The sequence below is a fragment of the Gallinula chloropus genome (assembly GCF_964237585.1).
Source record: "Gallinula chloropus genome assembly, chromosome: 3".
Lineage (NCBI taxonomy): Eukaryota > Metazoa > Chordata > Aves > Gruiformes > Rallidae > Gallinula > Gallinula chloropus.
In genome coordinates this window covers 12,465,113-12,599,625 of record NC_140087.1, presented here as the reverse complement: position 1 = coordinate 12,599,625, position 134,513 = coordinate 12,465,113, and the positions used below count along the sequence as shown (strand labels likewise).

The following is a 134,513-nucleotide window of genomic DNA, read 5'->3' as shown; positions in this document are numbered from 1 at the left end:
TCACGTGAGCACGTGGCGTCTCAGCAAATCCAGTGGGAACGACCCTGTCTGCAGGACGGGGGCGATTGGTCCCCCCCGTGCTCCAGGCAGCGCATACTGGGGAGCAGGGGGGGGTGGGGGGGAAGGAGGCGGGCGGTCAAACAAGCAGCCAAACGATGTTAACTGAGAGACCTCCAAGCCAGCTGTGAGGCGTGGGAAGGGCAGGCTGGATGGAAGGTAGCTGGGCTCAGCCCCTCATCTCGTTGTACCCTGCCATTAACGAGTTGCACCGCCAACTCGCACTAACGTGAGCAGCATTATCGCGCACCTCCCCTTCCGCGTAGTGCGCTCTGTCTGGTGGTGTTCTTGCCGAATTTCAAACAGCCCACTGCAGCAAGCCAGGGTGTGGTGAGCTGCTTCCCCCTCCCAGCAGACTTGATTTAAATGCCTTCTGTTAAAAAAACCCAAATGATCCTGAAATGCAAGTCTCTCGGCACAGCTTTTGAAGGACCACAGTTCATTACATTTCCACTCCTGCAAATTGTGAGGCTGACATCTTTTAAATGTAGCAATAGTTCATGAATATAGTACTTATAGGGTAAACCAAAGTATCACTACTCTGTCACTGGACACACACTTCTCCTATTATTTGCCTGTAGTGCTTTCTTGTATTTGATACAAATTTTACAAGAATTTATATGCATCAGCTTTAAGAATTGTTACTTCTCTTGACTGTTTCCCCCTTCCCTTAGAAGTTTTACCTGTGAATGTAGCAACAATCAACAGTGTTTTGGGGGTTTTTTTTCTGTCTCTCTTAAGAAAGACTCTGACCAAAGTTAACAGGCTTTTTACTTTGCTAGAACAACAAACTATCATATGTTTACGTATTGGTTTACATCATTATTTATGTGCAAATTGTCAAATGTAAATTAAATATAAGTGTTCATTGCTTTACTGATGCTTCCCTTGTCTTCTCTCTCCCTGTACTGACCTCCTGGGCAGCCTCCCCGCAGGCATCTTCACATCCCAGCCACAGAAGCCCAGGGTGATGATGCCTCCCAACATGTGCCGACTTTGGCTGTTGTGGGCCCCAATTTTCTGCGATGGGAAGTCGCAAGCAGCACCACTGAGACCCAAGTACCCTGGCTGTGTGCATTAACGGCGCTCTCTTTGGGTTTAGCCAATACCCCTAGAAAAAAGAAAGCAGGATTTATTAAAAAAAAAAAAAAAGCAAAAAACCAAAATCCCCCCCAACCCAAGCAGAATTTCGAGTGCTTCGATGGAAATACTTGAATGCTATCTGCCTTGCAGATATGTGACCAGGGTTCTCATTTACATATTTCCAAGCGATTGTCATTTCTGGCCTGAAACCCTAACCACTGGGACCACAATGACACACTCAACATGTCAGCGTGAGACCACTTAGTCCCGTAACAGTGTGGTGGGAACTGCATTGAAAACAAACGCGGGTCTGTTTTCGCTGCTCGCAAACGAGATGCGAATGAGAACTAAAGCCAGGAGAAGGTCAAGTGGCCTTGTCCTGTCCCTCTCCCCTGCCCGTCCCCAGCCCAAAGAGAATGACAGGCCAGGAATGCCCTAGAAAAGCTAATCCGACATTGGCTACTTCCATCGCTGATGGTGAGATCCAAACCAGAGCAGCCATGTGCTGCCCGGCCCTACCTGCACGCTAAAGAAGTAACTTAGTTCCTGCTCATATTGAGACACTCAGCGCCGTATGATGTTTTAAAAGTATTTTGCTGTCCTCTTAAAAAAATTCATTTAAACATCTGTCTCAAGAATTTGAAATACTGCCAGCACCGAACTGTGGAGTTAAGAAAACCAGAGCACTGTTGTCATAAACGTGCCAAATGCGGCATGTTATATTCCCATACTCGACAGAGCTATTGCTGTAATTTTTTTTTCAAAAAGCATAGGATAACCATTACCACCATAAATCATACTTCATTCCTTGGCAAAGTGTTACGTTGCGCCGGAGAGTTATGTCCTGGGGACACTTGTAAGCTTTAGAAGATGTTTAATAAAACACATTACATAAAAAGACAATGCGCATTGTAGATCACAGCCTTGCGAGGCCGAGTCCGGCAGCTGCTGCCTCGGTTTTTGGCAGCCCTCGCGCCGGTTGGAAGCCGCTGCAGGTGTGTGCTGCCACCAGAAGTATCGCGGGTTTCAGCCACGGCAACACCACCAGCCCCAGGTTGGCCAGTCACGATGGTGTTAGCGAGGTGCAGGGGGTAGACCTCCTTTGGGTAAACCTCATCTTTTTGTGTACCGCTGTGAAATGCAGCCCTACGAGGCCACGTGCCCCCAGCACAGAGCCGCAGGCTACCCGTGGGCAGGTGGGCTCTGTGCCCACGTTGCTGCCCTCAGCATGAAAATGTTGGGGGACCAAGCGTGGTGTGGCCAGGAAGGCGACATGCACTTCCCTTCCGCAGCTTTGCCAGCTGAGCTGCTTTGCCAGCTGAGCTGCTTTGCCACGGGACAGGGCGAATTCCAGCTGGGATAGGCTCAAACACAGATTTAGGGAGGATCCTGCCCTTCCAGCTGGTTTATAAAGCCCAGTGTGTCTCAGCCGGGTGCTGAGGAGACTCTGCTAATTTCCAGCATGGGCAATGACGACTTTGGGGTCGACAACTAAAAACGTGACTCATGGAAGGAGCATGGGCCCTTCGGGTTCAAATCAGCGGTTGCCAGTGCACGGCCGCATCCCAACACGTGCTGAGACTGCGCTCCACACGGGATGCGGCCCAAAACCTCTGCTGTCGTTCAGAGGTGTTACACTACAGCGAGGGAAATAGTTGTGGCTGTAATTAAAGGCAGCCAGGAAACACTTAGCTAATTACTGTGTGAGCCGGGGCTGAGAGGATGCGGTGCGGCTGAGGAATGTGCCTGTCACGGGGCAGGTATCTGCAAAACACAAGCTGTGGCGGTGGCCTAAAAAAACCTCACCACTGGCAGTGAGGTAACCGCCCTGGCACTGAGACCGAGTTCTCCTTCCTCTGCGCAGGCTTGGGGAAGAGCGGCAGGGAAAAGGCAGCTGCTTGGGTTGGGATGGGGTCGGTGGGGCGGCATAGATGGAAAGGTTTGTGACTTCAGCACTAACCAGTCCTGCCCGAGCAGCAGGAAAACATGACCTTATGTCAAAGATATGACACTTCCCAAAGCCATGGGTGTTTAATTTCTCATCAGACATGGCTGCTGCCGTTCCCATTCTCACCAGCAGCACGTGGAAGTGCCCAGAGAGTCCACATTTGCACTAACTGCAGTCAACAGCAGAAGGCTTGAGACGGCCCAACACACTGCAGGACTCTGCTTTTGCTGTTTCTAAAAAAGAAGTTGGGGGTGATTTCCCAGCAATTCACCATGGTGGCTGAAGAGGAGGAGCCACTAATCCTTGCCGAGGCCCTGCTGCCTCCGTGCCACCTTGGGATGCACAGTTGTGTTCTCATCCCGTGCTAGAGGGGTTAGACGTCCATTGTGCAGAGCCATGTGCAGGCAGACATCACCGCCTGCTTCACAGCCAAGCCTCCTTACCTCTGCCATGGCAGCCTGCAGCTTGGCACAGTCTGAACTGTGTTCTGTGCAGGAAAGCCCAGTGTGGGGAAGGTTAGATGATGCTTTCCGCCTCTGGGCAGCACAGGCTCAGCTGGGCTGCTCAGTTCATCTCTGCAAACTTCAGGCCGCACAAGCTCACCTTGGAAAGGAGACCTCGCCCGGGTTTCTGAAGTCTTGTCCTGAAGTGTTGGTGTTGTCCTACCACGTGCTGCAAGATTCTCCCCGGCACCCTCTCCTAGCACAGGGTGATGCAGCCCCGTGCACCAGCCAAAGCCCAGCACTTGAACATCTGTCTCCTGGCACTTCAGAGGCACCCACCAGCCATCACATCTGGACACAAACTGCTGCCTAGAGTGGGGGTTGAACAGACTGGCTGCCACGAGAGGTAAGCTGGGGGCTCGAGCAGAAGCAGCAGGGCAAGGAGCCGTGGTCACTGGACAGACAGGTGGCACATACCCCTGGGAGAAGACCCTCCCTGGCAGGGACCCCCACAGCTGGTGGGGGGGACACTCCAGCACAGGATGTGCCTGAACTTCTTGCTCCCTTTTCATGGCAGGGCTTGGGGCAGAAATCTGTGTCCAGAGCACAGGGATGGGCAGCACTGGTGTATGCTCTGGGCAGAGATCTCTAAGAAGAGATGCCTGACCCTCTGGAAAAGGGAGAGGTACACTCAGAGCCCTCCCTGACCCACAGGCTGGTGGCCAGGCACTTCTGTGGCACAGGGGCGTGGTGGCCAGTGGCCCTTCCTTCCCTCCTCCTCCCGGGCTGTGCGCAGGGAGATGGTTGGCATGCCAAACCACTTAGGTAGGTGTGACCAAATAGCCCTATTGAAGGGAGCCAAACCAGTATGACTTCCTTATTGTGCAATGATTAATAAAGGCCTTCAGCTCTTTTTCTCCATTAATTGTGAATAGGCAAGTCCTTGATCATTTCCTTATCCAAGGCCCAAGTGAGATTCCTTACAGCATTCCTGCCCCAAAGTGGCTGCACTCTGCTGGGAAGAGAAGCAATTCCTGCAACATTGAAACCGTGCACAGCAAAATCAAAGGCTGAAAACCTCCTTCCCTGCTCGCCTGCGCTGAGGACTCAGCTGTCACAACGTGATGCTGGACGTAGGGAGACCCCAAAGTTCTTGCCTTTATCAGTTGGGTTTTAGACTGTCAATCCAAACTTAAATGGGCAAAGCAGGGAGTAGCTTTTGGGCAGGGAGAGGAGTGTGGCAGGCAGCTGTCTTTAAGGGATTTCTTAGATATTAGAGTCTCAGCTCCCAACTACCCTCCAGCTTCCCTAGGGCAAAACTTTATGCATGAGGACTGATCCCCTGTGAACCACAGGAAACATTTGGTTTCCCCCATCCTTGGTCTACCTTGTATATTCACATAGCTTTGCTTTTTTGTGTTTAAAGGACAGGTCCTGTGCATGTTTACAGGCAGGATCCGCTCCTCTTGTCAGCCTCAAAGCCCCGTGCAGAAATTCTTCAGTAAGAGGGGAAGGTTTGGCTTCCTCTGGCCAGGCTGGGGTTGTGTCCCCAGGTGGGGACCCAGTTACCCAGGCTGGGTGGTGTCCCCGAGAAGACTCGCTTTACTCACAACTGGTCATGAAGAAAAACAAAAGTTAAAAACGTAGAAACTGCAACCAGGTGCGGAAGGGAGCCAAGGATACATGAAAAGTGAAAATTTGCCTTTTTAACAAGCCGTTACAAGTTAGTTGGGTGTTTAGGAGGGAACATGCACTGGGGCTTATAGTCATTCAGAGAAGATTTTGTATGTGTGCGTGCTTTTAATGAGACCAGAGGGTGCAGAACAGGGCTCCTCTCCTAACCAGTGCACCAATTTGTGCATGTCTGTAGCTGTGGGTGTTATGTGCTTTCTACTTTGAGTGGTAAGTTTCAGTTTGATTCTGCTCTCGAGAGCTGTGGGGACAGTTTGTACTTGCCTTATCAATGCAGAATCCAAATAGCTTCACGGCGCCCGGCCCTCTGACACTGCAAACTGAGAAAAAAATACTTTAAGCACAGAAAAGTGAGTGAGGTGCCAACCAGAGGGCTTTTTCTCACCAGAGCATACTATCTTCCAAACCCTTGTGCCCCGACCAGCAGGGCAATAAGCCACCACAAGAGCCACAGCCTCAGCACCACCCAGAGAGGCACCGTCAGGGATCCCGGGGCTGAGGCTCTTTACCTACACCCCCACAGCCCTAAAACCCAGCACCACCCTTGATGTCCCAGCACTGAGGGCCTGGTCTGGCTGCTGCAAAAGGGGCAGCTGAAGGAGGTGCTTGCCGACCCCTGCTTGTCCCTTGCCCTGAGCAAGCCTGGCCAGGAGCCACTGACCAAAATGGTGCCCATGATTAGAGATGGCAGCAAGAGAAGGGCTGGGCAGGTACCTCCTTGGCCCTGGGGAAGCAGCTCTGCTTTGGCTCCAAAGGCTTGTGGTCTCAACAGCAATGCCCGTGGCCCAGGCATGCAGCTGATTTCCAAATGGGCCTTGCTGTGTTCACATCTCCTTGCTAAAAACACCCGTCTCAGACTACACGCTGCCTGTCCCACTGTCCCCAGATGGGCTGTGACTGAAAGGTGCCCCATGTCCTCCATCCCTGGGCCTCCTGCCTGGGGGGTCCTGTGTGGTCACCAGCCCTGTGGTAGCAGCCCCCATGTTCCATCACTCTCAGAAAATCCCGTTCAGAGAGAGACCCTGCAGCAGCCTCAGCAGTTGCTGCCGAAAGATGTCCCCCCTGCCTCCCTCCCCTGCCCCACCATGAATCCGGAGCCACTCGGGAGGAGCTCAGCACGGTTCTCCGGGGATGCCCAGGTTCCCCTCACCCTCCCCTGGGTGCCACACACTGCAATTCACTGGCAGCCTTGTTCTTAAAATTCCTGAGTGTTTCTCAAATGAAGTTACGACCTACATAGCAGCTAAGAGCAATGTGCAGATTTCCTCCCTCCCTCAGATCCGCTTGAGGTTTTTAATCCCCCCCAAGATACAACATTCAGGAATGACTGTGGTGTTTGCTGCACAGTCACTGGTCTTGCTTGAGCTTGAAAAGGAGCCCAGGAGATGAGGTTGGAACAGTGGCTGCAGGTACAGCTCCCTCTGCCCTGCATCATGCAAGTGGCCAGGCTCCCCTGGGGCAGGGGCAAGGTGGCCCAGCCCCTTCCTCTGTCTAGGCCAGGATTATCCTTGTTCTGCTAGTGAGCAACTGACAGGCAGGCTGAGGAGCAGAGGGTGCCAGATCATACTGGAGGCACAGTGCTCTCCCATTTCCTTCAAAATCTCAGCTACTTGTCCAACTGAAGGAGGCCAGAAAACAAGGGCCTTCCCTGGCCATCAAACCCATTCTCCCGAAGTAGCACACACCCCTGCAAAACATTCTGTGAGCCTTGTTAGACATCAACATCATAAACCTCAGTCCTTTCTGCTGGCCTCCTGCCCACCAACTCTGTCTGTGCCCATTAGCCACAAGGGAACACCTCAACCCCGTGTGAATCTGACTCCGAAAACGCATGCAGGGATGGATCCAGCCACAGAATTCAACTACAGGTTCCCATTTCCCCCAGATTTGGGTTATTTAAGCCTGGGAATACTTGTCAATGCCATTCCTAACACATCTTTTTTTAATCAATTTTCAGTGTAATTGTTTAGATGGATCTAAACACTAAGGCAATGCTGTGCATCTACACAGGGGAATGTATCCAACTTTAGGCTTATCTAACAGTGGCCATTTAAAGACAGACTTTTTTTTTTTTAAAAAATCTAAAAATTTCACTACTTCAGGGCCAAAGCCAAGTTTTGCAGCAAGGACCCAGGAGTCAAGATGGCTGGGTTCTGGTTTTGGTACCTCTACTAACTGGTAGCGAGGTCCGGAACAAGTCAGTTGACCTTCCCATACAACGCCCGACTCATTTGTAGAATAGGTACGAGGCTTGTGCAAGCTGTGGTGTAAGACTAATATTTGTACCTTGTTTTGAGATCCTTCGATATGCAACAGCATGTATTTTTGTTGTTTGTAAAGAGAACGAGTTGCTTATACTTTCTGCAGTATCATAATATTTCGAAGTCCTCACTTATGGGCTCTGCCTTCCCTGAAAGCAACAAAAAAACTCTCTCTGCCCCAAGAAGCTTACAAACGAAGCACTATTAAAAACCCAAGAAACCACAGTGGCTAGGCTCAGAGCTTAAATTTCCATTTTCTCTCAGCATTTTCCCACGAGGGGATTGCATGTGAGAGCACACAACAGAGAGTCAGATCACGCCCGGTTCGGTTGCTCTGGCATGCCATTTGGCAATACAAGAATGACATAAATTAAAGTGAAACCTCTTCACCTCAGCCCAAGTGAAAATGTGAAGAGCGAGGGGGGGGGGGGGGGTGGGTGAGGAGGAAGGGGGATATTGATCCGTATCTACTCAACAGTCAGACCAGTGCTACGATGGCAACAAAAGACATGCCTTTGCTTTTTCAGTAACTAATAATCTATAGAGAACCATTTCCTTTTCTGCTAAGATAACACATTCGCCACCCCAGCTGCATGCAAATAATCCGTGCCTCTGCTTAACTAATTTACCTCTCTGGTGCAGACAGAAGGGCAGAAACCTCCCACCAGCGTCGACCGATGTGCAACACTGAAAAAGGAGCCAGCTCACCCAGAACTTTCTGAAATGTTTCAATCGTTAGAGGACAACTGCACCAAACGCTCTGCAGGAGAGACATGACTTTGTGAGATTAAATGTGTTATTTTTGCCCGTCTTCAGTCTTGCCTCTGACCCACATGTGGGTTGCAGGCTGGAACCGACGTTATCCAAAGAAAAGCATGTGATATCTCTGCACATAGACCACAGCTGGTCAACAACTCATCCCAGATTTAAACACAATATATTAGCTCTCATCTGTTGCCAGAAATATTACATGCTATTAAAAGCCTGGGCCCCCAGAAGTGTGCTGAAACTGAGTGGGCCTTCACTTCACATTGCTTGGAAACAAACGGCTATCGGGTCAGACATGTGTCTGCATCTGATGGAAACCTTGTTCTAATCAAAACACCAATGCTACCTTCCCTGGCTTGCACACCTCTCTCCTTACATCAACACAAGGCAAGCCTGGTTGCAATGGCAAGCCCCAAAACACCATGAAACGCCGGTGTCGCGGTTTTGCCCCGGCCGGCAGCTGAGCAGCACACAGCCTCTCGCTTGCTTCCCCCCTACAAGGGAAAAAATGGGGAGGGGAGGGAAGACAAAGGCAAACCTTGTGGGCTGGGATAAGGACAGGTTACTGGGATGGCAGAAAGGTAGATATAATAACAGGACTTTATAGCAAAATACACAAAACTGGTGATACACAGTGCAGTTCCTCACCGAACCACACAACTCAGGCCGTGCAGCCCAGAGCCATCCCAAAACCGGACTGTCCCCAAACCACGCATCCTGGAGCCATGTGCTCCTCCTCCATCAGCACCCCTTCATGCTGAGCATGATGTCATGGTATTGAATACCCCTTTTGGTTAGTTTGGGTCACCTGTCCTGGCTGTGTCCCCTCCCAGATTCCTGGGTGCCCCCTCCCCGCCCTTCTCCTTGTTAGCACGGCAGCATGAAAAGCTGAAAAGTCCTTGACTGCTTGGGAACAACTAAACCATCTGTGTGTTATCAAAACTGCTCTCATCCTGACTCCCAAACATGGCATTTCACCTGCTGCTAGAAAGAAAATTAACTCTATCCCAGCCAGAATTAATTAAGCTTGTCTGCATGTAAGCTTCAGGAGCAGCCCTTGTTTGCAAGATCATGCACTGGTTTTCCCACAGTACTTTCTACCTCACTTCATGTGCAAGGCAAAAGATGCTCATCCTGTGTGGGATGGGGCCAGAATGTCCTCCCTTTCCTTCCATCTCCATCAGTGGCCACACAGCTCTGGCCTTTGTGCTCCCACCCTGCTCTCCAGCTGGGGCTGGTTGCTTCTCGGTACTTTTGGTGGGTCCATCAGGAGGATGGCTGAAGGTTTCACTCAGTGTCCACATGGGAGAGGGAGATGGCATCTCTGTGCATGATAAATAGAGAAGAAATTAAATACAGAAGTTAAAAATCAGTATTCTCTTTGGGTGCACAGGCTTTCCTTCAGTTCCTGATGGCAAAGGCCATGGGGAAAGGTACCACACATCCTTGTGAAGACCACATCATTGGCGTGCATCCCTACAGGCCCGACACAGCCTTGCTGCTGGCTTTTCTCAACCTCTGACTGACAGAGCTTGCTGCCTCAGTGCTGTTCTCACAGGCCGCCTGGCCGAGCTCCTGGGTTTCAGAAAGGACATGCCCTGGTGAGATTCATCCCCCTCCATCAGTACAACACAGCAGGATCAGCATTTTTCCACAAATCAAGCCACCAGCTCAGCTGGCTGTGGCACTGCCACCAGGAGCAGCTTGTCACCCGTTAGGTGGACTAGCAAGTGCGGGTGGTGAACCCCATTCTCTTTCCCTCCAACCCTGTTACTTTTCTCACTTTCCCCTTCCATGCGCTCAGCCCCATCTTCTTACCTTCTCAGTGAGCATCCCCAGGGCTCCCAGCTCCCTGCCAGCACACTGGCCATGGGAGAAGGTGGCCACTGGCTTCTTCAGTCATGACCCAGCAGAGGAAAGGGATGAAATGTCACATTTTCTTTGGAAAACCTGGTGCCTCCTAAGTGAGGGGACCCACACACAACTAAGGGCAAGGGTAAGATGAAATACTAAGAGGGAAAACAAAAAAAAAAAAAGGAAGAATATCTTTTCACAGTCTGTAGATGCAAAATGAAACTATTTTGATAGATTCATCTCTCCCACATTGAAAGGCCAGACTTTCTCATCTCTGACTTTGCTCTGAGGCTTGAAATGTCTCCCATGACTTGACAAACTATGACATCCACAATGCTTTGTGGCTCCTCAGAAGCATGCTGCGACCCTGCCAAAGGTCACCTTTGGCGTTTTGCTGGGTTGATATTGCCAAACCACTCCAGCTTTGAAGTTTTTCCTTATTTTCTAATGCTTCTCCCTGGAGCTGAAAACCCAGTGGTGTGGAGCTGCTGCTCTTCTTAGCACACTGATGTCTCCATGGCTGATATAGGTATCCAGGGAAGAAAATACTGGGCCCACACCAGCCAAGTGTCCCTTTTAGTGGCAAGTGATCACCACCAGCTTTCCCATGGATGCCGAGAAAATTGCTAAGAAAGAGTCAGTTGCCTTCAGCTTCCTCACAGGGACTCACCTATCTCAGCAGAGGGCATGTCCAGCTTGGCATCTGATTTTGCACAGTCTTCATTTGCAACTCATGTGATGGACATTTAAATCAATATTGGTTTATGCAGAATAATTTTAAATTAAGAGAACTGTGTTTAAGCCTGACCTTACAAAAGCTCAGCTATGCGCTTGGCTTACCAAAGTTGGCTCAAAGGGATAACAATTCTATATATTGCCTTTGAAAAGATGCAGTGTGTTTGCTCTGTTCTCTTGTAGTAAACAAACAATCTAGCCACAGAACTGAAGAAATCAGCAAATATCCCAATCTAGGCCGAGCATCTTTCAAAAGGAAACGGTCTCTCTCAATAAAGTTGCAGAGGGGTTCAAAGGAGTGAATGACACTCAGTAACTTGTTTCATACAAGGAAACAACCAAGGATTAAAAAATCTATTATTCTGGGATTACTGTATGAATTTTCTTCCTAGTATTATGAAAGGTTTCTGTTTTCCTGTCAACAGATCAACTTCTACAATGCTGTCTAAATGCGTAGTATATCACCTACTCACCCTCACCATTGTCGCACCCTTTGATTCAGGGGAGGTAAGAAGATATGTCAAAAAAGAGGTAGCAGGTCATCATTCCACCTGTGAAATACTCACACCTGATGTTGTTTGCTGGAGTTGATGCTCGGATATTTAAGATATCCTGCTCACTTCTTCTCCCTCAAGACAATTTCTTCCTTATTGTCTCTACCTCATCTTGGCCAGTTTTGGCACTGACACATGTAAGAGCCCGTATATGTTTTGCCCTGCTTCAGGGATAACTCAGGTAGAATGATTTCAAAAGGCCAGGCATTGGGAAGAACAAAACCAAAAGACAAGTTGAATGCTTTTCTCCTGGTACCTTTTGTTTTGTCTCCTCCCCCTGCTCTAAAGGCAGCGGTGGCATTAATAGTACAGGGCACATCTCCCTTCAAGCTCTCTTGCAGCTTTTAAAACATAGAGAGCAAATGGCAAAGTTACCTTTCATCTCCTTTGAAACTTAAGTTAGGCCTTACTGGTAACAAGTGAAATTAAACTGGTTGTTGCTGTTTAACCTCTCTGTGCTATTTCCTCACATGAATTAGTCATGATCAACTCTGCTTGGCAGTTGCCCTTACAAAAAACAGAACAGAGAGAAGGGTTAAGCACTCCCATACAATTTACCCAATAAATTTGTCATAACCCTTATATAGAGTTGTCCCTCCAGTTCTGCCTGTTCCCTAACATATCTGGCAGTTTGAACAATGTTGGCAATATTTGAGCAATTAGGCATTCCAAGTGGAAAGGTTAATATACCTTACCCTCAAATGCTGGGTGTGTTTTGTCTTGTGCCTTCAGCCATCCTTGATGAGCACCGATTGCACAACAGCGGTGAGGTAGGAAAGTCTTCTTTCAATTTCAGTGCAGCCTGGGTTGTTTTGGTTTAGCAAAAGGCCAGTAGTCCAGTGTCAGGATGGGACAAACACACCTTGACTTGAGTGCTATCGAGGCAGATGACAAAAAGGGATCTTCATTGCTGTTACCACTTCCCCAGTGTTAGTGCCTTTGGTCATACTGGCCCCAGAGTAAAACCAGGGAAAAGATAACCCATAAAAAATAATCTCCCTGATGGAGCTGAGAGTAGGACCAGTCAAGATGTGAGATTTGTGCTTTATTTCCCATCTTTTGGTTGAGCAGCATTGGGATCTTGGTTTCTTCTTCAGTCAGTTCTCAGAGGCAGCGCTTTGCAATCCAAGCCTGTCAGGAAGCTCTAGGCAGGAGTGGGCAGGCTGGAGAAGTCCTGCAGCTTCACACCAATCCCCACTGGAACAGGGACAAAAACATCTCCCAAGCCAGCCAGCCAGACCAAGACACAACATCCTCAGCCCAAACCATCACTGAGGTTGGAGAGCAAGTGCAAACTGAAACAACACCCCCATAGAGGAGCGCTCCAGGTAGCCAGGAGGTCATCAGCTGCTGGACCAGGTGGCACAGCCCTCCTCTGCCAGCAGCAGGTCACACCCAGTGGCCAGCCTGCCTGCCCTGCCTGGCAGGGATGCTTGGCTGACTAGTCAGGACTTTGACTAAGCCAGAAAAGACACAACTCTAAGCAGCAGAGAAGGAAGCTTTTGCAGGTTGCAGCCACTACCGGCGCTCCCCACCCATCCTGAGCCTTTGCAGGAGGCCTGGAGTGCTGGTGGACAAGAGAGGTCAGGTTCAAGATACCAGTCTGCCCCCTCCCAATGGGACCTGAATGAATCTGAACGACCCAAACTGTCCTGGGGTGCTCCTGCAAAGCCCCACACACCTCACCAGTGTCTCTCATGTGGCAGCCCCGTACTGGTAAAAGCTGCTGAGGATTGGGCACTCAGCCTCCCCGCTTGTGGCTGGTGGTATTTGTCTGGCCGGGGTGATGTTGATGTTCATAATGAAGCTTTGGCAGAGAAAGAAAGACATGTTGTAACCATTAGCAGACTTTGCATTGCGACTTTATCTCTGAAAAGGACAGAGAGTAACTCAGACACGGGTTTTGTGCATGTTCAGGTCTACGCTCTCCATTGTAACACCAGTCCTGGTCTTCGCCATTTTCTTCCTCTGACCCAGAAAAACTTGATTGTGAAAATAATGTTAGAAAATAATGGAAATGAGAAGTCATGGCAGGCACATGTGTGTCTCATTATACATCAGTTCGGTTTCACTATATATTTTACACTATGTAACATAAATTTCACTATGCGCCACAAGTATTTCAATATGTGATAGTCAGAAAGTGGCAGTTTACACTAAAAGTTTCAGTATGTGGTAGGATATTTCAAATACTATAAATTCCCTCTTTAAACGAAATGCATTGCATAGATTAGTAAGAAATGCAGTTGGTTTAGTTTACCCAGTGTGGTTTTCTTTCAGAACAGCGTTTAGTACCGTGCTGTTCAATTGCCATGTTTATTTTTACCATACATATTAATGGATGATTGAGTGAAAATTCATTCAACATATACCACACAGGACTCAAGCAAACCAAGTTCCGTTCCTTAGATCTTTTATCTCAACTCAACTTACACCATATTAACAAGCACGCTGTATTTACGAAGACCATATTCATGAACAAAACAAGCTTCCTGTGTGAAGCTTGTTATCAGTTTTTCTTTCTTTTTTTTTTTAATACTCCCCCCACCTTAATTCTCTTTGAGCAAGGGAAATTTGTGGGACTTGAAAACCCCCTGTAAGGATGAATTGTTAAAGCAATGGGTGGGTGTATCAAGGGTCTGCCCTGAATCGACATTTACTGCAGATGATCACCATTTCAGTCACAAACAGCAGCAGAGGAATCTGCAGGGCCAGCACTGTGCTGCTAATTGTGGCTTTGAATCTGTTGATCAGTTGACCATATAAAGCATCGTGTTAACCAGACCTTTTGCTAGCAAACCCCATCCCAGTTGCTGGAAAGGGACATTCACCACATAATTACACCAAAAAGCTTTGTCATATATAGTAGAGTTACCAGATCATCATATTTTCACACGTGACATCCTTCAGCACCAGACAGTAGAGATTATCTCTGAAAGATACTTGCCACAAAACAAGAGCATATAAAGAACAATCACGTGGTTTAGTAAAGCAAAGACACATCTGCAGCAAGGAACAACGTGGTCAGAGCTACACTAATGCTTCCAGACTGGTGCAGCAAAGCAATTTCCCCATATCCAGTATCTACCATCAGAAAGAAGAAAAACATTAGGCTAAATTTCGGTTATGAGTTCTCCCTCATTCTCCTCTCCCTTAAAGACAAGCTACACCAAGAACAACTCCATGCAAAGTTCTGCTTTATTAAAAAAAACCAGCCTCAGCAGAGACAACTCCAGCCCAAGAGAGAACCATTAGCCAGTTACCTCTGCTCTGGCTTCTGCTCCTCAAGATATAATCACACAGATAGTTTTCCAGCAATTTTCAATGGATAATTTCAAAATGCTAAAGATCTGTACTGAAGTTCAGTGTTTAGAGGAACTGGAGGTGTCATCTACCCCAACTTGAACTGAGAAGACTAGGGTGACCTCACACAAGCATTGACTCTGGGCAAGCCACTTACAGAGTTACATAGGCCCTGGATTAATTAGAAAAGGCCCTGGATTAATTAGAAAATGGGTCTTTTAACGTAACTCCTTGCCCCACTGCAGGCCTAGCAGACCTCATTGGCTCCCTTCCAAATAGTTCAAGCACCTATTAACCAAGGAAAAGGTAAAGAGCTTGGGTTCTAACATGCTGGATTTCAGCCCAGTGGTTTCAAATCTCCTAACCCGCCAGAGCAGCTTATCTATGTTTGGAGGTCAAAGACCTCGACAAAGCCCTGTTAACAGGTGCGTGCTGGCACAAACTCAAGTGTTAGGCTTTGCAGATTACAGCCGTGCCTTGGTTTCCTACAAGCCGGGCAAAAAGGGCCACCAAAGCTGCCAGTGACACATTTGGGCCTGGCCTGGGTCTGCTTATGCTAATTTATTTGGCAAAAGGTGTCACCACGAGTGCTTCCTTAGCTCACAGGAGCCAGAATTGAATGCATCTACCATATTGCTTGGCTACCTTGCTTTTGCAAAATTTAGATCTACAGCCCACAGCACACCTTGTTTGTCATCTCTGCCTACCTTAAGTAACAAATCCTGCCCCTGACACACCATGACACAAAGCTCACGAGGTGCACCAGATGTTTCCCAGTGACTGGGTGGAAGGAAATGGGAATTATTTGTGTCAGACGTGAGGCATGAAAGACAGTCCAGAGAAGCAACATTATTGCTTTCATCATAGAATCATAGAATCATAGAATGGTCTGGGTTGGAAGGGACCCCAAGGATCATAGAGCTCCAACCCCCCTGCCACAGGCAGGGACACCAACCTCCAGGCCTGGAGCTACACAAGGCTGCCCAGGGCCCCATCCAACCTGGCCTTGAACACCTCCAGGGACGGGGAAGACATCCCAGACAGGGGCTGGGTACAATGGGAGCTGCCTTCCCATGGCCAGTCTGAAACCTTGAACCGAGATGATCCCATGTGCCTCCTTCCAAGGCAGCTTGAGAGCAGTCCTAGTGTCTTCCAGAGCATCCCTGTGTTAGACTGGATAAAACGCAGGCTCACCTCTCCATTCAATCAAATAAAGGTAAATTTTTTAAGCACGTGTCTGCTTCCCAGCATGACCAAGGCTGAACTGTTCCTATTGCAGTTTAAGAAAAGGAGAAGAGACAACAGTGCAGACTTTCCCATATTTGCTTACTCCCGTGTTAGATCTGGGCTGAGATACGTACAAAGCAACGTATTTATGCCCTAGATTCCACTGCTGATACTGACAACAAAAGCTAAATTACAATAATTTTCCTGTAGTCTGGTTGCTAGTCAAGCAAGTTTTGGAAGGAGGGAAATACATTACACACATCCTCCAAGTCCCCTCCTAAGCACTGTCAGGCTATAATTTTAGCTTACTCGTATTACTGATCATGTATAATTGCTGTTGAGCCATCCTTTAGCCATCATGAAAGTTACATTATCTAAGCTGTTGCATTACTTTCACTAACTCACCTTGTCCAAAGATTTTAGTATTTCTTGCCTGAGAAGGCAGAACAGCAACAAAAGTTCATAAAATGTACACCCAACTCATTTTCTCAAATCCAAATCTTTTCATCTGACCCAATTAAGTTTCACTTGTAGGTTAAAACACAACTCCAGGAGAAGAAATTGCAGCATAGCTTGCAGTATTTGCTGATGTGATTTCAGAAGCAGTTGGCATTGGCTTGAAGACTGCGGTTTCATGTGTACTAACAACATTCAACAAAGGCCTTTTCCATCTTTGCTGACTGAAGAAGCATGACCATTCACAGTGTGTAATTAAGCTGTTGAGTTTCCGTTGTTTTGAACCTAACCTACCTTTTTTCCTCTTTACTCAGCTATGGCTGAAGCTAATATCTGTTCATCAAAATCCTTCTGTTTTGAATCAACGCATCTCCATCTATGCAAATCTGACAGGGGAAACGCTCACAGCGCAGTTCATATTCCTGAGAGCTGAAACATTCCCCTGGAACATCTCTGCCACGTTTGGGTTTCACGGGCACGCCTCTGTTTGAAGCCAACTTCTACAGGTTTTCACTCAGAAACCTTTCATCAGCTTTATTTCCTCCAGGTTTAGCAGCAAAACATCACCATCAACACGCAACAGGCAAGAACCTTGTGAAGTGACAACTTAAAGAAAACAAAAATATCGGCAAAAAGCCCGTCAGCACGGTGTGAAAATTTCCTACATCAGCAGCTTCCTGCATTCTTTTCCATTTTCTTCAAACCAGCCTTTCTTTCCTTTTTCAAACAAACACGTATTGGTGCTTCTGAAGCTGAAGATTTCAACAACATACCACAGTAAATAGTATTCTGCTGATCTTATGGAAGGAAAAAGACCAGTTAGACCAAACCTTCTTATTCATTCATTCCTGTAAGTCTCTGCCTCCAACCAAAGGGCGGGAGTGTTGATCTGCTGGAGGGTAGGAAGGCTCTACAGAGGGATCTGGACAGGCTGGGTCAATAGGCTGCATGAGGTTCAATAAAGCTCAATACTGGGTCCTGCACTTGGGTCACAATAACCCCAGACAATGATGCAGGCTTGGGAAAGGGTATCTGGAAAGCTGCCTGGTGGAAAGGGACCTGGGGGCATTGGCTGACAGCTGAGTATTCGCCAGCAGTGTGCTCAGGTGGCCAAGGAGGCCAACAGCATTCTGGCCTGTGTCAGGAATAGTGTGGCCAGCAGGAGTAGGGAAGTGATTGTCCCCCTATACTCAGCACTGGAGAGGCTGCACCTTGAGTCCTGTGTTCAGTTTTGGGCCCTTTGCTACCAGAAAGACATCAAGGTGCTGGAGTGTGTCCAATTAAGAGCAATAAAGCTGGTGAAGGGTCTAGAGCAGAAGTCTCGTGAAGAGCAGCTGAGGCAACCAGGGTGGGTTAGCCTGGAGAAGAGAAGGCTGCAGGGAGACCTTATCACTCTCTAAAACTACCTGATGGGAGGCTGTAACCAGGTAGGGGTTGGACTCTTCTCCCACGTAACAAGCAGTAGGACAAGAGGAAAAGGCCTCAAGTTGCACCAGGGGAGGTTTAGCTTGGACCAAAAGGGTGTTCAGTATTGGAACAGGCTGCTTGGGGAAGTGGCTGAGTCACCATCCCTGGAGGTATTTGAAAAGACGTGAGTTAGTGGAGGACTTGGCAGTGCTGGGTTAGCTGTTGGACTCAATGATCTTAAAGGCCTTTCCCAACATAAACAATTCTATGACTATGATATTCTCTTCAGGACACGGGGAGCAGCTTTGCTTTGCTGGTAAGATTGCTGAGAGTTTTGATGGGAAAAGGGCCTTCCCTCAACGTTCATAGTCTGCAAGACGTAAAACAAGTGCAAAATTCAGCACCTGTTGAATTCTACCTGGTGTTTCGTGGTCTGGGACTGAGGTTTGCAGTATTGTTTACAAGGATGACAACCCCTCACCAGCTGTCATTTTGGAAGTGCAAAAAGCCACCAGAAAGACTCAGTGGGCACCTTTGTTTCTGAAGCAATATGGCCAAGGGAAAAATCAGCTTGTTCATTTCAGGGAGTGCTGTGAGAACTCTGCAGCAGCATCACACATTTTGCCTTCTGGAACACTGCAGAAAATTAACAGATCACTTATTTCATGACTGATTTTTATACCTAGATGACTGCTGGCTCTTATTTTCCATAAGCATAGGATCCCACTGAGGACAGCACAAAGTTCTTTCTCCCATAGTAAAAGAAAACAGCAGTTCAACAAGAGGGCAGCACAGCAAGACGTACTGCAATCAGCAGTTGCATTTTGAAGTTGTCACATCTAATCATTTCCTCATATTGGATTTTTTAATTTTTAAGTTTTAAGATCTCATCATTTTCACAGAGCTGGCAGGTCCAAACAGTCTGGAAAGGAACAGATAAAATCCAAGTAACTTGTTACACGCAGAAGCATCTGAGGATGCTGCAGGACCTGAATGTGTTTAGGAAATCCAAAAACTGGGGAAAATTCCAGTTATGTGGGGGGTTGTGCCTGGGATTAGGCACTGAGGCACAGCCTTTGGAAGGGACATCGCTCAGAAGGCACAAACCAACACTGGCATAAAGGAACCTCACTGGTCTGCACAAACCCCGAATCGCTGCAGCTCATGCAAAACACAAGCGTTAGAAGTAGGAGTACTCCGTCATCACAGATCAGATTTTGTCATCACAGATCAGATTCACACCTTCCCTGGAAGTTGACATTTGGAACTTACATGTATCCCCTAACTGTTTCTGTGGAAATGATGAAAACCACAAAAATGAAACTCAGGAATCAACCCAGATAAACCCTGCATGGTGGGAGGAGGAAGTAGCACTTTCTTTTCTTCTTCTTCAGACAGCAATACCCCAGTGCATACCAAAAGCAATTATTTCCATCTGCCACACACAACCTAGAAACCTGAAAATTGTTCTGCTGGTAGAAATCTAATAAACCAGAAGCTACCTACTGCTTGCTTTTGTGAACAGTCAGTGTTCTGGAGATGCCACAAGTGCAGTTGGCTGTTCTGCTATGCCTGGTGGGGTGGATGTTTAGTACTGCTCTCCAGACTCAGTAGTGTATCAGGCCGCAGCAGGTGGAAGAGAACAGAACATAAAAAGCTGACCCACTGCAAAAATGACTCTTTCAGTCTGCATTTGAAAAGTATTAGACTAGTCAATTTTTACCCTTCTTTTGAGGAAAATCTGGCAGTGATCCCATTAACTCATTGCAGAAAGATAACTGCTTTGAGATTAAGTTCCTTGTGCAAGCTGCTACCATTTGTAACAAAAAGTAATTTCAGGGTAAATGTGTAGGACCTCAGCAGGGGCACACATTGGTTTAAGTAGCACAGTTGCCATAGTTCAGCCCATAAAATCCCCAGATCTCCTCCGATAGGAGATTATTGACCACTCTCAATGACAGCAGAGATGTCGCTCCATCAACGCACCAGCACTGCCCCTCATTCCCACACCTCTGATTTCTGAGCTGCTGCATACACCTGTCTGCACCATCCACCCCTCTCTCTCCAACAAGAACACAGCGCTGGGTGGGGAGGAGAAGGGACAGGGAAACTAGCTGTAGGCATCATTTCTGTAGCCACTTAAGCCCTGACTGTTGGATAAAACAAGGACAAGTTCAATCTCGTTCTGATCAACTTGTGCAAAACACTCCAGGAAGAGCAAAGCTTTATTATCTGAAGGCACAACTTAACCTTTGAACAACGTAACAGGTTTCTTCTGAACCATAAATACAGGGCTACATAGCCCAGTCTCTGTCATCCATACCTTGATGAATAGCTATGAATGTTTTATCTTGCTCAAAAGGACAAGGACAACTTAGCAGATTCCAAACCACTATGACCTACTGAGAAGTAAGCGTGCTAAAGGGCTAAGCAGATGACCTTTCTTCAAATAACATGGATGAAGTCTGACACCCAGCTCCCTATATCCAGGCACAGACTTTGGATGTACCCAAACTGTCAGCCACCCAAGCTACATGGTGTGACCAGCCAAACCTCAGCAGTTAAGGCTCACTCCCATGCACACAAGACAGCTCAGATGATTACCTGGCAAAGAGTTGCTGGTTTAGCAGGACTAGCAAAATCTTAAATAAAAGATGGCATCACACACTTTGTCTTTAAAAAAGAGACCCGGTAGCAAATTCACAAAGCAAAGCTCTCATTTTGCTGGAAAAGAGATTTTAACTGATGAAAAATCTGCAGTTACTAAACTGGTCATGGTATGCCCCATGAATTTCTCAATAGCTGAGCAGGGGACTGACTAGCAGCAGACAGGCTAGGCAGACACTCTCCCATTGTTAGAATAATTGGGATGTCTTAAGATTCTCAATTAAGATAACTAACTCTTGTGGTCTGATCTTGTTGAAATATTTTGGATATTCTCTGTTTCTGACAGTCCAAGGAATTCTATTATTTTGTTTGACAAAAGAGGCAAACCCAGCAGATCTGCATGGTGAATCCCCACATAATCACCCTCCTTGTCAGGCCAAAGAGGAGCTCTGTCTCAGATGGCAATATTCACACACACAGACCCCTTCTTATTTATCAGGAGCTGCATTTGCCAGATACAGTGTTTTCCAGAAGGGAAAGTAAGACCCAGAGTGTAAAATACTGGGAATGCTGCCTCCCCCTAACCATACGTACTAATGCAGCCGTATCAGACCACTCAAGAAAATTTGAGGGTGCTGCCTTGCATCGGTTCAAATTAAACAGGCCAAGCAAAAGGTTTTTAAATTTTATTTATGAGATGTGAAAAAGTTGCCTTCTCCTCTCCAAACCAGAGTGCTAAATACCAAAGACACTGTGAAAGGGGCGCCTCTATTATTCCAAAAATATTTGTGTGCTCTTGGTAGATTAATTGCATTTAACATTTTGGTTAAACACACAAACAAGCAAGCACAGCTTTTTGCTGTTGCTTCAAATGAAGCCAGAAAGAGAACAAAAGGCATTCAACCGAACCAATTTATGTTTATAAACATATTAATTTTAAGAGCGCTATGTGCACACTTAGAATGAATTTACAGCAGTCAACCTTTGCAGTGCCATGCCCAGTTTCACTGTATCCAAATAATCCATAAATCCAGATGCAAGTTGTCACAGACACTTCTTTGGAGAGCCTGCGAAGTTAAAAGTCAGTGTTTCCTATTAATTAATAATTGTTTTCAGCTGTTTTGGCAGCCGATTAAAACGAAGTGTCTGCCTTTAATGTTACAATATAAAAGTTTCCTTCTTCAGAGGCCTGAGCGTGGAGCGGGAATTACCTCATTTGCAGGAAGGTGTCACACGTGGTTGCTTGGAGCATTTGTAAGCGAGCAAGATGAACAGATACTGTTACCTGCCAGCCCAACGATTTCCATGCCGCGGCCATTAAAACTGCCCACCAAGCAGTTTTCAGAGGAACATCAGCTGAGATAATTGCAACAATACTTCTCACGTTACTGGAGTCACCCCATAAAGAAACCCTATGCACTGTGCATCATTCCCCCAGCTGTGCCACCTTGTGAATTCAGTATCAGTCGCCCTTCAAACTATGCCCGACAAAGCGTGGTAGCAGCTGTCCTTTCGGAGCTCCAAACCATTAGGAAGATAGCAGAGGATGGTTCAACATAACCTCAGTTCTGACCAGGGCCTCCTCCAGAGCTGGATTAAAACTTGGCTTTAAGAAGGACCTTCTGCCATCAGTAGACTTCCGAACATCGCCTTTTATTCCCAAACTTCCACCAATTCATTCTCCCCAGTAAAACTAAAATAGCAGTCCACCTGGAAGAGGAATTTCCCCATCCCAGCAGAGAAAGGACGGCAGATTTCTGGGCATGAACTGCGAACTGCTGCTTGCAAAGTGGAAGGTACTGATGTTAACATAAACAGCAGTAAGATCCCCAGTAATCTTGCCTAGCTGAACACGAGGCAACTCGCTGAGAATCCTTCCTCCATAAGCATCAAGAAACTCGTGAAGTGATGAAAAAAAGTACAGGGTTTGAGCTCTGCTCTCTGTGGTACGCCATGGGAATTGCTGCTAGCACCTCCTAGCTCTTGGCTTCTGCCTCCAGTTTTAAAACCTTTTAAGATATTCTTAATTTGTTAAGATTTTTTTTTAGACTAAATAGCACGCTTTATCTCTGCAAGGCAATGAATCTAGATCAAGCCACAGAGTGGGCTGAGCAAGTAACAACACGCTGTACTTGGGGGGTATATTAATGATAGCATTCAGAGGAACCAGACTCAGGTTTAGGCCAGCCCTTATTTTTGAGATTTTTTTTTTCCAGTATGGCACCCTTGCTACGTGATCTGAATGGCAGAGGGATAATTCAGTGCTCCAACACTCAGCGGAAAGACAGCACAAACTGAAGCACTCTCTTATTCCTGTGATCCTATTTGCCACTGTAAGATACAACTCAGATGATTCTCAATAAATTTCCATCCACACCATTTACACCTAATTGTATCTCACTGCACAGTGAAATTAAATAAAAATCCCAGCCACTGATTTGCTTCAAATAATTAGCACCAATACTAGTCAACAAAATAATCCCTGTTCTGAGGTTACTTCAAATCCCTGAAAACCCAGCCTGACATAAATCACAAAATCACCCAGAAGAAATCCTGCAGGTAAAGATATACACTCAGATCTACCACTACATGGTTAAGATGCGTGTGTGGTTACACAGCATCCGGCAAATCCACAGCAATTATTCATCCTCACGTTCTCCCTCCCCGGAAAACGCCGGAGAAAGCGCCCTGCTGCTCTCAGAGACGCGAGCAACCTGTTTACTCTGGGACAACAGGAGGTAAAAGTTCCCTATCTTGGGGCAGCTCTGAAAAGCTCACACCCTTGTTTATTATGTGGCAACTGTGGCACATGCCCATACATTAAGATGTTAAGGATCTTCCCCTTTATTGATGGTATCCGCATCCATTTCGGCATAGCGCCTCACAACCCTGTGGGATCAAAGCAGAACACTGAAATACGTTACAGCTCATTCCAAGCATAAATTACATTAAAGATGAAGAATGTGTTGCTATCCCATCCAGACAATACCTTGCAGCAAAGATCTACTTGCTGATGCTGCACACTCGATGCCTTTGATTATTTCAGCATCTTCTAATGATGAAGAATAAACTCCCTTTAAAAAAATAAACATTTCTTTTTTCTTGAACTCTCATCCTCCCGATACCATCAAATGGTGTTTTGGAATAGGAGCTGACTGTGGTTTTAAAGCACTGTTAATTGCCTGCAGTGACACAAGCAAGGATTGACTTGGGTGCGGGCAGGGGAAGAGGAGTTGTGCAATGGGCCTCTGCTGTATGCCATCACACAACCTCGATTAGGTTTGCTTTTTGAAAGCATACAGAAAGCTGACTACAGAGACAGCAAAATGGGTGTGAGCGAAGGAAAGTATCAGCCTTTGTGGATACCTTCATTTATTTGAGTGCCAATTTTTAAAGAGAGTTTAATTTACACCCTGTGTTCTCTTGCTGGAAGCTTGTGTGGTTACCCTAGACCAAGCCTCTGACAGAGGTGTGGCTCAAAAACTTGAAAGACCTAAATTTCAGAGCCCCCTGAATTAATTGTTATGCCCAGTAGCTATAAGTTCACCTGCTTTGTTGTTCAAGGCATGCAACAAAAAAAGGAAACACCACATTATGGAAAATTGTGGCATCTGGTTTGGGAAAGGAGGAAGGGAGGAGTGCAATTAGGTAGGCTTCAGAGAACTGAAATATCTTCCCCCATGCCCTGAAAAGACACCGAACCCTACATGATTTATGGAGGCCGGAGGGGATACCACTCCTGCTTGTACCTCCCTGAGGAAGCAGACCCTTTGTATGCATTCAAGTTTCAGTAAGAGATAAAATAAAGACCAAATAGTTCCTCTTATTGGCATATTAATTAAAACCACACAATACATTTCAGGGAAATTGTAATCTGAAATGTCAGGCTTGTGCCCTCTTACGATCAAACTAATTGAATGTGCAACCAGAAGTAGGATGTCGCTAATTTCACTAAAAACTGCCATGATTTCTTAGGGAAGGGCATTCAAGCAGTACATTAAGCTGCCTTTTTTTTTTTTTTAAATTACCATTATGGCTATTGTTCTAGTGATTTCCTCAACAGCTGTCAAGTATAAATTCATATACAATAAACCAAAACTGGACAGTTTCCATAAGAGAGCAGATCCCCTGAAATTAGCAGAGAAACTGCCTGGGTGGTTCAGCAAAAACACGCCTCAGCAGAAAGGCACCTCCTATCGAAAGGTGTCGAGTTGTAAAGTGCAGAAATGCTGATGATTAAAAATGACACATCCTCTTTCTACTGCCTATACTGCCTGATTATGAACATTGACATATTTTCTAGAACTAAACCCAATATAATGGAATCTTATTCTGACTGGAAAATGAAACAGAAAAGGCTTGTGACCAAAACTGGGTTTGGTATTTATTACACACAATGTAAATTCTGCTGTTCTGTATGAAACACTCATAGCAGTATAAAGTAAAACTTCAGAACCATGAAACAGTAATTTTCGCGACACAAAGGTCCTCGCCCGTTCCCCGAATAGAAAAAGCAGAGTCGATAATCTGCTTTTCCTCCACACAATGTATTGAAACAGCCACGAGAAGTGCCTGTGCAAAGCCTGTCTCCATTTTGTGCAGGACCTCCCGATTCCGTGTAGTTGGGGGTGGCCTACGCCTGGGTTCTAGGAAGAAGCTCTGAAAGAATTTTCGTAAATAAAGGCCTCCGTGCTCTAAACTAGTGAAGTTAAATACACCCTGCTCGCTCCAAGGAGAAGGCAGCTATGGCAGGCGGTGACATGAGAGGTGCCAGACATTTTGCACTGCAGGTGAGAGCCACCACACCACCAAGTTCATGGAGAGGACGGAAAGGAAAGCGCATGGTGGGAGCAGTAAAACGATGAGTGAACGAGAAACCTCGGTGAGATCAAGAATCCAGCTCTGTCATTTCACTCCCCACAAAGTATTTTTCTCTTGAGCCCCACCTTCACTGTTTTTTATTCTCGTTTCCCTCTTCCCTCCTCCGCACCTTTCTTTCACTGTTTTCCTACAGGGCTACCCAGTTTGTGGTAACACAACTCATGCCTCAGACATCGAAGGAGAAGCTGTGTGAGAAGGGCCGCAACCCGCTCCAGAGACGGAGGTTTTAGTCATGCTCGCCCAACAGTTACCGACAGCAAAACCCCCGAGGGAGAGACAGGCACTGGAGGGCCAGGAGCAGGTTCAGCCTCATCTCTGGTCAGTCGAGGTCAGGGCTTAGCTTAAAAAAGAGAAGCTGCAAATTAAAGACAGGTTTGCAAGTGAGGGACAGGAGCCGCATTGGTAAAACTGTCGCAGTGGAAATAGTGAACAACCCTTATATAACTTCCTGGGTCATGCCAGCGCTCGAAGGCTGCTCCTGCGGCCTAGCCTCTGCCTCCCGTTTGCCTTGCTACTGACTTGGATGGAGTTTCAAATGAAGGGAGGCCAGCTTATTGCGCTCACTTCGAACTGTGGAAAAAAAAAATCCAGTCAGGGCAGGAGTGTGCGTGGCTGACGGAAATCAAACCTCTGCAGTGGAGATAGATGTTTTAATTATAGCTAGAAGAGCATGTAAGGTGCAAGTTTCAGCCAGAGAGTTTCCATCCTGATCTTCAATTCTGCAGTGATGAAAACACTGGTGAGTGCCTCTGTCTAGCTGAGAGAGAACTCCACATTGTCTCTTTTACGGCGGTTGGGACACTACTGACCCTGAACAACAGGATCTAGAGATACACAAGGAGAAATTATATATGTATCTGCATGAAACAACGCATCACCAGCTCTCACATGTGCCCCATGTGCGTAGGTTTCACTGTCAGGCACCCACTGAAGGCAGAGGTTTAGTGAACAACACTTTTTTTTCTGCCCCCCCCCCCCCCCCCCTTCCCCCCAGCCTGGTTTTCTTTGGAAGAGGACCTAACTTCTGGCAGCTTAGAGGATGCACGTGTGCACTTGCATCTGACAAAGTCCAGCAAGCAATACTCCAAATTCCGGCAGATATAAACTATTATCACATATTGGCTTTACCTTTTCCAGTGTATAATACCCATGACTCTCACAATTACCGTGAACTCTAAGATGAGAATATGTGTATTAGTAACTAGATCACACATTTGTTCCCACAACGTATTCATTTTATTGTATCTGTTGACCTATATTAGTGAAATGATGCAAGGATTAAGGTTTTAAACATCTTCAGTGGAAAGTGCTATTTTAAAATCTGACGCATTTTGGCAGTTTCAAGTGCAGCAAAGCTCCTCCAACTCTAACACACGGTGTTTGACTGTGTCTCTCCCCTATGTGTTTTTTATCCATATAAATACTACTAAACCACGTGGGAAACCATCCCTTTAAACTTCATATAATTGCTGGTTATTTTATACATATAAAAACCTGAACTACACAAAACTGTTCTTTGCATACCTGTTGGCAAAGCTGTATTTGAAAGAAGGTTTGTATTCTTTTGTGTTCTTTAATCTATTGCTTAGAGAAACTGGTGTTCCATTTCACAGTTTAAAGAACTCAATTGAATTGTGGAGACATGAAAGGCAAGGGAAGAGAAGAAAATGTCTCTTTTGTTTTAAACTCTTCTTCCACAAGCTAATTTTATAGTATAACTTGAAAGTACCGAAATCTGAAATCTACTTCTGAGCATTTGAAACTTCGCATCTCTTTACCTCTCTCTCAAAAGATATTACTCAGGTTTAGAGTGACATTTTGAAATGTCACCATCCCTGTCTCAAAACCAGAAGTTTTAATGCAGAACAGACACCTACCTGCTCTAATTCAGAAATCCATTTCATATGTGATGTGATATTCTGACAACCTTTGTTCATGGCCTTTCTCATCCTATGGAAATAAAAAAAAATCACTTTAGTAATCTTTTTGCTGTCCAAACAGGGACTGCTAAAACTGATGCCTAAAGTCACTTTCCAAAAACCTTATTATTCTGATGCTGCCACAAATTTTGAATCAAAAATACATTTTTTGAAGGGGGGATGTTTCTCCCCTGAAATACATTTTTGCCATGTAAAGAAAAATAAACATCAGTTTCTCAGTACAGACAGAGTAATCTTGGTTTTGCTGGAAGGCTGACGTTGGAAGAAGAGGGGGTACTTGTCAGAGGTGCACACATACCATTTGCAGCACCGGAACTACGGCACCCACGCAAGCCCTTCATGACCACTGATGTGGTTCTCTTTATGGCCCAATTTGATAACAGTATTAATATTAGTATACAATCAGTTTTAACATCTACATGTAGTGGCATATGAATAAATACATCCCCCCCTAAGGTACTGCTAAATTTGCAAAGTAGCATCTAGGTTCTTTATAGAGTTTAAAATCATTCTGTGTAAATATGTTCAGTTTGGAAAGTACCTATGAAAGGGTTAATCTGTCGTTTGCTTGTCCGGTCCCTTGGTTGGGTAAATGATTGCTGGCAAGCTGTAAAATTTGCTTAAAGCATTCTCTAAAGTGAATAGTCATTCTTATGCCCTAGAAGTGCCTTCTAGGAGCGTGCTATTACACTCGTGCAGCCCAGACGCAGGCTTTCCCGAATACCGAAACTGAAAACAGCTATTGCCAGGGCTGCAAACAAGGAGCTGTCACCCAGGCACCATTCACCATATAAGGAAATGACAAAAAAAAATAAAAAGAAGAAGAAAAAAGAAGGCTATAATTATTGCACAGGATATAAATAATACTGGAAGTGATGATCAAGAACCTACATCAGCTGATAAGTGTCTGGCTGTCAGAGCAAAGCACGCAGGAACACAGAACCGAAAGGACTTTCCCGGTCACCGAGTCCAACCACTGTCAGCACAGGTAACCAGCTCTTACCCTTTCCCTAACTTAACCTTTGCATCAGCTTGCTCCACAGCTCCCACAGCTCTTAGCAGAGAAGTAACTTGAAGCACTGCAGTAGCTGCCCTTCCTGTGCATTTATTCATGGCTAGTTCACACTGCATGTTCCTGCACTGGACATGTCCTTGGGATTCCGTCTGTCATCACATTCCTGCAAGATTTCCCAACCACACCGATACACGTAGCCAGCAGCATTTCTGCCCCTAAGGCAGCACAGTGCCAGTCCAAACCTCCCCTTTCCGCACAGCCTCCCCCAATATTCCACACAGTAACCACTGCCCCTGCACTCAAGCATTTCCCCCCCTCCATTTTTCTGTACCTATTGGGAGCCCAGGATTACACGTGCTTCCGTAGTGTAACACACCACCACACGAGCTCCATCATTCTCCCAGCAGAAATCCTTCTCCCTAGTCCCACTGGCTGCTCTGTACTACACACTCAGTCCAAAATCATCTTCCATTTTTCAGGATTACCGGTCCCAGAACGTCAAATTCACATTCTTCTTGTGAATAGTGGCAAATCTCATCTGACAATTCCCCCCCCCCCCCGAAATATTAAAAGCTAAAATAACCAATTTCTAGCTATTAATGAAAGAGCATCATCACCTTGTCTTCTGACTGACAGCCAGTGATATCACAAAACTCACCAGAAAATAAACTTTCTTCAGAGCACTCAAAAAACAGAGGCAGCCATTGCCAAGTGACATGAAATACAGCAATGACAGCAACAAGCCGTTTTGCTCAGTTTTAAACTGTGACTGAACTTACTCACCACATGCACATGTATTTGGCACTTTTCCTGAAATAAATTTCACTGTTCAATTCTGACCAATTTAGGCTGAATCTCTTTTTCCCAGATGCTACAGCAATTTGAAGTGAAGAAAGGTATGTAATTAAGCCACACACTTTCTGCTACTATTGTTATTCACCATGTAAAAGAAATGACAAAGATGTGATTTAAATCAGGTAATGCAAAGACTCCAACTTCATTTCTGTGATGATGTACTTTTGTTTAGATCCCTCACCCAACCAGCTCTTTAAGCTCCTACTTAGTATTAATTAGATGTTTTTGTCACTCCATCTCAAAAATCCGTATTTAGCTGAAAATAAATGACAGACTCAAGCTTTGTTTTATTTTTTTAATAAAGTTTAAATAGTTAAAATAGGAGGAAAGAATATGTTTTAAAGCCAAGCTAATTCCCTGTTCCATGCTAGGCCTTAAAATTGGATTTACTAGCAAATCCATGCCATGAGAAGAGAGCTGTATACTTAAAATGCTGGTGTAGAGTATATTAAAATATCCATTGACTTACTCCAGCTTACCTTAAAACAAAGGAAACGCGATCTGTATAGTTTGGGGTTTTTTTAATGAACTGCCTCTTACCCTGACTAATGGAAAAATTAACTCTACAAAAGATTTCTTTTTCTTTTTTAAATATGAAGACTCTACAAAATGTTTGCTTCATCTAATAGTAGGACTTTGAAATTCTCCAGGATATTTAGATGTGTCCACCCAAGAAAGTTTATGAATGCCAATCCAACACGGTGAAGAAAAATTCCAAACAGAACTGGAAATTAGAATAACTCAACCAAATCACCCCACTAAAAGAAGATTATATTTCAATTCTGCATAAACACAGATCAGCAAGGTTTGATTTTGATTTAAAGTTTCTTCAGGACCCAAAGAATACAGCGTAAGTTTATTTCACTATTACCTTTTCCTTTCCATTTCCTTAACTCTATTTCCTCATTTACATTTAAAACACCATCCAATGTCTTTTTCTGCCCTTAGGGCTTTTTTTAGCCTCCATTCTATCCTCTCCCAGGGAGATCCTTCCCCTCCTGTTTCTTAAAGAGGTTTTCATTTTCTCCTTTTTCAGCTACAGGTAAGTACCCTACCATAAAGGGAACACGGAAAAGAGTGGGAACAGCACTGGGAGCCAAGACTTTGATTAGGAATTTCCACAGCAACTATTTTTTTTGGGAGGGGGGGAAAGTCATGCTTTCTTTATATTTGATAATATTTGACATATTTCATAGTATGCCTACTATAAACATAGTCTTGTGCAACAAACAAGCACTAACTGCAGACACAGCTATATGGCACCCCGTTTGATGAATTCAGCATAACAAGAAGAAAAATGAAAGCTAAGAGTCCTATAGCAGATGGCAACAAGTATTTGGAAACCAAAGCAGTCAGATAATCTCTGCTAAACTAAGGAAAAACCTGTGCAATGTGAGTAGAAGCTTCCAAGTTTCTGACTGATTGCTCAGGGACCACAGTAGCAAACTAAACTCAGATGTAAGGAAGTATTAACTTGGAAAAGCCTCAGCTTTCCAAAATTCAATATTATTAAAAAGCAATACATCTGCTCATCATTCTATGATTTAGCTGTTTTCTACTCTAGGGGAATAAACAGCATGATACAATAATTTGCAACATCCATTTACTTGTTTTGTTGGGTTTTTTTGGTTTTTTTTAAGAAAGAAAACAACCTTTTTAAACTAAATTAAGAAAATATTCTTACAGAAGAAAAAATAATTTAGATGAGCACAAAGAAATGCCAGGACAAATTCTGAGACAAATTATCCTACAGCACTGCTAGTCTATGAAAACTGGCTTGAATAATAAACATACTGGAGTACTCAGTGACAGCGTACAAATTGAAAGTATTTGTAAATTATTAACTTGTGCATGTTTTTAAATGAGAAAACATGCTTACGGATTTACTTTAAAATCTCTCACTGCTTGTTATCAAAGTTAAAAGATCATTTGCATACCAATACACATACTGTAAACATGAACTTCTCATTAAGGAAAGATGGGTTTACAGTAATTTGATCTTTTACCAAAAGCTATTGGTAACCGAATCTCTCCGTGTCTAACTTTCTAGAAAATTAAACCAATGTTTCCACTCTCAAAGTTGAAACAGTACCGCTTTAGGAAACAGCCCTGTTTATTTGTTAATCAGAAATACAATCAAGTGGCATATTTCCATTTGCTCTTCAGAGGCTGACAAGTTTCAGCTTCGTTATATTTTTTACAAGAAAACACCAGCCTTGCAGAGGCCCTGTAAAAATCTTTCATATCGCAACTGATTTAATTACAGCGGTGAAGAAAAGCAGCGGTGATGCAAAATAAGATCAGCCCCATTGCCCTTAGCTGATGATAGGATCTCTCTTCCTGTTTGGCTTGCAGCAGTGAGGACTTCTTGTTTTGTTTCGGTTTTTGTTGGTTTTTTGTTTGTTGGTTTTGTTTTGGGGTTGTTTTTTTTTTTTCCTTTCCTTTCTGGTCAGGCTGCCTCTGTCAAGACTGACAGACTCAAGAAGTTGACATGCCCTTGTAATTCCAGCTTCAGAGTGATCCTTGCCCCAGTAATAGCTGAGTTTCAATCAGTAGGTCGGGGAATGATACTAATGTGGAGAAAATTATCTGGATAGCTCATATGTTCGCTTAGCCACTGTATGGGTGTTTCCAGCATTGGCTCAATTCCATGAATCATCACTTGAGTCTTCTGCTCTCCATCTAATTCAAAGGAAAAAAAAAAAAGAGAAACCACTAGCACACCATTCAGGGTTCACAGGAAGATTACAGATTTACATATACTTAATTCATGGTAGATTTAATTGGTATTACAGAGTTTAACATTTAACAGAAAGAAAAGCAGGAAATATTGGTATGGAGAAAGCTGAGATTTCTATCAGCTAAACCAGAAACCTTGAGTTATAATGAATTCCAAGAAAAAACTGGGTTAACATGAAACTTAATGAAAGTGATGCTCTTCTTTATTAGTTTGCAAGGGTTTTTTTCCTACAGCGATCACAGCTTGGTGTTGACACATAGCATATCCATCTTGCCTGGCTGCTAGCCATATGAATTTGACACAGATCATATTTGAGATGTTGAACTTCCCCAAAAAAGTACTAATAAAGTTGTATTCTTAATAATATGATCTCCTGAAAGAGCTGGACTACGTGTAATGTGTCAGGCATGCAATACATGTAATATTCCTGAAGTAATTTTGTTTTGCTAAGAATAATTTACTTAAGTCTCTAGCAATATTCCAGAGTTAGCAGCACTTTCTCACTTAGTTTCATCTCTTGGAAAAGTCAGCAAATAATTCCCAGTATGACAGGAATATTTTCTAAGAATATTTCAAATCTTTTTATTTATATTTGTCCCGGAGGATGCAAGGACTTTGATCCTTTGATTTAAGTGATGGGAACCAGCTAAAGCAACTGACATTAACTGTCATGAACTAAAAAAAAAAAAAAAAAACCCTGAAAATTTATTTCAGAGCCTTGAGATGAGAAGCGCATCTGAAATATGCTCCAAATAATGGTCAGGGGTAAAAAAAGCCTAGGCAGTGACCTTTTACTGCTTTTATACTATATTCTGTCGTTCTCACATGGACCTACCACAGCGAAATCCACATTCAGTGCTCAAAAATACCACTCCCTTCTCTAATTGACATTTTATGCAACCCCTCCAACTGCTTATCTTGCAGAGCAAACCACTGTGCTCCCCAAGAGCTGCATGGAAGAGAGCAGGATCCAGACCAAAAGGTTCCACCACCAGCTCTTTCATTCAGCTACCCCAGATGTAGCATAATTCCCACTTTGTAACGTAAATAAAAACTTACTTGGCAACCAAAATGATTGTAGAAATTTGTATTATAACCAGGTTTCTATGCCTCACAGACTAAATTAGACTAGGAAGAATCATCCTTGGACATGCCACTGACCTCATGCTAGGAGTAGCATGGACCACACAGCTATGCTTGCTTAGAATAAAGCATTATCATAGAATCATAGGGGTTGGAAGGGACCTCGAGAGATCATCGGGTCCAACCCCCCTGCCAAAGCAGCTCCCCAGCTCATATTGCACAGGGAGGTGTCCAGACGGGTCTTGAATATCTCCAGAGAAGGAGACTCCACCACCTCCCTGGGCAGCCTGTCCCAGGGCTCTGTCACCCTCACTGTGTAAAAGTTCTTCCACATGTTGGTGTGGAACTCCCTGTGCTCCAACTTGCAGCCATTGCCCCTTGTCCTGTCTCCACAGAGCACTGAAAAGGGGCTGGCCATTTCCCCCTGCATCCCGTACTTAAGATATTTATAAACATTAATAAGGTCCCCCCCTTACTCGTCTTTTCTCTAGGCTGAACAGTCCCAGCTCACTCAGCCTTTCCTCATAGGGGAGATACTCCAGGCCCTTAAAGATGCTCCAGGCCCTTAAAACATTAGTTATGTGTTATCCGCATGTGGTACCACATTCTGGACAAATTTTCAATTAAGCACAGCAAGCTTGATTCTCTAACATGGCATAACATACACATTATCACACTAAATTAAGCATAAACAATTGCTGGTTTCTAGTTTCACTGCAGACAGGTCAAAAGAAGGCAGCACATCATTAAAAAATAAACCTCTGGCATTTCCAAGCAAAGCAGGCATTTACTGGGCTGTAACATTACCAGCCACATTGTCAGGAGTATCAGCTCCAAAAGAAAGGATCTCAGAAACCAAGGTTTTACACTGAGAAGTTTGGGAACAACTAAATATTTTTCAAGTAACTCCCAAATACTTGTACTTAACACTTTCAAGTTAAAATCTCTCTATGGTATTCCACAAGTTGGCTACAGGGTTAATGACTTTTTACATATCAGAAGCAACAACTAATTTGCGTACACAGAGAGATGGCAGAAGGCTCTTTTGGCATCAGTACCCTGCAAACCACCCATACACAGCTGACTTCTTCGCAAAAACTTGCACAAAAGATTAAAAGTTTTAGGACCTCAGGATCATTTTCTTGTGTGACAGAACATTTTGGGGTATGCGTGCATGTAAGTACTAACTTGATGCCTCTCCTTTCAAAATGAGATGCAGTCGATCTGGGTGTCCTCATTACCTGCTCAACTTTGTCCCTTTCTCATACAAATCTTTTATTCTGTTTGATTCTCACCAAACTGAGAAAGTCTCAGAGGTCAATGTAGACTTTCCAGTTTAATTAAAGCCTGAATCTCTGCATTAGCATTGTTTATGCTTTAGTATTATCTCTGACAAAGCATCACTTCTCCTTAATTCCTTTTCCCCTCGAGGCTTGACTAAGGAGATCTTATCAACCAATTCTGTATTTACTGTAGCCTTCTTTCACAAAATCCATTGTTTTCACTTTAGCATTCCTCCCTCCTTTTGTTACTAGGGACCATAAACTCTCACTCAAGTCACGTTTACCCAAACTTCCCTCAACTTTCACAGTTTAGTTCCCCAGTTTGAAACTCTCCTACACATGGCTCTCTCACTTTATGTAGCAACACATTGCCAACAGCAAATACGCTACAAAAAAAATTTCTCCACAGCTGTCTAATTTGTAGCCACCATTACCACTGATCTGAGATCTGGATGATCTGCTACCTATCATGAAAGCTTCCTCCACCTGGCTTACAGATATAGTAGATTTACTTACTATTTTTCTTTCCATCACTGTTCACAGTTTTAAGAGTTGTGCTATTTCGTAGGCATCCTGAAGCACCATGTGCTTTCCTCTTCATCCACACCCCACATTCTATGATAAAAGAGCCTTTTTTTGACTGACAGAATGCCTCTGTAAAAGCCTGCAAGTTACTACACAATATGCAGTTAAATGAGTGGCGTAAGATTTAAATTACTTAATTACAAAGAAGATTAATGCCATTATGTCATTGGACCAGGCCTATAAAAATTAGGGCAAATAATTCTGCTCATCTGTAGTGCGCAGGGTCCAGGCCTGATATCATCCTTACTGTTAATACCCATTTTATAACATTCAGTCAGTAAGGTAGTAAAACCCCCAGGATTTCCGTTTTACCATCATCTCATGGATGTGAGATCACAATAGAACTGAGTTACGTGTTAGGCATCACGTGACCTAAAGATGGAGGGTTTTTACCTTGCTGCAAATTAACCTCAGAAGTGAAAACAGCAATACATGTTTTGTAGGAAGTTTTTATAATGGTGTGTACATAGTGACTATTTAGTTAAAAACAGAGGGGTTTTTTATATTACAAAAAAAGACCAATGAAGTAATTTCTCAGAGTGATTGTCCCAGGTTTTTTATTTCCTTTTATTTCCAGGAATACAAAAGGCACTATAGCCCCCAAAAGTCACTAGTGAAAATGGTTAAGAACAGATTACAAAGCTTTTGGTAAAACTTAACAACTGTCCACCTCTGGAAGGCAGATAACTATGCTTACATGTTATGTACTAAGACACTTTTGAGATGTTTCCTATCGCTTAATTTGGACACTAACTCAAAGGGTGCAACACTTAAAGTAGGTGGCTAATGAATCAGAAGAGTATTCCAACTCTGTACAGAAAGATGAAGAGAAACAGGCAGTTCTGAAAGGTTTAAGAGGCCTTCTGTCTGGCCATCTGTAAGGTGCCACCTTGATCCAGCCAAAGTAATATTGGCAAGGGACTCTTGAAGACAGGGAAGGGAATGGGACAGTGGCTGTTCCATCTCAGAGTCCTTCAGGCTGCTGTTCTAAGCACTCCCCAATCTGAGGCAGCTTGAATCCACTCTCCCATCTGTATGGAGAATATCCTAACTACTACAGAATTTGCTGTTGCTAATGCCAAGCCTCCTCTAAAACCCCTCAATGTTCAAGAATCAGGGAGAGACAGAGAAAGAACAAAGAAGAGAGAATCTGTAGTCCTCAGAGAAGGTAAGATTTGCAATGTCATGGTAGCACGTGGTAAGTTTTCTTATTTCCTTCAGCTACATAAATCACTGTTTGCAAAGCAAACTGCTCAAAATTAAGAAACAAAAGAATATAATTAGCTTATGCAGCACCAATTCAGACTGCTACACATACCACCACTGTAATCTAAATACATCTTTCTACTGAATTTTCTTTTTATGCAGAAAGGGAGAATTAAAGATGGAAGGAAAAAAAAAAGATAATTTCTGAGTCAGATTCAAGTGCCCAAGAGCAGAAGAGAGAGAAGGGGCTACTTCTGGCAAAGGCACACGTTTCAGCCATTTTTCACCCAGATTAGCATCACAATGCTCACCAACATCTCAGCTACATACTCCCTGGTACCTACACAGGATTAGCTTCTCTAGCCAGACTACATCCCTCATGCACCACTTAAAATTCTTTAGTGGGATGAAATACTTCTGAATTGAAGCCTCTAAGCAATCACCTTTCAGAGCAATTTAGCTGGCTTAAATTCTTTTACTAACAATACAAGATATTCAGGATGTAGCGAAAGTGTCCCCAGAGTACTTCAGTTAGAATCCTCGGTATCTAAGGCCTCTGTGTAGCAAGTCCCAGAACCGGCCTGTAGACATCAAAATGGACAATGCAGAAGCCATGACTTCTTACTCAGGGCAGCGCTAGTTACAAAATTGACTTTAAACCCCTAAAAATTGAAATAGATCCCCGTGCTCCAAGCGAGGTGCAACTAATGCACTCCCTGCGTGATACAAGGCCACGGGACTATACTGGGTCAAGGTTATTACAAAGCATAAGGAGTAAATATAACCAAGGAGTGTCGTGCAGCGGCAGCTAATGAACAGCGTAACAGAACTAGTTCCCAGCGTTTTCATCTCTGAAGTGGGTCATAAACATTTGCTCGCTTATCTTCAGAATACATCACGTGTTCTGGAGTACACGATATTGAAAGTATTGCTGACAACACGTAGGAAACTCATCTGAGGTCAGTGTTACAAGGACCAGAGTTCTCCTGTGGCTGTGGAGTGGCTGCTTTCCTTTTCCCTTGCTCCTCTGATTAGCAGGCAGGAGAACAGGCCTTTAGGTGAACGTCCCTTGAGGCAGCCTCAGCACTCCTTGACAGCATATGCCTTATCATAGAATGGTCTGGGTTGGAAGGGACCCCAAGGATCACAGAGTTCTAACCCCCCTGCCACAGGTAGGGCACCAACCTCCAGGCATGATCTAGACAAGGTTGCCCAGGGCCCAATCCAGCCTGGCTGTGAACACCTCCAGGGATGGGGCCTTGGACGTCTCTGAAGAGACACACAGACATCTTCACTGGGAAGATTTTTGTCTACCTCTTTAGGATGTCCTAGGAAGTTACTTATGGCTGCATAGCTTTCAGTAATGTCCTTCACGTGTAGATGCAACCCCTAAGCTCCTTACTGCGAGATACGGCTGACTCACTTCTTAAAGCCGGGTGGGGCTAAGTCCCTGGCAAGCAAAGGTGAAAATTTCCTTCTTGAAAGCTGGGCTGCTGGTCTAGCACAGGGGATCGCATATGAAACCACGCAATTATTTACAAAGGACTACACTATATTAGCAAGGAAATGCACAGGCTCTCTTCTGACTTGGAACCAGACATGGTAAGACACAACCCAACAGTGGCTGAAGTTATCCTTCCCCTCCCATGGCACCTCAGGTTGGATATTCTAGGTGACCCAGAGAAGAGACAGCCCCAGACAAGCCCCATTAAGTCTCAAGTAGTACTCCACTGACTTCTGCACCAGCAGCAGAATACAAATAAACAAGCGTTCAATCAGTGTGTTTCACTTTTTGCACTTCTAAGCAGGTGCCATCTCTAAAAACCCCAAACCCTCAATATTGTACTGGTTCGATTTGATACAGGGATCTTTCAACTACTGCACTGACACTGATGAATAGCATCCAGCTCTTCAAGAGGAACCTGCCCAAAATTGAGAACAGCCCCAATGTCTGATATTAAAATTGACAGACTGGATACCATTTACAACAAAACAAGGTTCCCAATTATTTTCAGTCATTGCATCTGCTACAAAAAATTACATGCGCTAATAGAATTTCCATAAACATCAAAAAAATGATAAATGTATTTCTAAACACATTCACATAACTTCAGCAAGATTTACCTTAGCCCAATCTCTTTTTTTTTTATCCATGACAAAACATTTCTTTGCTTAGTGAGCAAGCTTAGCTACAGAATCAATTCAGCCCATCTACAAATCAAATATTTGTGCTTTGCTTAAGTATATTTAAAAAAATAATTAGAAATTAAACCATGTCATTTCAGGCTTCTCCATTCATAAACTCAAATCTAACTGGGCCATTCCTGCAATCGGGTTCTGGCACACGTGTGTGTAATAGCGACCAAAGTACAAAAATGTGGTGAGACATCCAGATTCCACAGTAACGATGACCTCAATATAAAGGTCTCAAATAGAAAAACAAACTTGTATTTCAAACAAATCTTACTTACTCAGCTGAGTACAGGCAGGTGCTCAATGCCTAACACGGTTTTATGGGAAGTACAAATGAAGTTGAGCTTAGTCAAATCTCTTGATCAAATGCTTACTTGCTCTTTGAATTAATTTAGCACAAGCACATCTGACAATTAACACTTCAGTTCTCCTTACTGGTATTATATAATTAAGAAATTAGAGCTTCAAGGTGTGAGGTTCCTAACACATTCTATTATGCAGGGTTTTTAGTTTTTTTTGTGTGTGGGTTTGTTTTTAGTTAAAAAGTGTTGAATAGGAATAAAATCTTCGTTTGAGTTTTCAGGAGCTTCACACTTGGCTATTTCAGCCATCACATCACAGGCTATCCTTACTTTTCTGTGCACACCACCCTATTGCAAAGGAACCCTGCTTGTCACAGTAGTAAATTTCACTCCTAGAAGTGACTCATTTTCCTTAACAATCTTAACATGCTTTCCCCCTCACTTTTATCACACATAAACTACCAAAATCCTTATTGCCTTCCTTTCACCTAATTTGAAATAATTGTCCTTTTCAGCAGAAACACTGATGACTGGATGGCCATCATCTAGACATGCTATTCACTGTCCTCTGATCAAGAGCAAGAACACAAAAAATTCTGCCAAGCCAACTCTAAAATAGGCTAGCCACAACAAAAAGGTTCCTCTGACCTCAAAAATGTAGAGGCTGATACGTGACACAAAAGCACAGGATTGACTTTTCCTTCCTGCCCACATATCCTGCCAGCCCTGGGGAAAGCCACTGACACTGATTTCAGGTGAAGAACTCACATGGAAAACACATATGGTCAATGCATCATTCAGAACAAGTCTTCTTTTCCTCAAAAAGATTCTGTTTCTGGAGTAAACATTGTTCCTAACGCAAGATGTGGTTTGGGGAATAAGAACTTCAGTTCCCGGATATAATCCAACTGCCCAATTAAACAAACAGTCTGGTAGATCTGAGTAGATCTGGTTAACTGGCAGCAACAAGAGGGCATCTCTCATTGTAACCATTGGTAGCAACCTGAGTTCTATTGCTCAACCTCAATGTCAGAGTTTTCCTGAATATATGTTCTCAGCACTGGACAGTCTTGATATCTACGCAGGTACTCCAAAGAGCTTTTAACTATGGCAAGTTCCTGGCCTCAAAGACATCCAATGATAAATAAAATCTACAACTCGTCTCTCCATTCTGGAGCATCTGCATTCAAATTAAGTGTCTCAATTTCACCCTAAGAGCACCATGATGTCATCTTGCCAGAGCTCCTCATAAGAAATGATGCTACTTAATCCAAAGTGCTATGATAACTAGACCTACATCAACCCAGTAAACTCTGTTCTTATAGAGTACTTAACTGCAACAGGCTAATTCCAGGGAAGATATCCCAAGTATTCCTCCACTGTAACACTGTCATGAAGTCCAGATTCACTGATTTAACTTTAATTACTGCTGTATTTTTTATATGTTTTTGACACAGGCCAGTTGGTTGATCTCTACATGATCTTCTTGTGGCATAAACATCTCCTACTTGAGTTTAGACAAGGAAAGGAAGGTTTCTGTCACAATTCTCAGTATGATTAGATTTTGTGGGTTATATTCCAGCACAGTCCTAGCTTTCCTTATCCCCCAAATGAAATTAGATGAATATGCAACATTATTATCTGCATTAAGTATCATAAAATAGTGAGATCAAATCAAATGCTTGGCATCACCCTTATTCACCATTTTCTTCTCCATGCAATTTTTCCTCTCTCTATTTCCTGTCATCCACCTCAAGTCTATCCTCAGGTTAGGTAGCCACATTTCTGGAATGTAACAAAAAATGTGGATGGAACCAATCACCACAAGCAAAACGTTACACTTTGGAGCAGCTTTTGAGAACCTGGGTTACCTTCTGTCTGATAAGAGATTTTAAGTGTATGTAAAGCAAATGATTATTCCACTGAAAAAGTTTTTAGAGAAAGTGAATTTGTCCTCAAACACCAGTTAAGTCCAGGTTGCCTGAGAAATTAATATTTAACAATTCTCCATGTAGTCCTAATCAATTAACACTGGCAGTAGTGCCATCTAAGACAACCAAGGGGACTTCTCTATAAGAGTTCATGCAGTTCAATGGAAAAGCAGGTAAGAAAACAGAAATGAAAGGTTTAAGTAAACTTTGGGAGGGTGGGGTTAATTTTATTTTCTTCAGGTATATTTAATAGAAGCTTTTTAATAGGGTTGCTGCAATATGTCCCAAACTATTTGATGACAGAATCCAAAATTACTTTCCCTTAAGCATCTAACATTTTAGTAGTTAAAAGGTTTTTAGTGCCTGAGCCTGAGATGCTTCCCAAACATCTAGCTTCAGGCAGAAAAAAATAAGTTGAAGCTCCCAGAAAATATTCTGATCCCCCTTCTTCCTTAGCAGAGAATCATATAATTATTTAGGTTGGAAAAGAGTTTTAAGATTGAGTCCAACTGGTAACCAGCACTGCCAAGTCCTCCACTAACCCACAACCCTATGTACTGCATCTACACATCTTTTCTGTACCTTCAGGGATGGCAACTCCGGCACTTCCCTGGGCAGCCTGTTCCTGGGGTTGGCTCAGTGCCTTAACCTGAACTAGCAATAAGCCTGAGCGGGGTTTATAAAAGCCTGGAGTTAGCAACTGAAGCTTATAGAATGGTTTTCTGCCATACATTTAATTTTGGCTACACACATGTGAACAAAGTGGCAAAGTTAAATGCAAATCATGCTGCTCCTTCATGTAACAACAACACGAGACATTTTTGTGTAAGAAGAGGCAACGTGTGTGTTAAAAGATAAGCACTTGAGTGCATGACAAATTGAGCCCAACTCATCTGTGGAATGTTTTCCATTGTTGAAGGAGAGCTATATCACTTTTAGGGGTCCTGTAGCTTTTTCTAAACAGCAAGCATCTTGACTTACAATAAATTAACCCTTTCACACACCACAGCCTTAATTAAATTTGAGGTTTCCCTTCCCTCTAAGACTGTGTACAACTGACCTTCAGAAACTGTTAAGGCTATTTCTGTACACAGCTGGGGAGTTAAAAGCGATCAGTATACTTCTTGAAAAAATGAAACATTTGATAAAGATTTTTCTCTATGAAGATTGGCATAAAGCAAATAAATTTGCTGTAAAAGACCTCTTGTTGCTAATAGTTTGTGAGAACTTTTATAATGTCATTGTTTTCAAAATACTGTTATGCCAACCAATTAAACAGCAAATTCTCTATACAATCATATTATATATTCCCCATGCATATGCACATTCATACACTTTTAAAGGTTTTTAATGGCATTCTTGAACTTTCAACCTCTGTTTTACTTCATTTTCAAGTTCCTATAATTCACATCATGCCTGCAAATATTCTTCTATTCTAATGGCCGTCCATCTTTTCTAATGAACTTTTCAGCTAATCAAATGATGAACTGTTCCTAGCAAGGCAAAGCAAAGAAAGATTACCATTGCTGGAAAAGCATTGCCAATACAGAAAAGACCAGCATCTCTACTTGTTTTCATCAAGCCATAATGCTGTTAGTTTATCTGCCCAGTTTAATAAATCAAATTCAAAAGTGGACATTCGGACATAATTACAGTCGGAAAACACTGCCCTGGAAAGTGATAAGTGATATCTACAGATCAAAGGCTTAACAGTTGCTATTTCATGTTTTGTACCTTCCCACGTTTAACTGGAAAAAAATAAGCTGGGTTTGCCTCTTTTAAAACGCCACTTCCAGCAGTATTATGATGATATTTAACAAATCAGACAACTTTGCAAACAAGCTGTACATGAAAACGGAGATGAGCTGTTCAGTTAGCCCCAAAGTACGGGCATGTCTGACAAATCCTTCAACCTCTGCTAAGCCGATCAGTAAAAACTCTGCTAATTGAATCCATCGCTGTGAAAAACCGCAGGCTCGAGTCTGTACTGCATACATCAAGCTGAAGGATTCCTGCTTCAGCCACGGCGGTAATAGTCAGTGGGGTCAGGTCAAAGAGGGTTAAAGTGAGTCAGGATATAGCCAAAGGAATACATCAAACACTGATTTTTAAAAGGGCAATTAATCTTAGACAGAAATGCTTCCTGGGGAATGAGATCTCAATCTTAAGAGCACACTACATGATGTAGCAGTAAAAATGTACATATACAAGCTTAGAGAGCTTTCATCCTGTGATCACAAACAGAAGGGGAGTGCTGTTTATCAGAGAAATACAAACCCTTGCTAAAATACTTACATTAGCTTCTTCCGGGCCCTTGTTCATTGAAAAATAAATTCTTTCATGAGAAGGCAACAGAGTTTTGCACACGTGAAATACCTTTTTCTGAAGGCATACTGTAATTTCTTTTGAACAGCTAGTAGATTAAAGTACCTAGAAATCTCTACCACAGTAAAATTAAAGAATCTAGTCTTGAAGAATTTAGGAAAAAGTGAGCGAGTAAGGGCATACGTGAAGGGCTTTCAACTCAGTATTTTAAAAATAAAACCAAAACCCCCAAAGCAAACAAACAAAAATATCACAAAACAGCTACCTGTTCAGAGTTAAGATTGCAAGTGAACTTTCATCAAAAGTTCATTTTCATTTTTCCATTCTAAAATATCAAGAGAGGTAGCATCAAAGCTGGTAAGCCTATAAAATTTGCTATTTTTCAAGAGTCTGACTGGTAACTTAAGTATTTTTATTTTCCTTTAAGTTCAGAAAAATATTTTTCCACTTTATAGCAAAAAAAAAAAAAATCAGACTGATAAAACGTATAGCACACACATGGAGCATTTACAAATAGAATTTGCTCTGTTAATATCATTAATTAGTTAGCAATATTACTAGTAATCACTAGCTACGTGAACAAAAACACTTCAAACATATAGCTCTGAAATGAGTTATGGCCAATTTCTGCTGCATTAGTTTGCAATTTAAATGTGATCTGACTTTGCAACCACCACCTTCCATCTGAGGATGCAGATCCCCAAAAACACAAGTGGCATAATGGCATCTACTTGTGCATCTGGTTCCTGCATCTGGCTTCATTGCTTAAATTGCCAGTGAGTAGCAACAGTTTGCATTAAGATACTGGGCTTGGGGAAGTTTCCCAAAGCATATACACCCGCTGCTTTCTGCTCCTGCAGTGACAATCCCATCAGGAAAAAGAGCAAGGAGCACCAAACACTTTCACCTTTCCAACGACTACAGCCTCTCCGTGCAGTGCCAAGCTGCTGCCTAAGCCTTCAGCTTTGACATAAGGCAAAATGTTTACCTTTAGTTTCTTACTAAATTGGTACAGGTGCCAAATAAGATAGAAAGTACAACTTAATCACTGAATGCAAAGTTATAAAATCTTTTATTAAAACAAGGCATTCAAGAAGTGGGCAACTACTATTAACAAGTGCTGCTGAATCCTTAAAGAAGAGAGTAAGACACAGCAAACACCATTTAATAGCGGGTAAGCGTGGTTGATGTTACTGCTAAGGCTGCTAGTTTTCTCCTAGTTACTTTTTTGGAGGTCCTTCAGCTTTGAAGCTTCTCTTTTTTTTAGATCTTAAGATGCTTGCCTCCTGGGAAAATCAGGATATACCTACATACATCAAGGCAGACTAGAGTAAGACTGCAAGAAAAGCAGTGAAGACGGGAATGTTACTAAGCCCCCTCTACAGATACAGTACGTATACCCAATTTAAAGGTATAGATGTAGCTCAAAGTGGACCAGAACCACTCTCTGGATCTCAGGTTAAGTGCCAGAGAACAACTCATGTCTATTCAGCCAAATTATGTCCCCAACAGAGAATAGGGCTCAGACTCTTAATGCATGAACACTGCTCAGATTCTCTGGGAGACTAGTAAGTAGCCTAAAAAAAAAACCCCGAAACACCCAAGCCAGAGAACTGCTGATAGTCATACAGCACAACCAACACATGTTCTAGCCCCTCTTTTGTTTACTAGTGTAAATAAAAACACTCACATCACAATGTCTAAATCTGATTGTGTCCTGGTTGAGAACTTCACATAGCAAGACTGTGCAGAAGTTTACTGCTGTCTCCCTACAGCTTTGGCAGACCCACTAAAGCCTCCAGCTACACTTTCTTTCACCAGTTACAGCATTAAAAGCAGCATTATGAATGTTAACAGGATGATGATCCCTACTTGAAAAAAAGTATTTTGGAGGACTCACATTTTCTATGAACCTAACCATAACAAATATCACCTCAGCCTATACACTCCATGTACTTTCGCTGTTTCTGACATGCTTGTGTCTGTAAACAAGGATATATGTGGAAACTAGAAGAAAAGTTTGTTGTTGGTTTTTTTTTTTCCCTGTGAAGTTCTTGATGGCTCAGTCATACTGCATGACCTCTGTGATCTCCCTGGGGTGAGACAGCCTGATTTAGATCAGGATTCAAAGAAATCCAATTCTTAACTCTGCTACTGACCTCGGTGTGACCAGGTGCAAGCCATATCACCCCTCAGTGCCTCTAATTTCTCCTTCCTTTTTGTCTCTCTTCACTCATCTTTTGTCTAAGTGATAAAGTCTGGGGGAACACACTGCAATGTTCATACAGTGCATAAAGAACCTGAGGTCTCCTCCTAAAACACACAAAAAAATTCCTTTTAAAACTCAAAATTCACCACAACCAAAACATTTTGTCAAGAATAGTTCAAAGTTGTGCCATAGAAGATTCAAACTGGACATTAGGAAGCATTTCTTTACCAAGAGGGTGGTCAGAGACTGGAAGGGGCTTCCTGGAGACATGGTTGATGCCCCAAGCCTGACAGTGTTTGATTCATTTTGACAATGCCCTTAACAACGTGCTTTAATTTTTGGTCAGCTCTGAATTGCTCCAGCAGTTTTAGGAAAACCTACACCCATGGCAGATTACTGACAGAGAACTTGCCCAACTTCTAGTAATTTCCCCCCAACCTTTTCTCCACTGCCTAGATTTTCAGATCCACAGCATTCCATCGGGGGTTTGGGGGCAGGATGTTGATGTTCCCAGGAAGATCAGCTCTGCTGCAGCCCATGAAGCAGACTGCTCTAGGATGAAAAATCCCACTTCTCTTCTGCAGAGAATTTCCAAAGTGCTGGCTTGTGATTTCCAAACAGAATAAGACAAATTCGCTCTCTGGAGGATTTTACTTTCTCCCTTTCATACTACTACTGTTAATAGTCTTAAGCTTCGTTATGCCTGAATAAAGTCGTTGGCCTTCTGACAAATTTGAAGAGAATAGTCTGGAGTCTGATACTCATATAACTTACTGGGTGGCCGACAGAACAAACTGAGCTGAAGCTGAACAAATTTCCAAAGGCTTGTCAGAAAAACAGGATTGTTTCCCTCTTTGCTGTACTTCTTCCTGCATCTTAGCCTTTCCAAAGTGCGTGCATGTACATGCCCAGGAACAACTTCCAAGTCACAAAGAAAAAGCACATTACTCTTGTGGTATTAGGAAAGTTGCTGGGTAGAAGAAGAAAGACTAGAATACACCATTTCAGCTGGAAGGGACACACAATGATAATCTCCATCCAACTGTTGGTGCAATTCAGAGCTGACCAAAAGATAAAGCATGTTAAGGGCATTGTCAAAATGAATCTAACAGTGACAGGCTTGGGGCATCAACCATGTCTCTAGAAAGCCCCTTCCAGTCTCTGACCACCCTCTTGGTAAAGAAATGCTTCCTAATGTCCAGTTTGAATCTTCTATGGCACAACTTTGAACTATTCCTATATATCCTGTCACTGGATCCCGTGATGAAGAGCTCAGCAACTCACTCTCCAGGTCTCCTCCCGAGGAAGCTGTAGGGAGCAATGCAGTTGCCTCTAAGCCTCCTTTTCTTTAAACTAGGCAAGCCCAAAGTCCTCAGCCACTCTTCATGGGCCATTCCTTCCAGTCCTGTCCCCAGCTTTGTTGCACTCCTCTGGACACATTCAAGGAACTTCACACCCTCCTTAAATTGGGGGGGTTAAGGACTGCACATGGCTTTCAAGGTGAGGCCACTCCAATGGTCAATACAGTGGGATAATCCCCCCCTTTTTACTTGATTATGCTGTGTTTGATACACCCCAGGATGTGGTTTGCCCTCTTGTCTGTCCGAGCTCACTGCTGGCTCATACTGGGCCTGTTACTGACCAGTACCCTCAGATCCCTTTCTGCAGGGCTGCTCTCCAGCCACTCCTCTCACAATTTATACTTGTGCCTGGAGTTACTCTGTACTAGGTGCATTGGACTTGTTAAATTTCATCCCATTTGTCATTAGGCAGGGAGCAGAGGGCACACAAGCTACCAAATGGTAATCCTTGTATAGTTGGTTGAGGTAAACTTGGAGCAATCCTTAAAACAAAGTTATGCTTGCTGTTTCCTACTGTGGTGGTTTGGCCAGGGAGAAAGACCACAACCAGCCCCAGGCCCCCACTGTGTAAGCCAGAATGTTATGCATAAACAGAAGCCCTCTCTGAGTATGCAAAGAGCTTGTTTAGAAACCAGGATGGCTAACAAGAAGCCATATAAACACCATAGCTGCCACACTATAAACCTTTTTGTGTAGTCACGACGAATTAATTCTATATTAATTAATTCTGTAGTCATGACTATTAATTCTACAATCCCCAAATAATCTCTGGACTTCCACCCCTATTGATCAAAAGGCATGCAATTTTAACAGGGAAAAAAAGCATCTTTCAATGTCAACTTTTTAAAAAAAAAAGTAATCAGGGAAGGTAGAAGTGTGTGCACATAAAAAATAAATAATCAAAAAGTCAGTAGTCAGGCAGATGAATGGCAGATGCTGAAGGATAATCCAAACAGATGGCCCAGTTAGGAAAAGAAAACAGGCATAAGTAATGACTCATACAAGAAAGGAGACGTACAGGATGACCTATTAACATGTATAGCTCCACTGAGTCAAGGACACAGGGAGGGTGGAATAACTAGTGGTCTGAAGTTCAGTTCTGACCTGCCAAATGACTCTCACAGTAGAGGAGAAAGTGGACTAGAATTCCTATCACCCGTGAGCTTTTAATCATCTTCAGTGTTCCTGCACACTACAAGACCTCTAACCCTTCATAATACTGTCCTATCTGTGCAGGATCAAAGCATGGCCAGGGCCTTGGAGAAGTATTTCAACACTGCACAGCAGTGGCCAGCCTGCACAGAGCACAAGCAGTCAGACTTACAGGTTAAGCAAAAGCTTCCCAAGTTTGCTCACCACTGGAGCAGCCAGGACTGGGATGATGCTGTGTGGCTCCTCTTCTTGCTGTGCAGCTAAAACCCAGGTCCAGCTAATTCTGACCTCAGACAGCACAAGCTCAGGCATATTTCATGTCAACCCAAAGACATTCCCACTGCATCCATTTACCTCCCATTACACTCTTTGTCACTTGCATTAAGATTAGGAGCTTACATGGCAAATCAAATTTAAATTTGATTTTCGTTTTGACTAATTTACTGGAAGTCAATGCTTAGGAAACTGAGGGAGAACTAAACCAATTAATATGCAGTCTCTCATACAACATACATTTAAAGAAGCCGAGTTAATTGAAAACAGTTGATCCCTAATTTTACAAAATTATTCAGTACAGCAAGTCTTAAGAGAAAAATCCTGGAAGTCTTTTTGATCCTTGTTTTATTTCTGAAAGAACTAATGACACTGCTGTAGAAAGAGGTCAGTTCACACAGCTTTTCTGAATGAACAACAATGCTGTGAAAACCGGGATTGATTGATAGCCTACTGTTTGCGTCATTATGTCCAAATGTTTACCACTTGAGTCTTCAAGGAAGCATGAGACTAAAATCAAAACAAGTTTTATGAAGACTTCAACAACACTGGCAAATTAAAATTGTATCCAGAACTGTTTAGACATGATAGCAGCAGAAGAAAACAGTTTCCTTCTGCGTTGTACAGTTTTTATCTTCGCTTTATGCACAATGTCTTAATTTTTTGGTGTGGAAGAGGAAAGAAGCCTTTCCTTCCCCCAGAACAACTCTGTTTTCTATCATTTTAACCCTTTGCATCTTCAAAGCATTCTGTTGAACTCAGCCCTGTTTCCTCTTGCAGTTCTTGCTCTGTACTTATGCAAGATCACATTGTGTTCATCCCCTTCTCCTAAGAAGATGAGTCACCATTTCTAAACGAACTGTTTACAATATTAGGATGTTCTTTTACAGGAGCTTCAAAATGCCTACTAATTTTTTTTTTTTTAATTGCTGTAAATTATTCACATGCACTTTTTCAGATTTGATAAACTCCAAAGTTCAGAACTGATATCACTACTTCTGGAAACAAAGGCCCCTTAATTAGCAGCAGGAATACCTATCGTCAGGTGCATAAAGCCATGGGGAAATTCAGCATGACCTCTCCAGCAGTGACAGGTAGATAACACTTAGTTTTACTTATCTGTCATAAACAACATTGTTGCTGTAAGCAGATAGCCTCATCTACCCAATCTCAGTAAGACAGAGGTTATTAGACAGCAGGGAAAAAATAGCCACGGTGCTATCTCCTTCAGGCACAGATAATTAATTTTGTTATTCAGCAGTTTTGAGGAGGAACGCCCATAAGTAAGGTTGTATTTGCATGCAACCTCACGCATGCAAATACCTGCATGCAACCTCATTGCATGCAACCTCATTGGCAGGCAACAACAGGGTCGTCTTTAACATCTTCTCTTCCTTACCTGCATAAAAAAACCCGTAGCCATGCAGTCTAAGGGGACCACAAGTAATATGAAGCTTCACCCTAGCCTGTTCCTCTAAGATACACTAAATCTTCTCACAAATAGTAATAACTCAAGTTATTTAAAAGACCACCTAATTTTCTGGAACTGGAACTACTGCTGACAATTCCACTTTACCACACAAGAACTGTCCAATTAAAGGATCAACTTTTGTCTGTGCAAGTGGTATCCACAAGCATAGGAAAAAAGATCAGACAATGAGTTTACAAGCTGTAGCATGAATAATCAGAATAATCTGATTCTAACCCTGGAGTCCTCATGAATGGGTGTTTCATATTAAAATAAAAAAGAGACATCTGTCATGAGCTTAGATTCAAAAACTACACGATGCACAGCCTGTGAGAAATAAACCTAGGACTTTGGACTGTTGGCTGGAAAGGATCTTTGTACAATTTCAGGAGTGTAAAATGGTGAACAAAAAAGGAGAGTTTTATTTTGGACTTCCTTGAGTAACCAGCATATTAGTCTCCCTGGATAACACCTCAAAACCAAGAGTTCTAAACCAGGAAATGGAAGAATGTTGACAGACAGATACACAGTCCTGTAGGGTTTTGAGTATTTTAGATTTTAATACCCAGTGGTACAAAAAATCGTTGGAAAACTCAAAGAAATGGAATTATAGATAATAGGTCACTGTAGAACAGAAAGGATAGAAAGCACAAAGAAAAAACTAAAGCAGAAGTGACACAATGACTAACTACTTCCCTGAAGGTCTATTAGGAAATCAGCTAAAGTTGGAAAAACTACAAAAACTTACACGACTGTGGTGAGTTTGTTGGTCAAAGAAGTAGAAGACCCAATTTTAAAGAATGCAAACGCAGACATGAAAAGCAGAAGAATGATCAGCAAGAGGTATGTATGACTAGAATAGAAGCATTGAAGAAACATTGTGCAGGAAAAAGAAAGGAAACAGCTGTGGAGACATCGACGTGAAAGAAAATAAGATGGGTCAAGACAAGTTGAAAAACAGAACTGAAAAACAAATACAACTCTTCCATGATGCTGGGATCAAGGTCAGAAATAAGCAACATTGCACAAAACCCCTCAATGACCAGCTTGCCTCAGATTTAAGTATGAACAACTAGGGAGGAACAAACGCAAAACCAAAATGCAGCAGCCCTCTTCCCCAATTCCCACATTCCCAACTGAGAACTAAGCACAGCTAGATATGCTCAAATTGTGGATCTTGCAAAGGTTTACTTTAAAAGACTGAAAACTGACATGACATCACGCATCTTCTAGTAAGGACTCCTGATAACGCAAGGAGGTCAGAAAACGCAGTCCATGAACAGCAAGCCAAGTATTATCTATACAGCCACCAGTTGTATTTTAGTTGTATGCAGCTTCTAGATGAATTTTAGTGAAAAATAATTATGGATATACATTAAAAACGTACTAATATATAACATTGCTTTACCCAAAGTAAAATTTCAGACTGAGGTGTCTTTCATTTATGAACAGCTGTGGAACTGGGAAATTATAATTTACTATTGTAATAACCAAGTAATAACATGACTTAAAGAGAGATTACAGTAGGCTGCAATACGGAGGAAGTGATTAGTGGGTTAATTTGTGTTTGAGAATATTAATTCTAATATTTATTAAATGTGAAAAGTAGAACATCGCTGCTCAACTTTCACGTCAAGGCAGGAGGATCAGAACAAAGAAAAAAATTGAAACAAATTAAATGCATCAGTATTAAATGCAAGGGGATGCACTTTGTGATGACTTGTGCTTTCCATTTCTGTTGCCTCATAACCAAAACTGCTGCCCATGAAGCAGCTAAATAAGCACGAAGGAAAAAGAAAAACTACTCAGCTAATGAGAAATTACCTGATTTCTCATGCTTGGTGTCTAAATACTCATTTAGACAGAAAATTAGAGAGGATTATATTAGATCAGTTCTAACCTAGTGGTTCTGGAAGAAAGTAATGTATAGTACTGCAGTAGGAGTACTGTAAGGTGAAAAAAGCATCTTCACTGAAGATTCTCTCAACATGGTATTATTCTTAAAGATGCTTACTACTAATAAACGTAGTTATCCTCCCTGTTATTCTAGAGGAACAGGGTATTCTTTGCAGTCAAGACAATTAATGTAACTGTCAAAAACTTTAAGAGCTACGCTGGCTTCTTAGTGCTTGTTCTAATTCTGAGTACTGCTTTTCTTCACACTTTCTGATTGTTATGGGGAAGGTATAAATTGCTTGATAGGCATTTTCCCAAATGGTTTCCCAACGGCCATTCTCTCTGCAAGAGCTCCACTGCAGTGATTAAGGACAAAACCAGATCGAGCTAACACTCCTGGTAGTCTGTAGAATTAAAGGACAGACTCTTGAGTAAGGCGTCATTTGCCCACGACAAAAAAGCTTTCTTATCTATCAGCTTTCCTCTGATGAATAGTTTAAGCAGATGAAACTATTTAGCAATCCAGAAATGTGAGCACTGTACAGCAGTCATTAAGCAGGTTAACAGATACACAATAGAATAGAGGACCAGTTTGTGGAGAGATGGGGAAATATGGGTTGGGATAACAACTGATCAAGTTTTTAATATTTAAAGCACTTCAACAAACAATAAAAGCCTCGAATAAATAGTTTCATAAGCTAATTTAAATAAAACTCAGTATCTAGTTAACTACCCATAGTGTGTAACAGTCCAAAGTAATGCTGACACAGTGTTTTAAAAGATCATTTTTCTATCAGCGTTTCAATGTCACTATTCTATACGATCTACTTCTGACAACGTTCTTAATGTTGTGTTTTCAACAGTTGATAATCAATGCATATATTCAATCCACATATATACATTTTTTCATTGAAATATTTTTTCTCAGCACAGTTAAAAGACAGACTTAATTATATCCATGTTTCCTAAAGCAGAGGCATATAGACACTGTGGGTGGTTCTTGAAACCCTTCCCTCCTCCTTCTTGTGGTGGTCCCTAAGTATCTGGCAGCAGGAACAGCTCACATATATGTCTACAAATGCAGAGTCTGAAAATCATATATTCTGTGTTCCCACGGCACAAAGCTCAGTTACGGATGTCACTATAGACAAGCAATCACCACAATTACCATGAAGCTTCCAGTTGAATGAAATGTCACTGGAAAAGAGAAAACCAGAGAGGAAACAGGAAAAAAAAAGAAGTGCAACACATGGAGAAAAACAGTGAGAGAGAGAAGCTCACATTGATTGTGTTGAACTGACAAAAGGATGCAGCTAATATCACCAATATATTAAATTCACTAAAGATGGAGATTAAAAAATGGTCTTGGAAAAATATCTAAATCACTTTTTGAAAACAAGAGTGAAAAAGCTTGAAAACAATATGCTTCACCAATATATATTATGTTTTTCAGCATATCTTTGATGACATTCTACTTTCTTCCTCTTGGTCAAAAAATTAAGTAGATCTGAACTTTAATAACACTGAATACATTTTACAAGAATGAAATTCAGAAGATAGCAAACCCATCTAATCAGTCTTGATCACAAGTTACTTTTCTTCAGAAACTATTTCATCAAGATTTTCCTGTGGAAAAAGACTGTACTACCATTGTCATTTTATAGACCACACACTGAAGTTAAAGGGACATTCTGGCCAGACACATCCATTTTTTTTGGAGGACAGGAAAGAAGAGGAGTAATGAGAAGCCTGAAACTCTACTTGAGAGAGTGCCTGGTGTTAGTACACTCAGTGCCCTGGAGCTCTCACTGATTCCAAGTACAAACAAGCCGCTCTGCAGAACGCTCACGTTGATCTCAGAATGTTTCTGGTGCTCCTCTCTGTAAAACGGGTGGTTTTCTAACACTCAGCTTGCCTAGTATCACATATGAAGGAACTTCCAAGGAGAGCAAGAACTGAATTCAATTCCCAAAGCCAGTATTCAGCTGCCTAAATTATCATACTTCCTGAAGTACATATATTCCCCATCCATCATTTCAACAAGCTGCATAATGATCAGGGTGCATGGGTATGAAAGTTAAGATTGTACAGGCAATACAAAATTTCAAGTACTCCATTTCAAATGGATCCAGCCACATTGGAATAAAAGCATTTCTGCATAGCTTCCCAGGTTTTGAAAAAATACTTGCAACTTGGCTTCTCACATGCCCATAAACTAGATAAACACCCAGGTCTGCAGTCTCCGCTCTGTTCTGAGCTGATGGAGGAGAGGGAAAGCATGTTAAACTCTCAATAAGCCAGCATCAGAGAGAAAACGAGTTGACTGAGTGGGTTTCATGGAGACTTCAGCAGCAAGGATGAGTAGTCTCAGGAGTCTAGTATACTAGCTGGTAAAAGGAGAAGTACATCCCGTTGGGGTCACTTATATTTCTATAGGCACAACTCAAAAGTGGCACTACACAGTCCTGTTGAGTTACTGTTGGTTGGTTTGTTTGGGTTTTTTTTTAATAGCTCAAAGCTGTATGAGAGCATGGAAGCTTAACATGGTGCACATTACATCTGAATATTGTATGAGTTGAATGGATTAAGTTAAGGAAGAGAATAATCAAAGTTCACTTCTTGGTTAAGTTCAATCATCAGTGACCACAGTATGATGAACTGAAGTAGTCAAGCCTAAACCTGTGCTGCCCTCACACTTAAGTGCACTGACCTAACCCAGTGCCGTTCCTCAGCTGTAAGAATCACTGCTGTCAAAGACATCCATCTTTTCATGTCATCTCTTACTCTGATTCCTTCTCTGTCTATCCTCCATTTTCTTCTAGTTCTGCTCCTTCCTGATCTATGCCCTAAATATTTTTTTTCCTTTCTATGTTGCCAGGATTACTGTTCTACTTTGTATTACTGTCTGGGGAGCAGCCTACTCACATAGCAAACCCTGAACAAGTTTTCCTTAGTCCTTTATCTAACTAGCTCCAGCTCCATCTGATGACCTATCCACTTGCATCTTCCTTTTCTGCCAGTGTAAACTGCCCTTCTTTTCCATTTTGATTCAATTTGTTCCTCCAAGTGGGTCTCCAGACCACCTGAATCACTTTGCCAGCAGGACTTCCATTCCCATTCTTTCACAGATGCCTTACACAATCTCAGCACATGACCCACATGCAATATCGGTTCTTTTCCTGCCTCATCCTTTCATCATCTCCTATCCTGCTTACTTTGTCCAGGTGTTCATGGTTATGTCAGTTTTTGGCTTTTGCCCCAACCTCTTTCATCCTGCCACGCTGTTTATAGTCGCTCTCCCCATCACATTTAATGACTCCCAGACCTGTCATTTTCTTTCGAGTTACTTGCTCGGTCAGTCGGCCTCACCCTACACTGGCTCTGTGTGTCAGTCTACCCCTGTATCTCCTCAAGAATTCACGTTATTTTCTGCATTTAGCTCAGACATCTTATCTTCTGCTACCTACCAGAAAAGGAGAACACTCAGCATGTTAGAGGAAGAACGGAACGATGCAACAAAACACAGTTGTATTACAGGAGAAATTCTGCTGAATCCCAGATAGCTCATGCCCACCTGAGGGATCAGTTATTAAACTCAAAAGTCTGCAGGCTGCTCAGTAGAATCTTAAGGATCAAAACTAGGCCAATTTTAAGCAGATTTATACAGGAACAGACAAGCATGTTCCAATACAAGGAAATCCTTTCACCAAATTTGAAATGGCTCCTCTTTAGTATAAGGATAGTACCTATTTTAGTTTCTTTTCTTCCAAGTAATCACCATTTGTTGCCCCTACTGAGTTAATAGCATAGTGGGGTTTTTTTTGAGTCTTTAACAACAAAGCAAGCAATTAGGATAGCACATTTCTATTCTGCTGTGAAAGGCTGGTGCATTTGTTGACATCTGAAAAGAAGGCCTACTAATGGGAAACATCAAGTTACTGGTACTCAGATAAAATTACATTACATTCATGCTTTTAATAAAGGCACTAACTAGAACATTCACCATCTGCAGCTTTAGCAAATCCATATTAAAAATATCATTCATTATATACTGGGGTAACTTTTGCATAAATGTTTTTTGACTTTCTTTCATTTAATTTCTGCTCCTGTCTGCCTTCCAAGCCAAAATGCATCATCCTTCTGACTTTTTTTTTTTTTTTAAATTCACTTTGTACCTTTTCACTAGTGCCTGTAGGATCCTCACACTTAAGTACCTAAAGATGATTAAACTCGGTTGAGCTAACCTTCAAGTATCTTGCTACATCTTTTGGACATTTAGCTGAAAGCATTCCCTAAAATTATACTCCAAAATCTATACTAGCTTTAGGAAAAACGGACACGTGGCCAGCAACATTCCCTATTTTTTTTTACCTTTTGTTATTTTTGGAAATTGTTTCCATGTGTTCACAAGTATTAAACAGTGATCAAAAAAAACCTATTGAGATTTCAGTCACTTGATTCCCAAGATCCCCTGTCTCAGAGCTTGTTGCACTGATTTCAGATTTAGTGCTTTGCTGTGAAAAGGTGCTGATACTACCCCAGTGAATCCTGTGTCAATATATTGTCTAGAATATCAGATATTTCTCAAAACAAATTGCAATCTTTTTGACTGAGTTATCCATTTACAGGTACTGATTAGACAACACCAAGAACAAGATGAAAACCATTTAACACGAAATAATTTTTATCTTAATTTGTAGAGTACATAACTTCCACATTTATACCACCTAAAAAGCATATCAGAGCTCCAGTATTCGTAATCTTTGATCAAAAATAACATTGGAAATGCTTATTTTTCTGCCTAAGCGTTGATTAACCAAGTCTATTGTATGAAATGATGTAATGCTTCTGTTGACCTTGATTTAAGAATACTTTTTTTAAATGCAGAAAATAACACGTGAATTTTTTTATTAAGAACAGACAGTAAGACAACAGAGTAGACAAATTTTAAAAATAAAGCTTCCAGAGATTAATTTTTCAGGACTGCACAAGGACTCAATCTTATCCCCTCCAACCACTGCAGGGCCAGGAAAGAGTGAAGTCTGAAACTCTGGTACAGAGACGTAGTTCAACCTCCAAAATCCCCATACTAAAAAACCTAAAAACAACAAACCCCCCAGAACACACAAGAAAAAAACCCCAACAACCCAAACCAAAAAACAAAACCCAACCCAAAAACAAAAAACCAGAAATATTATTGGACAAAGTTGTTTCTACAGTACCTTCAGGGGTGATAGCACCAGGACACACGTCTTTCAGCAGATCTCCCAAAGTATGCAACTGTCCTCCTGAATCAATTGGTCGAAATAGCTTCTGTATAAAAGGTCTCTCTGTTGTTGCCTGTTTTAATAACAAAATTAGGAACACCAACAATTTAAAGACCATGCAAATATGTAGTATTACTACTCGAGACAGGCAAAAGATAGGACAGAACAAAGGTTGCAGCGGAAGAAACACCTTGCATTTCCATTTCTCCCCCTGCCCCCATCCAACCTTGCATTCCAACCACATAATGGTTGTTTGTTAACAATTTAAAGTTGACACTCCAGAAAACTGTGAAGATCATTTATAAACAGTGCCATGGATATAAAAGTGTTATGCTCTTTCTATTTATTTCTTTATTTAAATAAAAAGGCCTTCTGTTATGGGAATAAAATCTCAAACAAAACATTTCAATGTATTCTCAATTTAAGAAAAAGAAGCAGTGAGCAAACTTAGGAGCTCACCACACACCTCTGCTTTGCCAAGGCAAACAAATATCCAATAACTTCTGCAACAGTCTGTCTTCCTCCTTTTAGAAACACGTTATGTACTTTCAATGGCAAAGATGTACCTCAAAGATGGCTCAAGTCAGGTGCATTTCCCACCCCTCCCCGTAGATTTCATGTTGGAAAATTCAAAATATTTCAGCTACAAGAAATAATAAAATCAAAGAAAAAAGGAAAAGGAAAAAAAGGCACTGTGGTTTGACAGACAACCTAGAGTCTTCTGCCTACTTCAGGAATTAGTCCAAAGAACACACATGCCCCACTTCTGCTGCAGATACACACAGGAATTCAGAATGATCTCAACCATGGGCCCTGTCAGATAGCACACACTGTTGGAATTTCTTTTGGAGACAAAAGCAGCAAATCATTTTACTGCTTAGGTTCACAACTCCAGGCAACACAACTCCTGATGCTGCAGAAGCAGCAGAGTAGCTTATGAGCTCTACAGGTGCAGCTTTCCAAGAACTGTGGCTATGTAGAGGTGACCCCCTTCTCTGAGGATCTGTGTAAGCAACGCCAGGATCAGGAAGCATCTTGTACTGAAAGGACAGGGAAAGGGTGTTTTTTCCTGACAACCTGACCTCTCCTCCCAATCGGGGCACCTGAGGTAGAAACGAGAAGTTAAAGACCACACACTCAACCAACTCAAAAATGTTGTGGCAAGCTTTAAATTGTTGCTGACAAAATCCTGCTAGCAGCTAACTCCAGAAAGCAGCTAAGTGGCCTGCAATACGGGTGACTGGGCTCCAGTAAACTACACTTTCATCACATACTATCTTAATTGGAAAAAGCAATACAAGCCACTGCCCCTTTCAAATTTAGTTTCCTACTGCTCAGAAAGTGGATCCTGTCCTACTACTGTAAGTAAAAAACAGAAACAAAACAATGCAACTCAACATCAAGAAATATTTTATCTCTGGGTGTCAGATTTTGGAAAAAAACAACAAGCAAATATAATAAAAAACACTGGAAAAGATAAAAATTAATTTTGAAAGCAAGTTATGATGGGGTCTCTGTCACCTACCTACATGAAAAGCCACAAGCAGTGGATTAACTGTGATAACTTAATTGTTATTCACCTCTCAAACAGCAGGGCAAGAAGTATGGCACACTACCTCCAAGTAATCCCAGAGCAGTACAGCGCAGAACTGTTGACACACAGCTCCCTGTTACTTCTTGCCAATAGTCTCCAGTTTTTTCTTATGAAGACTGATCAGAAGGAGCTGACTAGCTGCTATAGTCAATGCTCTGTGTCCTCAGGGTAGCAGAACGTGGACACAAACAGCGCTAATGAAATGTCTGAACGTTTGAAAAATGGTGGGAGGCACACAGCCAACAGGAACCATCTCAGACAGATCTTGAGAAGTGAACTCTGGCATGTTATAGTGAAGAAGTGTCCCTCCAAAACATTAAAAAAGACGACAAAACATTGTTATAGCCAAAACTACTTTCTATCGAGTTTATTACAACAAAAAAATTACATCAGTTATTCACAGAACTCTAATCCAAACTCCCAAGTGCTTACCATCCAAAGGAGCAGAAGTGGAAATAAACACCAGAATGAGGATTCAGGCAAAGGTGGTTACCATCAATAAACTTTTAAGTTTTGCAGTTTATCATTATTTATTAGTAAAATACAAGCAGTTTCCCCCCTAGTTAGAATAATGTAATGCCAAGAGGGAAAAGCCAAAGATGTATTTTCTGAAGTCCCCCACATAGTTGACTGCTGCAAAGCAATATCCTCAGCTGCTATCATGAAATACTTCAGAAAATGAATTAAATTTTGTAAAGTGTTGAGCAATACCAGTGTAGTGATGTAAATAAAAATCACAGGTCTCCATCAGCATTAGATTTATAAAAGTAACTGCGTGTTGTTTATACAAAGATCATGGTTCACAAAGACAATCCTGCAGGCAGAGTATTACCCCAACAGGCTCACACTTCTTCTCTCCAATGTAGTAGTTGCTTTGTACATTTTAAAAGTCAAGAGACAAGTCCCATCCTACAATGCAGGATGTTTACAGGATACCTTTGACATGCAGGAGCATAAATAATTTTAGAAAAATCACCCCTTTCAAACTGCACTGGCTAGTAATATAAGCCTAACTTGACTACAGCTTTCTACTCCAGTGTTTACTACAACAATACACAAAGGAATAGCAGCATGAGTAATTCCTTACATAACGCTGTGTTTTGTCCAGTATTTGCTTAATCAACCATGCAAAACAGTACTACCTGTAACCTAACCCACAAAGACATCACTGCCTAACTATTACCTGACAGTGATTTTAAGTCATTCTACGTCAGGCCTAGAGCATGTGTTTGTACAGCACCCATCCTTTTTTTTAGCTTCATCAGAATATAGCACAGCCTCAATGTAGCTGCGAGCTGTTCAAAAGATGCTGGATGCATTTGCAGGACACAACAGATGAGAATCAACTAGCAATTGCTGATGACAGATCTACCAGGGAATGTCTTCAAGTAGATGAGCAAGCAAAGACATCCCCTGGGCCAGAATTTGCAGTGAATTTTAACTGATCATGTCTGCAATTTAGTAACAAATCATCGTTTTTTGAATGAAAGCAAATATTCAACTCAAGTTAATGTTTTCTAGAAAGCTGGACTGGTTGACTACAACTGAAATGCCTCATTCTTCTACACCACTACACAGCACCACAAATCCTGTGCTTTGCAGGACAAATGAAGATTTCAGTCTTTTTAAAGATAGTTTAAACAGTAACAGGGATAGGAAGGTGACAGTGAAAAAATTACACTACAGTGAGAAAAAAAAAATTAAAATTTTCTATTCAGCTACACCAGCATTGGGAGGACACAGGTGAGGGAAAGTTTTCAGAGGCCCTTTGAGGCAACATAAAAAGCCTCACAAGACCAGAGTCAAGCTATATAGTTACATACTGTGCTAGCAGTAACAACTCTTTCTTCCTTATCATCCTGCCAAAAGAAGAGCAGTCAGCTCTCCTTGTCCTTTTCATAATCAACAGAACATTAAATACTACATGAAATCCACAGTTTAATTAGTCAGATATTTTATACAAGATGCATCTTGAAATGAAGATGTAACTCATGACCTGCTGGAGTTTAATCTGGAAAAAACACAGAGTTCCCAGTATTTCCATCTAGAGGAAGGGATTTGGATTTTCTGCCTGAACACTCCACTGCTACCCTAACAGTATGCAAAGAAATAAAAGTTACCATACATACTGAACCCACAAAGTAAAAAAAGATTTTCTTATAATTCCCACATGTGAATAAGCTGGCAGCCTAAAACTGCAAAATTCGAGACTTCCCTACATACTCCATCATATTTTCAGTAACTTGTCAAGCTCATGGTCTGTGCTGTTTTGTAATGAAGTGCTTTACACTAAAACCCAAAAATTTATCATAATATAAATTTATCATTTTGTTTAAACTGATTTAAACTCAACCAAGAAGCTTTAAAAGTATCAAGAGTTTACATAGTGATTTAAGTTATTTTATATAAAAATAAAGTACAGGAAAATTAACTCCTCCCCCAAAATAAAATTAATCCTATACATTTTATTAGATATTTACTCAAAAGTCCATTTCCATGTATTTTCTAATATGCCTTCTGCTTTGTAGAGATGTTTTCAATTAAAAATCTCAATGCACAATGAAAAAGCGACTAATTGAAAAGATGACAAATTGCTGTAGTCACAGAGCCACCACAATACCATGTCTGTCGGCGAGCAAAGATACTGCAGAGCCCCATCTGAAATACTGCTCTTTCACTGGTGCTGAAATGCAGCTTTTCTGCTGGTATTTCTGGGTGTGTATATCTTTGGCTTCTTTTTGCTTAATATTAGACCAGAATCACCGAGTACATTCCTTGTGGAAAAGACATGATGTTTCTGCTCGGGGTTTGTTTATTTTTAAGAGACTCCATTCACTGAAAACTAGACAGGCTGGTTATCAGCCCGCAAGATTAGAGTCAAGTGGCAGCTAAGACTGAAAATCGCCAATAAAACCAGGTAAGAAAGAACTTGTGTCAGAATGGGAAAGTCCTATTTCTGGGTGTGTAGTAGAAACAAGTTCCACAGGCTCAGCCTAAGGTGGCCTTCCTCAGCTTGCCTACCTCTCATCACAATTATTACAAATTTAATAGTTATCTACATCTACAATTGCTTACACTGCTGCACATACTGTTTTTCATTCAGAAACTAGTCACATAGAAAAAAGGGCTATGCAGTTCTTTAAGCTCCTTTCATATCACAGAATCACTAGGTTGGAAACGACCTTTGAGATTGAGTCCATCCTCTACTAAACCATATCCCTGAGCACCTCATCTACTCCTCTTTTAAACACATCCAGGGTCAGTGACTCAATCACCTCCCTGGGCAGCCTGTTCCAATGCCCAATAACACTTTCAGTGAAGAACTTTTTCCTAATGTCTAATCTGAACCTGCTCTGGCGCAGCCCAAGTCCGTTCGCCCTCATCCTATCACCTGTCACTTGGGCAAAGAGGCCAACACCCATCTCTACAACTTCCTTTCAGGTAACTGTAGGCAGTGATAAGGTCTCCCCTCAGCCTCCTCTTCTGCAGGCTAAACAACCCCAGTTCCCTCCTTGTAAGTTTTGCTCTGCAGCCCCTTCACCAGCCTGGATGCCCTTCTCTGGACACACTTCAGGACCTCAATGTCATTATTGTAGTGAGGGGCCCAAAACTGAAAGCAGTATCTGAGGTGCAGCTTCACCAGTGCCAAGTACGGGGGTACAGTCTCTTCCCTGGACCTGCTGGCCACACTATTGCTGACACAAGCCAAGATGCCATTGGCCTTCTTGGCCACCTGGGCACACTACTAGCTCATATTCAGTCTGCAGTCAACCAACACCCCCAGGTCCTTCTCTGCCAGGCAGCTTTCTACCCACTCTTCCCCAAGCCAGTAGCACTGCATGGGGTTGTTATGTCCCAAGTGTAGGACTCTTCACTTGGCCTTGTTGAATCTCAACCTGTTGGTCTCAGCCCATCGATCCAGCCTGTCCAGATCCCTCTGAAGAGCCTCCCTACCCTCAGGCAGATGGACACTTCATCCTAGCTTAGTGTTGTCCTCAAACTTACTGGAGGAACATTCAATCCCTTCATCCAGGTCATTGATACAGATATTGAACAGGACTGGACCCAGGATTGAGCCCTGGGGGACACCAGCTGGATTTAGCTCCCTTTGCCGCAATTCTTTGGGCCTGGACATCCAGCCGGTTTTTTACCCAGCAGAGGGTGAGCCCGTCCAGGCCAGTGGCAGCCAGTTTCTCAAGCAGAGTGCCATGAAAAACTGTGTCAAAGGCTTTGCTGAAGTCACGGTACCCTACACATCCACTGCCTTTTCCTCACCCACTAAGTGGGTCACCTTGTCATAGAGGGTGATCAGGTTAGTTTGGCAGGACCGGCCTTTTGTAAACCCATGTTGACTGCGCCTGATCACTGGGTTGTCGTGCATGTGCTGTGTGACAGCACTCGAGATGACCTGTTCCTGATACCTACAGAGTAAGGCCAACAGGAACAGTTAAGTGGCTTCTGGCAAAAGTCACCAATGAATAAAAAACCCACCACGTCAGAGAGCATTTACAGGTGTAAACAACTAACATTAGATAGCCAAAACAAGCCAGCAAGGCAGCCTGTGCAACAAATAGTATCAGTGATGTAGGAGGGAGAACATTTGAATAGCAGGTCAAACACTGGCTATCATCACCTAGAAAAACAAACAGGCCACTACACAGCAAAGATTCTTTTCTGATACAAGACATAATTAAAGCAAAAATCCTGTTTGATTCTTACATCTTCATTAGATGTTTGAGAAAAAAAAAAAGAAAAAAGAAATTATGTATTCCTTTCCACTTCACATCTTGTATGGTAGCAAATAAAACTCAAAAATGGTTTTTATGTCAGAGAAAACTAAAAATATTGATACTTATTATGATCCCAAGACAACATTTTTTACTTTGGCTTTAAAATTTTCAGTGGAAGATACTGAAGTCTTACACTCCAAAATACATCTATTAAAGCAACTCAAAGCAAGTTGCCTGCAAGAAGCAAAATGCCAGGTCAATTAAATGAAAACTCTGATACAAAAGGATCTGCTAAAACAGGAAGACTTCCCACGGACTCTGGAATTGTTATCTCCAAAGATTTCCAGAGGAGGAAAAGAATCTTAGCCACTGTGTATCTTTGTTAAATTATACACAGTTTATCATTGGGCTTTACTTGGATAAATATGATAAAGCCAAACACGAAATAAATGCATTACATTCGATGTCCTCAGATGACTGGAGTTATAATACAGGAGAAACACCACAATGCTAATATACTGACCAACTAAAACCAAACAACACATATGTGAGATTGTTAGTTTAATAAGTGCCTCTCAAACATCCTTGTATCATTTTTTTCCTACTAGTCCAGTATTTCTTCTGTGCTTCAAGTCCCTTTGATCATTATCTATAAAGTCATCACACTATTCATCACAGACTTGTTCCAAACTGTAGTTATAAAATTCAGTTTATAGGTGGTGTGCTAACAGCAAAGCTGACTTCTAGAAAAATAGAAATTTAATTAAACAAGCTGCTCAGAGGATTTAATAAAGCACTATGAATATTAAGAAGTTATCTGAATTCTGCATTAGTAAGTAGTAATTGCCCCCCTCTACTTCCTTACGTGATTATTTTACTTCAGCATATCAAATTAAAAGCTAACAATCCACTAATAAGGGGGAGGAAGGAGTGGACCCGATTAGTAATTCTGTTATTAAACCATTTTAACTGACTTTTATCTCTGTTCCTCTATTACATAATTGTTCCAGCACCCAAGACTCTGCCACATTCTCAATTCATGCATTAAAGGTTTGGTTGCAAATCTCTGATGATAACAGACACACAAAAGGGAAGAAATTAAAATGCTGGTAATATATATTCTGCTAGAATACAAGATGCTTCTACAAGCCCATCCCACTAAAAAAGAAACAAGAAGTCCCAACTTATTTCTACCTGAAGCCTGATTTCCAGTCACAGCACAAGCCCGTCTCTGCCACCCTAGAGCACAGCACCTCATGACACCTGGAACTTTCCAGTGACAAAATGAGAGGTTACCTTCAGGAAATTCTATGTTCAACCAGGATCAAAAAGAAACATTTAAAATACCTCTTTTTTTGTTTGTTTGTTTGATCTATTTATTTTTTAACATATCACGAAATGGTGTCCTTAGAAGCACTAGTTACACTGTTGCCAGCACACACAATTTATCTGTGCCAATTTCTTTGTTAGAAGGAACATACCCCTCTCTTAGAAAGGATATTAATGTGGCATAGACCAAGCAAACTCTCTCAACAGCAGACCTTACAAACCGGTTATGTACATTTAACCTTTATTTTTATACCTTTACACAGACTCAGCTAAAAATCAGTCGCTCCTCTCCTCCGCTTCCCTCACCCAGCCTTCAGTTGAAATACTGACACAGTAGGTTGCAAGGGGCATCCACAGAGCCCCAGTAAAATGAACTAAATGAAAGTTACAACCCTTCCTCTTGCCTTCAAACAAGCACAGGCCCCCATCAAATCCCACCAGCAGCAGTCAGTGACTATATGAGGGACAACCGGCTAAAGTTAAAACCCAGTAAGAAATACATACATACACTGAAAGCAGCTCTGATAAACTCACTCTTCCTCAAACAGCTATTAAAAACCTGTAAATTTAATCTTTTTCATAAGATAGCACATTCACCCTTGATTTTCAGCTCTACATGCTCAAGTACACGCCCCCAATGATCTCTTATTCATTTGAAAACTGTTACCTTCCAAATTACATTGGTATTTTTTCAGCTTTTACTAAAAGAGGCATAAAAAGTGACAACATAATTTGTCTTTATCCTGTAATCATCACTCCTCTCCCCTCCTTCGTATCTTCCCACTATAGATGTCTCCTCCCAGACACCCCATTGCTTTATTGTACATCTTAGGACTGAAGTCACTTTCCAAGAAAATAAAGAGACTATTTCTAGTATTTGTTTGACTTCTTTCTCTCTGTAAACTCCATCTAATAAATGCTTTGCTTGTGATTTTATGTGCATTGAATAATTATGGTGCTACTTTTGTTAGTGTCCAGAATTTTGAACTGCTTACCTACAATGTCATATGTCATACTGTTCAGAGAGTAAACTACATCCCATTACAAAACACAACTAATTAAAATTTTTGAATAAAAGAACTAAGTTCTAATGGGTTTATATGTCCAACATGTAACTACAAACCCACAAGGTGGAAAGAAGAATAAACATGGCTCAACACACCAATCTGGAATTACCAGAAAAATTGACTCACTGACAGGACATGATGGGGGTTGCAGGACTAGATGTAAAGTCAACATATAGAATAAATCCAATTACTTTATTTTCCCATCATACACTTTAAATTGCTTTAATAAATTACATCTTTTCAGTGGTTGTAAAGATTATAGTATATAATTGATTACAACCTATAGAAAAAAATGCATCCTTTCATTTTTTCCTAGTTTGCATTAGCATTTCTGCAGTTATGTTCTTTGCTTTGCTCGTGAAGTTAAAAGTCTGGATAGTGATGAACAGGAACTTTAAAAATACTAGGGAGTATTAGAGGCATGCAACTAAATTTAAAACAAACAAACAAACAAAGAAACACAAAAAACCCAGCCCTGACACTTTATACTTTTCATGCTAACAGCAGTGACATAAATCTGTAGTGTAGAAATACATCATTAGGTTGAAGCTTAAAAGAATTCTGTGAATACCTTCATATCTGCTTAAACATGGTAATGAGAAATGTATATTTGGATACATCTGTAAATGTTCTTACTCCTAAGATTTGAAATAGCAAGAAAAGATAAGAGATAGGAAAATAACATACACTGTTAAAAGGCTAATGTGCAACAGGAAGGACAAACTTACTCAATAGATCATTTTTTTTCCTATTCAAATTACCTGAAATTGATTTTCTTATCTTTTCTTACCTATCAAGAAAGAGACATTTGTGATCAAAATTATCACCTGTACAAATATCAAGTGAATTTTAAAAATTCTTTAATAATTTTTAATCTTTAAAGCATTCTTAACATATTACACAAGCTAGAAATCCTTCAGGTTTTGGACCTGATTTGTCACTGTTTTAAAAGCAAGAACAATTACATGACGTGTTCCCTTGGTGGAGTTGTTAGCTTGTTATGGCCTGATACATCAAGAATTGTCACAACTAATACTTAATGCCAGAACCAACTGGTATCTTTGCTGAGGTGGTGGTCAAATTAAAGTCACAAAGAGAACTATAAATACAGCTGGAACAAGGTTAAAGTTTTACGTAGTAGGGTTTATTACAGTGATGTCTAAACAACATCATCAATTTTTGGTCACGAATGGTTAAGAACGAGACTCTTAATCACGTTTGGGTAACAACTTTTGTCTTCCTTGCAGCCTTTCACTGAACAGAACACACAGTGTGAAGCAACTGCAGTTTTACCTGAGCTTCCCATGCAATTAACGATAATTTAGCATTTGTACAAACCTACAGAGATAAGCGGGAACTATTTCAGTTACTTCTTCCTCACACGTTGTTGAGGGCCATTAGCTGTTCATCTTTAAAAAGATTAAAGAACTATTTGAGATACCACCCTTTCCCTCACAACGTTTTAAAAACAGCTTCACACACAGTAGCAACAAAATCAGTTGTAACAACCTCCCTCATTCTCCTGACAGCACTCCTCCTAACGCAGCCCAGGACATCATGTCCTTTGCCATAGGACCCACTGATGACCACCCTGTATTCTTTGAACTCTAAAGTTATCTAGGATAATGTCCACATTTGTAAGTGTGGACACTGAGGTCCTACAGATGTTCAGAATTCATCTCTTCCTGAAGTGGGCCTGTTTATTAATGAAAAGCTGCTATTGTAGAACCTCAGTCCCCTTAGACACACTTGAGTCCTGTCTCTAAGAGTGGGTGCAGACATTTAAACATTTGGTTTAAAAAAATTGCTTGGAGCTTTAATGATAGATGATAGTAACATAAAGACATGAAGAACAGACTCAGTCATTCAACACATTCCCATAGAGGAAAAAGATCACAATACAGGAAGCAGACAGATATCAAAGATCTCTAAGGAGCCTAATGGTAACTAAGATGAAAAATCCTGAAAACTCTTGATCTGCATATATACAGCAGATCCATACAGCTAAGTGATTTTTGCCAGAGTGGGCTAAAACTCTCTAGAGCTAAAAGGGTATGTGCTGTAATCCAAAATACAATGCAGAGGCCTTACTTAAAGGCAGTAATTTTGCTTCAAAACAATCTAAACTTGAACAGATTTGTTAAATAGGCATTTTATTAGATGCCACCTGAGTTACAACATTTCTGACAGGGAAAGAGTACATCTATAAGACTATGACAGCTACTTAGTGTCTGTGTGGCAAGAGAAAGGAAAGAAAGATTTGAAAGATGGTGATAATCCAGCTGCTTTACAAGAAGTGTCTAAGAAAAACAGTGGTTTAGGCTTTAAAAGCAGGTCCCATTTTACCTTGTGGGTCACTTTTAGCAAGAGTATACCTTGGCAGGAGTTCCATAACAGAAGTATCATTCACAATCACTTTCACTTCAAAATACCTAGCAAGCATGGCTGAACCACATTCTGGCTCTAGCCTGGTCTTTCAAACGATCCAGAAAATTTGCTTGCTCAGGGAAAGTAGCCCTTATATTCTCTGAACTACTGAATTTGCATTGCTTACCCTCGAGTGAATTGCACAGATCCTAGAAGCAGAAGAAAGCCAGCACTCTGAGTGAAAACACACAGAACAGCTAGCAGGCAATGGTCATAAGGCCAGGAATAACAGAGACTAAATAGAAGGAACAGTTCCAAGAGACAGTTTTCTTGAGTGCTGAGAAGACAAAGACAGCTGCAATATAGGCATGGCCTCCAAGTACGAAATTTCCTTCCCAAAGAGGGATTCCCATTTGCAATTGGTAAAATAAAGATATCTGAAGAGTCAGGACAACAAATCAATAGTGCTTTTCACAGCTGCCCTGTCTTAGGCACATCTGCAAACCTAAGCCTCACATAGTATAAGCATTGAGTACTGACTACCTACAAAACAAACATCTTTAGAAATGGATTTACATCCATAAAAGCAAACATTACATTGTTTGCTTAAGAGCACTCAATAGTACACAATACTCCATACAATATTTTCAACCTGCTTAAAAGAATGAAAAAAACACAGTAATTCTCCTTAGCTTTCTACATTAACAACTAGAAGAAAGTCCTTTAGTCAAGGACAGCAAAGTTTCAGAAATTCATGGCTGTTAATTCATAATGTGTTCCCAGAGCATGGTTTCATATCCCAAACACTCCTAAATTTGTTCTATTTCACACTTACCTGGATACAATTTGCTCTCACCTTTCTGGGAAATAGAAGTCTTGGAACTTTTTTTTTTTTTTTTAAAAAAGGAACACTTTCTGTATTTTGTGCAAAAGTTAACCTATTTTATTTTCCTATTTTATTAAAAAAAAGTAATGGAAAAATAAGATAGCATTCTGACAGTGATAAAACAGGTGCTGCTGTGACTTTCATCTATGTGGCTAACATTTTGCATCATCATCATAGGCTAGGCTTTATTCTAGCTTAATTCTTAAACAATAGGCACTGTATATGCTGTGCAGCCACAGAGACAACCCTTGGAGATGATGCTTCTCATCCCTCCGAAGAAAAATTCCTTATCTGCTTTTCCACATTTTCTGAATGCAAAGCAGCTCATGAACTGTGGCTTGTTAGATGGGTTTGGTTGGTTTTTCTTTTTTCTTTTTCTTCTATTACATCAGAGTACAAGAGCAAATCTCAGAGGAATACAACTCCGGATCGCAGTTTCAGGTAGCAAAAATCCCTCTTGCTACAGAATAAGAGCCTGACCACATAACGAAGTATGTGGTGAAAGTGGCAAATCAGTTTGTGTTGACTAAACAGAGTGAAACAGAGAAGTAAAATGATCAGCTTTAATGATCAAAAGAAAGGCTGCCACACACTAAAAAGCACTGCTTTTAAACTATGAGATCTATCAGTAAGTCTGCACAGAGCTAGTTCAACTGAATTTCTGTTTCATTTACTGCCGTCATACCAGCATCTCAACTAAATAATAAGAATTTGCATTTCAAGTTGGAAGGAAAACATGCAATTATAATTTTTAAATTGCATGCATAGATTAGCATGGAATTCAAACCTCAAAGTTTAAATTCAAACTTGTAACACGAACATTTACATAAATTTATTTATACCTGAGTTCATTATTATAAGCCAATTCAGAGAAGAGATGACATATTACAGTTTTATACAAAAATAATCTAATAAAAATGTAACCTACCGATTTGTGATTAGGGAGTAAGACACTTGGTAAGATTAAGTCATTTTCAAATTAGGAATAGACAAATTTTATCCCCCCGCCAAAAGTGTTAATTACTTCATTGTAACTGAAAGTGTAATTTGATTTACATTTTGCTAACAAAAAATATAATCCATGTAACTGTTTACACAAAGCTAATTTATTAACTACTGAGATGCTCTTGTTTTTTAAATACATCTAGATTCTTCTAGGATCTGTGAGTATCTGACGAGATAAAAGAGTTTAAAACAAAATACCTCCCAGTTTCTCCAGATTTGCAGAATCCTAATTATTAAAACCAGTTATAATGTAACTCAGAACCTTGATAGACTATTTTTCATACAAGCAAAACTGTTTTCTTTGCATACAAGCTCCATCTACATTCAGCTCAGGAATACTGTAGCTCCTATCGACAAGCCTGAGCTAGCTTAAAACTATCCAGCTTGGTAACAGTTCAACCACCGCTCTGAGAAAATACCCAAATTGAGGTTTTATAGCCTCATCTCTTCTGCCCCTCCTCCCCCAAGCACTCTGCAACTTTTACAATACCTCTGACAGGCAGATTGACAGTTTTACAGATAATTTGGGCATATTTATGTAAGCTTTAGTCACATATCTGACAACAAATGCAGTTAATCTCAGAATTTTTCTTTTAAACTCTGCTTGACAGCCCCCATGCTATACTGAAGTTCTTTAAGGCACAAAGTTGGTCCTGCACATGGATTCCTTCAGTCTTTTAATAGAAAAGCATGGATAACCCTTAATACAAAGCATGTTAAAAAAAAGAAGTAGTTTTTAGCAGCACTGGCTTGAGCTACCCTGTTTCACTTTGCACTTAAACGAACCAGAAAAGCTCATGTGAATATGCAACTCTCAACTGTTGTGACAATGACTTTCAGCTCAAGGTGACAACTTGACAAATTGCTATTACTGTGCTATTACTTTCAGTACAGAGCTAAGCAATCAGGTTCAGAAAACCAGTATTCATAACAACTTATGGATCACGCTGCCCAGATGCAATACTTGACAGAAAGGGGGGGTTTCCCCAGTAATGAGGCACTAGGAAAAGTATTTGCCTACCAAAGCTTTCATTGTTCATGAAGCCTTGATTTTGAAGCCACTTAAAACTGGTGAAAATGTGCCAGTGTTTCTTCGGTGCTAAACCTAATCAGCTATTAGAATAAGTCATTCTGCGTGGTGGATGATGAATCAGTCCATTTGTCTTTCCAGCACAGAAATTCAGCTGAGCGTGGCTCTGTCACACCAGTCAACCATCATTTCACCTTATTTCCTATTCACTCAAGCTTCCTCTTTGTAAAAGGACGTTTTTAAAGAACAAATGTATCAATTTCTGCTTTATGAAAACAGAATTCTTAATAAATAAGAAAAAAAATTAAAAGTTACGTAAGGTATTTACACCCAAGTCTATTCAAGAGCCTTTTGCAGCAGCCAACAGGAGGTTGGAACTCGCTGTGTTGTGTTGCCCTCTTCAGGTCGACAGCACTTAAATTTACTAATTCTTCTGCTCTTTTGCCGAGTCATTACGTCGTGACTGCTGTCACAAGAATGTTCAGACCTGCAGTTTCAAGTGGCAGCTTACTTACTGCCAAAAATACTTACTAAGTATTTTTTTTATCTAAAACCCCACAGAAATGAACTTTACTTTTGGCCTCTGCGTCTCTCTAACTTACACAGTAATCTTGAAGATTATAAAAGAAAATACCAGCTAGTGTTTGAAAAGATGACTAAAAAAAACAACTTCAGCACTGGTAAGGGAGCCTCATGACAAGAGGCTTAAAGAGCTCAATCGATTCAGCTTACCAAAGAAAACTGAGGCTGCTGAAATCACCCCAGAGGTGAACTCGGAGGTTAGAAAGTCATCTGACCGAAGTGGTATAAGGCAAACCAAGATCTAGAAACTGAAGTCAGGGAAATTCAGCCTTCAAATGCAATAGAGGCTTTTCACCAAAAGCAAAAAAACCTTTAAGTTTTAATAATCTATTAGCACAAAAGGTTGAATTCATTATTACTTGAAAATTTGACAGGTGGACACGGAATCTTTCCAAGCAATCTGCTTTCAACAGTTTGAGTCGTTCTCCCTTGTAAAGGGTTTTGCAATTCATTATCTGAGCTCTGCTAATTAATGTGGAAATACAAATAAAACAGTCTTCCATTCCTTAGGAAAGGGCCATGCTTGGGTTTCTGATTCATTTATTGAGCCAGATATTAATAATGTCTTAGAATATTTAATTTCCCCCTCCCACCTTGCTATTTTTAGAGGACAGGTCATGGTAGACATTTAAATCTATCTAGACATCTCAGTACTGCAACTTTGACAGAGGGAACAAAGCATTGGATTTAACTGACATGTGAAGCATGGAGAATTTCATTAACAATACTAAGGCAGATAAAAATCATCATAATTTGTGACTGTACGATTTAATCACATCTTAGGGGACTTCTTAGAATAGGAAAAGGCCTACTGTGTAATTAGGAAATAAAAATTACAACATAATCAAACCCCTCAGAAAATACAGGCAAAGGAACTACTCATTCTGAGGCACACCTGAGTACCCAAATAAAGAGACAATCAAACAATCCCCTTTTTGGCTGGCAAGAAAAAAAAACCCAACAGCCAGCCTGCCTTAAGCCAAGTACAACTCTAGAAAAGCCCAGGAGAACCTGGCATGAATAGTTTTAATGCATTTTTTTTCACATGCTTTTGTAATTTTATTCTCAAGCACAAAATTCTATTTACAACTTCAAATCCTTTATACTCATAGGGCAGACTCCAGAGGAAGGGAGAAAGACCAACAGGGAGACAGCAAGCAAGTGCAAGTGGGTGAGCATCAGACAGGGAGAGGGTGAGATACTAAAACTTGGGGATGAGTGTTGTGTACAGCAACCGAGACTCAGAGTTCTCCCATCTGCAGCATAAGACAGTAGTTCATCAGGAGTAGACTACCAGCACGCAGACACTCCTCTGCAGTACCTGACTAATGTGCCCTGTCACAGTGCCTGCAGCCCCAGACTGATGGAAACTTCCTGCCACTTATCAGCCATATGGTTTCTCAGTTAGAAAGTGCAAAATCAACCGGTCTTGTAAGGATGGGGGGAAAGTCCTCAAGTCGAACTAGCTCTAATACTAGTACAAGAAAAACAACTCTTAAATTTATAATATCCTCAAATCTTTACTATTAAAGAACGAGTGGGGGAAAAAAAGCAGTCTATTTAACAGTATTATCAGGAAAAAAACTAATTCATGCAACTGTCAACTGAAGACACAGCAGCCTGTATCTCTGAAGTGATAGAAGTGGGGCACTTTTTTTTTTAAAATGCATATTAAGTAAAAGTGTCACAAAAATATAATCACTATTTTTAAACTGTGTCTGGTAGAAAAAGTTTCCACCTATGTCAAAGGTTCAACTGGTGCAAGTTCCATATGACACAGTTTAGACCATGACAGCTGGTAATAAAAAATCAAGGGTATCTTAGCTAACTTCAAATTCCAAGTGAGCTGATATTTAAAAATAGTCTTTCTCTTCATCTTCTACAATACATGCTAGGATCCTGGTCCAATCTTATCTGGTACATTTAAAAGAAGAGGTGCTGGACAAGGCTTCTTAAAATTACCTGTGGTTAGTTTAGTTCTGACTTACCCTCGCACGACGTTCGTATTTTTGCCACCTCTTTCTCCCCCACACACCATCAGATTTGGATACCACACGAGGTATGATTCATATTATTCTTCAGAAATGTATTTTAATAGACAAGCTTTTACAATTGAAAGAGCCACTGAGTTTTGAAAATATCAAGCAGTGAAAAGCATGGGCAGATTGCTTTATTGCATGCAATTTTTCTTCGGCAACTTTTCCTAGTCATGTTTAATTGCTGCCAAGAATAATTTTTCTTAACTGATATCATTATCTAATACATTTTTTTGGAAGGAAAACAAATTCATCCACCTCATACTGCCAAAACAAATACAGGCAGTTCCCTTCACATAATTTCCTTTTAATACTTTTCGGGTAGTAGAAGGTATGACGACTAAGAGGAAGAACTTTCTCCACTGAAGGCAATGCCTAGTAATTTCCTGGCATCCACTTGAATATCCTGAAATATCTACAAAAATACTATGTGTAAACACTTGGGGAACGAACATCCACTGTAATACAAACCCAGGCTAAAATGGCTCTTGGGTACTTACACAATCATTGCATCCTTTAGGTTGGCAAAGACCTTGAAGACCGAGTCCAACTGTAAACCTACCACTGCCAAGTCCACCACTAACCCACATCCCTAAGCACCACATCTACACGTAGGGATATGCAAGAAGACAGTTAGAATGAAAAGCTGACTTCTACCAGCATTAAGTAAAATCTATTACAATCAGGGTGGGGGTTAAGAATACTTCTGAATCAGTTACTTCAGCATATGCAAGTCTGTCACTAAGTACTGTAAATTTATGTTAAAACTATCAGAAATAAATCCTTGTTTGGAATCAAATTATAATCTCAGCTTCCCTAACACTTTCCTGAAAATTCCCTTAAATACACAGACTTTTATGATGAACAATAATCAGTGCACAAGCCAATAAACCAAACATAAAAGCCAGAAACACCTGCACCCACTGTTTTTTGTTTGTTTTTTTTTTTTTTTTTAAAAAGAGGAGCATTACTGAAGATATTTAGAAATATTAAGAGTAGCATTACTGAGAATAATATACTCCAACCTCCTCCAAGGCTGCTGCAGCAGCATCTGTATTTGTGTTTGGTCTTCTATTCTTAGTTAGGTTTGGGTTTAAGCTACAGTAAGGGTTTCCATGTGAAAATTCTTTGAATCAAGGTAAGTACTACTGGCCAAAGGAATAGATATTGCTAAATTAGATCCCCCTCCTCCCCCCCTCAATAATACCATGAAATCATTTGCTATCACAGAAAATTTCCCTCGGGGCTTAAAGGTCTGTACCTTACTTCTGACAGCAAAACCTCCATTTCCCCATCCCCATTCACTTGATTTCTATGAAAAGACTTAAAAACCCAAACCTGTCGGAGAATAAACAAACGACTTAGTTACTAACCAAACAAAGAGCTGTGAGTGAGCTACTTTTCCCAATGCAGACTTGGTGATACTAATACAAACCCTGCCATCTGCTGTGATCTCTGACAAAATAACTGACTTCCGTTCTCAATCAAAGGTTTCGCTATGACGGTAAATGTCTTATATCGAACATTAAAAGTTACTTCAGTCCCACTGCAAGACTGTACAGGTTTGTTTAGTCATTAAAACCTGCTATAAAGTAATACCACACTACTCGGTACTGTGAATAAAGAGGGTTTTTTTTTTTAAATAGTCACAGGTACAAAACTTCAATGTAAATAGATGAATATGTTTCAAAGAGAAAACAGAGCAAAGTGTCCAATTTACAGAGAGGCTTTCTGTGTCAACTTCTAACCACACTTAATTCCAAACTTCGTCGTGACCTTAATGCTATAAAAACTGTGGGGACATTGAAAAATTGTAAGGGTTCCAAGGAATGTGCCTCCAAATAAACTTCTGAGAAAAACACTGCCTGTTGAATCAGAAAAAAATATTCAAAGCTAGTTTGGGATTGTAACTGTACAATTAGAAGACCAAGGTAAGAACTAGATGCAAGACCTATGTTCTTACTTTCACCTTACAGTGCCAAGAAAACAGAGCTACAGAGTGGTTGAGGGAAAAAGTGTTGCTCCTGAAATGTTTTACTTAAAGCTTTCAGAGGGCATTTGCATCCAAAGTAGTCTTCATAGTTAGCAACTATTTATAATGACAGAATAAAGAATTTGCTAAGTTATGCAACCCAAGGGTCCATCAAAGACAAGCACACAAAGTTTTACCATACTGTTAGAAAAGGGACCATATCACTCTGAAAACAGAAGATGATATATGACACCTCAGTGGAAGAGTTTGGTAAAAGTGGTTTTATTTTGTTGACTCCTACCTGATAAATTCTAAATGGGATGTATCGAAATCCACTATCTTCTGAAGGATACTCCATGAGTTTTCGATTTATTGCCCAAAACTGCTCAAATTTATCTGTGAAGGTAAAATTAGACTTTGTTAACATTAATAACACATATTCTATTTCAGCTAAAAGAGGTAAATGAGACATGATTGGAACAACATGCAAACTTCATACAGAAGTCTGACCTGTATCAACTTATTTTCCTCACATTTCTCTTCCCTATTTAGCCCGAAGCCAAGTAGGTCATCTGTGTTCTATGAAAACAGTGATGTGGCACCTTATCAAACTGAAAGAGAAAGCAACTTGAATTCATATCATATCTCCCACTGTTAGGGAAATACAGGGCCACAGATTATGGAGTTCATTACCTCAATTAACAGTGCCTGTTTATTTACTCTGCTGCTACCAGAGTGAGCCCATGCTGTCTCACAGATCATTAAAAACATCTAATCATTCTCAACTACAGGCGAACAACAGAGAAACTCAAGCAGTAGAAAAACTTTGAGGGGTTTGCAGTTGGATATGTAAGTCTTAAAATGATCTGCAACGACATATAATATAATCAGAAAGCATACTGCCAATTTCATGGCACAACCTGAAATCAAAAGTCTGTTTAAAACACAATATTGTCCAAGTAATGAGGTTTAGTGAAGTAGCCTGAGGCAGCACACCATTTCATCCTGTTCAGACATTACAAGAACAGTTTATCTCCCTTAAAGTGTATTGAGGACAGCACAGGTCTAGAGCAGTAAAAGCTTTTATACATGCAAATCAATGATTCAAATCAAGCCACCAACCAAGACCAAAAGTGACAGAAAGGAATGTGGCAAGCCATGATGAATAAAGCTGCTGCTAGCCTTACTAGGGAAGGCAGCTTTAGAAGGGGGAGAGCAAGGTATACAGATCCTTATGGGCCCTAACTCTCCAAGACACCACATGCAGTGGACATAATCTCAGGTGGAAGATGCAGTCTCCAGTTTTCCCTCCTCAACACAATGTTCAGCCTCAGGCAGCCTGGCAGTGTAACAGTTATAGCAAGTAAAACTCAGGAGTGTATCTGTGGAACAAAACTGCTGATAACAATTAAAGCAACTGCAGTAAATTAAGAGCCTGGGATTTGCTTCACTCCAGTGTACAGTACAGAGTCACGTCAGTGCACTGAAAGCCATAGTTAGTACCTATTGCAAGGTTTATAGCACCTGCTTTTCCTGATTGTGACACATAGTAGGAATTTCCAAGAAACCATAACCAAACTCCTGCCAGGTATTCAGTAGGAGCATTTCCTGATGCTTATTTCAGAAAGTACTTCCACACCCCTGTTTCCTGATGAGCAGTGAGCACCATCCCTTCCAACCCAAAGCATCCTATGATTCTGTGATGAGCACTTCCCTGAGCTGCCGTCAGCACCACCATGCAGGCACCTGCCTGAGATGAGGAGCTGCCTGGACACAGGGTGCTACCACCCCTTGGCAAGCTCAGCAGGTGACAGCAACAGCCCTGGAGCTGAGTGTACCCAAGCAAGGCTGCATTTGGGAACTCCAGCCTACAAGTCAGAGGTTTCTGATGCAAAGAATGACTGCATTGTCCTCACAAATGCTGTCAGTGGAAAGGTGAAGATTTAGCATGCTTCCCTCATCTTTGGGAACAGCACTGAGAACAGCTTATGGCTTTCCCTGAAAATTGTGTGGTTAGGCATCCTACAGTAGGTTTTGATGACTCTTAAATCACGAATTTACATATTTGAAGACATCCTACCTGAACCACAATAAAAACCACATTAATTTAATTTACTTATTTTCAGGAAAAGTTGGTAAAAAGCTTACTGTCTTCAAAATTCAAGACAGATGAGCAACACATCTGATGGATCAGAAGAAATTCTGAACAAGAGTCTTGTGGTAGGAGCTTAAGTACATTTTCCCTTATGGCATTTACGGCAAACAAGTGAGTCTTTGAAGGCCACAAAAAATTTAACAGTGGTAGCACAGTTAACTCACTTCTTCATTCCAGCTTCTTCCACTCCCCAAAATCATGCAGCTAATCGTAATTAAGGCAAGTAACTTTACAAATTTATACTTCTCAGAAAGCCTTCAGCACTGTCTGAGTGTTCAGAGAATAATGTATTGTTTTATCAAGATGTTTAAGTTTTCTGTAGTTTCTAAATACGACAGTAAGAAATCTACAACAGTTGAATGATGAACCCGATGAATTTTGTAACCAAGTATGCTTGTCAATCCACCTGACATCCCAGGGAATGAAAAGCTTTCCAGTAAATAAGCTCAAAATAACAGAGTCAGACATCCTAAGGCACATCTCCACCATGTGTACAGCATTGTCTGAAGACATCTGAATTAAGTCATTCTCATCACCTTATGTTGCTGTCCTCCAAGCACCTTTCCATTAATATTTTTACTACAGGAAACTAAGTTGGGTGTAAGAAAATTAACACAAGTTTTTGAAGTGAGCAGCAGGAAAAGGCTATCCAGTTTGCATACTGATACATATGACCCAGCAAAGAGCTTTTATTAGCCTGAGGAGTGCTGGCTGAATGCCAGGAACCTAAAGCTCCAAAATATAAAATCCAAAAATAGCTACTTTCACGGAACCCTTGACTCAAAGCTTAAAACAACCCCCCCCCAGCACCTCCCCCCTGCACCCTCAATCCCCTTGAAAATACAAGCAAAAGGATTCATCATTCTCCCATGCCTGTGTGTCGGTACTTCCTATTTATGCAAAACAGACTTAAGGAAGCTATTAATGCTCCAACAAGCTCTAAGAACTAATTAGTGCTTTGGCTAGACAGGACTTAGAGACAGAAGGTGCTGGCCGGAAGTTTGACCACCAAAACAAAACCGAGTTTTCATCCAGCCAGTAAACAAGGACGAGTTCTCTACTTATCAGCACAAGCCCTTTACACACTCATCTCTCCCCCTCGTGAAAAGCTGATGCAGTCTACATAATATCTAAATTCCTGTAACAGTCAAAGCTGATTACTTTTGTTTTCCACAATCCATCTGTTTTTAAGAAAGTGCTTGACCCATGTGTTAAAAGAGTTTCTGTATTAGCAAAAACCAGTACTTGCAAAAGGCAGATGTTCATATCTGAATAACAATATTTAAATTAATGGCAATAAGACTTGAACAGAAGTGAGATTAGTGACAGTATAGAAGTTTCAAATGACTCTAATCACGGAGGATAGTTGCTATATAACTTTGCCTAAAGTGAAATATAAAAAAAAAACCCCAAACTTTTCTCTGTATTTTTTGTCAAAGATTAGCAAGTTAGTAGCCAAATAATGGAGGAGAGATCCTGTTGGACGAAATAAAATCTAAGTCACTCGTATTTTTAAGTTTTATTTTATTAGAAATGCAGTCACTGCATCACCAACACCATGCAGACATTAGCCTTCCATCCTACAGAGATACACAGAATCTAAGGAGAGCTTTAAGAGCATCTATTTACATATATATAGAAATAGGAAGAGTTGCCAAAACTACAAGGTTTTAATGTAATCCATAACAACAATCTCAGTACACAAATTAAGCAACAAATTCAACCTTAACATAATTTTAGGAATACAGCAGGTCTGGTGCCATCATGCATTTAGAGTTCAGCAATCTAGCATGGAAATTAGTCATGCTTGTAAAGCTCCCTTTAAAACAGTTTAAAAAAAAAAAGCAAGCCTGCTAGAAGGGAAGATTTTTAGAGCTGTAGTTTCCTCCATTAAGCAAGACTGAACATTTGGCAGTCTTTGACATTAATGCAAATATTTAACTGTTACATTAAAAAAGTTGTTTGCAACTCCAGCCGTAGCTTGCTGTTAATAGACAGTAACTGCTGAACCTTTTACTATTAAGTAACTCTAACTCCAGGATGAAATTCTGAAGTCTGGGTGTCCTCCTAAGGCTGAGACCCGGGGGAAATGTTCTTCAGACAACCATAAAAATTGGTTTTATTGGTGTTAGCATCTCACAGTCATTCTCAAACTCAAGTGCTGTCACGCTTCAAACAGCGTGAAATTTCGCATGGATCCTGATGTTAGATGTGTCTGTTGCACCCACCTGATGCTACGAAAACGGTAACCACGGTGGAACCCCAAGAGGGTAAAGGGCACCGCTCGCGTGCTTGTGACCAACAGATGCGTTTCGGTGCCGTGTGGCTTTGAATCAGCGAACACAAACCAAGAACATGGGCAACTATCACCGAGTGAGAACCTGTATCTACAAGTAACTTACAGTAAGACACTGGGGTCACCGCGTATGGTCAGTTCAACTGAGTTCCCACTGTGGTACTGTGGGCAAAAGAACAAACCACCTTGATCTTTTAACTTATCAACAGAAGGATCTTAATAATAAGGAATTACTTTGTTTCTCTATTTCACACTGATGACATTGCTATCAGAATACTGACTTCTGAAGTGGATGTATTTCAAGAAGGCGCGGAGAAGGTTTAACAGAAAAAAATGAATGTAAAAATGAGGTAAAGATTGTTTAAATTCAAGAAGGAAACAGTAATTCATAGCTTCCACTATCTTTAGAAAGTCAAAAAAGTGAACAAACAGGTGTAGTCCCTAGGGTTGCATATGTACATGATGTTTTGCCTGGACTATTCATGGATTCTTCTTAAAGCCATCTAGTTGTACAAATTTTAAAAGTGTTTGAAACTCAAGTGTATCTCTAGTTCTATGCCAGAAATACCAAGCTGTCACTTGCATAAAGATAAGTCCCATCCCTGAGCTAAAAAAACACAAAACATTTTTGTCTAGTGTCAGTGGTTCACCATTATCTAATAACCATGCGAGCCATATGCACAGCCAGAAGTACTTGGGTAGAACCAACTGCAAAATTAACTAAAGATACCAAAGACTCTACAACTGATGTAATAGAATCACAGAAAAATTTCAGATTAATGGTGTCTTTGCACATTCACATTGTAAATTTTTTCTCTCATATTTAGTCTAAATCTACTCTTTTAGTTTAAAACCAACTTCTTTAAGCATAAAGCCATTAGCCCTTGTCTTAACACTATCTGCCCTTGTAACCAGTTCCTCTCCAGCTTTCTCTCAGGCCCCCTTCAGATACTGGACAGTTGGTGCAAGGTCTCCACAAAGCCTTCTGTCCTCTGGGCTAAACAACCCCAACTTTCTCAGCCTTTCCTCATAGGTGAGGTGCTTCAGCCCCGTGATCATTTTTGTGGCCCTCCTCTGGACCCATTCCAACAGCTCTGTCTTTCCTGTGCTCATGACCCCAGAACCAGATGCAGTACTCCAGGTACAGTGTCACTACAGCAGAGTAGAGGGGCACCTGCTGGTCATGCTGCCTTTGATGTGGCCCAGGATACAGTTGCCTGCCAAGCTGGAAGCTCACACTGACACCTCATGTCTAGCTTTTCATTCACCAGTGCCTCCAAGCCCTTCTCCTCATGGCTGCTCTGAATCCTTTCATCTCCCAGCCTATCCTGATGCCAGGGGAATTGTCCTGATCCAGGTGCAGGATCTTGCACTTAGCCTTGCTGAACTTCACGAGGTTCACATGAGCCCACTTTTCAAGCTTGTCCAGATCCCTCTGGATGGGATCCCATCCCTTGAGCACGTCAAACAAACCACACACCACTCAGCTTGGTATCATCTGCAAACCTGCTGAGGATGCACTCCATACCACTGTGTCACTGACAAAAACACTTTAGTCCCAGTACAGACCCCTGAGGGATACCATTCCATCTGGACATCGAGCCATTGGCCACTATCCTCTGGATACAACCATTTAACAAATTCCTCATCCAACAAACAGTTCCTCCATCAAATCCGTATCTCTACAATTTAGAGAGAAGGACGCTGTGGGGGGCCATGTCAAAGGCATTACAAAAGTCCCAACAGGTGACATCCCTCTTCCCTCATCCACTGACAGAGGCACTCCTGCTGCAACTTGTAACCATTTTCTTTTGCACTCCAACTCCACTGCCAACGACAAAACATCTGAGAGGAGCCTGACTCCATTTGCCCTACAAGCCTCCATTTTAAGTAGTGGAAAGCAGCTATTAGATTCATCTTCAGCCTCCTTGTCTTGAGGCTAAACAAGGCAGTTCCCCTGCTTTCTTCTGATACAGCATATGCTCCAGCCCCCTAATCATGCTAGCAGCGCTCTGCTGGACTCCTTTCTGTTTGCCAACATTTCTTTTGTCCTGGGGTCCCAAAGAGGATGCAGCATTCCTCACACAGCTTTACAAACGCTGAGCCGAGGGGAATAATTACTCACCATCTGGCTATATTCTGGGGGGCCCAATGGCTAAAGCAGCTCTTTGGTTAATCTTCATTTCTGCAACACCACACGACAGACTTCAGTTCAGCTTGCTGCTCACAATTACCCACTTCCACAAAGCTGCTTCCCAGTCAGTCCCTAGCCTGCCCCGATGTATGGGATTTTTCCCTGCTCCCAGGACTCTGCACTTGCATTTGTGAGCTTCAGGAGGCTCCTGGTGGCCTCCAGCTTGTTATGGTTCCTCTTTGAAGAGGGGATCTGCCCTCCAGTGTATCAAACACTCCCTCCAACTTTTTTCTTTTAGTCATAAACAAATCTCACTAAGGGTTTAATGGGTGGCATACATATAAACAAATAAATTGTATGGTACAGACAGCTACAGCTGCAAGTCAAGCATACAAAGTGTATTTTCTTAAAGTATATTTTCCACTGACTTGTGATGCTTCTTAGACACATTTAACTGCTAAAGCCAGAAGGGAGTCTTCTCAAAATTTTGTACCAATTCTACTTCCACGTTGTTTCTGAGAAGACTAAGACTCTACACACATACACAGTTCTGCTGCCTGGTGAGCACTTTTAGCTGATTTTTATAAAAAGTTAAATTTTGTGCCACATGTTTCAAGCATGAAACAGCTTTGTTGATGAAACACAACTTCAAAACTAACTGTACCATGTATTCAGTAACAATATTAACAGCTGGTTACTCTTATTTCTCCCATATTTAAAGACCTGTCTCTAAATTACTTTAGGCCATCTAAACTCATTTTTCTTATTCTTGTACAATGAAACCACAGGTAATTACAACTGTCAAGGACTTCAGAAATACTCCAATACATATTTGACTCTTGCTGATTACTACAGTTCAGTGCCAGTCTTTTAAGAACAGTTTGATGTGCTGGTATGGCATTTTTTTATTTTTCTATTTTACACATTTCCACCATCCACAGTTAAAATATTATTGCTATTAAACACTTATGTTACTTGGGTATTTTGACACATCATGGTATGTGTGTATACACACACACACACACACAACTGAATAGGACACCCAAGTCTACTAGTTTCTTCAAGTATCTCCAGGGATGAGTAACCACCAGATATGGAGAGACAGGACCTTAGAACTGTTTTGACTTAACGTGACAGAAGCTAGTTATGCTAGATATGCGTTGAAATATTCTTCACATCATAGATAACTGAGTACAACATTCAACATGAACATATATATCCAAAGTAGTCATAATTTCACCTTGCAATTACACAACAGACATAACCTGAAATATCTCCACAGCATCTTATATACCCCCCAAATTCGCATTAATCTGTCATGTTACTACAGAATACCACAGGAAAGCAGTAGAGATTGTAAAAGTTGAGAGTAAAAACAAAATAGGATTTACTTGACCTATGCATGTTAAGTAAGACATGCAACCATTGCAAAAGTAAACATTATGCTAACTAGCTCAGGTGCTAATAACAAAGTCATTTACCTAGGTCTGTCACTCCTTTTTCAGTACTACTACCTTGTAAATGAAACAAATCAATTCAACTTGCTTGCCTACATGCACTATAACGTATTTCCAACAACAGTGTTTGCAAACAGAGAATAATTAGGAGAAATTTTCTTCCATATGGTTACCCATAAATTCTAGTCTTAAAAAAGCATTAATTCATAAACCACACTAAGTTAAGCTATGGATGCTACCCAAGGAAGAAAAGGTGGGATCCCTCCCCTAAGGCTGTACGGTTAAGTTGGAGATGGGTGTATTTAACACATCTATTTTATACTGCCATGTATTTGTTAGTTTTAATAGGAAAGCAGTGTTGATAAAGAAATAAAAGCGCATCGCTTGTTTTTGAGGTTTAACAGAACATTTTGAAAACTGCATGACAAAGCAGCATTCCACTCTTCAGATTATCTATCAGATCCTTAAAAGCCTTTCCCCTCTGTTTTCTTGTAGTATACACAAGGGAGCCAGCCATACCTTACAACATTTTTTTTCACTTAAGCGTACTCACGAAACAGAAGTTTCACTTTAAGTACATCGCTTTCTTAACACCTCCTCCCTTCATTTCTAGGTCATCAATTTATCTGGAAAAGGTTCAGGGGAAGAAAATAATCAAGATGGTCTACTTTCTTTCCTTTATTCAAATATGAAAATGCATACATCTACCAAATTTATGCTTTCTGTGTAGCCTAAATGAAGGCAATCTCAGTAGGTATCATCACAAGGTAAAAGAAAGCTCTGATGACTATTAAACAAAAATGTGCAATCCATCTTTGAAACATATAACCCACAGAATAGAGCAGGAATAGAGCAGCAGAGCTTGTTCTAGACTTCTCTGAATAAGTCAAAAGGAAAAGGACTCCTGGCAGTTTCTGTATCTTCCAGTTCTCTGATCCAAGTCTAGACAATCTGGATATTTTCATGCCACCTTTGCCTCTGATTGTGTTTTGTTTATATACACAAGAACAGAATGGTGTATCACTGTATAACTTGCTAACCTGCTTTGCTTTCCCTGTACTATGCTTTTTCTAAAATACAGCTTAAGAGTTTGGGAAAGTTGGCATCAATGCATCTGTCAAATGCAGGTGTTTACTAGAACAAATTTACATTTCAAGTTGCAAGGCAAAACCCCCTCAACAAGTAAAGAAAGTTAATATTAAAAATTAAGTCCTTTTTTAGGATTTAGTTTACTTTGAAATTTAGTTAGACCTTACATGTCTTTCAGGGAATAACATATTTTGAGAGGGAGGAAAGGAGACAACAGCAATAAAAGGAAAAGGTTCTGCATCACCTCCACCAAGCTTGCTCCCTTAGAGTTTAATGGTTTTCATTAGACACAAAATGGTGAAACCTGTAGAAAGCATCTAACTCTGGACAACCTCCTCTCATGGTTGAGACTTCAGCAAAAAGTAGCATTGCAAGTCCTGGGTTGCCTTTTGCTTTCCACCCTTTTGTGCCTTGGTGCAGTCCACGTCCTCCTCTGAGGCCTACCGACTGCAGCTCTGCCCTCTTGTTGAGGGCCCAGCAGAGAAAGCCAAAGGGGGAATTCAGGCTTCCATCAATTCCCCCCCTTTGCTCTGCGACAAAGGGGAGCTGTGCAAGTAGGCACCAGACCAGCACAGAAGAGTAACAAGGCAAAAGCCAGGGATTTTTTTGGGGGGTGACAGTTTAGAATCATGATCCTGCACCCATACAGGTAGAGCATTAGTTTAGTCATTTGTGCAGAAAGGGTAAGAGGCCAGTAAACACTGCTGAACAAACAGTCTCAGGTCTTAATCCATTGCCAGGAAAACCTCACAATTAATCAAACCCCAAACAAAAACCACCACCACCACAAACAAAAATCCCCAGGAAGGCCTGCTCCGATGCATTTGATTCATTCTGCAGGTCCCGTCTGCCTGCATCTAGCCCCAGCTCAGCACTGGCTTAGTGCTGGGCTGACTCTGAATCTGCCCATACTGCACCCCCAGCCCCCTGAGTATGAGCAACCCCAGTGTTTGGTGTATGCCAGCTACTTCAGCTTCAGAATAAACAGGCACTGACACTAACTAGAAGAAAACTTGACTCATTTCCAGAAATGTCTAACCACTGGCCCAAGAAGGTAATGACTTTCAAAAAAAAAATTTAAAAAATCTTCTTTTACCCAACAAACCCATTTTCAAAGCTCTAAAGAATTGCTTAGTCTTTCTCCACAGTTAACTAAATCTCTACAGTTAGAACATGAAAATACATTACCATTTTGGTTGTGATACAGGGAAGAAAAAAAGATGGCTTTGTGATTTAAAAACTAATGACTTGCTCATTCATTCTCCTGTTAAGTTTCTGAAGATTATTAAGTACATGTTGCCTCATTTAAGTTTCAGATGACCAGTTGAAATCAGAGATTTATCAGCTACCAAAGCATGCCCGTCATGCTCAGAACAGCATTGTTGTCACCAGTTCTCTACAAAGAGGGGGAAAAAAAGTATCAAACCCTAGTAGGCCATGTGTACACAGCACAAAAGAGATGCTGATAACATATGACACTATTTCTTTTTGGCAGTTCAAACGTTTCTGAACAAGAATGTGATAACCCAGAAAAAAACCCAAACTTCTGCCCTCAAAATCCCAGTACTGGTTTAGATATAATTTAGAAAGAAACGCAAGAAAACACAGGCCTGTTTCTGTCGGTAAGACAAGAAAGAGATCACATGCATTAAAAGATAAAATATTGCATATTCTGAATGTTTGCAGGATTTTTCTCCTTTAATAAGAACACTTCAATATGGCCCCTTAACTTTCGGTAAGCCCTACAGTATGAATGAGCATTACATTCTTTTCCTATAATACTTGCAGTAAAATAATGACTTCATTATATTTTATAATACAGAAAGAAGCCTTAAAATTGGCCATGCGTTTTTACTGTTTATTTCTGATACATGAATGGGGGAAATACTAGGTTTAGTCTTCACCGGTTATAAAGGATGCCTGTGAAAATTTCAGGGTATGGCTGCTTATTCCTCTCCACAGCTGATGAAAAGCAGCTGCACTGGATCTAAAGCCCCTCCTTTATCAGAACTATTATACACTGAAGTTATAGATATTAATTCTTTGAACCACGCAAAAAAAAAAATATATATAGCTTTCCCCCTAAAAATAGTTGAGATTTCATTTGATCCGGAGTCATCACTAGGCCCACAGAGTCTTAATGTTTCAAAGCTGAAAGCCTTTATTTTTCCACACAAAAGGCAAGAAAAAACCCCACCCACTTGAAAATCCTCTTTATCCGTGATAAAAATGGCCATAACACTTTTAAAGCAAGAACAGTAGTAATATTTTCCATCAATTCTGACCAAAGAATTTTAACAATTACTACCAAGGAACAGAGGTCAGCATAGTTATGTAGCCTGCCTTTATTGCTTCCCTACCACAGACAGATGTCCATGACTCTGGTCAAAATTAGGGCAACATAGATGTACCCATCCCAAATATGTGTTCTAGCTAAGAAATACCTGGTTTATGGACAAAAATTGGCTAATGGAAGGCTGAAGAACAAGCAAAACCATAGCACAAGCAATAGAGAGAAATGAATGTTTACCTTCCTGATTTGGTAGCAAATTAACACAAAACTAGAACTGGTGGGAGGAGGGATGTAAAGGTCACAATGAATACCTAACAGCTGTTACCAGCACAAGATTTTCCTACAAATTCACTATTACAGCTCTTCCCCTAAAACTGAAAAGTTTCTCATGCTACCTGCTCAAGTACTTCCTCCTTAGAGGAAAACTTGCACCAAATTACACTTCTAATTGGTAGTTACATTTTTCCAAACAAGCAAATTTGGCTTTTTTTCCATTCAAAAGTATAAGTTTAAAACATGTCTTGTGAGTATTGCTGTCACTTGTTAAACAAATAACACTTCCTATATTTAAGAACTGAAGAAAATTGCTTGAAGTTTCACAGAAAAAAGAGACTGCAGATGTATCATTACTTACAAGACAGTTATCACAAATGCTACTTTCTTTTCTTTTTTGTGGTCGTTCATTCTGTTTCACAAAGAGGTTTAAAATTATTACATCTCAAACGAAAGCCTATAAAAACATACTGAAAGATACAAAATGCTTAAAAAGAGTTTTCTTGGTTTCACAAGCTTTTCTTGTTTCTCTTTTATGAAGAGCTGAGAAATTAAAATTAGCATTTGAAAGTATTCAAAAGATTGTTTAAACTTCACATTTAGGTGTTACATTCCACAGGTGTGATGTCTCATGAAGTACAGTGAAACCATCTTGAAATCAACCTTGCCAGGCATCCACTGTTCTGATCATTATGAAGCAAAACAGTACAATTCTAGTTTCCCTTCAGCTGAAGATGGTCTTAGACAAATAATAAATGAAAAGAGCACAAGATGAGCATGGCAAGAGCAACACCACATATCTGTTCTCTTACCTTAAGTATTGAGGGTATCAAGGTTCTGTAACTTCTGGTTAAGAAAAGAACCTTAACTCATATCATTTCATCGTGTGGTCAACTCTTCTGACACTAATATACTCGTGTAACTTACTATACTCCTATTATAACTCATCTTAGATGTATTTTAATTTTAAAAAGCATTAATAAAAAGAGCACATAAAGTGCACTGTTTGAAACACCTGAGCACCAGGACTAGGTGACAGGATTTCTTTTTGTAATAAAGCTAGTAATCCTTCAAATAGAAAACAAAGTTATGTCAGCACAGAATTTTGCTTCTCTCAAACTAAAACTGCTTGCAAGACAAATACTGTTACAGCAGGATACTTTTTCCCACAGAATTATTAAAATTGCAGTTTACATGGACTTGTAACAGTGTAAGCTTTAGGGAACCATCTGTTTTTATGCTGATTCTGACTTCCAGTGGATCAGAACTCTTTATTTACTGCTAATTCACAAAAGTGAACATATTGTCAGTTTGCTGGCTAATACTCCTACAAAACAGAATCTCTAAATAGATACTTTGAATTGAACCAAATAAAGCACAAATGTTTGATAGATTTTGCAGATGTGTACTGCATCCCTCAAGATCTTACCCACAGAAATGGCAAATTAAGATAAATACATCAATTTCTAACCCTCCCCCAATTAAATAAAAAACCAGAAACAAGCACTCAACCTTCAAAATTATTACAGGAATTCCTTTCATATTAAAAGGCAGTACCACTAAACAATAACAGAATTAGAAAACCCACACACTCATTAAGTACACACATTAATCCCAGGCTAATTTAGAACCTCACTGTGTACGGCAAACACGTGCCTCAAGTCTTCTTGCATTCAAAGCTTGCCCTGCTTAATTTAATTTTCCTTATAGACACAATGGAAGACATTAATTCTAAATGTATAGTATTTTATATCTCAACATAGAACAAACTTCTTCGTGCTATGAGCTTTCATATAATACATTTACTAGTAATAACAACAACTTCAGAAGATGAGGAAAACACGTCAAAAGTGGTATTACCACTACTCCAAATAGCAATTTCTGAAATACTTAGAAATCTCTTCAACTTACAAGCCTCCAAGAGCCAAGATAAGAAAAAGGAGACATTAAACCCAGAAGTTATATTTTGCATTGCAATATAGACTCAGGCCATCTGTGCATGAAGTAAGAACACAAGTTCTTTTAGAACATCCTGTTCTGAATTATTTTGCTGACTTTTTCAAGCCAGTACTTACCTATGGAGAAATCTTTGTGAAAGCCACACTAATATCACCAATAAAAATATATCTATTTGGCAGAGGGATAAGTAAAATTATTAATCTACTGGGCAACTTTTAAGAGGGTTTACCTGAACATTTTATCAGGGACAATCCTTCAGCACAAACTAGAGGCAACAGTCTTTTTTACTTTACATTCCAAGTCAGATAATATTGAACAACACTTAACACCCCAGGCGTCTCCCAAACAAAGACCACCAGTTGCACGTAAGTACACTAGACAATATTTATTTTGTTTTGCTGCTAGTTTTGGTGCATTAGAACAGTCATGACCTAATTTATCTCCTTGAATAACACAAGCCACATTTGAAGTGGTGACTTCAAATATTTAAAAAAAACAAACCAATTTTTTCTGTGACCTTAGACTAATATTCTGCAGACCAATGACATTTTATATCCTGTACCATGACTAAAATTTGAAGAAGTTATTTCTTAGTGTGCTAGACCTACATATAATTAATACTTTATGCTTTGTATTTACCATTCTGTAATCCCATCCACAGCTGCTTATGATCCTTTTTTTGCATCTCATTGATGACTTGACTTTTGTGCTTTAGAGCATCTGCTTCTTTTATACAAGCCATAAAATGAGCTTCAATCACATCTTTAGAATGGCAGTGCAGAAGATCCTTCTCTGGAAAATTCTATAAAGATAAAAGATAGACCAAGAGAAATAAATGCATCACACACCTTAAAAGTTGAAGAATAAATAATAATTTTAATTAGGTTTATATTTACACAAAAGAAGCCCAGTGGAATCTTCTACTTATGGAAGAAGGTAACAATCATTATCTCACTCTGCTGACAAGAAATATTGTCATTTATTTTTTTATTTTTCTTTTATCGATGCTTTAGTATCGTTTCAGGAAAAATAAAAGTTGAACAATTTTCTATAGAACAAGAAATTACTCTAAATGACCCAATCTCAACCTGATAAATACCTTTAAATACATCAGTGGATGTATTTAAATAATCATCAGTGGATGTATTTAGGCCCTTACATCCAAAATTCAGGAAATTAAGAGTTTTAACATGTTTTTCAGGTAGACATTCAATTCTCTGGCAATAAAGACAAGAAAAGGGGGAGAAGCGACAGGTGCCCAATTCCTACCGACTCTCGATGGCAGTTTAGTACCCATTTCTATGCAGGCCCTCAAAAAATGTTTCCTCCAAGTATCATCATCCACATATATGAACTATAGCATATATGCCACTTACAAACATTTTTCCTCAGAGGTACTGGAGATCCTTGTCAGCTCCAACTTTACCTAATACACGTGCCTATTGCTAGCACACCCTTTTTATTTGCCCAGAGCTGGCACGCTGCATTCAGCACTGTGGATGCACAGTTACCACTCCCCCAAGCAACTTTTACCCCCTCAGTAACTGACAAATACCTTTCCTAATCCATTTATTAAGGAAATTAGAGTAGTAAATCTTGTCCAGGTATGAAAGAGATTTATTTGGAAGTTAACTCATCAGAAGTTCATCACTGTACAGGTACACGCTTAGGGTTGTTCTTACTCTAATTTTTCTCTTATCGATGCTTAATATTGTCACTCACCATTTTACAGTACAAGCATTCTGTATCACAAATTAATTGTCTTTAGTTTTCTAAGGTTTAAAAACCCAGTATGTTTTATCCCCCCACTTATTCAGCTTCTTTTCACGGCTGCTTGTGACCACGCTGAGCAGTGCAAATTCCCAGAGCCAAGCCAGAGTAACGTCATTTCTACACTCTTCTTCGTAGCAAGAGCTTGACATGTACTTTTGTACTTTAATTCTGATCCACAAGAGGACCTTTCCTCTTAGCCCATTACAAACTGACTGTTTTGAAAAAGCTTTTGCAATGGATTGTCAAAACCAGTGTGGAAATGCCAGTACACATAACGGGATGCTTCTCAAAAAAATTTATAACCTAGTTAACATGTCACAGTAAGAGCAATATCCTGCTGGGAAAAAACATACTTTCCCTCCTCGACATAAACCCAGGAAAAATAGCAAAGACTGCTTCAAACTACAGGAAGTGAAAATACCCAAGAACCACTTGCTTCGCAAGACTGATAGTTCTCTCCTCATTCAGTTGTTAAAAACACTTGAAAATTGTCACATTGTGATTCTTCATTATAACAGTAAGTCCAGACTATGGAAACCATGGTTCAAAAGCACGAATATCTTCCAAAAACAGGAGTATGAAAGGAAGAAAAAGACAGCTACCATCTTTTCCACTGAAGCATATGCGGTTTAGTGCTGAGCTCAAAGGGGATGCTTGTGTTACTGCAGACTGATGTATGTAGAGCTGACTAGAAATCCAAGAAGAGAGATAAAGCTTGTTTCTTATATGAGGATGGCCAAGTACAAAGACATCAAAGAGGACAGAACAGAAAGTTCTGCCCTACAAAGCTATCTCAACATCACTGGGCTGAAGATGAATGAACACATCGCTGGGATTGTTACTCACCAGCCAACATCTGTAGAGGCCTGTAAAATACTGTTAGAAGTTTAGCTTACTTGCTCTAATAAAAAAAGCAAAATCTGGTAACCAATCCAGAAGAAAAGAACACCCAGAAATAGTGTAATTCAAGATCAAAAAAGTTCTTTATACACGAGAATTGAAAGTGAGACACTGGTATCCCACAAAAGAAAAGATAAAACAGTGGAATGCACCTAATGCCAAGTAACACAGGAACCTAGAAACCAACTTCCACAGTTAAAAGCTCAAGTTTTAGTTAAGTCTATGAAAACAACAGTTTTGTTACACATACATCAAAATACATTGCAGGGTCTTTTTTGTACATTCCTGTCTTTTTTATTGATAGGCATCTCCCTGCTGACTTTTTCCACTGAATTTCACATTATGGGGAAATGTCACTCCCTGGGGACATGTTCCAGAGAACATAGAGTGTGGTCTGCAGAACAGCAAGGAGATATTTACAACAAGTCAGAGCTAGCTAAGCTAGTGGAAATCTAGCCACAGCAGTACAAAGGTATGGAATGATTAATTTTCCCAGCTTCTAAGGCTAACACAGTGGAAGACTGGAAAACACTCCTACGATCTCTGTGCTGTCAACTCTTTTCTTTAGAAGAAAAACACCGACACGTTTCTATGCAGTACTGTTGAGTAGAAGTTTTAAAACTGTTCACTGCTGCATCTACAAGAGGCACATAATCAACAGTTTCACCTACACAAGACTACCTTCAAAATCTACGGCATCCCCACCAATTTATAAACTAGGCCACAGAATAATAAATTTTCTACTTAACTACAAAACATATGTATGCTTGGGGTTTTTGTTGTGGGGTTTTTTTTTGGGGTGAGGGGTGGTGCTGTTTGGCTTTTCTGTTTAATTCTACTTGCCTTCTTTCTACTTGAGGAAACAGTCATCAAATGTAAATAACTTTAATCAGTTCCCTGAAGGAAGAGACAACTGCAAACAGGTTGGCAGCCACCTCTCTTTTAACAGATCCCATAAGCAGCTTTGATTCAAATACTGTTACTGGTGATGTCTTACTCCCTCTATGTTGTGTATCTCTGAAAGAAGAGTTATTAAAGACTGACTCTGATTTTCTTAGAAAGCTGAAGTAGTACTTGGTTTTGTTTTACATACTAGTAGACACCTGCAGAACAGACTTGTTCATAAAGAAATAGGTATCATCTGTACACCCAGAGTACTAAATGACCTCTCACATAAAGCTGTTCCAAAAACACTGCAGGTAATTTCAACAGTCTGGTTTCATAACACCATTTCACCTATATTTATCTATTAGTTCTAGTACACGAGACCTTTGTTTGTACTGTGACAGACCAGTTGCATTAGGCTACACTTACAGAAAATTACACCAAGAACAGGGCATTATAAACTAATTGGAACACATAGAATGGCAGGGGAAGCATCCACACAGTTGTATTTGGTTACCATCAGTGGTCATTTTTCTTTTTCCCCCAAAGAAAGCTTAATTAAATCTCATTCAAACTTCTGGCTTTCACAATGACTCCTACCAGCTCCATAATTTATCCATATTCAACATGGAAAAGTAGTTCCCCTCTACTCTGCTCTGGTGAGACACCCTCCCCCACCATCTCCCCACAGCACTGTGTCCAGCTCTGGGGTCCCCACTATAAGACAGACATGGAACTGCCAGAGCGAGTCCAGAGGAGGGCCATAAAGATGACCAGAGGGCAGGAGCACCTCTTCTGTGAAGACAGGCTGAGAGGGCTGGGCTTGTTCAGCCTGGAGATGAGAAGGCTCAGGGGAAAGACCTTACAGCAGCCTTCCAGTACCTAAAGGGGCCTACAGGAAAGCTGGAGAGGAGCTGGTTATCAGAGAGTGTAGTGATAGGAAAAGGGATAATGGCTTCAAGATGAAGGAGGGCATATTTATATGAGACATTAGGAAGAAATCCTTTCCTGTGAGAGCGGTGAGGCCCTGGCACAGGCTGCCCAGAGAAGCTGTGGCTGCCCCCTCTCCCTGGCAGTGTTCAAGGCCAGGCTGGATGGGGCTTTGGGCACCCTGGTCTAGTGGAGGGTGTCCCTGCCCACGGCAGGGGGTTGGAACTAGATGAGCTTTGAGGTCCTTTCCAACCCAACCCATTCTAGGCTTCTATGATTCACTGTACCTCACCCAACTTTGAGCTGAGAAAACCAAAACAACAGCTGCTGTTATACAAAAACTGATGCACTATCTCCTCTTCTACATCAGGTCATGGGTGGGGAAGCAGGTAACCAGCAGATAAGGACTCCATCGGAGGGAGAACGTTAGCCTTTCCCCTGGCACACCCTATTTCCTCTGCTGCTACCATTTCCAGAGCAGTTTACCACCTCCCATCTACTGCCCAAAATTGGTAGCGTTGGTTACCATGAGTAGTGCTCAGCGTGCCACCGAGCAGCATGAGATGAGATTAGCAGGAAGGTAGAGGTTCCCTCCTTCCCATAAAACCACACCTGAGTAACAAAAGCAACTTCCCAGACTACAGCTTCTCATCATTCTCAGACCTTAGTACTCTGTTCAAGCTCATCCCTCTTCAACTATTTAAGGTGACTGCATTTCAACTTTACTAGATATAGAAGCACATGTTATTTTATTATATATATTTATTATTATGTATAAATGAATAAACTGTTTCTTCAGTGCAAACAAGTGTGTTTAGTATGTGGTCTGTATACATAATGCAGGAGGGCGATTACAAGTTTCTGTCAACTTTCAAACTTCTGCTTAACAGAAACAGACTTTTTTCATGGTTTTAACTTTAAACAAGGAGAACTGATAGGGAGAGAAAAGTTAAAACTGCTCTTTACAGATATGTGTTGTTGACTGCATGCTTTAGTAAAAGAAAGGAGAAAGCCGAGACAGTAAAACTCCAGAAAAATCTAATAATTCAATTAAACCAAGTTAAAAGTACAGGTCTTAAGAATAGCTACACACAAATGAAAAGAATAATCAAGGCAGAATTCCCACACCTAAATCACTTAGTATTATTTAGCTTTGAGAAGCTAACATATAAAAGTGTCTTTTGATATTCTGACATATTTTGATATATTTCAGTTACATTCTGACTTCAAGGATTAAGAGAGCTTTATTTAAATAAACTTTCAGATTACATCAAAAACAGGAAGAGAGATTAAGCAGGTGCTTAATCCAAGGTGTCATATTTTTAAAAACTAAATTACATCAGCTTTTAAAAATAACACTGCCTTAGCAGTAAATTATTTCTGCTGAACTTTAATGTGCACCTTTGAGACAAATTTAAAATATCTGGGCTTTTGGCAAGCAGCAATAATAGGACATTACAGTCAGTTTACGTTACTACATGAAATGTAAAAGCTCTGTAGTGCTGCAACTTGTTTCTCAAGATGGCTTTACTTTGGGATGGCAACATCTGCAAACTGCCACTGTTAATCTCCCAGAGGCCTCAGAACATGTAACAATCAAATCATGATTAATGAAACTAGACACCCTACAGTTTCTTCATCCCAAATCTCTCTGACACGTATCAGACAGAAGTGTAGTAAATACAACGGTTTCATAAACATCCCTATCTTCAGATTCAGTCAGTCATTTTTAAAGTTTCAAATACGGAAACATATAATATAAGAATGCATGATATCAGCACACATTTCCAAAAAGAATCAGACTACTCTTGTTAACAAGACTTTTTCTAAAACACCTTCAAGAGAAGAACTGTTTGAATGAAAACGTTTGACACAGCTGCTTCCCAGTATGCTCTTCATGTAATCTCCAACCTCACAGACTGAAGTCAGGCCTACCAACCTAGCATTTTCCTTTGGAACAATCTTTCTATTGCATTCTTTCTTTTATAACTGAGAAATCAAAGTTTCAAACTTAAATACCATGATTTCAAGTGGTGATTTCGACTTCAACACATAGCTGGGATTACTGTCTCAATGCATTTCAAAGTGTGAAAGAATCTTGCGCCAAAGCCAACCCCGTGCAAGTGCTCTACTGAGCAAAGATCAGTAGTGCTATGAAGTCATACCCAATGGTTTTACAATGTGTAATCAAAATAATGTTTCTCCTGTGACTAAGCTGTCACAAGATCAAACTCATTTCACTCAGTTCTCTAGAGGGGACCCAAACAAAGCAGAATCACAGAATGCTTTGGGTCGGAAGGGACCTTATAGAGCATCTAGTTCCAACCCCTTGCCATGGGCAGAGACACCCTCCACTAGACCAGGTTGCTCAAAGCCCCATCCAGCCTGGCCTTGAACACTGCCAGGGAGGGCGGAGCTACAGCTTCTGTGGGCAGCCTGTGCTAGGGCCTCATCGCCCTCAGAGGGGAGAATTTCTTCCTAATGTCTCATCTAAACCTACCCCCTTTCAGTTTGAAGACGTTACTCCTTGTCCTATAACTACACTCCCTGACAAACAGTCCTTCTCCCACTTTCCTATAGGAAAATACCCCCTTAAGTATTGGTAGGCTGCAATTAGGTCTCACAATACAGCAGCATTCCCTGACTTTAAGGATTTCTACAGTATCTCATACCATCCTCATGCCTAGAAGATGAGCACTACTTAATCTTAGCAATCATCAGTCAACTCAAACTGACTGAATTAAAAACACTACAGAAAGTTCTTCTCTTATATCCACCTAATTGTACTGACATAGTCTCATTACTTATCCTGAAAAACAATTTTGCATTTTCAGATTATAACAGTTTCAAAGGAAGGTAATTGGAAAGGACATACATCTCATGGAAAACAACTGTAGATTTACAGGAAGCTTTATGCGATTCCCAAAGAATGAATATTCTCCCCTTCAAGTCGTACCATTCACTTATTTGCAAAATTAATTCTGAAACTTCTTCCCAGCTTCCACATGCTATGTAATCCCATGGTCACCTGTTGTCAGCTAAAAGTGTATTTCAATTTTACCTTGAAATGCACTGTGATGCTCCAAGGAAGGGCTGTATTTGATGCATGGAGATCAAACAACAAACCAATAGGGTAATGCCTAAAAAAACAAAGAGGTGTTCAATCAATATAGGAGCTGTGTATTTAGTTTTACACACAACAGTTAACATACCTGCATTTACATTTAAAGAGCTAGCTGTGACTCCTACAAATTGCATTCATTATTGCTTAATCAGAAAAGTTATGCAGGCAGGTATAAATAACTGATAGCTTCTGGCAGAATCACACCTGTAATTCATATGTTCAATATCTAAACCAGTGTGGTCTCCAAGCTGTGCCCACAAAACACTACTAGTTCTGCAACAGCAAAAGTGGCCTACAGCTGCTCTGTGTGATCCTCCAAAACAGTATTTTTAGTTAAAAAGCTTAATAATGGTAGGAATAGCTGGTCTAACAGAAAAGTACACATGCTTTCAGATATTTAAATGCCATGGGTTTATAACACATTGACCCTCAACACCTCTTCCATCTCCCACCTGCTTGATGTCGTTGTGGAGAATGAGTAGTAAAGTGAAAAAAAAAATTTGTAAAAAGGGACAAAAGATGATAAAGATTTCTCTATCTTTACTGTCAAATTAAGAAGAATGGAAGGGTAGGAAAAGAGATTAATTGAAGCTTCATATTTCAGTTGCATTCTGGATTAAAGGAGTTAGCCAAAGAAGCTGTCTTGTAGCTTTGTCTCCTTCAAATTCGTTAACAGATACAGCCTCCACTGATCCAAGGAATAAATATTGCATATACAGAACTTTCAGACACTCTAAAAAGGTCTTCCTGCGATTTTCTCACCTGTGGACACTGGCAGGAGGTTTGATGAAGCTTTGGGGTTTTTTGGTTTGCTTTTGTTAGGTGTTTAGGTTTGGTTTTTTAATTCAACATACATTCTTCTGCCTTTCAGAAATCTTTCTGAAGGGAGCCTTACTAGTTTTTCATCCAACAGAGAGATAAGCACATGCTTAGCTCCCAGCTGCATAGTTCCACTGAATTAAACGGGACCGAGCACAGGACGCAGAGCCAAGCACGTTCTGAAAGTCTGGAGGGCAATAACTGAGAGCAATGCTCGAAAAGCACCTGTGCCAAGCAGATTTCCTGACAGCCAGACTCTCGCACAGCAGTGCTTTAGCACCCTCTACGGGCGGGCTAACCCCAAAACTACAACTAGAGTCCCTTCAAACAGCAAAATTAAAAACAAAGAACAAAAAAAAACCCACCCAAAAAAGCCCAACACAAAGCAAAAGCAAACCCAAAGAACCACCACAGTCATACTACAGTTCTTGAACTTACCTACAGCATTTGTAACTTCTTAAAAGGAAGAATAGGGGGAAATATTAAATAAAGTATCTAGAACTGTGTTTTCCTGACAAAGGGAATAAAGAATATAGATACTGTATATCCATATTTATCCTGATACACCACCAATGTTCAAGTTTTTACCATTCTATTACTGTAAATCATGTCCTGAGTACTTCAGCAGGGATTCAGCAAGAGTTCCATGAAAAAGCGGTTTTGTATATTCCAAGTAACAAAAATTAATTGCCTTTGATAATGAGATGAACACAAAGACTTTCAGTTACTTTCAACTGAGACAATGACAGCTACAAAAAAAAAAAAAAAGAAGAAAAAAAAGGCAAAACATCAGTTCTTGGCCTCCCTCTATATTTTCTACCCTGTACAGATTACAAAATAATGTTCATTTACTCAAGCTTTACTCAGCAAAACCTTCGTGCTTTGCACAGTTAATATGTGAGGTTTATTTTGAAAGAGGTCAGCCCTACATTTTGTTCTATATCAGAACACAGGAGAATAAAGAAGAAAGTAGACCACAAGAGAAATTGTTTTCTGTTCAGAAGCACAGCCTTCCATTAAGTGTTATGTTCACACCAGCAGTGAAGCAATCCCAAGAGGTAAGACATCTCCTGCTTCAAATTCCTGTGCTCACACACTGGCATTTAGTATGAAGCCAATAAAATCCTTAAGTAATGCCTGTACATAATGCTGTGTTTCACTTCTTTCTGAGATAGTTACAAGCATTTTTTAAGTCTGACAACAACAGCCCTCTATATAACAACACTAAAGCTATTGTTTTTATTTCCTCCATAATAAAACCTGGTTTCTTAACCAAGATAGAGAATTAAGGGAGGCACAAAGAGAGAAGTTGAGAAAAGAGGACTTGGCAATCTGTATGCAGAGTAATAGAAAGAAAAATCCAGCATTCCCTCACTCCATTCTTAAGCTTGTATCTACCTCATGCTATGCACCAGCATTCCCTCATCTTGCTTCCAGTGACGCTGCTGCAATACTGTTGCTGAACTTTGATTTGAGAAACAGGCATTGCAATTAAGGAAACACACACATGTCCTCTAGAACTTACAGAATCACAAGGTTGGAAAAGACCTTTAAGATCATCAAGTCCAACTGTTCCTGTCCTATGCTAAACCATATCCCCAACTACCTTTTTTTAAACACATCCAGGGATGGTGACTCAACCTCCTCCCTGGGCAGCCTGTTCCAGGCCCTGACAACTCTTCCAGTGAAAGATTTTTCCTAACACCTGATCTGAACCTGCCCTGGCACAGCTTTGTGCCATTTCCCCTTGTCCCAGCTCCTGTCACCTGGCTGAAGAGACCATTGCCCACCTCTCTACAACCTCCCTTCAGGTAGTAACCAGCAGAATTAAAAAAAAAAAAAAAAATAAAAAACAAGGGAGCCTTTAAAGATTTGCCACACCTCCTCCACCCTTTTTTAATACAAATGGCTAGAATAATGATTATTTCTGGAAAGACTTCAGTCCATAAAAGTGTGACAGCACCTTGACTGCTAGCCATTGTCAATTTATTACTGCTTTTATTGTTTTACGGAAGGTGGTTTCAGAGTGAGAGAGCAGTCCTGGAAAACACCATGTTAAGTACTTAAAGTCCTTTCAGAAGTAACAGATGGACAGTAAAAGGAAAATTAATTACTACTTTTTCCAACAATTTCTTCCCAAACCCAGGACAGAAAGAGACAGCATGAGCTGGTAAATTATTCAGACCAGAATAATTTACTGTGGGAATTCAGTCAGTTGTGTCACATCACCTGATAAATCCAGGACAAAAAAATATCCTATACTTCCTAACCTTTTGGGATACTGAATGTATCAAGTGGCCACGATCAGGTGTGTAGGTATTTCTATGAACAAATGACTCAGGGAAATTTTGTCTGCCTCAGAAAAGTCCTACATTTTCAGTACGACAACATTCAGTAAGAAATATTTTTTCTTATATTTTTTTAAGCAACACTAGCATCTTCAAACAGTATGTCAGCTATGCCTGCTCAAATGGTGCTTTAACCTTTTGTCTTCCACTGATTCCTGATTAGGAAGGGTCAGGCATCCATTCAGTTTACACCAGACACACCTATGCAACTACCAGGGCTAGAGCACAACCCACATAAAGGGGGCAGAAACTTTGCTGAAGGCCACACACTCAGATAGGAAGGTAACAAAGCCATAGGGTTAATGCCCTAACATCTGCTGAAGATTGGAGGCCTTCACTCAGGCAGGGCTCCTGAAAGAGGATGCAGTCGTCCAGGTCTCAAGCTGCCAGGAGAGCTCGGGACCTCTCCTGAGGGCTGGGGCAAGCAGGGGCAGTGTCCTTGCTTAGAGGTGTGTGTTGGTGGAAGAGCTGTGTCACCAAGTTAAGGAGGTCAGTGGGCTGCACAGCGTGAGGAACTGAACGAGAGATTGATGGCTTTTTCACCGAGACCTCGCAGAAATGAGAGCCTAAGGTCCCTGGTGCACAGAAAGAGTGCAGTCCCTGGAATACTGAGGGAAGACTCACAGGATGGGGAAGAATGGAGGCTTGTGACCAGCAGTCAATGACTCAATAGCAGACAAGGAACTGGAAGCTTTGAGGAAGCATCAGAGCAGCCTGAACAGTATATCCACACCAAGAGTAAGCAGTCACCGCTGTAGGAGACACAGCTCTCTCCCATCCACCAATCTCACTTGCCACCTTTGGAGGTTTGCTGCTTGCTAGGAAGTTGCAGACAGTCTGGCATGTTTGTCCTGTGCTTGCATTGTCAGCCCTTGCTGTTCAGCTGTGTGGGCACAAAGAGTGACTACACAGCTCAGGGGCACAGCAGCACCTCCACCGTCTTGCCATTGAAGGAGAAAGGCTCAGAGAGGTATGAATGGTGGTCCAAAACCACAGGTCAGTAACTAGTTGTGAACATGGTATGACAACAAGGACTTGGCTTTTACAGCCACAGGACACCCTTTGGGGATAAAGGACTGCTAGGGAGAGATGGAATCCACCAAAATGACAACTGTTTTTTTTTTTTGGGTTGTTTTTTTTTGCCTGCAGGTTGGCCAGCATGGTGAGATCTCTCCTCACCTCTCTCATATGAGGAGAACCACAAACAAAAGGGTATGAATACCAACCCACAACAGAGTGAGAAATAATGGACATTATGGTGGAGAGGAAGCAATGAAAGGTGACAGCTACATGGGAATCTCAAAATGATAGAAGAGATTAGAAGAAAGTCTACCACCAGCTTACGTGCATAAATGCACACAGCTTGGGAAACAAGCAGGAGAAACTAGAGCTCCACATGCAGTGACATAACTGTGACATCACTGGGCTACCTGGGATATGGTCAGACAGCTTGCACAACTGGAATGGTATTGTGGACGGATGGATGCTGCTCAAGACAGACAGACAGGGCAGATGAGGGAAGAGGGTTGTCTGCTATGTGAGGATGCAGTTTAGATGTATGACACTTATTGGAACAAACAGGCAGGTTGGTTGAGATCTTGTGGTTCAGGATCAGAGGAGGGAACACTAAAGCAACATCACAGTGAGAGTTTGTTACACATCATGCTACTAAGGTGAGGAAATAGATGAAGTCTTCTTTAAACAATTCAACAAGTTGCTGCATTACAGACCCTGGTTCTTGTCAATCTGTGACACCTGCTGGAAAATCAACATGGTTGGACAGAGATAGTCAGGATTTCTTGATACAGTCATCAGATGGACCAGAGCTGACCTGCAACTGAATCTGTTACTAACGGGAGAATAATTCTGGATGCAATAATCAGTGGCAGCTTTGGCTGCCATGAAACGGCAGAGTTCAAGATCCTGGACCAACTGATAAAGGAGAGTATGCAGAACACAGACCTTTGACTTCACTCACCACTTCCTCTTGGTGCCCCTGCACAGTTCAGACTCAGCTAGCTCAGACATGTCATCTGACAGAGCTTTCAGTCCCTCACCAGCAGCCAGAGCGCTGAACCTATCCTGTAGTTACAGAACTGCAGGTGAAGAAAGAGCCATCCTGTTACCAGAAGTCACAAGCTCCTGGCCCTTCTGTATCTTAGGAGACTATTTTCCAATCCAATAATCCCAAACTACCTGCATCTCCTTTGATGTAGTTGTAGGTTTGTGCTCATGTAGCTGCAAGGTCTCCAAGAAGATTTGATCCATTTCCCTCTGTAGTTTCTGATGCTGCACATTCTCATGATCTCTTCCTGCAGCTCCTTAACTTGGTGACCCTTCCCCAGCATACTCCTCCTGCATGCAAGGAGGCCATTATCCCCTGTCCCAAAAACTTCAGTGGGAGGCCACAGGCACTCTCCAGACCAAGAGAGAGCGAGCTTCCTCCTCCTTCAGGAGCCTGGCCTGAGTACTGTAGACCACAAAGTTGAAACTACGGTTCAGACTTCTTCCAAAATCTTCACTGGAAAACAGAAGAGCTGCAGCTGAGAGGAGATAAACTACATCCCTATCAGGGATGAAATCACAGAGTATAAGAAATAAGAAAGTAAATAATTATAATAAGAAATATTACTAGCAAGTTCTATTTGATTCTCAACGTAGATGCTGCACTTTAAAAGATTCAGCATTAATGCTCACTATTTTCTTTCTCTACAAATTACTGCCTCAATGTCACTCTCAGTTCTGGCACTTGGGGTCTTCCCTGGAACAAGCTTCAGCTATTTAGGGGATTACCACTCTCTTAAAATAATGGTCTGCAGATAGCCTTTTCCTTAGAAAAGCAATTCCGCTGAAATCAGTGAAGCTGTTCTGCCAGGACATGTTTAGATTTTCTGGAAGATAATTAGGCTACTCATTTTAATTTCAGTGTTCAATCAGTTTACTAACTCTTAACTTTAGAATCATAATTTATATTTTTACTCTATACCTATAGTCTATAACTCTTATTTTAATTCTAGTTTAAACATTATGGTATTTGATAACTTACAGAAAATACAGATCTATTTTTGGTTGAAGTAAAAAGCCCCTCTTTCTCTGCTGTTTATTTAGACAGTATCAGTCATGATTCAAGGTCCCTATGGCATACCAAGAAACCAATTACTGACAAATTCCAGAGAATTTAAATAGATGCCTAAAGGTGGTTTTGCCAGCCAGCTTCGAAGGAGTGAAAAAAGCACTAGTTTTTATGCTTTGAAACTTTATGAAAGGAATAGAAATGCTTTGAAAACTTTATGAAAGGAATAGAAAGACAGACCATCTGATGAACAGTATTTATGAAAACCAAGCAAGTGAAACAATGGAAGTCTGACTCCCCAACCTCTCAGAAGATACAGACCATCTAACAGAACAAAAACTGAATCAACAGCAATTAATCAAATTGAACTAATTCAACAAGAGTTTGTGCATCAGTATTGGATTATCTGGTTTTACACAGCAAGCACATACCAGATCCCTGACAAGTAAAGGTTACCCACATGTTTTATTATCTTTAAGCATATACCCTATTTGCATTCACTCCAAAAATAGTACTTCCTATCTCAGTTACTAGGCATCTTAAGAAGCTAGAACAAGCTAAACAAAGATTTATTTGGTGATTCTACTGTAAGAAGAAGTAAACCCAGAAACAGACATTTTGTATCACAGTAACAACTAGAGGAAAACCTCTAGCAGCATAATCTCTGCCTTATACATATAATAAATACAAGCAGAACAATAAAAAATATGTTCAACATTAAACCTTCTTCTGTTTTTCCTAACCAAGCTTTTCTCGGCCTCCTCCTCCAACTCTTCTGGCATCTCTGAAACCCAAAGGAGTGACTAGTTTAGGCAAAGTACTGATGCTGTGCTGAACCTGGTAACTCTTCACACGGTAACTGCCTAAAAGTAAGAAGTGAAATAAACTCACCATTTCAGTGGTGTACCTTCATATTCAAACCATATTTCACTAACTTCCTCCTGTCTCATAACTTTCTGAAAGTGTTTCTTCACTTTGTCTGTTACCAGTGTCAAGTAGCTTATCCTTGGCAAAAGCAACTGAAAGAAAAAAAAAATATAGGAGCTTTAAGTATACATAAGATTTACTAATAAAAATCTCTCACAAGTATGCATTTACATAACCAAAACTCAGTCAGCATTCTTTTATTTCCTCCCCTTGAAGGTAAACTTTAAGACAGTTTACTTAATAGGCAATGAAAGGATATACAATAACATACTCTGATGCAGAATAGCTGTATCCAATACGCTCACACACACAAAAAAAAAGTAAAAAAAGAATTCTTGATACTTTCAATGTGGTGGGAGGGAAGAAAGTGGAATTAATGTCTGCTTTTCTGTATTTAAGCAAGCCAAAGAATGAAGTTTTTGACCTTTTTCATATGAACAGATAGAAACACATTCTAACTTCTTATTTAACATATGAGCTATTATTTCAAAAATAATTTTTCAAAGACTATTTTTCAAAAAGTCTATCAGCTATTATTTCAAAATGGAAATTCCTACAAAATAAAAAAAAGGCTAGCTACTTACAGGTGTGGTTTCCAAGTGCATTTTATATTTCCCATAGCTGACAATTTCCATTTCTTTTGCACTGGGTTTGCCAATTCAACATGTTAGTCAAGGATACTATGATTCTTCCACTATTTAACCTTCCCCCAGCTACTAAAATCAGATGGAAAACTGTCAATATTGTACCAGTAGAAACAAGACCTCTCCTTAGAGCTTTCTGGCATACCATCGTTTTTTCCTCAAGTGTAATGTTATGCTCTACCCAAACCAGAATGCTGTGTTATTTTTATTTGCATCTCCCCCTACTTTTTTTTTTTTTAAACTCTCATGCCTTGTAAGAGTGGTTAAGCAGACTGCATCAAGCAGTGTGCTGATGACTGTATAGCACATTTACTGAAGATGAATCAGTCTGTAAGCTTTAAGGAGCAATGCCTTTCAGTATTCCAACGAGAAAAGATTAACCTCCCTGTAAAATCACAGTTAGCTTTGGAGCAAACATTTTAAATTAATTGTTATTCATCCTGTAAAGTTACTTTTGTTTCCTAATTATTAACCAAATAGATGGGTCTAAACGCTTAGGTCTAAGGAATAAATGGAAATAAATTTTATTTTGCATAGAGACATTTGTTTTCCAGTGCTCCTCATAACCAGTCTTGTTTCTTGAAATGTTTTCTTTATAGTATGTGGATAATGCTAGGCCTGAAGTGAACAACTATGGTACCCCAAATTGTTTCAAGACATATTTTGACTGACATAAAACTTGATCTCTGCTGTAACATTCTTTCAGAATGTCTCTAGCAATTAGACCACACTTTGACACGATCTAGATAATATTCTGGCTTTGATATTAGAACTCTTTTATAAATACCAGATTCGTAGTGAAGTACAGAGAGTAAATCAACAGTAAAGTCTTAAGAGAACAGATTTATCTTTTAGATAGTGCTGCATTAGGTTACTGATCTGCCTACATCTGTGAAACAACTATATTTTAAGATTATATAAAACTACAAAAGATCAAGAATTGCCACTATCACAGTTATCAAGTCAGTTAACGCTTGATCTTTTATATACCATATGGTTTTCTTTTTCCATCTGTTGCTCTTATTACCACCATCATACTGCTTCTACCTTCTTTCACAGGAGTCTAATTCCATGCAGGAATTGATAAATATATTAAAGCATTACAGATTGCAACGCTGTTTGACATAACCCTTTAAAGTGCATAATTAACCTCCCCTGTAAAATATTTTCCTTCAGCTTGTCATGTGGAATAACAACTCAGGTTCTATTTCAACATAATTGAAGATCAGTCAATAACCAACAACATTTAACTGAATTTAGCAGAATGCAGCCAGCAGTCCCAGGGGGCCCCTTTGGAGTACAAAACCCAACAGTTAATTAGGTTAACAGGGACTGCTGGGGTTTTCAGAGTTGCTGAACATCTGCAGCACCTACTCAACTCTTTTCTTTTGTATTCCCACCTCTCTATCTTGCTACACTCTTCCCCTTCCATGGGACACACGAAAGGATCCAATTTCATTCACTCTTCTAGCTTTAGTTTTCCAGAGATTTACAAATATACTAAAACTGTTAAGCAAGACCTTTAAAAGCATAGCTTAAAGACATTTTCATTATTAACCCTTTTAATAAGCCTTTTCCACCAGTTGTCTGCACTCAGTGAAAGACGCCAGCTGACAAAGCATTTTTTATTCCAAAGTCCTGTAATTCTTAAACATCATTACTGAGTATTTCCAAAGGAACAGTACTAAAAATATTTAGGGAAAAAACCCTTATGCATGTAACTATGTGGAGCTTGGACTAGATAGCCTCTCAACCCAAACTATTCTATTCTATGTTGTGTTTTAATACAGTTCTCTGCCAGCAGAATGATCACAGAATGGTCTGGGTTAGTTTATTATTCATAAAAGTTTCTGTATGAAAAGCAGAATTTTACACAGCAGTTCACCTTCTAGGCTGTTGGACACTTGCAAGCTCCTCCACCTCTTCAGCCCCATGGCAAGGAGCATTCCTTATTAGGCAAATCCATATTCACCAGAATGACACCTCTCCCACAAACACTTCTGTTGCTGACTCTTAAACCTGGGCGTGCAAGCTAGCGAGGCTATATACTCTCTCTTTCACCTTCAGTTACCCTACAGCGGGTTATCTGGATGCTGGGAATGAATGGGTATGATTCTGCGGTAAGAGAAACGTACTGATCCAAGTTAAACTCATTTCACTAGGTCAGACCTGCTCAATTGCTTTTTTCTTTTTTGGACAAACAACCTTGCACCAGCAGACTCTGTGACAAAGATTAGCACAACGCTATGAAAACCAAACACATCCAACTAACACAGCAGCGCAAGCAATGTAACAACTCCAACCTGAACACAGGACTGATAAATCACTATGTGATACAGTGAAAGACAGAATGCCCAACTGTTGTAGTTTTGCATGGCTGGGTTCTGGTGGAGAAGGGGGGCTGCAGGGGTGGCTGCTGCGAGAAGCAGCCAGAAGCTCTCTGCAGGCCTGACAGAGCAAACACCAGCCGGCTCAAGGTTGGTGTTTGGCTATGGTCACAGTGCCTCTGGGAATCACGTTCAGGAGAAAAACGCAAGCAGCTGCTTTTTGCCACCAGAGAAGGGAGTGAGAAGATGTAACGAGCTAAACAGACACCAAGGCCTGTGAGGAGGGAGGAGGTGCCCCAGGTGCCAGAGAGAGAGATACCCATGGAGCAGGTGTGTCCCCCGTAGCCCGTGGAAAAGGCCAAGACCCCACCTGCAGCCCATGGAAAGGCTCCACACTGGATGGAGCTGGTGGAGAAGTACAGGAGATGCTGTGACCCACACTGGAGCAAGGCCCTGCCAGCACTTGCTGCCCGTGGAGAAAGACAGAGAAATGAGCAAAAGAGATCCACGCTGGAGCAGGTTTGCTGGGGAGGTGGAGGTGGCTTGTGACTCCATGGGGGACCAGGCTGGAGCAGTCTGGGCCTGAGAGACATTCTATGATTTATAACTGCACCCCACAGAAGTGACCCATGCTGGGGCAGATGGTGAAGAGCTGAAGCCCTATGGGAAAGGACTCATGTTGGAGAAGTTCATGGAGGACTGTCTTCCGTGGGTGGGACGCCATGCAGAAACATGGAAGAGTGTGAGGACTTCCTCCCCACCCACATCCCCGGCTAAGAAGGAAACCAACTCGAGAGGAACTGACCGAACCCCCATTTCTCCAGTCCCTGCCCCTCCCTGTGCCACAACACGGGGGGAAGAAAGGATCAAAATCATGACTAAAGTGAAGTCTGCTAAGAAGGTAGGGGTGGGGAGAGGTGCTTTAAGACCTGGTTGTACTTATTACCTGACCCTGGTTTCACTCTGTGTGTAGTGTAATAAATTAGAGAGTTTTTTTCTTTTTAGTCCATGTTGAGTCTGGTTTGCCTGTGATGCTAATTGTGGAATGATCTCTCCCTGTCCTCATCCTGACTTCTAAGCCTCTCAATATATATATTTTCTCCCTTGTCCAGCTGAAAATACTTTGGTGGGCATCTGGCCTCCAGCCAGGGTCAAGCCACCAAACTAACTTAAATTAAATGGACTGCATGGGCAAATATGCAGACAAGTCAGTATCAAAGGTTTTAAGGAAGAGACTGAGTGCATATTTAGCCCAGATTTAATAGTTACAAGTTTAAATAGCATATGACATAAAACAACTAACATGAAAGTTCATGATGTAACACGTAAGGAATTAAACAGAAGAATCACAGGTTTGATGGGAGTGATCTGGCAAGCAGGCAAGTGACTCTGCCACGCTGCCCACCTACCAACAGCAGACAAGCGTAATTCTTGCCCCTTGCTCTGCTGTGTAACAGAGAGCACGAAGGAAAACCCCCACCTTCTAGCACAGTTTTATTGCTCAGAAAACCTGTATCTGTCTTGTCCCTTAGAAAAGGATGGCTCAGTGAGAAGATTCAAGAGAAATCTAAAGCAGTCAGTGGGTGAACTGATTGTATCAAGACTGAATAAAGACTCCTGGCGTTCACTGAGTCTGGGTGCCTCCCCTCCAGCAATCAGCTGTGGATGTTTTCTCCCACTTGGTAGAAAGAAACTGGCATGAACTGCCTCAAAGTATTCAGAGGATTATATATATATATATATTTAATGTAAAATTAGTACCTTTCCAGATATCTCTGTGGATTTGGTTGCAGAAAAAAACAACATTCTAGATGCAAAACTGATTATAAAACAGGAAAACACCAGCACATCCAGGATGAATAAACAAAGTATGCCAACCTGGAATGGCTTCATTCTGCTCATTGTTATAGATGTCTGAACAGAGCAACCCTTCTGACCCTGGGAAGCTTCCAGGCTAGTCCCTTAAGGGGAGTATCACTCCAAGACTGCCTTCTGCCGTGATTTTGCTTATTTAGGCCTGATGAATGTCAATCAAAGAGTACTCCGCTTCCTGTACGTTTTACTCCTATCTGTTGCTTGCACCAGGAGACAGACAGCACACCATTTTAAAAGTCAGAATCATAACAATTTTAGGACTAAAGACAAAAAGCAGATAGTTCAACAGCAGAAGTAGTTCATCCTAGTTGTTCCGAATTGCACTTCCACCCCCAATGCAAGCATCTAAGAAACACTCCAAAGAACCTTGAATTACACGTTTCCAGTGTAACTCTGCAGAGACCTACTTAGCTTGACTGAAGAAGAAATGTGTTTGGTAATTGGTCAACTGCATGAAGCAAAAGTGTTCCTGCTTTACCAGTGGTGAAACTAAAGCATGGAGAGATGATCACTGTCATCACTGAATGATAAGCATTAATGCCTCATTAGGTTTCAAAGAACCCACTGAACAAATCAGAGTGTAATGATGCTACTAAACACAGAAGAAAAAAAAACCTATCCAGTATTATTTTCAAAAAGAACAGAATATATGACAATATTTAAGGATTTGAGACTGTTGAAAAACTCAGTACAAGATTTTTTTCTCCCACATATTTGCTACATCTCATATTAAAGTCTCACTGAAGGAATGAACTTTATCAATCAGATGTCCATAAGGAGGTGCTGAAAGGATGAAAACATCTGAACACACTGTAAGTGAAGTATCACATGATTATAGAAAGCCCTTCTAATATACTCAAACACATCCAACACCTACCAGCTAGCAATCCAGTTCAGGCACTGTGTGTTAGGACATTATACCTGCTTTTCCTACAAGCAAGCTAGATCTCTCATGGCTGCTAGCATGTAAAGAAAAGAAAATCAGCAGAAAAAGTCCATGAGCATAAACACTGGAGCCAGGGTTCATTATGAGTTTGTGTTACACAGGGGACTGATCTTCATGTTTAAGGTCGCACAAAGCTGTGACTGAAATTATTTCTGAAGTAAGGTAACATACAAGCTCTCTCCTTTCTTTTGGTCATTATCCAAGAACATACAAACTCACCATGGGCACACGTAGAGCCTCCCTCTACCTACTTACTTACTGACTTTTCATACTTTTTAAAGATGCTAATTATTTGTGATAAATTTATCCCACAGGTCAAACAAGCTTAAAGCTTTGAACCTGCTATGAAGACAGGTGAAACATGCGCCACGGTTATCTGGTTTACTTTCAAAAGGTACCAGGAATAAGAAAAGAAGGATTTTTTTCCCATGGCATGTAGCAGCACACACGATGAGAATGAAGAAAACAACCCTAACTGTGGCACTGGACTACCTGTCACTACTTTTGCTGTACTCACATAGTAAGGTTCAGCTTCCCTTTCGGTTATTTCATCCTGATACAGAGTGAAACAGGTTGGTATTCGTCCAAACCACACATCTCGAAGCACATCTTTGTCATCTGTCATTCTTCCAATGGATGGTGAAGCACATGTAGATCAGTTTGCTTCTTCAGCTAGAACCTGCAACCCCATTCCCCACCAACCCCCCCCCAAAAAGAAACAGGTCAGCACTGCTGCGAATAAAATACCCCCTGTTAAAGGCTCTCCCAGAGCGACGCTCCCACCAGCATGACCAACACAGTCACAGAGACGTCCAGCGTGAGTTTGCACAAGGGTGGGATGAGCTCAGGCCTCCCGAGTTAACAATTTCCCGAGTACAGGCACTCGGTGAACGAGGAGTCGACGAGCATTTCTTAAGCCTGCACCAGGCCCCCGCGCAGAGGCAAAAAGGTCTCTCCCGTTACCGCCCCGCAGCCCACTGAGGCCTCGGCTCTACCGCGGACGAGCGGCCCCGGAGCCTCGGGCAGCCCGCAGAGCCGGTGTCGCGCAGGAGGACAAGAAGCAGTGGGGACGACAAAGCGATCAAGTCTCTCGCCGGTGGATCTAAGGGCCGGCGCCAACGAGGCTGCGGGACGGGCTCCGGCATCGCTCCCCACGGCGCGGAGACCCGGGGGCGCCCCGCCAACCCCGCCAGCCCAACGCCCGCCAACAGGTTCGGGGCGGCGCCCGCAGCAACGTCCCGGCCCGGCGGTGTCTCCCCCTCTCGCTCCTTCCCGGGGGGCCGCTGGAAGTGAATCAGCAGCGCAGGACACGGCGTCGGCTCGGCTGGACAGAGGAGCGCCAGGGCGGCCCCGGCGTGCTCTCCCCGGGCAACGGGAAGGCCGGGGGGCGGGCCGCAGCGGCCCCGCCCCAGCCCGCCGGCAGCGAGCGGCGCCCCACCAGTCGACAGCCCTCCCCGGGCGGCCCCGCGGAGGGCAGCGGGAACGAGCTGGGAAGCCCGGAGACAACCTTACCTGAGCCCCGACCCGCTCCGCCCGCCCGCGGGAGCGCGCCGCGCCAGGCAGGAACTGAACCGTAGCCCCGCCCCCGCCCCGCCCCCGGGCGCACGCGCTGCTCGCCTCGCCGCTTCCGCCCGGTTCCCAGCGGACAGGCAGCGGCGTCTTCCCGGCCCCAGCCGACGCCGGAAACCGGAAGCGGGGCGGAGAAGCAGGGCCGCGGGAGGGGCGTGGCGGCTGAGGGCTCTGGGCGGGCGGGAGGCGGGGCATTAGGGCGGCTCCGGGTAGGGACTTTGCGCCGCGGACTTACCCGGCCCGGCGGCTGCTCCGGGCGCTGGAGAACAGAGGTGGTCTCGCATCTGCCCCCTTGCACGCAGGCGGCCGGCCGGCCGTGCTCCCTCCCACCCTCCCCCAGCGCGTGTTGGAGCTATATCGGCAGGGCCGGAGGAGTCACTGTGCTGCAGCTGGGACCGGGCCGGCTCCTGAGGCAGGAGCGGAGTCCCTCGGCAGCCGGGCGGCGCGGGAGCCAGTGACGCCCGGGGCCGAGAGCTTTGGGTGCGCGAGGGTTTAAACGCGCTGCCCAGAATTCCGCCTGCAGTGTGGCCGCCTCAGCCCCCTGCTCCTCGCTCTGCCTCCCTTCTCTTTTCCCCTCCTTCGTGCGTATGTGCGGCAGCGGGGACATCTCTTACGTGCCGGAGCGTCGTTCCGGGCCGGGTTATACCTGCCCAGCGGGGTGCAGGTTCGCAGCGAATCCCGCCTCTGCCTTTTAAAGAACATCTCCCGCAGTTCTGTCGCTCTGCGAATCCCCATCGCCATGTCCTACACCGGGAGGAACGGCGGCACCTCGTTAGCTCGAGGGAACGTCGTAAATCCCGAGGACCTGCCTGTATCCCAGCTCCCTCGCAAGCACGTCACGGATGGGCAGCCGCCACAGCGGGGTTGGTTCCCCCGCGGCAAGGCGCGCGGCTGTAGCGCAGTACTGCAGCTGGGCAGTTAGAACCCGGGAGGAGGACTGCCAAGGTGTGCTCGTACGTGGTGCGGATGGATGGCGCCTCCCGCCATCCCGGCAGAGCGATGCTCCTGCTATGCTGGCCTGTGGCCACCAGGTGTCAGGCAGCGGCCACCGCTGCTGAGGTTCTCTCAAGGAGCTCGAGAATCCACCCACTTCGGTGGGATGTTCCCAAAGACTGGCTTTTGTATGGGTGTGTTTTGCTGGTTCAGCCACATGACTCGGGGAGTATTAGTGGGTTTTTTCGGTTATCTGAAAGATAAGCCGAAGAACTTGTTTTATTTTGTCCTGGTTTAAATAAGCTTGTCATGATAACCTGGTTTTGATAAAATAAAGTTCTGAACACGATCACTGTTATAATTATTATTAAAAAAAGAACTTTTTTATGAATGCCCTATAAGCAGAAAGCTTAGAGGTGGCACTTCTGTGATTTTGGAACATACATAGTGAAACTTTCCTTGTTTTCCAAGAGTTTGTGACACAAATTAAAAAACCCAAATCAGTAAACGGGTGTAAACATGGATTAAGCTTCATATTTGGTATGGTCTACCCCAAAGCATAGGGAAAGGCATCACATAACACATGCTGTACTGCAAGGGCTTTAGGCTCTCAGGCAACCAGTTCCCTTATGCTCCTAAATACAGGCAACTTACACATGCCTTGGGCAGCACCTCTGAAGGGCACGCTAATGCAGGTGATGGAAGGGAAGGGGCTCCTCCAGAAGTATTCCCTACACACTTACAGCACTTTAACTAGCGTGGATGGTGTGGAAATTACTGTCTTCCAGACCTGGAATGGCCGAAACTTCTGCATGCAGAAGGACACTTCCATAGAGACCTGTGCAGAAATGATCACACAAGTATAAAAGTATCCATCCATCCATCCTACAGGTAATGTCAATGCTATGGGCTTCTCCATGGATTTCTGCAAGGAACCCCCTTAATGACATTACAGGTTTGTTGAAACTGGTCTGATGAGGAGGTATTGACTGGTGGAACTGCTGTGATGTGCCAGCACCATTACATAAAGTAATAGTTTGTCCTGGTTACGAGATACACAAACTTTCAGAAAGCTTTGCACATGTGGAAATGCAGGAGAACCACATTTTATTCTTTGCCCTTTTCCACCTATGAGTTCTCAGAGTACTTCTATAGCAGAAAGTTGTTTCAGGTTTCATTCTTGCTGAAGGGTTTGGCTGATCATTGAAGCAGCATCACTAAAGCTGGTGCCAGCTTGTATTTAAGAGAAAATGGCCCAGAAACGCCCACTGGCACAACTGCTCTCTTTCATTTTTCTTCATGAACAGGAAGAAGTCTGCCAGCACTGCTATTAGCAATAATACTAACAGTGTGTATAAACCCATTCTCCCACTCCCTGTGCTTACCTCTTGAGATCTTACTTAACTTCTACTCCTACAGCTCTTGAAGCATACCATTGGTCAGCTAGACTGAGAGATCAGCATTCTGTTGCTTACTAGTCACAACTACCAAACAGATTAAAGATTAACTTTTGCATTGTGCTCTCATGTATAATAAAACCAACCTAGGCACCTGACCATATGGATTCCAGTCCACAGCCTCAGAACTGATCAAGTGCACAAATCATCTGCTGGATCTAGGATACAAGATGCGAAGTAGAGAATTGTAGTTTGGCATGGTGGGGTTCTGGTGGAGAAGAGGGGGCTGCAGGGGTGGCTGCTGCAAGAAGCAGACAGAAGCTCTCTGCAGGCCCCCCAGAGCAAACACCAGCTGATCACAAGGTTGAACACGCTGCTGACCAAGGCCGAGCCCATCAGCGACAGTCACAGCACCCCTGGGAATCACATTTAAGAGAAAAAAACACTAGCAGCCACTTTTTGACACCAGAGAAGGGAGGGAGATGATGTAAGGAACTGTGCAGACACCAAGGTCAGTGAAGAGCAGGGCCGGGGGGAGCAGGAGGCACTCCAGGTACCAGAGGGAGAGATTCCTCTACAGCCCATGGATAAGACCTTGGTGAAGTAGGCTGTCCCCCTGCAGCCCATGGAAGATAATAGGGAGCAGAGATCCCATCTACTGCCTATGGAGGGCGCTGGAGCAAGTGGAGACGTATGGAAGATGCTATGACCCTCACTGGAGCAAGCTCCTGGCAGGACCTGCAGCCGTGGAGGAGAAATAGAGACACAGAGGTGAGTGAGAGACAGACATCCACAATGGAACAGGTTTGCTGGGAACTTGTGACTCCATGAGGGACCAAGCTGGAGCAGTCTGGGCCTGAGAGACTGCACCCCATGGAACTGACCCACGCTGGGGCACTGGTGAAGAGTGAAGCTCCCTGGGAAAGGACTCACATTGGAGGAGTTTGTGGAGGACTGTCTTCTGTGGGTGGGACCCCACATGGAAACACAGAAGAGTGTGAGGAATGGACCTCTGGACTAAGAAGGAAAACAACTAGTGAGGAACTGACTGAAACTGCCATTCCCTGCCCCTCCCCATCCCATCCCTAAGGGAGGGGAGGTGGGGTGAGAGAAGGGAGAGAAATCAGGAATTACGTCGAATCTATGAAGAATAGAGCATCTCAATATATATTTTCTCCCCGCCCAGCTGAAAAGGGGAGTGATGAGTGACTTTGGTGGGCATCTGGCCTCTGTCCAGGGTCAAACCACCACAAGAATAAAACACAATAACTTACAAGTCAGTGAGATATATTCTAAATAGCAAGTTCTTCCTATTTGAACATCCTAGCAAACTGCTGATGTAGTTCCTAGACACAGATGTAGCAAGATTGATTGTAAAAATCTGTGTGAGGTTGTAAGGACTACAGGTCATAAAGACTAAAGTTCTATAGGCAAATGAAGCTCCTCTAGTGAGGAGAGAAACTTGGTTGTAGGTAAGTGCATGAAATAGAGTGTAACTGCTGAACAAATAAACCTGAAGTGAATGCCAACTTTGCCATTAATACGACTATAAATGATGACTCCAACTCTGGACCCTAAAAGTAATTGCTAAGATGGAATGCCAATACAGGCACTATAAAAAAGGGATTACCTCCTTTGGCGTATTGTTTTCCACGCTGTTACTGAACACTTTAAGTTGCAGCATCACTCAACAGATTGGACCAGTCTAAATCGGAAGGGGAAGAGCTCAACAAACATATTTCCAATTCCAAAGATCCTCAAGCAGTAATCCCCCATTTTGAAGATCTTTTGAAGATCATCATCAGACAACACACAGTGAGTCATCGCCTGACGGCACCCAAATCAAAACACCTGTTAGTGAGTACAGAAGGAATGCAAAGATGCTCGTAAAGAACAAGATCATAATTAAAGATGCAATAATTCTAACAGAAATAAGAGAAATGGAACAGATGGTTTGCATATTTGTGGGCAGTTGTGTTTTTGTGTAATGGCAGTGGCGATGAAGACTGGGTAAACAGAATCACTGTATAATTTGGGTTGGAAGTGACTTTTGGAGTCCTTTCCTGACCTCTAGGCCAACACCCCTTCTCAAACCAGGAGGAGCTACAGAGTTAGATCATGTCGGTGAAGGCAAACGTCGCGGTTCAGCCCCAGGCAGCACCCGAGCACCCCTCCCCCGGGGGCACAGACAGACAGACAGAGCCCCGCGGGTGGGACAGGGACAGTTACCGGCCCGGCACGGCGAGGGGGCAGCAGCAGCAGAGCCCGGGGCGGAACGCGCGCACAGGCGCGGGGGTACCGCGGGGCATTTACCGGCCCGACCGGGAACCGAGCGGGATCGCCCCTCCCCGCCCAGCCCAGCCCCTCTTACGGGGCGGGAAACAGCCTTGCCCGGCTCGGCTGCTGCGGGGGCTGGCTCGGCTCGGTCGGAACGGAACCAGGGCAGCAAGTGATGCCGACATGTGGCTGCTGAAAAGTTACCCGAAGAGACACGCGGGGCAGTTTTTCCCCCTCTGCATTGTGCTGTATCTGGGATAACTGATACTCCCTCCTGACATCACATGGAACGAGTTTAATGCTGCTTTCATACAGCTGGTATTTTACCGTTTACCTACATAAACACAAAATAAGGGTCGCTCCCGTGTAATCATAAAGAACCCTGGAAAAAACCAACCAACCAACCAGCCGTTTTATTCAGGCCCGGGTGCTCTTTGTGCAAAATCCTCCCTCCGCTACCCCAGTGGCAAAAGACACAAAAGTCAGTGAAACGTAACTGATTCCAGTGTCCCTTTATTAGGGGCTGATCAGCAATCGCAGTTAAGGTTTTCCCTTCATTTCCCTCACAGACTTCAATAGAAACATGTTTTGTTTCAATTTCTTAGCTATTGTCTTTTGAGTGTGTAAACAAAACCGGATTGTGGGAATCCTTAACGCACACCTTCCAACGTGCAGCAGTAAGAGTCACATGAAACTCATAATGCTGCTATTTATATCTAGCTAAGTAGTTCATTGTTGCCTACTCACACGGAAGAATTAATTTGATTAATTAGATGAGAAGCTGATTCATTCATCCCAGACCTGTCTGGAAATATTACAAGATACAAGTACTCTGTGATGGCACTTAATGTTTTCCGGATACAATTTTAATTTGGATGTTTGTGGAAGAGAAAAAAAATAAATCACTCTTACCTGGATATGCTTCTGCTTTCCTGCCCTCTTCAGCTAAAACTTGCCTTTATAACAGGTGGATACATTTGGAAATATTCTAGATTGCTTTTAAACTATTTATTGCCTAAATAACTGAAGCGTGCTGACAGCTGCCCTAGCTTTACCTCAGTAGTTAACTCTGTTGTACTTTGCTGGTTTCCTATTCCAATTCTAACTTTAAATTCCCAAGTCATTTTTCAGACTAAAAATAATCTTTTATCACTAAAACAAGTGACTGGGCATTAGGGACCCCTAGTTCTAAGTCTGCTGTTTACTATAACAAAATTCCTTGTGTTTGCTACTTTGTCACAGCTCCATTAAGACATCTTGGTCATAGTAAGAAGGGAGGGGAATATTTTAAAATAAATCATGGGGCAATATGCAGGTATTTCTTATGAACATAAATCAGATATTAAGCTTTCTTTTTTAATATATTTACAGTGCCAACACCCATTTCTTCACTCAACTAGATTTTCACCCCTCTGCAAATGAACTAAGTAATACTTAGTCTGTCAGGTATTGTTACTTACCAAAGAGGAGTACCTGGTATTCCAAAGGCAGTAGAAGAATGATGCCAAATAATTCCCCCCTTTTTTTTTTCTGTTGGGAATACTGAAACAAAGGTTAATGGCTTTATCAGTAATATCTTGGTATGTGATAGGATAAGCTCCATCTGTGTTTGATACATAAATTCAGATGCTTATGACCAAGGATCGCCACTAACTGAATCATATAGCATGGCCAGGAACGAAACAAAAATTTAAGGAGGATAATGTAATAATCCTGTGCTGTTTGGCTACTGGAACAGCCTTTAGCTTGTTTATTTTTAGGCAAGAAGATGCTTCATCCTTAATCTGAATGGAAACCGCCTGCTAATACCACTGACTTGTCTTCTACTGAGGACTGGACTGCCCTTGTCTCAGAAGCTGACACTAAACACCCAGGTGTCACCCAGCACTTAGGAACTCCCAGAACTGAAACCAGCATTACCTGCTGTTTATTGACAAGTAATCTTTTATACCTTGGTAAGAAGACTTCTTGCTGACAGCTTTATATTGAAATCCTTTCAATCAGGATTTAATTCCTTTTCTCTGCCACATTGCACACTTTCAAGCATCTGGGTTAGGCTCTGGCATGTGCACACATTCATTACAAGCTAGGCTTTTGGCAACATGCTATTGAAATAAAGTATCATGTATCACATGGGTGTACAGATAACACAGCGCTAAGTGCGGCGTAGGCGCAGCAGGCCAGAACCCCACACAAGTCACCATGGCTTCAGAAAAGTAATTTTATATTCTCAGCATATTTAATGATGTGTGCCCCTCATATCTGACCATAACTGCCCAGACCATGCGTTATGGTTCAGCCCCAAGCAGTGGCTGAGCACCACATGCCCCTAGCTCACTCCCAGAGGAGAAACAGACAGACCCTCCTGGGATAAGGAAGGCTCACAGACAAAAAGCACCATGAAAGGGAAACAAAACCATCCCACATAAATTTCACTTATGCCCAGTGATAACACAGAGTACCTTGTAAACCCAAGGATAACACATTTTGCAAGGAACAACCCAACACCCATGCCACCCTCAGACTACTCTAGAGGCACCCAGGAGTCACCCTCCCAACCAGCCCCTTTTATGGGGAAGTGATGTCAGGTGGTGTGGGAAACAACCCAGGCTAACTCAGCTCACCTGGGCTGACTCCGCTCACCTGTGTTGGCTGCTTGGGGGCGGTTGACTCTGGCCTGGCCGGAACCAGGACACCATGGTTTCTTTCTTAGCTTCCTGAAAGGAAATACTTATAATTTCTAATAAAATATGACAATTCTCTGTTCCAGACAAAATATTTTTTCATGGTGTGACTGGATCATCTTCAGCAGTTTTGCTAGGGGAAGAATTTTTCTCAGTGCTTCTAAATTAACTCTCATAATTTCACAATGATAAGGCCTTGACAACGCCAGTTCTGGAGCTCTGATATATATCTTTGCTTCTCCATTAATGAAGCACATAAGGAAGTTTAAATTTACAAAAACTTTGCAGTGAATTTAATATGCTAGTTCTTCAGGTTTTTTCCTCATTGCTGTATTTGCACAACTGTTTTATGAGCTAGTTGTTAAAGTACTTATTTCCTGGGAAGAAGAAATAAGCATATGATGCACATAAAATAGGAGGGTGGGTGTTACCATTGTGAAGTCTGTCTGATTCCAGGGGAAGTGTGATTACTAGTGTCTCCCCCCCACCCAATGCTGAGCAGGGGGCAAAACAATCACTTCCCTTGACTTACTGTCTGCACTGTGGCTAATGTAGCCAAGTATATGCTGCTGCTTCAAGGGAGTTGACATTTGTTAACTCCTTGATTTTTCTCTTGGCTCATTTCTCTCATTTGCTGGGATGCCTGTGAATGGCAGCGCAGCCCTCCAGCATATCAACAACTACCCCCACAGTCTGCAGCAGCCAAAAACCCAAGAAATGTGTGTTCCAGCTCATTCCAGGTCAATGATAAAAATATTAAATGGCACTGGCCCTAGTATTGATGCTGGAAGTGCACCGCTAGTAACCAGCTTCTAGTTAGACCCTGAACCATTAGCCACTGCTCTCTGAGTCCAGCAGTCCAGCCAGTTTTCCAGCCACCTTGCAGTCTACTCATCCAACCCACATCTCCTCAGTTTAGCTACCAGTATACTATGAAAGGCTGTGTTGAAAGCCTCGCTTCAGATAAGCTACATCTGTACATCTCCTTTCATCCACAGAGCCAGCCATTTCATCATAGAAGGCAATCAGGTTGGTCAAGGATGACTTGACCTTGATAAATCTTTGCTGGCTGATTTCAGTCATGTGTCTGATATGAGGAGGACTTGTTCCTTAATTTTTCCAGGAGTTGACCGGGTTGTAGGTCTTCCTTTTTGGCTTTTTAAAATATTCATATAACATTTGTCTTTTACCAGCAACTGGGGACTTCCCTCAGTTGCCACAGCTTTTCAAAGAGAAGCCTCATAAAGACATCAGCCATCTCATGGATGCATCTCATCAGCCATCTCATGGATGCATCTCATCTGGTCCCATGTCCAAAATCAGTTAAATTCTTCTTAACGTCATCCTCCTGTATAGTGGGCAGTTAATCATTCCCCTCAATTTACTACTGGACACAGAGACCTGGCCTTGATGGTAAAAAACAAAGCAAAGAAGTCATTAAGTCCCTCAGCATTTCCCACAGAGTTTCTCACTCCTTCCTTTCTAGCTTGCCTGCCCTATTAAACTGCTAGCATACATTTCCCTTCCTTTTTCTTTTGAGGTTTTAACCCTAGCTGTGTATGGCTTTCCTAATTTGGCTGTTGCATGCCTGGGTAACGCTGCTAGATTTCCCAGTAGCCTGTCCCTGCTTCCACTTTCTGCTTACTTCCTTTCTGAGCCTGAGCTTAGCTAGAAATTTGCTCTTCAGCCAGCCTGGCCTTCTGCCATATCTGCCCATCTTCCTGTGCAGTCATGATGGCCCATCCTTGTACTTCAAGGAGATTTTATCTGAAGATCAGATCTAATGGGATCTTTTTCTTTCTTGGCTCCCCAGGGATTCCTGCCTACCTGTTTCCTGACCAAGCTGAAGTTTAGTCTCCTGAAGTCCAGGTCTTTACTCTGCTACCTGCCTTCCTCACTTCCCTTAGCATCTTCAACCTGTTTCTCCACTTCTTTTTAGGCTTTGATCTCCATACCCTGAAGAACCTGCTTAAAAACCTTTCTCAATAGATTAGCAAGACTGTTGGGAAAGATGCTCTTGCCTCCCTTTCTCACGCAGGTGCCATTATTCCCCACCTATCCTTGCTCCCAAAAGATGGTCCATAGGCATACAAGCCAAAGACCCTGTCTGTAACATCAGCCACATTGGCTTTGACCTGCAAGATACATTTTTTCCTACTGTGCCCATCTCCTTGACTGGCAGGATCAAAAATGAACACCACCTTCTCTGTCCCCTCCACCTCAGCTTAGAATGCAGCAGTCATCTTTGTTCTCCTTGGCAGCAACATGTGGGGCCAGATGGGTAAGCAGAAATACAAGGTAATAGTGCAATAGACAGTAGTAGTCCAAAGACCCCATCAATCCTTCTGTGGGGTCCCACATCAGGGCTCAGGACAAGCAGGTGGGTGCTCTGGCCCCTAGAGAAAGGAGTCTCAGCCAGTGTTACACATCAGTTCATTCTTATGGTGCTGGTTCCAGACAGTTTGGGACTTTTGTTAGATACCCCTGGAATTCCTCATGAACTTGTCTAATTTTATCTATGCCCCATAACTTTCTATCCCACCTAAATGTGACTGTCATGCTACCTATCATAACTCATCAGTAAATATTTTCAGTAAGAGCAATCTTCTTAGAGTTGTTTAAGGAAGTCCATTGCTTGTTTCATCTCACATTGTTTAGTCTTACTGTTTCTGTTGGTCTGTGACAGCTCTTTTTTCTCTCAACCCCTAAGTGTGTAGTTTCCATGATAACCTATCGGGCAGGGCACGGTTATAAAGACTGAATGAATTTCAGCTTACTCATTCTCCTTCATCTGGTTTTCTTTCTGTAGACCAGCTAGTAGATAACTCCCTAATTATTGTTTATTGATGGGAGAAATTCACTGACCTGCATTCTCACAGTCACCCTCTGTGCTTGTTTTAAATATTACACCCTTATTCTCCAGGATCTCAACTGATCATCATGGGAAAAACGAATGCCAACTAACAGCTCTGCCACTTCATGCTTCTACTCCCTGGGACTCCTGGTAACTGGTTTGCTTCATCAGGCTGTTTCAACGCCTCCTCTTTAGGATAACTTCCAGGGGGCCAGCACAATGTTTGGATTCATCTGAGAAGAGGACAGAACTGATGGCTGCACAGAGCGGTGCTGGTTGATGGATTTCACAGGGTCTCCACGCAGGCGAAAGGGCTTTGTAATATACAGGAGACAGGGGAAGCAGTGACTGGTAAATGTAGCTATGGACAGGCAATTTCAAATTCCTAGTAAAGCTCCTGTGTTACCTGCAGATGTATAGGAACAGTTACGCTTTTAATTACCTCTGGTCATCTCAATCTTTAATTGCAGATTCTTTAGCACCTAACTAGGTTACAGAAGACTGGATAGCTCTTGGATTTGTCACAGGACTCTCATATCCCATAGCAATTTAATCAGCTGTGCTTACGCTTCAATCTTGAGCGTTTTGGTTTCAGACTGTAAATTGCTGAAGACAGAGACCTGCCTTCCTGCATGCTTGTACATTTCCCAGCTCACCTGTTAGTCAGTATAAATAGTAAGAAACAACCAGTAATTATGTATTTCATTTTTCAGGGCTACTGATAAAATAATATGCTTGGAATCTCTAGAAAATAGTTATTTTGTAATTTCAGGTTAGTTTCTGCCTTTGAGAAAGATTATATCCTAACTCAAGCCATGCTGGCCAATAGATTTCTCTGAGAATATGATGAAAATACAATAAAACGGTATTGCTGATTTAGTCAAATTTAAACTAAGAATTATTCTCTAAGGGGATGGGTTTCCAAATTCATTTCAGCCTAGACAATAATTAAAATATAGATCAGGATGCAAAGTAAGAACATGAGATACAACCTAGCTTCTGGCAACCACAAACGCTGTAGGAGCGTTATTCACACTAGTTAGTGGAAAACTGGAAAGAAAAAGAGAATAAAATGAGTAAAATATTAACCTCTAAACATACATAATTCAGGACACCTAGGAACACATCTTGATATTAAGCAATAAATTAACGATTGGCCAGTATTGTACTCCTAGTGCCTCATTATGTTAATTTTGGTATGTTTTTAATTGCATTGATTTATGGTCCTAATAGTACAATTTTTAATTGTGGCTCTTTGTGCTACAGGAGAGCAGAGTGGTAGAACTTCCATTTTTTTTTTGCCCCCAATGCACAGAACAGCACAACACTGCCAATCGATGGCACTCTGCCCTCTTGAGAAGCAGCATCTCCCTCCTCCCACTCAGCTTCTATCAGTCTCTCACTAAGATGAGAAAGAAAATTTGTCCCAGTGTGGAGTGTTCTTTCCTCTGAGTACAATGCACAGTGTTTGTTTCAGTCTAGTTACAGAATCTGTTTTCTCATAGCTATTTTGTCTTCCCCTGTTATAGCTTCAGGAAGGGAAAAACTACATATTGAAAAGCCTCAGATACCAAACAAATGCCATAGGGAATCAGTGTTGACATTATGAAAAACACAGCATGCATATAGAATGCTCTGCAGATTTTAGTGTTCACCGTGAGAGCGGGGGCAGAGTCCTTATCTAAACTCTTTATGCAAACTGGCAAGTCAGAAGATTAAAAGTTTTGGATAAACTATGAGATGAGAAATGTACAGAGGAGGAATTCATCTTTTACAGGGCAGCAGAAGAAACATTACTGGGATAATACTAAGGGCAGGACTGAAGTGACATATATGTGCTATCCTGCTTTATGTACCGACACTATGCTTCAAGGAAAGGTAGTTACCATTGAGAGAAAAGCAATATGGGATTGTCATGATCAGAATGAGAAAAGTACTTCACTGGCAGCAGAGAAGGAAACCCCTGAAAGAATATGTTTTCTGTGGGACAGTATTTTTCTGTGAACTGAGTGGAGAAGGAATGAAAAGCAGTACCAGACGTTGTATACAGCAAGAATAAAAGTGATGTCCTACACTGGGAACTCATGAACATTTCATAACCAAAATCTGTTTGGCTATCTGCCTGGGCTCATGGGCTGCACCTAGTTGGCATTAAAATCAAACAGAGCACTCTCACTGTTAGCACCACGATGGGAGTATTATGTGGAGATAATAACTGATGCAGAAGTCATTCAGTTCTACAGGCTGAGAGAGTTGGACTTGTTCAGCCTGGAGGAGAGCAGCCTCTGGGGAGACCTTAGAGCAGCCTTCCAGTGCCTGTAAGGGCCTACAGGAAAGCTGGAGAGGGGCTGGTTATCAGGGAGTGTAGTGATAAGAAAGGGGGGGAATGGCATTAATCTGAAAGAGGGCAGATTTAGATTAGGAATTGGGAAGAAATCCTTCCCTGTGAGGGCGGTGAGGACCTGGCATTGCTGCCCTGAGAAGCTGTGGCTGCCCCCTCCCTGTCAGTGTTCAAGGCCAGGCTAGATGGGGCTTTGGGCAGCCTGGTCTAGTGGAGGTTGTCCTTGTCCATGGCAGGGGGTTGGAACTAGATGATCTGTAAGGTCCCTTCCAGCCCAAAGCATTCTGTGATTCTATGATTCTATACATTACAAAAAAAAAAAAAAAAAAAAAAGAAAAAAAAAGAGAAAGAATTAAAAAAAGGCTGTGTCTAGCCCTGTAAAAGCCTGTGTTATAGTTAAAGATCACATGCTACACCTTGACCATGTTGTGGGACACTTTTAATGGGAAGCACTGAAGTTATACAGCCCCACAAACTAGGCACTGACTGACTCCGTTTCCTTCTCTCGATCTGTGGGATTCTAATGAAAAAGCCTTTTCAAAGCAACAAAGATGGGTTGCATGACTTGTCTTTGAGTAGCTGACAGGAGGTGTGTGGGTAGCACGGTGGGGTCTATATGACACCTTCCATCAATGTGAATTTATGTGGTATTCAACAGCTCAAATCAATTGTTTGCATTTCACAGCAACAATAAGAAACCATGGTACTATTGAATTGAATAATTGAATATGCTGTTTTCCCATTGCAAATTCTGTCCACTCCTACCTGCTGTGGACTACCCAAGAATAAGTCTTAAGAGTATCAATGGGTTTGGCAGAACTATCCATGAATTAATCAGAAGAATTAAGGTGACTTCTTGATTCTGACACAGGTCACGTGTTGTTTTGACTTGATCTGATCAATAACTAGAACCTAAGAGATGGGTATTACATGCAAATAGGTATTGTAGAGGTACCAGCTCACAGAGTTAAATGCCAAAGATCCCAAATTTGACCATGATGGGAATGAGACACCTCAGAACGAGACCAAAAGCATGCAACACACAAAGCTAAAGTACTGCCTGAAGTAATCATGCACTGTGTACATATAGGAAGAAATTCAGAGCATGAGGTTATGTAAACTCATCCCCACTCCAAAATGTCCCTCAGAGCCTAAGGTGCCTCCATCTACTTCAGCTCCAGCTCCTGCGTGCTTGCCTGCATGTCCCCCCAGGCAACCCAGCCATTCGGCCGCCAGACAGCCCAGGGTAAGTCATGGCAACTGGCATGCCAGTAAGGTTGACTAAGTGAAGATCACCCTTCAGCCTGATTGATGTTTTGCCCCACCTACCAGCTACGTAAGTCAATCCCACAACTTCTTCTTGGCTTCCAAATTTACTTTCTGGTTGAAGCTGAAGTCACTGGCTCTTGCTTCCAGACTCCTAAGTTCTAGTCTCATTCAATATTTGGCTGCTTTTTTTCCAAAGCCCTTCCTTGTGACATGGACTTGCTCAAGACCTTTATGGGATGACCCTGCTATTTGATGAAGGGTCTCTTGGCTTCTCTGGATTCCTGCCTAATGCTGTGGCTGCAGTTCTGGCTGACATGTTCCTGAGCTAATCCAGTCCCTAGCCTTGGCTTTCTTTGTTCGTATTTGGTTGCATTTTTGATTCCAGACTGTCTTTACCCACCAGGAATCATCATCTACGTCCCACCACATCTGATAAGTTACTAAGGACATGTATTTATGCCTTCTGTTTCAAGGCATGGAGTGGAACTTGCTCCTTCTCTTTTCAGGTGTAGCCAGAGAATCTCTAGTATTGTTGGGCCAGAAAGTAAACTTCACTGGTAATATGACTGTGAAGTAGAACATCCCCTTGTTGGTGAGATATTCCTGAATTAAGGCCACCATTTCCACCACTATTTCTATGTTGTACCTTGAACAATTGAGGGGGGGGGGAAAGCAGCCAGAATAGCACTTTGTACAGAGCCTGGTATTATTATTATGTGTTAAACAAGACCCAAATATGCCAACCACAGGAAATCCCTGCAGAGATTTAGGCCAGGCAATACCTAGTTTTTAGCTCCTTGTCAGACTTAGGCAAGAAGCAGGCAACCAGCACTCAGTCCCGTAAAGACTGGGGCGGTTCTGGGCATGTGGAGAGGTGAATCCCTAAGTACCTGGGACACTTTCAAGACAAACAGGGAGGCACCCCTGGAATTTAAGTGCCCGTAGGGTTAGGTGTCAAATGAATGTGGGATTTCAGGACCTTAGTTTGGATCTTACATGTTTTATGTAGGACAGGGGTAGGATTTTGGCCCCTGCGTAGTTTATTGCTCTTTATCACCACTTCCAAACCACTCTTCATGTATTCTGATGGCAAATTACCTGAATCTCCAATGTTTGCTTGCACATAATCCTTCTAGTGGAAATTTCAAACCTCTATTGCACTGGAAAAGAAGATATTTGGTGACAAAGTTAACAATAGTCCTACTTTTCTATAATTTGTTTATGGGCTTGAGATCATTTTTTTTTCACAAATATTGTGCCACATATTGAAAGAGTTTTATATTATAATAATGTTTCTGTTTGGAAACATTATAAAGGGAGGATCAATGATCTGAATAAATAGTGTTATCTCAGCTTGCACGTAATTTAGTCTCTGTAACAGCTTCTTATCATAGTTACAAAATTCTGGGGTTTTCCCCCCTCTTAAATCTCACATACAGCGTTGAGTCAAGTTAGGTGGATATTGAATAAGTCTAATCTAGATACCGAATCATCCTCTTTTTCACCATGTTGGAATGAAAACAAACAGGAGAAGGATAATTTGTTGCATAATATCGTTCTATGATATGAATTACTATGAACTGTTGCAAAACTCTGTTGGTTCAGATAAAAGCTAGACTGACTTGTTCTGGTGCATGTGTCAGGACTGCTGACATAAACATGACCATCATTTAAAGTTTCCTAAATGACTGGCCAATTCTAATGAATTTGTATCTTAACTGATGGTCTTTACAAAAACCTATCCTGAAAGAAGAGGTCCACATCTTCTAAGTAAACATATGAACAAGTACTGCCTCAAGTACTGAGTCTCCACAAACTCATTTGCATCAAGATCATCTGGTGTTCTGATACTGCTGTGTTTAGCACCCAGACTTTAATTCTGGCTGAAGTTTGAACAGGTGTTATCAACCAAACCCACTCCCACCTACTTGCGTGTGTCGGGATATTGCAGTCTGTGTTAGCCCTGAACCACAAACACTGGACACCTCAAAGGTGATGTTGCAGGCTTATTTCTTATATGTGTCACTCCAGAGACATGCTTAACTCTGAATGTTCTGTAGATACTCCCTGATACTACTGGTGATACAGATCCTGCCAAGATAATCTAAAAGGATTTTAAAAGATGCATGCCTTGCGTTTTTCCTTTTTTCTGTTCTGGGATTTAAACTGCATATTTTCAGGTCACACACGTCTCTTTTTGGTGTGGAATGTAGTAGCACAAGTCTGCTGAACATACCCTCGGCTGCCTGGCCTACTAAGAACTGAGGGCGAATATAGTGGCAGAGAGAGGAGGCACTGGGACTGCAGTGGCCCAGACTCCTTTTTCCCCAGCACTGTTCAGCTGAAGCAGCTCACCAACATCAATTTATTCACCTTTGCTTCTAGCTGCTTCTTGCAGATGCCACCCCTGCAGCCCCCCTCCTCCACCAGAAACTTGTCACACAAAACCACACCACCATCCATGGAGGTCAGTGCACCACCTTGTATCATCAGGTCTCCTGTCTCCGTCTTTGGAGGTACTTCAAATCCAACTGGAGATGGTCCTGAATAACCTGCCCTTGCTGACCCTTCCTGAGCAGGGGGGCTACACTAGACAACTTCTGAAGGTCCCTTCCAACCTCAAGTATTAGGTGATTTCATGATTTCTGTGCTTATACAAACTACTTTACTGACACTGACATTTTTTTCTTGACCCCTATCCATTTCCTGAGGGTACAACCATCAGCCTTTCTGATTCTGCTCAACTTTGTCATGACACATACTATACACTATTCATCACCTATTTTGATTTTGAGAAAAAACTCTTTCTTCATAGCTTAATCTGTTTAGTTAATCACTAGCCAAGTAAAATATACACAGCACAGGAAAAAAAACTGAATTTGCCCCCCCCCCCCCCCCATAGGTGTACATACTGCTTTGGGTAAAATAGTAGTCTAGGTGGCATCTGAGCCGCTCAGCTAAACCCATTCTGTATTTTGTGGACCCCTGCCTTGATCACATCCTTGTTCGCCCATTGCTAAAATACCCAGCATTAATTTATGTCCATCTCAATTCATGTACTGTTTGGCAATTGTTATCTGATTATGTTCATTCACACACAGGAATACCGTGCTGCCAGTCAGTGAAACCTGGACAGGCTGGAGAGCTGGTCAGCAAGAAACCAGATGAGCCTCAACAAAAGCAAATGTAGAGTCTTGCACCTGGGAAACAACAACCACTTGTATCAGGACAGGCTGGGGGATGACCTGCTGGAGAAGAGCTCAGTGGAGAAGGACCTGGGGGTCCTGGTTGATGACAGGTTGGCCATGAGCCAGCAGTGTGCCCTGGGGGCTAAGAGGGCTAATGGGATCCTGGGGTGCATCAGGAGGAGTGTGGCCAGCAGTCAAAGGAGGTGATCCTCCACCTCTACTCTGCCCTGGTCGGGCCCCACCTGGAGTATTGTGTCCAGTTCTGGGCTCTCTGGTATAAAAAAGACAGGGATCTCCTGGAGAGAGTCCAGAGGAGGCTACAGAGATGATTAAGGGCCTGGAGCATCTCCCCTGCGAGGAAGGCTGAGTGAGCTGGGGCTGTCCAGCCTTGAGAAAAGAAGACTAAGGGGGGACCTTCTTAATGTTTATAAATATCTTTTTAGTGGTCTGTGGGGACAGGACAAGGGGCAATGGCTGCAAGTTGGAGCACAGGAAGTTCCGCACCAACATGGGGAAGAACTTTTCCACAGTGAGGGTGACAGAGCCCTGGGACAGGCTGTGCAAGGGGGTTGTGAAGTCTCCTTCTCTGGAGATATTCACCAGTCTGGATGCCTACCTGTGCAATATGTCTTAGGGAACCTGCTCTGGCAGGGGGGTTGGACTCAATGATCTCTGGAGGTCTCTTCCAACCCCTGCAATTCTGTGATTTTTTAATAATTAATTTGAAGGGTGTTTTTTGGGTTTTGGTTTTGTTTGTTTTTTTTTTTTTTTTTTTTGGCACACTGGCTTTTCTAATCTCATGTCAGCATTTTTAGCAGACACTGATAATCTCCATGTCCCATCAGTAATGAGCAAAACTCCTTAAAAGCTCCTTATACCAAATGTGGGCTGGTTAGACATGATTTAGAGCTGACTTTATCCTGCAGCTCAGAACAGCGAATCTCCTAAGGAAAGCTTTGGAAAAGATCTCGGGGTCGTTTAAGATAACAGTCCTAAAAGCACCGAGGGACCCACGGGACCACCACGTCCTGGCAGGGGCTTGTCACGATACGACCTGACACGATCCTCCCCGTCGGGAGCCGGCAGCGGTGCATGTCCCAGCCTGACCCTTCCCTCGGGAACGGCCCTGCCTCCTCACGAAATCGGCCCTCCTCGGCAGAATAAAGAACCGGCAGGACTGTTAAAGCCAATTTATTCCCAGGGAGAGGGATAAGCAGCTAATTAATTAATGTCGCGGGCACTGGGACAAAAAGCAGCGCTGCAGGGGTTGGGGTGTGCTGGCTCCTGAGGAGACCCCTCGGCTCTCCGGGAGGGGAGCGCCGGGGAAACCGGGACGGACGGACGGGAGCGCGGGCGAGCGGGCGGAGGGGGTCTGGCGGGGCCGGGGGAGGATGCGGGACCCCGGCGCTGTCCCCGCGCCGTGCGGGCGGGCGCGCAGCCTCCCACCGCCACTTGCACACGTGTCCGGGGCGCTGGGCACACCTGAGGGTTTGCAGAAAACAACAACAAGATAATGGCCCCTAATGCGCACCCTGGGCACGGATCACACGCGGGCCGCTCCCTTCCTGTGCGACCGGCGGGGAATCTGCCGCGGCGCGGCACCCTCGGCGGGGAGGGACCGACGCGGCCGGCGGTGGGCAGGGAGGGAGGGAGGGAATCGCCTTATTAAACGCATACACCGAGGCGGGCGGCTGCCACCGCCGCCCCGTCCATGCCCGCGGAGAGCCCGAAACCACAGGGAACGCCGCGCTGCGAGCCGCTCCCGCCGGCCGCGCCGTGCTCCCCGCGCTGCCGCTCCTGCTCCGGCTGCCGGCGGGAGGGCACCGCCGCCGCGCACAGCCCCGCCGCCCGCCGCCGCGGCGCGGTGCCCGGCATGGCGCGGCGCAGCCGCTTCCAGCGCCTCTTCGGCCGCAGCGAGTCGGAGGACTCGGAACCCGAGGGGGCGGCCGCCCCCCCCCGCCGCCGCCCTCCCTCCGCCGCTGCCGCGCCCAAGCGGCGCCCCGCGTTCCCCCACTGGCGCCCGAAGAGGAAGGAGCAGCACCCTCGGGGGGGCGGCGGTGCCGCTCCCGCTTGGACCCCGCCGCCCGCGTCTCCTCTCGGCTCCCCGGCTCCGCGGTAAGCGCGACCTCGGCGCCCCCTCCCCGCGGGGAGGGGAGGGGGGGGACGGGCAGGAGAGCGGACTTTGGGGTGGGGGGCGGGCGGTGGGAGCAGCGGGCAGGGCACGGCTGGAGGCCAGGGGTTTTTTTGTCTCCCGAGGAGGGAAGCGGGTGTCCCGCAGCCGCCTTCACGTCCAGCGCTCGTCCATCCCAGCCTTGTGGCGGCGCGGCGCCTCAGCGGTGTTGACAAACATCAGCGCCTGTGTGAATAAGTAACAGTCACCCTGTGCCCGAAGCGGAGGGAGGCTTCTTGGCCCCAAACAGCCTCCTAGAGCGGGGCCAGCGTGTGCGAATAGCTTGTGCTCGGCTCTGGCAGTGGGCTTGCTCTGTGCTCCCCTTTCCTGGAGGTAGTAAAGGAGGGAAGAGGAGGGAGAAGGGCTCGACACCGCTTTTGTACAGTACTCCCGGTGCGGCTCCAAGTGTCCCATTAGTAATGACCGTCTAATCCACGCTGTCTTAGAAATTCTTGAGGGCACAGGCGTTCCCCGGGGGCTGTTTACAACCTGTGGTCGCAGCGTGGGGAGGAGGCTTAGGGACACGTTGGGGTTAGGGAGCAGTAAAGCCTTTGGGTGTGAAGGTAATTCACAGCAGGGTACAGTGAACTTGGCGCTACGTCAGGAGTCGATTTGGTTGATACTGCCCAGATTTGAGCAGGAAGAGCTGGGCAATGAGAAGATGTCACTGTCACCGGGTTAAAAAAAGCCCAGCCAAAACCAACCACCACTTGTAAGTCATTGGTCTCTCTGATACTTCGTTCAGGCTGAGAAATCTGTACGTCACAGAAGGGGTGGTTATGTGTGTTTAGAAGGGGTGGTTATGTGTGTTCATATGTATAAAAGTTACAGAGAAAATGCTAGTGCTTGTGTAAAAATAGACGTTGTGTAGATGTGTGGATGTGACTATAAGGTAATGATGTGTGCACTCAAAACGTGTTGCTGAAATGCATACTGGAATGTGTTACTGAAAACTAAACACCAACAGCTTTCATAAAAGGAAAAAGAAAAGGTGAGCTTATGTTTACCTGTGTGTAGGGGTAAAATGTTTGCTTTGCAGAACTTCGAAACCAGGAAAAGATGTATTTCCCAGTGCTGTTGAGCAGCCAGGTTCAGGGTGATGCTGCAGGTGAGTTCAACCAGGAACAGGCTCTCTTCTGCCTTCCAAAAGTCAGATAAAACAGAAGGGGATCATAGCGTAGCACAGGTAGGAAGGGAGCCCCAAGCATGGTGAGCTCTGAGTTCTGACCCAGGTTGCTCAGGACTGTGGCCAGCTGAGTTTTGAAATAGCCCAAAAACTGAGAGTGCACAACTTTCTGTGGGCAAGCAGCATCGCTGACTGTGTGTGAGAAAGTTACTGGTATGAAGTTGGAACATCTCTTCTTTCAATTTATGGCCTCTTCTGCTCCTGCCATGCACCACTGAAGAGGTTCTTGGTGATCTTTGCATATGTATTGGGAGGCAGATGCTGGGTCCTCTCCAAGGTCACCTCTTCTCCAGCCTGAACCAACCCCACTCCTCCAGCCTCTCCTTTCAGGGCAAAAGTAGCAGCCCTTGAGCATCTTGGGGCTCTATGCTCAACTCACCCCACTTTATCAGCATTTGTTCTGTGTTGAGGGGCCCAAAACTGAACAGAGTATCTAAACGTGGACAAATGAATGGTGAGAAAAAGGGGAGTAAGTCTGCAATCTAGGTGTGAGTTCCTTTTGCTTCCAGATACCTTGCTAGATCTATCCTGCCAAACCAAAATGGAAATGCTGTATGGGATTTGGGCTTCAGTTCTTACACCTGAAGAAACTGGAGGATATTTTTGCTGCATAAATTTGTTGCCAGTTTCTGTGCCTAAAGTACAAGTGAACTCTTCTGAAATGATAGGCTTGTAACTCCTGTTGCAAAATATTGGTGGTTTTTCTTCTTGGTTAGGGAACTAATCTTTCTCCTGTTGGTAACAGGTTGGGCTTGTGCTTCAGCACATGGAAATACACGTGCATGTCACTGTCTTTAATGGCAGTTGTTCATCTTCAGACAGCACAAACTTCTCTCATTAGTGCCCTTGTTTTTCCATTATTTTTTCTAAAGCTTTCAATAAACAGCCCAAAATATATTTTAAAAAAATATGCTGAAGTTTATGGTACCATTTTTCAAAAGAAGTTGAACAAAGTATTTTTATTACATGAATGGTAGGCTGTAATGCATAGTTGCAAGAATGCATGCCAAATAATAGTGTACTTTTATCAGGTTTTGAAAATTTGAGATACTTTGTAAATGGCCATGGGTTTTGAGATGAAAGACATGGTTTGGCACATAACTGGCATGACAGCTGGCAGTTTGAAGACACCTATTGATATGATACCCCAGCTTAAAAGTTATGAGCTGTTTTGCTATTCTTACATTATTTTTTTCAGGTAGAAAATACTTTTCCTTGCTGGTAGGTACTTATCTTGAAGAGCAGTAGCCAATCTGGCATTACAAAAATAAAATCTTGTCATATAAACCAAACTAGCAGCCCAACTCCTTTAGACTTGAGGCTACAAGTGTGCATTCTCCTGTCTTGCTCAAGTTTGTGTTGTACTGTCTCTGCTTGTGGATTAGAAGGAAGTCAGGAAAGTCAGGGAAGAGGGAAATCAGGGAAGTCAGATCAGCTCCTCTGGTCTTTTTTCCCAGAAAATGCATGTAGAGCCTCATTCTCAGAGAAAATAGCTGTGGAAACTCTACACAGGAGAAGGTGCAGTGAAAGAGAAGAATGACAGTTGTCACCATGCCATAGAAAACTGCACCGTATTAAGAAACCAATTTTTACTTGATCCTTGGGAAGCCATGTCCCTACAAAGTTGTCCTGTCTTGGACATTGAATGATCTCCACCCAAGGGCAACTTTAAAAATGAAGATGATGACTTGGTTTTGAACTTTGAAGCAGGAAGTTGACTGTGGGAGGACAAAGAAAATCGTGTATCTTTGGGGTGTGATTGTTTAGTAGTCTTTTCTCATAATGTGAGCTGCTCTATGAACCTGGAGCTTTTGGTATTTGATGGTCAAGATCAGACAAGTTATTTTAGTCCATTCATGAGTTGGCTAAGATGTAAATGGCAGTAGCTAGATTGTTGCCCAAAATGTGTCAATGTAATCACCACGGGAAAGCAAAGGACATTTTTGCTGCTTATTACTTCCTCTGTTTCAAGAAACACTGATAATTTGGGGTTGGCTTTGGTGTTGAACATGCTAGGACTGCTTCCATCGGCAACACCCCTTGCTCTTAGTACTTTTCTCTCCCCTGATTAAATTTAACTCAGCTTGTCTTCATCAACATACTAAATACGTGAAGAGAAAGAAACCAAAGTGACTGGTATTCTCCAACAATTTGGCAGGGAAACAAACATTAATTAGGGTTCATAAATAGCATAAAAATAAGCAGAGGGGAAGAGCGTTAGGCTACGTCCAAGGAAAGTTAGGCTGTGAAACAATTACACCTTATCTCAGAGAGGAACTCACACATTGAGGAGAGGTGTTGAATGTAAAGAAATGTGTTGCAAGCAGACGAATTGGCGGTGAGACCAAGATCTGATACCTCTTCCCTACTTTGATATTCTTTGAGTTACTCTCTGGCTTCTGTATGAGAAGAGGTGGAGGAACTGTGCTTTGCCACCCATATGTAACATCACATTCTACAGAAGGGTGAAGAGTGAACGTTTCACCCTGTGGAAAACAGAGCTCATAACACAGAGCTCTTAGATATTAGATTGATTGATTGATTGATTGATTGATGAGAACAAAATGTAGAAAACTATGGTACTGTCAGCTATGTTAAATAGTAAAATAGGAAGCCTCAACTCACTTAGCTGTATCTGTGTAGCTTTACATTTGTGCATTGCTCAGTTGAAAGGAAAAACGGGATCGTTCACCTGTGTTCTTTGCAAGACTGAATGGGGATGTCTACAGTTCTTCCTGACTGCACTTACTTTATGGGAGGTGGAAATTGAAAGGGGTAATTACATTTGCAGTATGATTCTTGGTACTCCCTAAGGTAAGCATAATGCCTCAGGAATAAAGATTTATTAGTTTAATTAATTTTGGTTTATGGAGGCAAGAATTTCTCTTAAACTATCATGGTCGAGTAATTAAACCTTTTTTTCCCCTCAGCCTTTATCTATGCTGTAACCTAATGAGGAAATTGGGGCTTATTAAAAAAATATAATGTTTGTAGGAAGAGAATAAGATAAGAGAGGTGGCATGCTGAAACATTCACTTGCTTTGCTTGCGTTCCTAAGAGGTAAAAAATACCATCCTGTGAAAACCTACATAGTGACATCTGTACCATGAAAGTAGGAGTCTGTCTCTCATGCATGAGTTTATCATCAGCTGCTGTTTCTGTGTTGCTGATTTTGCAGGTTTGGTGGCTGTAAATACACCAATATGAAGAGCACTCTCCTTTTCATGTTGTCCTTTTAAAAATCAGATGGTGGTTCTAAAAAAAATCTGAGCCAGTAAGACTGCTGGTGCCTACCTGGTCAACCTGCTTAGATGTCAATGGAAGGGTAGATCCTGGCAGTGAAGAGTGGGATCTCATTCCTGACATCTGTCATAGGAATTCTCTTAAATTAGAAAAAATTGTCTTAAAAATTAAAGTGAGTCAATGGACTCACTTTAATTGCCATTCAGAATCAAGGATT

General features: G+C 42.2%; 1 protein-coding gene across 1 annotated transcript; it reads right to left on the bottom strand.

Moving 5' to 3' along the window:
* Positions 1–31,082: 31,082 nt before the first annotated feature.
* ATG5 (autophagy related 5) lies at positions 31,083–110,712 on the bottom strand. Its single transcript, XM_084261759.1, has 8 exons — positions 110,698–110,712; positions 109,703–109,864; positions 103,358–103,485; positions 96,164–96,242; positions 89,254–89,416; positions 75,260–75,354; positions 56,316–56,433; positions 31,083–31,768 (listed from the first exon to the last, which is right to left on the bottom strand). The coding sequence occupies exons 2-8, from the start codon at positions 109,808–109,810 to the stop codon at positions 31,632–31,634; spliced, it is 828 nt and encodes a 275-aa protein (XP_084117885.1). The 5' UTR covers positions 109,811–109,864; positions 110,698–110,712; the 3' UTR covers positions 31,083–31,631.
* Positions 110,713–134,513: the final 23,801 nt, after the last annotated feature.

What these genes read in the sequence shown, in the direction of transcription:
- ATG5 (XM_084261759.1), bottom strand. Translation starts at nt 109,810, where the DNA reads ATGACAGATGACAAAGATGTGCTTCGAGATGTGTGGTTTGGACGAATA. An exon ending in GAAGGTACACCACTGAAATG is followed by an intron (nt 96,243 to 103,357) that starts GTGAGTTTATTT and finishes TTGTTTTTTTAG; the next exon opens with GCATTACCCTATTGGTTTGT. An exon ending in GTGGATGGGATTACAGAATG is followed by an intron (nt 75,355 to 89,253) that starts GTAAATACAAAG and finishes TTACCTTCACAG; the next exon opens with ATAAATTTGAGCAGTTTTGG.